Here is a 144,179-nt window from a genome sequence, read left to right as displayed (position 1 = left end):
TACAGGCATGACATAGGAGCCTGGAACTGGTCTTTCCATAGTGATTCTGCGCAGAACCAGGCAAAATTCTGCAATGCCTAGAAACAGACCAGGGACCTTGGACAAGGCATCTGGGCCTACCCTCGCCCAAAGAGATGCTTGTAAGGATACACTACACTTTCTAGATAGACAAACTTGGGCTTGGATCGCCCTCTAGTGATGAAAGAGTGACAATACACAAAAAGCAGACTCCCAGCAAACATGGACCTGGGAGCCATCTAGTGCTGAAATAGTGGAATCCACAACAGGCTCAGAAAAATAAGAAGCCTGCTTAGAATTTCCAGAAAGACAGGCAAAAAGGAAGCCAGATTAAGAATACTAGAATAGGGCTGGGGGTGTGGCTCAGTGGTAGAGTGGTTGACTCACATGTGTGAGGCACTGGGTTTGATTCTCAGCACCACATACAAATAAATTAATAAAATAAAGGTCCGTCAATAATTCTAAAATATTTTTTAAAAAAGAATACTGGAATAAATACCTAATCCTTCAATACCCAGGTGATGTAACATGCCAACAAACATTAAGAGCTTTGGGAAACCATGACCTCACCTAATAGTCAAAATAAGATACCAGAAACTGACAGGTAAATGATTTCAATACTTTACCAGAGAAACTTTTTTTAAAAAAAAGATATGGAAGCAATTTTCAAAAATCAAAGAAAAATTTTTGAGCTGAAAAATACCCTCAGTGGATTTAAAAATGTGATAGAAAGCATGAATAGCAAGATAGATCAACACAAGAAAGAAATAGTGAACTCAAAGATAGGCTATTTGAGCCAGGCACAGTGACACACCCTGTAATCCCAGTGGATCAGGAGGCATTGCAAGTTCAAAGCCAGCCTCACCAACTTATTGAGACCCTGTCTCAAAATTAAAAATAAGACAGGCTAGGTATGTGGCTCAGTGGTTAAGTGCCCCTGGGTTGAATTCCCAGTACCACCAAAAAAAAAATGAAAAAACACAATCAGTGGAGCAAAAGAACTTACAAGAACTTTAAAATAGTTAAAAGAAAATATTTGGGTTTGGGGGGGTTCAAGAAAGACTTGAAAATGCCAAAGGGGTAGAAAGCTTATTTGAAGAGATAATAACAGAAAACTTCTCAAATATAGAAAAGGATATAAATATCCAAGAAGGTCAGAGGTCACCAGTCAAATTCAACCTAACCAAATCTACCCTAAGACATGTTATAATCAAGTTTTCAAAGGTGAAAGACAAAGAATATTCTCAATAGAAAAGAAATAAATAACACATAAGGATACCCCAGCTCACCTTCCAGCAGATTCTTTAGCAGAAACTTTATAGGGCAGGAGAGAGTAGCCTAAGAATTTCACACTACTGAAGAAAAAAATGGCAACCAAGAATATTGTACACAACAACCCTATCCTCTAGAAATGAAATGGAAATAAAGACATTCCAAAAACCGAAAACAAAATCTAAGAAAATATATTTTCACCAGCCCTGTCCTATAAGAAATGATAAAGGAAGTTCCTCAACCTGAAAGAAAGCAGCATTAATGAATAAGAAGAAAACATGAAAAAGTACAAAATAATTGTAAGAAAATTCTATAAGGGCTGAGGATGTGGCTCAAGTGGTAGATGCGGCCTGGGTTTGATCCTCAGCACCACAGATACAAACAAAGATGTTGTGTCTGCCAAAAACTAAAAAATATTAAAATTCTCTCTCCCTCTCTCTCTCTAAAAAAAATTTTTTTAAAAGAGAATTCTATAAACAAATTTAGACTTCTCTAACACTGTAAGCATGGTGCATAATTCATTCATATCTTTAGTAAAAAGACTAAAACTAGCTATTAAAATACTAATTGTGTTAATATGTTAAGAGATAGCAATATTGATAGATGCAGAGTAGGATAATCAAAAACAAAATGTGGATAGGAATGGAACACAAGTATAGAGGATTTTTATTGGTATATTTTGTCTTTCTTTTTTATTTCTGTTATCTTAATAATCATGTTAAGTTGCTATCATTTCAAAATAGCTTATTATAATCAAAATGTTTTTATAAAACTCTTAGTAGCCACAAAGCAAAAATCTATAAGACAAATCAAAAATAATAAGCAAGGAATCAAAATATACTTCTAGAATAAATCACTGAACCACAAGGAAGACTATAAAAGAATGAAAAAAAAGGAACTACAGGACTAGAAACAATTTACAAAATGGCTAAGATGGTATATATATCAATAATTAACTCAAATGTGAATGAATTAAACTCTCCATTGAAAACAAATAGTGTAACTGAATGGATTTTTAAAAAACAAGATGCCAAGAGATTAGAGACAACCAAAGCAGCTGTGTAAGCTCTCTCTGAGGTGCCCTGTGGCCACTGGCCACTCTCCTGCCTGAGGGGGCTTCCTGCTGTGAGGCCTCCAGCCTCCCAGTTTAAATATAATGTTGAATATTTGTATCTCCTCCTCTAAGGGACTCCGTAAGTTGCCTAGGCTGGCCTCAAATTTTCCATCCTCCTGCCTCAGTTTCCTGAGTTGATGGGATTACAGCTATACTAATGCAGCAAGTTGGAAAGCCATAATATGGCATGCCATGCTTTTTGAGAGAAGAATTATATGAATAAAAGTGGCTGACAGAAGTGGGAAGATTGTTCCAGGATAAGTGTCTATTGAAGTGGGATATGATTATGAACATGAAGCCAAGGACAGAAACCTTGTGATAAAACAAGGAAAGGGATACATCTTAGTGGAAAAGACCAATGGTGACTGGTAGCAAGTTAAACCAGATGAGAATTCCAAAGCCCTTTATGTGCCAGCCCAGCATATTAAGGCAGGCACCCACAAAGCCAGAATGCCACCTGTTAAGCAGGCAGCTGGACTGCCAAATAATTCTAGGGAAATGATGCACACTCTACATCTTCAGAGATCAATGGAAAATGTGGAAAAAATTACCTGAGCTTCCAAGTTTTAGAAAGCTCCATTCAAATAACAGGTCTTGTTTGTGATTCCAATTGGAATTTTGAACCCAGTTTGAATCCAGGTCAGACTGAAAAACCAGCCTCTACCTCAGAGCAAAGCCTGTCCAAGGAAGGGACATCACCTTTGTCCTTGGAAAGACCCACAGAGCACTCCTAGGCACATTCCCACCCTGCTAAGTTGTTTATCTACAAATAACAGGAGAGATCTGCTGCGCCAGGTGTCCCTGACTCAGTCAGGCTAGGTGGGGATCCATAGCAACCCCCTAGCAGCCACCAATCAGCATGAGACAGGGAAATACCTGGGATGCCAGATGACCCTCCCAGTAGTTTATGGTGGTTGATAACATGTTGGGAAACCATGTAGTTCAGCACATACACCCCTCTTGGCTTAGACCAATCAGTTCAAATGAATACCCCTTTTGTACTGACCAATCACCCCTACCCAACTTGTTCCCGCCAGTGAATGTGCTAATCATGTTTTAGAGTTGTTATTTGATTTTCCCACGGTGTGTGATGATTTGCTAAGAGATGCTATGATGTATGTGAAGTCCCTATCTTCTCCAAAGAATGTATAAAACTGCTGCAAACCCTGGGCTAGGGGCCTCTCAGCATCACCAGTTGCTGTGTGTGCACGCGGAGGACCTAGCTAGCTCACAATAAACACCTCTTTGCTGTTTACATATATCTTGGTCTCTGGTGGTCTTTGGGGGTCCCGAATTCGAGCATAACAAGACTTTCAACCTAAGCCTGGACCTGACCCACAATAATGGAAAGTTTAACAATGACTCACATTCTCCTAAAATTTCTAGCCAGAAAGGACTTGTTTCTTTGGTCATTTTTTTTGGTCCAGAGTTCTTGGACATAGGAAAAACTAGCTCTCCCAGGGTCAGTCTTGTGATTCAGCAGAAGGCTCAAAAAGAGTCCATCAAGATTCCAAATCCAGATGAGCTTAGCAGCAGCTCTTCTAAACAAAATAAGGTAAGATTAAGAATAGAATGGTGAAACATATGTACCACTTTAATGAATAATTAAAATAAAATGCAAAATTAATTTAAATCTTTGTAAGAGTTTAGAAAAAGTTGCTTACAAGAAACACACTTTAACCTTTAAGGACACTTAGAGACAAAAAAACAAAATGATGGAATAAGATATTCCATGTAAGTAAAATACAAAGCAAAGCAAGAGGAGCTATAGTTATATCAGAAAAAAAATATATCTGAAGTTGAAAGTAGTAAACAGAGACCAGGAAGGTCATTATGTAATGATAAATAGGTCAATTTAGCAAGAGAAAATAACAATTTTAACTCCAATACAATAATAGTTGGAGAACCCCCACTTTCAGAAAGGGGCAGATTAGGCCAGGCATGATGGCACTTCCAGTGGCTCAGAAGGTTGAGGCAGAAGGATCACAAGTTCAAAGCAAGCCTCAGCAACTTAGCAAGACTGTCTCAAAATAAAATTAAAAAAGGGATGTGGCTCAGTGGTTCAACGTCCCGGGGTTCAATCAATCCCTGGTATAAAAAAAAAAGGAAAAGAAAAAGAAAAAAAGAAATGAACAGATTATATAAAAAGAAAATCAACAAAACATCATCAGAGTTAAATAGCACCTTGGACCAAATGGACCTAATCAGACATGTACAGAACATTCCATTCAAAATATACATTATTCTTATCAGCACATGGAACATTCTGTAGGCTATATCATATGGTAGGCCATAAAATAAGTCAACAAAGTTTTGAGCATCTAAATCAAATCAAATATTTTTCTGACCATAATGAGATAAAACCAGAAATCAATAACAAGAAAAACTTCAGAAACTATATAAATGCATAGATATTGAACAACTTACTTTTGAACAACCAGTGAATCAAGGAAGAAATCAAGAAGGAAATTGAAATTTTCTTGAAATAAATGAAAATTGAGACACAACATATAAAAACTCATGGAATACAGCAAAAGCAATACTAAGAGGGAAGTTTATAGTAATCACTGCCTATATCAAAAAGCAGAAAGGTCTCAAATAAACAATCTATCACTGCATTTCAAGTAACTACAAAAACAAGAACAAATAAAACTAGAACCCAAAATTAGTATAAGGAAAGAAATAACAAAGAGCAGAGCAGAAATAAAATGAAACAAACCAAAAAAAAATATATATACAAAATATCAGTGCAACAAAAAGATGGTTGTTCAGAAAGAAAAATAAAATAGACAAACCTTTAGCTAGACTAATTGAGAAAAGATTCAAATAAATAAAATCACATGTGAAAAGAGAGACATTATATTTTTTATATAAAATATTAAAAAAAGGCTGGGGAGATTATTGTAACAACTACATGCTGACAAATTGGATAACCTTGAAGAAATGGACAAATTCTTGGACACAAACACCTTACCAAGATTGGATCACAAAGAAATAAAAAATCCAAACAGACAATCACAAGTCATGAGATTGAATTCATAATAAAAAGTCTCCCACAATTTGGAAAGCAGTATGGAGATTTCTTGGAAAGCTGGGAATGGAACCACCATTTGACCCAGCTATTCCCCTTCTCGGTCTATTCCCCAAAGACCTAATAAGAGCATGCTACAGGGACACTGCTACATCGATGTTCATAGCAGCACAATTCACGATAGCAAGATTGTGGAATCAGCCTAGATGCCCTTCAATAGATGAATGGATAAAAAAAATGTGGCATTTATACACAATGGAGTATTACTCTGCATTAAGAAATGACAAAATCATAGAATTTGGAGGGAAATGGATGGCATTAGAGCAGATTATGCTAAGTGAAGCTAGTCAATCTTTAAAAAATAAATACCAAATGACCCCTTTGATATAAGGGGAGTAAACAAGGACAGGGTAGGGACGAAGAGCTTGAGAAGAATATTTACAGTAAACAGGGATGAGAGGTGGGAGGGAAAGGGAGTGAGAAGGGAAATTGCATGGAAATGGAAGGCGATCCTCAGGGTTATACAAAATGTCATATAAGAGGAAAGGAGGGGTAAGACAAGATAATACAAATGGAAGAAATGATTTACAGTAGAAGGGGTAGAGAGAGAAAAGGGGAGGGGAGGGGAGGGGAGGGGGGATAATAGAAAATAGGACAGACAGCAGAATACATCAGACACTAGAAAGGCAATATGTCAATCAATGGAAGGGAAACTGATGTGATACAGCAATCTGTATACGGGGTAAAATTGGGAGTTCATAACCCACTTGAATCAAACTGTGAAATATGATGTATTAAGAACTATGTAATGTTTTGAACGACCAACAATAAAAAAAAAAAAAGAAGTCTCCCATAAATTAAAAGCCTAGGACCTGATGGCTTCACGGCTGAGTTCTACCTAGAATTTAAAGAAAAACCAATAACAATTTTCCTGAATTCTTCCAAACACATTCTATGAGGCCAACTTTAGCCTGACACCAAAACCAAAATAAGGATGCAAAATGGGCTGGGGCTGGGGTTGTGGCTCAGCGGTAGAGCGCTCACCTGGCATGTGCAAGGCCCTGGGTTCGATCCTCAGCACCACATAAAAATAAATAAAAATATTGTGTCCAACTACAACTAAAAAATAATTTAAAAAAAAAAAATAAGGATAAAAAAAAAAAAAGAAGAAAGGAAACTTGCCGCAGTCTGGCTGGGCACAAAATAACCGAGCCGCCACAAAGCTTTGTAGGTTCAAACAGCAACTCTTTCTTACTCAACTCTCATGGGCACTCTACATACAGTTCCCGGGAACACACTCCCTCCACCGGGCATCCTAGGCAGCAGGATCCGCCCTAATCCCTGAGCAGGGTCACTTTTCAACCATTCCCTCTAGCAAAATGCCAGGCGTCATTCTGACTAAACTGTGGCTCTCAACAGAAACTACAGGCCAATATCCTTAATGAACTTAGATGCAAAAATTCTCAATAAAATGTTATCAAAATGAATCTAACAGTACATTTAAAAGATTATTCATCATGATCACATGAGATTTATTCCAGAGATGCAAGGATGGTTCCCATATGCAAATCAGTAAACATAATTCACCACATCAACACAATGAACGACAACAAATACCATGAAGATGGTCCAGAAGTAACTGAACCTCAAAAAACACTGCTTTAAACATCATGTATGTGGCTGGGGGCAGTGGTACGCGCTTGTAATCCCAGCAGCTCAAGAGACTGAAGCAGGAAGACCATGAGTTCAAAGCCAGCCTCAGCAACTTAGCAAGACCCTAAGCAACTCAGTGAGACCCTGTCTCTCAATAAAATATAAAAAAGGGCTGGGGATGTTTTACAGTGGTTAAGCACCCCTAGGTTCAATCCCCAGTACCAAAAAAAATGTGGATATTCAACAAAATGCTTAACCAAATATTTCATTATATCCATATGGATAAAATATACACATGTGCTTAGATAACAATATAGTGAGGTGGGTCCATTTATCAGATAATATTAGGAACTAGGTCACTATAAATGTGGTAGTATATGACCAGATCTAAAAGAGAAATATAGGCCATAAGTGAGGAGAGCTGAAGATGAAGACCTCTCTCTGAGGTTATTCATTTAGGAAAGCCTGCCTGGAGAAGGTGAGCTACAAGCTGGGTGCCAGTTCCTGTCCTGTTGTGGCTCTGTTCTGGCTGTCTTCAAAAGTCACCCAGATACATTGGATTGTCCCACTATGCCTCAGATTCATACATGCCTCTCTGGGATTTGAAGGTGCTCTCCTGAGGCTCTTCATTGAGACACCGAGAAATACCCTTTGTATTCAGAGGTATTCTCTGTATCAGTCAGCTATTACTATAAAACAACAATCACCAAAATTTCAGTGTTCATGGTAAGCATTTTTTTTTTTTCATATATCATGAGGTTGCCTAAGGTTTCAATGAACTTGCTTGAGTCCAGGTAGGAAGCCCTATTTCAAGTTGTAGATTATTTCCTTTCTATGATCTTGGGTTAATTCTCTTCCACATGGGTTAATTCTTAGGCTAAATGAGCAGTAGCTACTCAGAAAGCTCTTCTCATGAAGATGGTAGGAGTATGAAAAAAGGCAAATAAAAATACATAAGAACTCTTTAGGCTTTAGCTCAATACTAGACTTGTGCTGCTTCTTTCCACATTCCATTATCCAAAGTAAGTTACAAGGCCAAATCCAAAATTAAGGAGTTGAGAACCTTGCTTTGCCTTTTGTAAGAGAAGATGCAAAGCTAAAAGGCAAAGGGTATGGATAGAGGGAGGGGTGCAGAATCAGGGCCTAGAAGTCTGTCTCCTACAATCCCTTTCTGCCTCCTTGGGTTCAGAGGCCATCTGATCATCTGGTCTCTTCTGCCTGGGGTCTTGGCAGAACTTGATATTTTTCTATGCTTTCCCCCATTCCATAACTCTCTTCATGCCAGAGAGATTAGCTGCCAGAGACTTAAACCCCTTACTAGCTCTTTACAAGAACTATCCCTTTTGTTTGTGAGTCCCTCCACCTCTAACTGAAATATGGGCATTTGCTAATATACCCAAAGCTAAGCCCATGCCCTAGCTGGGGTATAGTCTTCTCACTTCCCTGAATATTGGAAAAAAAAATATATATATATATATATCTCAGACCAGGCACTATTCTCTGATGGACTCTCTCTTTTCGCTTCCTTCTAACATATTTTCTATTTACCTGTGCCCCACCACCACCCTTTTGCCTCAGACACTGCAGAAACTCAGCCACTCTCAGCCAGGCTCCATACATGCTTAGAGACCAGTGCCATTTTAGAAGGTATATGTGTTAGACATGATCTGTTGGCACTCAGCATCCATTCACACCTTATTCCGTTGTGTTTACTATACTAAAAATTCAGGGAAGCTAAATACAATCATCTCTTAATATCTGCAGGAAATTGGTTCCAGGATCCCTTCTGGATTCCAAAGTCCATAGCTGATCAAGTTCCTTATATAAAATGGTGTGGTATTTGCAAATAACCTATGCCCATCTTCTCATGTATTTTAAATCATTTCTAGATTATTTATAATACCTAGTACAATACAAATGCTATATACACAGTTGATATAGTGTGTTTTCTAGGGAGTTATAAGAAAAAGTCTATATATGTTCAAAACAGACATACACAATTTTTTCCATGTATTTTCAATTCATGGTTGGTTGAATCCAAGGATATGGAAGCCATCAATATGAAGGGCCAACTATAGAATATTTCTCAGACTCCCTTGCAACTGGACATCTATACATGAACAGGTTTCGCCAATGGGAAGTAATACATGATGCAGGGAACATACTCCTGTGGCTTTTCTGACTTTGAACAGAGATGGAGTGTTTCTGCAGCAGATTCCCAATATTTAATTTGTACTTCCGGGGTTTCAAGAGGTATATCAAGGGGGACTTCCTGGTCCTTGGATGGTGTATGTCAGTGGCAGCCTCTGAGTCCCCACCTCTCTAATTGTGTCACAGATAGCATTTCTTTGGGTCAGTCAGTTCTGTGACTTTCTGGTAGTCATTCCTGCTCATCCAGCCCTTCCAAAAATATGGGTGGCACCTGATTCTCTGGATTGAGGATCTTTTTTATTTGAATTCCTAACGGGTTTTCTGTTTCCAGCATTGAATTTTATTAGATAGAGCATGGTATATTCTGGGCCTGAACTGCAGTATCACCCAGATAAGTAGTGCAAGTTTCCCAAAAGAATAATGCTCAATATATCCCCTATCAGCAGAGGTTTTCTAATGAATGTTGCTCGGACTGCATTCTTTACTCAGCTGAGCCAGGAATAAAAAATAAAAGCAAATGCTTTCAGAGCTTCAGTCAGCAAAGAAGCAAAAAAAAAAAAAAAAAAAAATGCATCACCATCAGGCCTTAGAAAGCCAGCTTTGGGCTGATCCTACCCTGACATCTTCATTCCCTTCTGCTTGGCTGCATCTGACCACAGGACCTCCTCTGCTGCCCTTGAACTCTCCAGGCTGATGCTAGGAAACTCTAGACTATTCCCCCATCAGTCAGACCACATGGACAATGCCAAAGGTTAGTCACCACCCACAGATCCTCCTCAGAAATTATAAGAACAGCTCCTCTGTAATAAAGACAGGGGAAGGATACAAGGATAGAGAATGATTAATGGCCCCTTCACAGTTGATGGAAAGCAAGTGTGATCTGCATTTTGGGTGTTGATATTTTCTCATACCACGACATTCCCACATGGTAGCAACCTGAGGGACAAAAACAACAGCCTTGTCTGGGGGAAATAAGGGAGGGGTCTGTGTTCTTCAGTTGCTTTGGAAGAGAGCATGCTTTTCGGGAAGTGTTGCCATAGGGGGCTGTGGGATCCTGTGGTGTTTGGCAAAGTTGACGTCTCTGGAAAGTCCAAAGGTGATATATTTAATAGGCGTCTCATTTTCTTTCATCTTCATGGTAAATGTCTAATCCCAAAGGCGGCTCTTAAAGCAAAACACAGCAGGTAAGATGAGATGAAGTCCCCATGAAACCACTGCTGAAACAGTAAGGAGAAAGGCTGAAAAATAGCAGCATGGGAACCTGCTTCTCTAAGAGCAATAAAAAGAAACACAAGGAAGAGGGAAGCTGATGGGGAGGGAGGAAACAAAGAAATGGGAGCCACAAAGCAAGAATGGATGAGCAGGATTCAGAGGAGAGACCCATCTCTATGAGATGCCTATGGGCAGAAGGGAGATGAAATTCTAGAAAGGGGACGCAGAGCCATGAAGGAAGGCATTTCTCAATGGACCCTCTCTAGTCACTGGCTGGAAGGCTTCTCAACATTGTGACCCTAATTTTAAACAGTAGAATTTTTTCCTTTTTTTCCAACTAAGGCACATACGAATATCCACTGAACACTTCCCCAGCACTAATCACAATGCCTAGAGGTAGCACTGAGACCAAAAAAATTAGGTGGTCTTCTCTGATTATAAAAGTAACATGCGTCCATTATGGGAAATACAATTATATAAGAAAGAACAAAGGGTCCATCTCTCCCACAACCCAAATATACCTAGTGCCTTGCTGTATTTTTCTTCTTTGTTTGGATCATTCTGAAGAATGAGATCTTTCAAAGTATGAAGTTATATGTCCTCATTTCCTCACTAATCATATCTTCCCAAATCACAAAATAGTCATTGAAAACATACTTTTGAATGATTGTTAGCATTCATTATATATAAATCCTTCACAATTTCCTGATTACCTTCTTAGGATGGATCCCTAAAAGCTGAATTACTCTATCAATAAGAATATTTATTTCTAAAGTTCTTAATGCTTATTGCCAATTGTCTTACAAAGAGTTTGCACCAATTTATACTCCTACCACAACACATAAGGTGCACCCAAATTACTTTTTGGGGTTTTGTTTGTTTGCTAGTTTGCTTACTTGCTTTATAAAACAGCCCATTTCAGTCCATGTGGAATTATTGTGAAAAATATATGAACATATCTGAAAGTTTTAGGCCTGGTTCTGCTCTGTATCTTAAGTGAGTTCACCTTTTCATGCCTTAGTTATCTTTAGGAACATACTTCAAGCTCTAACATGTTTAAAAATGCTTTTTAACCAAGAAAGATTCTTAAAAGAGTAAATGTCATATTTCACCCAATTAGCAGAATATCAAAGACATGAGAGTATCAAATAAATTTATATGCTATTGAAAATCTGTTAAGCACATGTGATTGGCAGAATGTAATACTACTGAAAATAGTTCCTAGAATATGCTATTCTAGTATAGCATACCATACTAGAATTTGCATCTGTTTTGTTCAGTGCTATATCACCATGCCAAAATGCATGCTGGGAGCATACTAGGTGCTTTTTAACTATATAGTGAAAAAGTATGTTTTCAATGAATATTTTGTGATTTAGGAAGATAATGAATTCACAGGGAAGTTTTTATTATCTGGATATGGGCAATGCCATTGGTGCCCTGCCAATACCTATTAGGTGGCCTGCAGATTCCTGTCTCTAGCACCTGGATCTCTCTGCCTGAGACTATCTATCTGCCATAGATGCATTTTCAGTCCATACACAGTAAGCCAGAAGTGCTGGGGACCTAATACCCCAGGAACAATTCTAAACCCATGAGGATAGGAGTTAGTGGAGAAATGCCCCAATTTCCTTGACCCTGGGTGCAATAGTTTTAAGTTTTATACAATGTCTCAGAATCCTCAGCAGGGATGAGTCAAGTTGACTCCAGTAGTAACCTGCTCATTAACCCACCCTGCTTTCTGCATAGCTTCACTCTCCTTCCTGAAATCACCTCCCAAATAAACCACTTGCACCTAAATCTTCCCCTCAGGGTCTACTTTGATAGGAACTCAAACATTAGCATTGATGTTTGCGACATTATAGGTGTATAACTTGAAAGTGTATCCCCCCCTTTTTTATAAGGCACACCCACTCCATTATTTTCCTTCCTAAGGGTAGAAAGTAAGCTAGCAAACTCACTTAGAGGTGGTATTTTAAGTGGATTTTTTGTGACTATGCATATGTATGTGTGTGTGTGTGTGTGTGTGTGTGTGTGTGCGTGTAAAGGTCCAGAACAGCCTCAGTCTCCAGGTTGACTTGAGAACAGATGCCAAGAAAGAGGGCAAGCAGTTAATTACATTAGAGAATGCAAATTGAAGAGTTAAACAAAGAAATAGAAGTCACAGAGCAAGAATATATGAGCAGAATGCAGACAAGGGACCAGTCTCCATGGGATGTTGGTGTGCAGAAGGGAGATTGGAGCTCTAGAAAGGGGAAGTGAAGCTGGGAGGAAGGCATCTCCAAATGTACACTCTCAACAATCACACTGGATAGAAGGCTTCTGAACGTTGTGAGCCTATTTTTAAATAGTGTGATTTTTTTCAAAGACTAAGGCACACACAAATATCCACTGAACACTTCCCCAGCGCTAATCACAATGCCCAAGGGTAAAAATTAGATGAAAAAAATTTAGGTTTTTTAAATCTGATTATAAAAGGTAATACAAGTCCTCCAAGCTAGAGAGAAATCAGAACCTGTTCTCTGCCCTGGGGAAGACCTTGGCACAGGGATGCCAATCACCATGTATCATCTTGTGTGAGTTGCTGAAATGAGGTCCACAAGGCTCATTTTTCTGAATCTCTCCAGTGGCTGTCACAGTGCTGAACATAAAGTCAGTCTTAAGGCAAGAGCCCTTTGCTGCTTGAAGTATCATTTAGGTATTTGGGTATTAATAAACAACAAGCATAGAAAACTATATATGTGTGTGCACATATATGTATACATACGTACATGTATATGAGCATATACATATACACATATATAAATTAAAAACAAGTATTTTAGTTGCAGGCAACAGAATCCATTCTAGCTATGAAAAAAAATTGAAGAGTATAATCTCTGAAAGGTTAGAGAAGCAGTTTAGAAGCTAATGAAGTAAAGAACAATGTCCACAAATTTCACCCAAGGACTGGTCTGAGAGAGACACCCCTGCCACCCTCTGGGCACCATCACAACAGCTGGCACCAGACACACAGTAACACTGAAGTTCACTGCCTCTGAAAGTTGGTGCTGCCACCCTCCCCCTAATGACTTCTTCTAAGGCAAATACTAATCTGTGTGTGTTTGGTTGGCTGAGCTCTGGTCTCTACCTGCAAGGGAGGTTGGAGAAGTGAGAATCTTTCACTGTGGGAGATAGTCATTTAAAAGGTTAGGCATGCATAATATGAGAAAGGTGTTCATGCTCTCAGGTCAAAAGGATAGCCAGTATACTTACCCACCACTTTCCCATGCCTTCCCCTACTGGGTCCCATTGCTGAATACTTGTGAGCCTCGACATACATCTGCCTAGTTGGTGGCATCTCAGTAAAATCTATATGCTGAGAACACAGTCAGAAAGCATAGTTTAGAGGAAGAGCCACAAAGGGGTCCCCTGATGAGCACCGCTGCCTGAGTTCAAGACACATCCCTGATCCCACCTAGACCAGTGCTATCCAATACAAATATGAGCTATAAACATAAGGCCACACATGTAATTTAAATTTTCTAGTAGCTGCATTTATAAATGAAACAGATGGCTGCAGGCAGTGGCACATGCCTATAATTCTAGTGGCTCAGGAGGCTGAGTTCAAAGTTCAAAGCCGGCCTCAGCAACACAACAAGGCCCTAAGCAACTTAGCGAGACTCTGTCTCTACATAAAACATAAAAAAAGGGCTGGGGGTGTGGCTCAGTGGTTGAGCACCCCTGGGTTCAATCCCTAGTACCAAAAAAAAAAAAGAAATTAAATGGATGAAATTCACATTAATAATATATTTAATCTAAAGTATCCAAAATATTATCATTTCAGCAGACCATCAAGATAAAAATTCAGGATGAACTTTACAATTAGAGCTTATCACACTTGAACTAACTAAATTTCAAGTGCTCAAGAGCCACATGTGGCCACTGGCTCCCATACTGGAGGTACAGATATTATTCCTTTTGAAAAAGCAATGCCCATGCTATGCCCTCATCAGCTCCAAGCCACCTTCCACACCTGCAGTCAGAGCAGCCATTTAGAGAACCCACATTGCTATACTATAGTAATGCAAAGAAGTGCTGCTCAATGTTGTTTAGGAGTTGAGCTAAGTTACAAAATTTCCCAGTCCTGGTTCTGGATAGTTCTCCCGGCTCCCTGAGAGGAAGCCTATGACCCTATATTCCCTCTTGACTGCCATCTTACTGCTAATCCCTCTAGGATCCCACCCTCTCCAAGGCCGAGGACCAGGCACTCACCTCAGATGCAAAACTAAAAGGGATGCCAAAAACTCAGTCATCTGTTTCTCTCTTTTAATGCAATATCTTTAAAATTAAAATCAATACAAAAATCCATGAAAATAGTATTGAAATTTTAAGTAATAACAGAACCAAACAGGGCTGGGATTAGGGTAAGGCAAGTAAGTTCAGTCATAGGAAAACAGGGTCTATCCTTCACCTTCTCTTTTTCTTGAGTGTCTCTCAGTGTCCATAGTCAATGGGGTCACTTTCCTTAGCACATAGTAAGTGCTCAATATATGTTCCTGGGTAAATGAATACATAAATGAGCAAAAAAGAGAAAAAAGACCTCTCTGATTATTATTATCAAATTCAGTTTTAATGAAAAGCAGTGATATATTGACACAATCACAGTCAATTCCCATTAGAAAATTTTTAACTTGACACATTGATTCTAAAATTTACATTGAAGAATAAGCAGATGAGAGTAGTGAGCAAGAATATGCAAGAAAAAGTTCTTTTAATTAGGAGGAAAATATCATCAAGAATCAAAGCCCTGGGCTGGGGTTGTGGCTCAGTGGTAGAGTACTTGCCTAGCAAATGTGACTCACGGGGTTATATACTCAGCACTACGTGTGTGTGTGTGTGTGTGTGTGTGTGTGTGTGTGTGTCATTTAGGTATTTGGGTATTAATATACAATAAGCATAGAAAACTACATATATGTGTGTGCAATATATGTATGTGTGTGTATATATATGTATATCCATGTATGTGTGTGTATACACACACATACATGGATATTCATATATATCCACATGATAGATGGAGATGGATATATATCCATCAACAACTTAAAAAAAAAAAAAAAAGAACTAAAGTCCTGCTTGGTTTCTGCTTCTTGTTGGAGTAGCCCCAGCTCCCACGCAGTCACACCCTGTGGCAGCTCTCTCACATGGGACAAGTCATAACTTGTGGGATCCTTTTTCCCTCCTAAATCAATCCTAGCAGGTAGAAGTATGTAAACAGACAGCAAGAGCCTTCAAGGGAGAAAGAAGGGGAAAATTTTTCCCAAAATGTAAACTATGGCCTGAGGAGTTTGGGAAATCAGGGAGCAAAGTGTCAACAGTTCCTGCCCCACAGATTTTTCAAACCCTCTCTGTCCCTAGACCACCTGCAGGTCCTGGTCACCTTAACCCAGCCTTCTGCTAGCCTTGCCTTTAAGCATGTCTCCTTTGAGCAGCATCTCTTGGGCCTTGAAGAAGCCCAGATCCCTGAGGAAATACTAGATTAGAACCACCAAGGAGAGCTCACAGACCTGCATCAGATCATGACCTGAACAAAACCCAAATCTTTGCTGTGGAAATCACTGAGATATTGGGGGTTATTTATAAAGGGCAAAGAGCCTAATGGAAGAAGAAGACAAATATCTATAAATGTGGCCTAAAGAAAGTGATTTGTAGGGTTGGGGGTAGAGTTCAGTGGTAGAGTGCTTGCCTAGCATGCAAGAAAACCCAGGTCCCAACCCCAGCATCACAAAATAAGAAAGTGATCGCCGAGGTGATGAGGAAGGCTTTCCAAGAGTAAGCCGCAGCTCAAAGTCAAGCACTTGAATTTATGAAGCTGCATACAGAGGAACCTGACCAATGAAAAGGAAAAAGGATATCCTTCCTTTGCATCTTTTTATGTGGCTGAAGGTTTAAATTTATCTGTCATGTCATTTAACATTCCTTCACATGATTTAAATAAAAGATAGGTTCTATTCCAAAGCACAAAACCAAGAAAAGCCAAAGCATAAAACCAATCCTTTTTTTAAAGAATTTTATATCAGATGGGAAAAATCCTTAACAGCCTAGAGCTATCTCTTTGTGCATATCATGAGTCTACTCACTTTTTTCCTTCGAGAATGAATTTTCTTTCCTGTGAGTCTATCCAAGCAGTCAAAAACACTATAAAAGACCATATAGCTTTCCTGATCAAATGTGCATGGATTATAGAATGTGCCAGCTAGGGAATGCACTTTGTATGAACTTTAAACTCATTTCAGTCCGCAGTTTTATTATCAGTTTTTTTCCATGTAATTTTCTCTATGTTTCTACTCTGTTCAGGGAACAATTGAGAAGGTGGTGTGCAGTTAAAATTAAAACCTGCCACTTCCCACAGAAAATATGTAAATAGAGCCATGCTGTTTGCATTTTAAAAGCAGCAACTTCAAGTTCTCTTAAGTAGACTCAGAAAACAATGGATCAGTTTAACCCAGTGTCCTCCCACCCTTCACCTTCCACTTAATAGGAAGGATTAAACATCTGGATGTTTGGCCTCCATCTAACATTTGCCACTGGGTAGGATTGGTTTATTATCTGCATGCAGCTATGTGGTTCTCTTAGACTCATTCTTCAACCTCTACAAAAAGCAACCAAAATGGGAAATTTCTTCTGGTTCCTACCGTGGAAAGGAACTTCCTGTCCAGTAAAATCAGAATCAGATTATGGGGAGGTATGGTGCACTGTGTCTACCTTGATTCTTAGTGTCTAGCTGAGACACTGGGACTTAAAGGAGACACTGCAGAACTGAGCACTGATGAAGAGCTTTATCATCTTGCTAACATGGTTTTTTTGAAATTATAATTATTTATAATGTACAATTTTTAAGTAATGGGAATCAATGTATATTGTTCATTGATATGCATAAATGTTAATGTCTGCTCCTATATTTTTTCAAGTCTTTAAACTTTTGGAGTCACCTTATTCTTGAATATTAAACTTTCTGAGCCCCCAAATTTGTCAAGTTAGGATAGGATATGCTATAGTAATTAATTCATCCTAAATTCTAACAGAGATTTATTTCTCACTCATGCAAAATTCAATGTGGGTATTCTAGCTCAGAGGCTCTCCTGCGTGGATTTTCTTCAAGCATGAAGTCTAGCATCCAGCCTCTTTATATCTTGTGGTTACCCCTACTCTACTGCCCCTCCAAATTAGGCTGTGTAATAAATAAAGTGAAAGAATACAGAGGTCACATGGGATGATTTAGGGACTAAATTCAGGTACAATTAGCCAGAATTGACCCCACCTAAAAAACAGGAAGCCAAGAAATACAGTTAACTGAGTCCCCAGGAACAGGAAATGGGTTTGATGAGCATCTGGCCAATCTCTGCCACACCATGCCAGGTACCAATGAAAACCATAGTATTCTCTCCCACCAAAATCTCACCCACTTTATTCTATTTTTATTGAATATATAATTACATATTATTAGATATCATTACACATAGTATTCTACATAGTACAGTAGCAGTGATTCACAACTGAAGGTGATTTTCCCTCTGTCTAAAAGACATTTCACAATGTCTGGAAACATTTTTGGTGGTCACAACAAGGGAGAAAACAGACGTTCTGTCTTGGGTCCAGCACATAAATAGCTTATCACATCAATCACCCTCCTCCTCGCAAAAAGAAAAAACTAAACAAACTAAAACTCAACAACTCTTCTTAGATACATCAGAGTATAGAGGTCACAGGGCCAACCACTGCCCCAAAATTTGGAGAGACAGACAGGCCAATACAAAGACTCGCATTTTATCATCAGAAGCATAAATGTCTGTGGGAACTAGTACCAGTAAGAAAATCTAAACTATAATTGATGAATTTCTGGATTCTCAACAAGCTTGAGAATCAAAAACACCAGGGCAGGGCGAGTGTTAGGGGAATCCACACTCTTCTTAGTTTTACCTCCAGGAGCCCTGCCAGGTTCTTACACTTAAGATTGGGGAGAAAATACCTCTTGATTTTGACAGAGTAGGAAAGTAGCCAATTTGAAGTATTCTCACAACATTCTGTTCTTCAGGCCTGCCCTCAAGGAAAACTATTTTACCAAAGTCTAACCTGCTGAGATTGTACCAGAGTCTAACTGACCCCTGAGGAGGAACACACACAACTCCAGACAGTTCTAGCCTTCCTCTCTCACCAAAGGGGGTGCTAAATTGGGCTCAGTGGTAGAGCACTCGTCTGGCATGTGGGAGGCACTGGGTTCAATCCTCAGCACCACATAAAAATAAATAAATAAAATAAAGATATTGTGTTCATCTACAACTAAAAAAAATATTTTAAAAAAAGAATTACATGAAGAGGTGACAGCCTCACTGAAAGACTGCCTAATCACAGAACTATGGAATGCTTTCCCTCTGCCACACCTTTCCACCACAAATAGGGCTCCGGTATAATAACAAAGAAATACAAATGAAGGAACTGCATGTCTTCAGCCTCATATAAGAAGTCTCTAAGAACATCCAAAGACAACAGAGGAGACAGAGATTATAATTTTCTCTTATGTCTTTGTTTTTAACACCTGAAGCTACAATAAGCAATAACAGCATCTAACTCCTAGCCAGATAAACATAAAACTGCACACTAAAGGCCTATTTATCTCAGTTCCTTTTTCCCATTACATCATATTTGGCTTTCAACAAAAAACTATTTATAATATTCATCTAAATATTTTAAAAATCAGTTTCTTGGGGTTGGGGTGGTGGCTCAGTGGTAGAGCACTTATCTAGCATGTGTGAGGCACTGGGGTCGATTCTCAGCACCACATAAAAATTAAAAAAATAAAGATGTTGTGTCCACCGAAAACTAAAAAATAAATATTAAAAAAATTCTGTTTAAAAAAAAAAAGTTTCTTTAAAAAAAATGTGATCCTAATAGAAAACAGTCAAAGGATATGATAAACAGTTCACAAAAGAAATACAAATGGTTAATAAATGTGTGAGAGTGTTCAAGTTCAAGTAATAAAGGAATGCAAATTAAAACAAGATACTATTTTCACCTTTCAAATTGATGATAATATTTAGAAATTATACTACTCTGCTTTGACAAATGTAGTGACATGAACAGTCTCATTACCTTTCTCAAGCACTATAAATTGGTAAGATTTCCTGAAGGGCAATTTAGCAACATGGATCAATGGCCTTAGAAAATCATTATAAACTTGACCCAGTAATCCTATTTCTAGGAATTATACTAAGGAGATCATCAGGAAAAAATATATAATGAGGAATGTACAAAGATTGTCCTCACAGCTTTATCTATAATAGAGGAAAAAATAGAAATAACCAAGAGGGTTGGCTAAGTGGGGGCACATTTACTTAATAAAACCTTGAGCATCCATGAGAGACTATGCTTTCAAGGAATATTTAGCCACATGAGAAGATGCTCAGAAGGTAACAGGTAAAGCAGGATATAAAACTGTGTATTTCATACCCTAATTTTGTAGTGAAATGCATATAGGAAAGCAATGAAGAAATGCTAATAGCAGTCTCTGTAGTGAAATTATAGGTGGTTTCTAGTTTCTTTATTCTTTTTGGCATTTCCCCCCATGTTTTCTGTAATAAAAAGTTTTTACCTTTCTAATCAGGAAAAAGAGTAAATGGGATGTTATAATCCTCTTTAGCTTTACCACATCGCTAGAGGGAAATCCTACCTTATTTGTAAAGTTGAAGGTGTTTTTGTCAGACCTGGTACAGCCTGTATGCCTTAAGGATAGATTCTAAGTCACCTTCCCACTTCATTGCTTTCCATATGTGTCTTCTCTGTGGCACAATTTGGAAGCTTGGAATTTTTTAAAAACTTAGGTGAGACTTCTCGAAAAACATAGTCGCTGCCTATTCAATGAAGTAGGAAAAGTAATGCCAAGTAAAGATGGGATTCCTTGAAAATTCTTCATCTTACTTCCAATTATTTAGGGAAAAAGTAAGAGAGGAGGAGTATTCTTGGACTTAAAAAAAAAAAAAAGAAATCAATGCAATGTCCACTGAGGATCACTGTTCTAATTGTATGGTGCTGTGTAACAAATCACTCCAAAGCTTAATGCCTTGAAAACAATATCCATTCATTATTTCTCATGATTTTCTGAAGTTTAGTTAGGTGGCTCTGACTCAGGTCCCTCTTGAGGTTGCAGTTAAGGTGCCAGTCAGGCAGAATGTTCTGATATATGGATGCTAACCCACAACAAGGGAGGGGAAGATTAGAAGTTCATTGGATTAGACAAAGGGGAATGAAGGGAAGGGAGGAAGGATAGGAATAGGAAATATAGTGGAATGAATCACACATATCTTTCTTATCCTTATATATGAACACATGACCAATGTAACTCTACATCATGTCCAGCTGTTACCACTGTTTACCAGTGGTGAGTCTCTGCTTCCCTGAATGCTGAAGTATAACACCAGAGAGGCACCCCGAGACAAGGGTAGAGTGGAAAGTGGAAGGCTTTATTAAAGGATAGCAGAAGAGACTTCTCCCTGGAGGAAGAAGGGGACCCAAAAGGCGGAATCTGTGGAAGAGGGAAATCCTCCCTTTTTTAAATCTAAAGTCTTCTTTTAGTCCTCCCATATTCCTGTCCTTTGTTTCCCTCAATCCTGCAGTGATAGAATTCAGGTGGGAAGGCCAAAAGGTGGGAGATAGGTGGACAATGGGCAGGAAGGGCCTGGGGTGCTTTGATTAGCATCTGCGGGTTTTGCTGCAGAGCTGCTTCATTAACAGTTCTTTATGATGGGCCATAGACTTGGGGACATTAACATTTCAATTTCCCCAGGTGTTGCTCTGGTTTTTCAGGCTCTGATCAGACTCCATCTTCTTTACAGACTCCATTGTCTTTATCATACTCAATTTACCTATCTACACTAACTATCTTTAAATCTGGCTTCACAACCACAATAATGGGATCCTAACTGGAACAAGTTATATTTATTCTATGTATGTACAATGTGTCAAAATACAGTCTATGGTCATGTATATCTGGAAAGAACAAGTAAACTTTTTTAAAAAGATGTCACCCAGGGCTTTAGTCACCTCAGGCTTGCCTGGCACTGGACCAGGATTCATTTCCAAGATGGCTCACACATATGGCCAGCAAAGTGGTGCAAGCTGCTGTCTATAGACCTCAGTTCCTATGTAAGGTCCCTTCACAGACACTGAGGTGTCCTCATAGCATGGCAGCTGGCTTTCTCCATAGAAAGTAATGGAAGGCAGAAACTTCAATGCTTTTTATGACCTAGTCTTGGAAATCACACACTGTCACTTTTGTAATATCCTATTGATGACATACGACACCCTATTCAATGTAGAAAGGGTAGCGATATCCCAGCCTCCATGACTAGTTCAGGATTTGGCATATGATCAGATTCAGACCAATGAGGCATAAGAGAACACTTTCAAGGAGTTTCTTAAAATAGAAACCACTGGAATCTGTTGATTTTCAACAAAGGTATCAAGAACACACAATTGGAAAAGAACAGCCTCTTCAATTAATTATATTGGGAAAACTGGATATCCACATGCAGAAGAATGAAAATGAACTTTTATCTCAACCTTAATACAAGGATCAACTCTAAATAGATTAAATGATTTAAATGTAAGGCCTGAAACTATAAAACTACTAGAAGAAAATCAGTTTCTTGAGGTTGGGGAAAGTTTCAGGACATTGATCTGAGCAGTAAAGATTTCTTGGGTATGACTCCTAAAGCACAAATTGGCAGGCATGGTGGTGCACATCTTTATTATTTTTTTTTTCTATACAGAAGATATTAGCATTGTTTTATTTATTTATTTTTTATTGGTCGTTCATAACATTACATAGTTCTTAATACGTCATATTACACGGTTTGATTCAAGTGGATTATGAACTCCCGCTTTTACCCCGTATACAAATTGCTGTATCACATCAGTTACCCTTCCATTGATTGACATATTGCCTTTCTAGTGCCTGATGTATTCTGCTGTCTGTCCTATTGTCTACTATCCCCCCTCCCCTCCCCTCCCCTCCCCTCCCCTTTTCTCTCTCTACCCCTTCTACTGTAAATCATGTCTTCCATTTGTATTCTCTTGACTTACCCCTCCTTACCTCTTATATGACATTTTGTATAACCCTGAGGATCGCCTTCCATTTCCATGCAATTTCCCTTCTCACTCCCTTTCCCTCCCACCTCTCATCCCTGTTTACTGTAAATATTCTTCTCAAGCTCTTCGTCCCTACCCTGTCCTTGTTTACACCCCTTATATCAAAGGAGTCATTTGGTATTTGTTTTTTAAAGATTGACTAGCTTCACTTAGCATAATCTGCTCTAATGCCATCCATTTCCCTCCAAATTCTATAATTTTGTCATTTTTTAATGCAGAGTAATACTCCATAGTGTATAAATGCCACATTTTTTTTATCCATTCATCTATTGAAGGGCATCTAGGCTGGTTCCACAGTCTTGCTATCGTGAATTGAGCTGCTATGAACATCGATGTAGCAGTGTCCCTGTAGCATGCTCTTGTTAGGGCTTTAGGGAATAGACCGAGAAGGGGAATAGCTGGGTCAAATGGTGGTTCCATTCCCAGCTTTCCAAGAAATCTCCATACTGCTTTCCAAATTGGCTGCACCAATTTGCAGTCCCACCAGCAATGAACAAGAGTGCCCTTTTCCCCGCATCCTCTCCAGCACTTATTGTTGTTTGACTTCCTAATGGCTGCCAGTCTTACTGGAGTGAGATGGTATCTTAGGGTAGTTTTGATTTGCATTTCTCTGACTGCTAGCGATGGTGAGAATTTTTTCATGTACTTGTTGATTGATTGTATGTCCTCCTCTGAGAAGTGTCTGTTCAGGTCCTTGGCCCATTTGTTGATTGGGTTATTTGTTATCTTATTGTCTAATTTTTTGAGTTCTTTGTATATTCTGGTTATTAGGGCTCTATCTGAAGTGTGTGGAGTAAAGATTTGTTCCCAGGATGTAGGCTCCCTATTTATCTCTCTTATTGTTTCTTTTGCTGAGAAAAAACTTTTTAGTTTGAGTAAGTCCCATTTGTTGATTCTATTTGTTAACTCTAGCGCTATGGGTGACCTATTGAGGAATTTGGAGCCCGATCCCACAGCGTGTAGATCATAACCAACTTTTTCTTCTATCAGATGCCGTGTCTCTGATTTAATATCAAGCTCCTTGATCCATTTTGAGTTAACTTTTGTGCACGGCGAATCCCATTGACTCAGAAGCTGAGACAGAAGGATTGCAAGTCTGAGGCCAGCCTCGGCGATTTGGTGAGACCCTCAGCAATTTAGCGAGATCCTGTATCACAAAATAAAATGAATCAAGGATGTAGATTTAACCCCCGAGTTTAATCCTCAGTACAAAAAAAAGATGAATTGAACTACAACAAGTTGAAAAGTTTCTGCACAGAAAAATAAATAACAAATTGTAGAGAAAACACACAGAGTGGGAGAAAATATTTACAAATCTGAATTAGAGACTAATATCTAAAATATACAAGGAACTCAAACTACTCCATAACAACTAAACAAATAACCCAAAGACTAGGCAAGTGATCTGAATAGACTTTTTTTTGTTCTAATTAGTTATATATGACAGTAGAATGCACTATGATACATAATATATGCTAAGAGCCACAGCCAAGTAATATGATGCATGGCATTTTTGGTTAAGGTGACGCCAGCTAGCCATTGAAATGATATGATTATGTTAAGATTTACATTCATATGGATATTGGACTCCTGCTGTCCACCTCGGCCTGCTAGGGACTCCTGGAGAGTTCCCATTGGTTGGGGAAGTGCAGTAGGAGGGATTTCCGGAGGAGGAACTTCCTCTTAGGATCCAGGAGACCGCAGCGTGGGTCGATAGGCATTCTTCCTGGGGGCATACGGGGCATTGGTGGCAGTTTCAAAAAATAAAGTTTGTTCCTGCTTGAGTGGCTCCTGATTTTGTGCCTAGCCAGGCTTCAGCAAATATATAAATGGAGACAGAAGGATTGCAAGTCTGAGGCTAGACTTCTCATTCTTTTGGTTGTACATGATGTAGAATCACACAGGTTGCATAATCATATATACACATAGGGTTGTAATGTCTGATTCATTCTACTATTGTTCCTGCCCCCCTAACCATTCCCCCCTCTACACTTGCCTCCACCCAATCCAAAGTACCTCCATTCTTCCCTAGCACCCCCATTATTGTAAATTAGCATCCACATATCAGAGAAAACATTCAGCCTTTGGTTCTTTGAGATTGGCTTATTTTGCTTATCATGATAGTTTCCAGTTTCATCCATTTATCAGAAAATGCCATAATTTCATTCTTTTTTAAGGCTAAGTAATATTCCATTGTGTATATGTACCACATTTTCTTTATCTATTCATCCATTGAAGGGCACATAGGTTGGTTATATAGCTTAGCTATTGTGAATTGAGCTGCTATAAACATTGATGTAGGTACATCACTGTAGTATGCCGATTTTAAGTCCTTTGGGTATAAACCAAAGAGTAGGATAACTGGGTCAATGGTGGTTCGGTTCCAAATTTTGTGAGGAATCTCCATACTGCTTTGCAGAGTGATCAAACTAATTTTCAGTCCCACCAGCAATGGATGAACATACCTTTTTCCCCAAATCATCACCAACATTTATTGTTGATTTTATTCTTGATAACTGCCATTCTGACTAGGGTGAGATGAAATCTTAGAGTAGTTTTGATTTGCATTTCTCTAATTGCTAGAGATATTGAACATTTTTTTCATGTTTGTTGATCGACTGTATTTCTTCTTCTGTGAAGTGTCTGTTCAGTCCCTTTGCCCATTTATTGATTGGGTTATTTGTTTTAGTGTTAAGTTTTTTGACTGGACAGACTTTTTAAAAATATTTTATTAGTTGTTGATGGACATTTATTTATTTATATGTGGTGCTGAGAATCGAACCCAGTGCCTCACACATGCTAGGCAAGCACACTACTGCTGAGCCACAACACTAGTCCACTGAACAGACATTTCTTGAAAGAAGACATCTGAATCATCAACAGATATATGAAAAAAATGCTCAATTTCACTAGTCATACAAGTCAAAATCATCATGAAAATCAAAATCACAATGAGCTATCAACTCACACCTGTTAGGAAGGCCACCATCAAAAAGATGAAAGATAAATATTAGCAAGGGTATGGGAGTAAAATGAACCCTTGTACACTATTGGTGGGAATGTAAATTAATATTTACATTTGGGGAAATAGTCCTTAAGAACCTAGAAGTAGAACTAACACATGACCCCAAAATTGTACCCAGTTCTGTTTGTATGTGTATGTGTATCCAAAGGAACTGAAATCAGCATATCAAAGGGATACCAGAACTTTCATGTTCACTGCATTATTCACAATAGCCAAATTATAAAAATACAGAACTGTCTCTCAATGAATAAATGCATTTTAAATGTACCATATACATATATACATATATATGCACACAACTGAATACTATTTAGCCCTTAAAAATCAGAAAATCCTGCCATTTGCAACAGAATGGATGAACCTGGAGCCCATCATTATAAGTAAAAGAAGCCAGGCAGAGAGAGACAAATCCCATAGAATCTCAGTCATATATGATATCTCAAACAGAAGTATTAGTAGAAGTAGAGAGAAAAACAGTGGTTACCAGAAACTAGGGAGAGAGAGGCAGGAAAGGGAAATGTTCGTCAATGTTTTGTATTGCAAGCACAGTTGACTGTAGTTAATAAGTATGTATTATTTATTTCAAAATTAGCTAAAAGAATAGATTTTAGACATTGTCATCACAAAGAAATGTTAAGTATTTGAGGTGATGGATTTGTTAAATAGACTGATTTGTTCATTCTAAAATGTGTGTGTTAAACCTCACATTATTATTATCACATTACATTCCATAAATCTACACAATTATCATTTGTTAATTAAAAATAAAACTTTTTAAAAACTAGCTGGGTATGGTGATGCATGCCTGTAATTCTAGTGGCTTGGGAGGCGGAGACAGGAGGATCACAAGTTCAAAGCAAGTCTTAGTAACTTAGTGAGACCCTGTCTCAAAATAAAAAATAAAAAGGGCTGGAGTTGTGGCTCAGTAGAAGAGCATTTCCCTAGCATGCATGAGGCACTGAGTTCTATCCTCAGCACAACATATAAATAAATAAATAATAAAGATGCATCAACAATTAAAAAATATTTTTTTAAAAAAAAGGAGGGCTGAGGATGTGGTTCAGTGGTTAAGCACCCCTAGGTTCAGTCCCCAGTACCAATAAGTAAATAAAATATAAAATAGAGCCACCAGCAAAGGTGTTTCCTATGTTCCTCAGATGTATTGGGGTGTGGATCTAAGCTGCAGATGTGCTGCAGCGCCCTCTACTGTCTGAGAATGAAGTCTCTCCTTAGAGGAGACAGTCGAGAATCTCAAGGGAAAGTCAAGCAGTCTCTACAGAACCACAGCTGATCCCTGCCATCCTGCTGTCTTCTCTTTACTGAAAGCAATAAATTTCTCATATTGTTGAAGCCACTTTAAGATAAGTTTTCTAGTTTGCAAGTGATTTTCCCCCACTTGCAAAACAGAGATATCATGAGATATGAACACAAATGCTTTGAACACTAAAAGAAATTTTACTGTTTAACTATCAGGAGAATTATATGTACCAAACCCATACTTGGGGGACAGCTACAGTGATATGTAGATAAGAGTATAATCAAGCAGGTCTGATCCAACGTGTTCTGAACCAACAATGGCCACACCTATAGGCTGAGCTCACAGTGGCTTTGGGGGTGCAATTTCAGGAATGGTGAGGTGCTGTGGGTCTAGGGTATTAGCTAGGGGAACATCACAAGTTCAGGCTTTCTGAGTTGTAATGAGGGAAAGAGGGTCCACACAAAACTGGTCTTCAAAGTGGGAACTGAGATGTCTACCACTTCTGGACAGGACCTGAAATGTCACTTCAGCCCCTTGATTTAAAGCTGAGAGGAAGGATGTGATGAAAGTTATCCATCACTAGCCTCTCACCATAAATTGGTTCCTTGGCACCTCCTGAGATCAGTGCAAGATATGCATGCTCAACAACAGAACAACAGTGGAACCATGAAGAAAATAGAGGCCCCAGGCCACTAAGGCGAGAGACTGGGAAAGAGATCCAGAAACCATGAAGGCACTGGAAACAAAGTTTGCTGAATCACACTTTTGCAGACAGCAGAAAAAATGTGGCTGACTCACAGCTTCACCCAGAGGAGTTCATTTGCATTATTTTAGAAGCATATAAATTGATGTGATATACATCATTGTTCTGAGTGTTTTATCAACATTTACTTATTTAAACCCCTCAATAACCCCATGAAATAAGTATTCCTGTTACAGATTGGGAAACCGGGACAAGAAAGGGTTAAGATGCTTGCTCAAGATCACAGAAATTGAGACTCAAAGAGGTTAGGATACTTGTCCATGGTCAGACAGCTGGTAAGCGATAGCATCAGGGTTTGGAAGCAGATTTCGCTGGCAGGTCCTATGCCCTCAACCACCACGTGCAGGTACCTATGCTATCATTTTTTCATCTCTTTGGGATTTTCTGCCAATTATCTCCTGGTGGGCATGTTCCTCTGTGCATGACAGTTCCCTCTAGGGCTTAGTGAAGCTAAAGCAGATTCAAGTACCTGTGATGCTCAAGCCATGGGTGGCTTTTCTACCATGTCCGGCTCTCAATCCTGAGACCTTGGGTTGCCACAAACTCTGGTTCTGTCACCTTCATCCAGCCTGGTAAACAGCCATAACTTTAGGCTTGTTAAAAATACAGTCTATTATAAGTGACTCATGTCGACCATTTTGCTCTTTGCCCAAGCTTCCTGATCATTCCAGGCCTCTGCCCATCACACACCCTCCTTCTTAAACACTATCATCAGTGCCAGGGTCATTAGGGAGAAAACCGATGAAGAGGAAATGATTATAAAAGTTACATCTGCTATTCAGGCAGCTGTTCTCTTTCCTCATTAGGACAATCAATCATTTTTCAACATCATTTTTGTAACTAGGAAAAGGCTTCATTTATTCTAAGACTAAAGAGCAGGAATGAGGGAATTAAATCCCACAGGTCTTTAGCTGATAGGATTTTTTTAATATTCTGTCCTCACCAATGACCTAATTAAGCTTTCAGAGAATAATAAACTCTCAGCTCCTCTGTCTCATTTCCATCTGTGCCTCTGCAGAGTGGGAGTTACTTGCCTTCAGTCGTGCATGCCTTCTCTCTCAGCCTCTCTCTCCAGTGTCATCTTTATAGACTAAGTCTAGCTCTCTCTGAGTTTCTGTGAGGGCTTCGCTGAAATCCTACAGCGAAACCTCAGGTTGTCATGGAGGTATTCTGTGGAATCACATTTCTATGGAATTATAGAAACCAGAAGGAAAATAAATCACCCTTTATCATGATTATGAGCTCCAACCATGAGGACAGACCGACTACCCAGGTTCAAATATCAACTTGGCTCCTTATCAGCTCTTTGACCTTAGGCATATCACTTAGCTTCTTGGAGCCTCAGTGTCCTAATCTGTCAAATGGAGACTAGTACAGACCCATTTCATAGCCTCGCAGAAGAGCTAAGTGAATTAATACTACTTGTAAGGCTAGGGTTATAGCTCAGTGGTAGAGTGCTCATCTAGCACGTGTGAGGCACTGGGTTTAATTCTCAGCACCACATAAAAATCAAATAAAATAAAGGCATTGTATACATGTACAACTAAAAAAAAAATTTAAACTATTTGTAAAGCCCTTAAAACAACAAGTGCCTGCTGTGTGCAGTGGTACACATCTGAAATCCTGGCTACTTGGGAGGCTGATGCAGGAGGATCTCAAATTTTCAAGGCCAACCTCAGAAACTTAGTGAGACCCTGTCTCAAAAAGTTAAAAATGGCTGGGGATGTAGCTCCATGGCAGAGCACCTGCCTACCACGGTGAGACCCTGCATTCAATCCCAAGTAGCAAACAAAACAGTGAGTGCCTGGTGCACAGTAAATATAAAATTATAAGCATATCTATTGGTGTTGCTGCTGCTATTATTATCTACTACAATGAATGCCTATGTGCCCTGTTGAGCATCTTCTACAAACCCTCAAGGCTGGTTCAGCCCAACTATCTGCCATCTTTACGCCTACACCCTGGCTGTTGAGAGCTTTATGGGGAGGAGGGGAGATCAAACAAGCATGTGAATCACAAATTATATAGTTCCCATCTAAGCCTATTCCTTGGATACTCTGTCAAATGTCCCTCTTTGCATCAGCCAGGGTCCAGGTAGAAAGGCAAAGTACAACAGCTATTTCAGCAAAGGGCAAACAGGCAGTGGAAACTACTTGCTTAAATGAGTACCAGAGGACACTGAGATACCACAGAGGTAGGAACTGTGGGAAACAACAACCACCCCTAAGCTTTGAGGAAATTAGGAAGCTGGGGGTTATCAGAACCTAGAAGTCTGGAGGAGGGACCCTATGAGCCTACAAGCCAGGTCCCTGAAGAGGGGCCACCACCCAGCTCATGCTGAGATCTCATTGGGTTCTAGAAGTACTGGGGAAAATGCAGCCTGGATGGGAACAAACTGGTGGGTGACCATGTGCACAGCAACAGGAATCAACAGGAAGGGGCATCCACTAGTTCCGAGTACCACAGCCAGATTTATCTTTTTAAAAAACTAACCTGGCCAGGTCACAACCCTTCTTAAAGTCCAACTATGGGTCTCTGCATCTCAAGATAGAGTCTGGAGAGGAGCTGGACAGACAGACAGCATTCTCCCATGAAGACGCCCACCGGCTCACCAGTGCTTTAACCATGCAGAACTCTTTCCCCAGTTACTCCCACGTGCCAGTCATAGAGAACACACTACATTTTTGTACCTGGAGCTTGGTTCCTACCTGGGAGTCTCTTCTCTGTAAACTGTCGATCACTCAAGCTAGGAAAGACTGATCCTCTCCCCGGGCCTCACTGTAAACCCAACACACTTCTTATAGCAGATGCTGCCAGGACTCCGCCCAGGCCTCCTTGATGTTCCCCTATACACGGAAGGCTGCTTACTACAAACACCTGGCTCCATGGGTGGCTTTATATCTGCTTGCTGAAGAACATTTGGCCCAGGTGGGGCCAAACTAAATACTGGGGAGTTAATGGCCCTCAATATCTCCTTCAAACAATGATGGAGATAATTGCCCCAGCTTTATAGCCCTATGTGGAGAGAACTCTGAGGCTCATTTTATGTGTCTCCCAGATTTACTCAGGGAGATCAAAATTCAGCTGCCTGTAGTAGTAACTAGCTTAAAATGCATCTTAAATCAGCTTTCTTCTTTTCCCTGTCTCAATTCCCTGATCTTTTCTATCAATGTTTCCTGGGGTCACCTCTCGAATAAATTACATCTTTGCATGCAAATTCTTGTTTCAGGGCCTGTTTCAGAAACTCAAACAAAGGCATTTCTTTAGTAGACCATTATCTAGTGTCATTTTTATTTATTTAAAGGTTTCTGCTAACCAAAGCACTCTCAACTCTCTAAGGCCCAGACCTTATATTCTCATGTAATTATAGAAATGCAAGGAGAAATAGATAAATCCACTATTACAGTTGGAGATTTCAACACCCTTCTATCAGAAATGGACAGATACAGTAGGCAGAAAATCAGTAATGAGATGATTGGACCCAACAACACCATTAATCAACTAGGTATAATTGACATCCATAATCCACTTCAGGTGAGGCTCAAGGAGCAAATTAGGTCGAAATACCCTTTTTAGGTACTCCTCCAGGCCATGGAGAATAATACACCAACTGCAGATTTGCAACAAACTTGGTTTTGGCGCGCCCTCTAGTGGTGAAATAGTGACCAACACGCCAACTGCAGACACGCAGCAAACCCGGTCTTATGGCGCCATCTAGTGCTTAAACAGTGGCAGTGACCACAAGATCGGAACAATTTAACAGCCTGCTAAGAATTTCTGAAAGAGGTGCAGGGACTGCGGCTCAGTGGTGGAACACTTGCCTAGTATGTCTGAAGCACTGGGTTTGATCCTCAGCACCACATTAAAAAAATAAATAAATAAAATAGACTTATAAGAGAAAGAATTTCTGAAAGAACAGGCACAAAGCCAGATTATGAAGACTGGGGTAAATACTCAATTTTTGGATGTAAAACAAGCATGAAGAACTTAAAGAGAATGAAATACACAAAGATTTTTTGGTTAAGATCCTAAAAGCATAGGGAACTAAAGCAAAAAATAAAAAATAAATAAATGGGATTATATCAAACTAAAAAGCTTCTGCTCAGAGAAGGAAACAACCTCCAGAACAGGATAAAATGTTTGCAAACTAACATCTGACCAGGGGTTAATATCCAAAACCTATAAGGAACTCAACTCAGTAAGAAAGCAAATAGCCCAATTTCTAGATAGCCAAAGGCTCTGAACAGACATTTCTCAAAAGAAAAAATACAAATCACCAAGTATATGCAAAATGTTTAATGTCACTAATCATCAGGGAAATGAAAATCAAAACCATGAATATAGCACCTCACCTCAATAAGAATGGCTATTATCCAAAAGACTAAAGATAACAAGTGCTGGCTGGGATGTGGGGTGAATTAATACAGGCATTCTGGAAAACAGTGTGAAGATTCTTCAAAAATTGAAACTACCATATGACCCAGCAGCAGGGTATATATTCCGGGGAAATTAATTTAGTATTTTGAAGACACATTTGCACTCCCATGTTCATTGCAGCACTATTCACAATAGCCAAGAAATGGAAACAACTTAAGTGTCCATCAGCTGATGAGTGGATAAGGAAAATGTAGTATATATACACCATGGAATATTGTTTAGCCATAAAAAAGAATGAAATCTGGTCACTGTGACAATATGGATACAACTACAGATTTTTATGTTAAGTGAAGTAAGCCAGGCACAGAAAGACAAGTACCACATGATCACACTCATATGTGCAATGTAAAAATATTGATCTCATAGAAGTTGAGAGGAATGGTGATTACTAGAGGCCAGGGAAAATGGGGGGAATGGAAAAAAGTTGAGCAACAGGTACTTAGAGAGGAGCAGAAAGCTTTGCAAAATGTATTATACATTTCAAAAAGCTATAAAAGTTTTGAAAGTTTTCACCTAAAGACTTAATAAATGGTTGAGGAGATAATGTATTTATAATGTTCCTGAATTGGAACATTGTACAATGTATACAGGTATCAAAACATCACCTGTTACCCCATCAGTATGCCTAATTTTGTTTTTATGCATCAGTTAAAAATATTTTTTTAAAAAATATATTTATTCTTTAGTCGTAGTTGGACACAATACCTTTATTTAATTTATTTATTTTTATATGGTGCTAAGGATCGAACCCAGCACCTCACACATGCTAGACGAGTACTCTACCACTGAGTCATAACCCCAGCCTTTTATTTATTTTTTTAAAATTATTTTTAGGGCTGGGGTTGTGGCTCAGCAGTGAGCTCTCGCCTAGCATGCGTGAGGCTCTGGGTTTGATCCTCAGCACGACATAAAATAAATAAATAAACAATCAATCAAACAAATAAATAAATAAAGGTATTGTGTCCATTTACAACAAAAAAATTTAAATAATAAGATGAGAAAAGAGAGACTATTTTATTCATTTCTGTATCTCTAGAGCCTAGAATAGCAACATCACTTACTTTTTATGCATCCAGTTGCCCAAAACAGTGACTGCTGTATCAGATACAGCACCTGATAAATATTTGGAAAAAAAAAACACAAAAAAAAGAAAGAAAAGAAATGAGCTATCAAGCTGAGAAAAGACATGGGAGAAACTTCAACACATATTACTAAGTGAAAGAAGTCAATCTGAAAAGGCTCTATACTATATGGTTCCAACTATATGACATTCTGGAAAAGGAGAAACTATGGAGACAGTAAAATGATCTGTGGTTGCCAAGAGCTGTGGGAGGGGAATGATGAATAGATGGAGCGACAGTGGATTTTTAGATCAGTGAAACTATTCTGTCTGCTATAGTAATGATGGATATGTGTTATTATACATTTGTCCAAATCCATAGAATGTACTTCAAGTGAACTCTAACGTAAACTATGGCCTCTGGGTGGTAATGATATGTCAATGTAGGTTCACAAAATAAATGTTTCACTCTGGGGGTTGTTGGTTCAACCTTCAGCTAGATGTAAAATCAGAAGGAAGAAAAAAAAGAAAGGCTGGCCAAGGCACAAAAGTGTTATATAAATAGCATCTGTGCTAATGCTTGAACTCTGGCCATCTGTCTCTGAAGTAACACTTCCCCATTACACCACCCAACCTCTCAGTTGTTACCTACCACTATTACTATTTGTTGTGGTTTAAGTGTGGTGTCCCCCAAAAGCTCACGTGTGAGACAATGCAAGAAGGTTTGGAGGAGAAGTGACTGGGTTATAACTTCAACCTAATCAGTGAATTGATCCCTGATGGGATTGACTGAGTGGTAACAGGAGGCAGGTGGGGTGTGGCTGGAGGAAGTGGTTCATTGGGGGCGTGGCTATGGGGTATATATTTTGTATCTGGAGAGTGGAGTCTCTCTCTGCTTCCTGATCATGATGTGAGCTGCTTCCCTCCACCACACTCTTCCACCATGATGTTCTGGAGCCAGCCACTTATGGACTGAGACCTCTGAAACCAAGAGCCTCTAAATAAACCTTTCCTCCTCTACAATTGTTCTGGTCAGATCTTTTAGTCACAGCAGTGAAAAAGTTGACTAAAATGCTATTATTTTGTGAATGGATATATTGAGGCTCAGAAAGATCTGCCATGGTCCCAAATCCAGTGAAAGAACAAATTCCAGAACCTCTGAATCCCAGTTCTTCCTCCTTGATTATATTCTGTCATGTCTCCCTCCTCACAGCATCCAAGTCTATTGTCCTGTAAAGGGGAAACTTTTTTTTTCCAAGTATAACATTCAAATTTTTCTAGAAGCAAAGCTGTCTCCTCTTCATTTTTAACCTGGCTCAATCATCAAAATGAGAATACTCACTAATGCCAAATTGTCAGTAAGTAAATAATGGACCAAAACTTCTGTGGGACTCCAGCATTTTTAGCATACCTGACTTTGGCACCAATTGGTATGAATTTGTGAGACACACAGAATGAGCCCAAGACAGACCAGGATGAAATCCAAGTAGAAATGTTGCCAGCAAATGCCTAGTACAAGGAGACTTTTTCTAAAATATAAAGGAAAAAATATATTGAGAGGCCCTAAGAGAAGAGTGTTTTTAATTTTTTCAAAGCTTGTCCAGCTGAAAGAGCTCTGCATTGATATGATTCCCTGACCTACTTTTTATTTCCTGATAAGAGATAGATAGCCGAGATACCCAGATGTGAGGGATAGTCTCTCCATAGAAGGCTTTTATTTGATTAGACTCTGCTTTCATTTTATAGCAATTCATATTTCCAAGGGCATCTCCTTCTTTGCTTCATTTTGCATCCCAGCTTCTATATCCTTCCACAAAACCCAAGGCTCTATATCTTCAAGTTAATACCACGATGCAGCAGAATGCATGATAATGTGCAGTCTAATTTCCTTTAGGTCTTGTTCACATTCAGTTCTTTTATCCATATTGAGAATAATTCAATATGTATAATCTTTCCTTTGAATTTTTAAGCTGCGAGTTTAGTCTGCTCTAAGATAAATTAGACACTATTCCTGAGGCTTGGTATGCTCTGGTAAACTACCCTAAGGCCCCAGGGCTTCAAAAAAATGTCTTCCTTTTACTCCTTTCAGGAAACTAAGCTGGGTCTCAAACTATGTCCCTTGCTATTATGATTTCTTATTATTTCCTTTTATCCCTAGAAGAAATCTCCCAGTTCAGCATGATCCAATGCCTCAGTCATTGGCTGAGTGATGTTTGCTTAAATAACGGCCCTTCCCAGATGGCTGATGCTAGCTTCAGGTCAAAACATAATGAAACTAAAGAGTGATCAGTGTTCAGAAATCACTGAAGTGTTGCTGGGAATGTAAGCATAATGCAATTCTATCAGATCCTCTGATTCATGGGAAACCTAGGAAAGGGAAGAAGTTGGAGGGGGCTGTTTTTTTAAATGTGCTTGCTTTGGAACAACAGCTTCTGGCTGTTGAGGATGAAGGGCCTCAGGAAAAAAAAATAAAAGGGACAGGGTGTGTGTGTGCAGTTTGCATGTGAATAATTAGATGTCACACACAACAGTCATAATAAATAACCTGTTTTCAATAGCCATTCCAGGGAAAATGTCAAAGATAATAGAACTTACCACCTATTAGCAAACCTTTGGTAGGTTTTATTGTCTGAGAGGTTATTAGCATTTTAAAAAACCTAGCAAGAAATAAAGTTTGGGGGCTGGGGTGGTGGCTCAGTGGTAGAGCGCTTGACTAGCATGTGTGAGGCACTGGGTTCGATCCTCAGCACCATGTAAAAATAAAATAAATTGTGTTCACCCACAACTAAAAAATAAATGAAATGATTCTGCAATCTGTATTTGGGGTAAAAATGGGAGTTCATAACCAACTTGAATCTAATGTATGAAACATGATAAGTCAAGAGCTTTGTAATGTTTTGAACAACCAATAAAAAAAAAATAAAAATAAAAAATAAATGAAAAAATAAATATTTATTTTTTAAAAAAGAAACCTTGATGGTAAAATAGTACTTTCCTTTAATTTCATCCTAGTATACTTCTATCAAAGCATTCAAATTAAAAAAAAGTCAAAGGATAATCTAAAAATCTCTATTTTCATCTCATATGAAAAAGTAGTTTATGTGATAGCATTAAATATATTTACACTTGGCATCTTGTGGAACCAGCTAAAAGGAGTCCTGCCAAAGAAAGAAGACATTTAATCCCTCCTAAATTGAACATTCAAAAGTAGGTAAATCAAGCAAAATTGATTTCCTTTCTGTATACATAGTTCTACAATTCTCAAGGCACCTTCACACAAATGATTTCTTTTTATCTTCACAATTACTCTGTAGAGAGGAAAAACAGATACTATTTGCATCTTTTTACAGTTGAAGAGACAAGAACCCAGAAAGTATAGTGGAGACTGGCCATTTGTACACAAAACTGTGTCCCTTTTCCTTTTTGACATAGAGCAAAACTCCATTTCCCATGATCCCTTAAGGTTAGCTAGGAATATGTGATGGGTCCTGTGCATAAGCCCCCCATTCTCCTTCCTCATTGACTAGCTTAAATGAAGATTAATCCAAGGACTAATGTGACAGCAAAGCTACATGACAGAAGAAGCCTAAGTCTCCAGTAGGAAGATAATTGTCCAGGAAAGCCAGCCAGCCAGGAATATGTAGTGCATCTTTGCACGAATAAAATCATATTTAGGAATTATTTGCTGCAGCAGTTACCCTAAATAATACAGAGAACTCAAATGATTAACCCAATGCTATACAGCTAATTAGGTTAAAAAAGGAGCCAGGACTAGTACTTTTTTAGCACTTAGTTTAATATTCATTTATTTACCAGCACCAATTATACGTAAAATATTGTTAACTTCTATTGCTAATCTAGTAATTGAAGAATTTTAAATTATGACAGGCAAGTCACACACAGGTTCTTGAATCTCTCAGCTCTGTGATGATCTCCTCCCTCTGCTTTCCGCATGTGTTCTTCCAATAATTCTTCAAGTATCCCAGCAACATTCAAATACAGTGACAGACACAAGACACAAGACACAGTGACAGATCACAAGTAAACTGATCTAAGAGGACCCATATCTGGTCTGTCTCTCCTGAGTTCCCTTCCTTCCCCATAGTACAAAAATAACCTCAAAGAGACTTCTTTTTAAAAAGAGCCTGATAAATGAAGTTGCCAGTAAATGCAGAGAACAAGTAACAGTTGAAGTCCCATTAGGTATGACAGTGTCAAGGAGTCAGAGGTCAGAGGGCCAGTGCCAAGGTGAGCAGAGGTAGTGAATCTATTGAGACGTAGTAGCCAGAGGACGCTTCCATCAAACCAGAGAGTGATGCCCACAGTTGTTCAGGACCCTGGAGAGCTCCTAGTAAGCACCGTGGCTGTCAGGCTGTTTATACTTAGACACACAGGGAGTTTGCCCTTTTCTTTTGAACTCCCTAGTAGATAAAGAGGTCTTGTCCTGTCTATAAATGTCATGATTCCTGTGGGACAGAAAATTCATTCTCATTCCATCTGAGAAGTTTAGGGCTTGTGTCCAGTAGATAGGCTGAGGCTTTCTCATCTAGCCCTACTGAGGACCATGAGATGCTCACAACTGAGAAAATCTAGTAAAAGCACATAACTGGAGACATGAGCTTCTTTAATTTCTTATGTTCTAAAAGTTCTCTCTCTTTTAGGTTAGAAACTGATGCTTAGGTGGGTCTTGGCTCTAAATATCTCATCCAACTGAAACCTTATTAACTATATAAATCACATTATTAGCTCTATGATTCTAACAGGAGCACTGCCTAAATTTTAGGGATCTTTATCACTGAAGGTGTGATTTCAAGCAAGGTAATGTGTATTCTATGAAAAGAGATTTTCAACATTCAAATACAGTGACAGACACAAGACTTTACTGATCTAAGAGGCCCCAGATCTGGACTGTTTCTCCTGTTGAAACATTCATAATTTGGGGGAAACTTGAATAAATGATGATTTTATGCATTTTCCCTCTTTCTTTATAAAGTACAATGTAATGAACATCTTCTATATCATGCTATATCACTTGACAAGTATAACCAAATCCAACTGGGATTGTGTAATTTTATTTCCATCAGTAGTATATAAATTATCAATTTCATTGGTATTTAATTAGTAATTTTTTTATTCTTTAGTGACTGTACCTAGAACTACTTTGAGAAGGTGCCTAGAACTGTGCCTGGCCTATAGTAGCTGCTCAATAAATATTTTAAGGTTGAAATGAAGGTGTAACACTCTCCCATATATTTGTTTGCTAAGTACAGTTCCCAATTTGTAATTTCTTGTGTCTTTTCTTCTTTATTATTGAGATAGTAATGGTTGTAATTGGCTAAGATATTAAACCTGTTTTTCATATTTTTGAAAAAACATTTTCCTTGCATTGTTCAATTTATTATATACATAACTTGAATTTTTATGCAGCCAACTTTGTCAGTCATAAGTGTGATGTTTTATCATTTTAAAGTTTGTAAAATTTTAAAGAACTCCAGAGACCTCATTAAAACTCACTGCTTTTCTTTTTGGATTAATTTCTTATGTATAATTTATTCATCAGGCATTGTGGTATGAGATGCAAGTCTACACTGATTTTCTCTAAATTAGTAAGAGATATCCCAATGCAATTTATGATCTAATCTTCTTTTTTTCCCTTTGTGTCTTTTAATTTTTACCACTTGCTCTTGGTAACATGTGGGTTGAAACAAAAGAGGATAAGTTTCAAATCTCATGAAAATAAGTAAATATGATAAGATGGAATTATCTGACTCCTTCCTGTGTGGGTTATACCACCTACACAGAAGGTTTACAATCTTCTTGCCAGAGGTCAAACTTTTGACTACACCTTTTATGTATTTGAATATAATAATCTAGGGGCCTTAAAGTGTCTTAAAGTAGATGCTGAAATTTCGTTCATACAATTAAAATACATGGTCAAAATAAAGTTTCTTTATTTCTTAGCCTGATATATTATTCTTCAAAAACCCCTAATGGTGCTTATTTCTAAGCCCATAGGTCTTCTCTTGGCTAGAGCCTGGATATTGGAGATTCATATGAAACGCCGATCTTGGAGAGAAGGTATCCTTGAACTCTCTAGCTTTAGGGACTCCTGCTGGCCTTGAGGTCAACATCTGTATCGGGTAAACTTGTGGTCTCTTTGGGGTTTTTATTTTTGTTTTTTAAAATATTTTTTATGTTGTTGATGGACCTTTATTTTATTTACTTATATGTGATGCTGAGAATCGAACCCAGTGCCTCACACATGCTAGGCCACAACCCCAGTCCCTTGTTTGGGTTTTGACTTCACTTTCTAGAACAGTATTGGCCCACTCCTCTGGTGGCTTCGATCTCATCTCTGGAAACACCTGAGTCCCTGTCACAACATTCTTCTCACCCCCTGGAAGCATAGTATGCCTTTGCTCCAAATCACTGTGATTTGTCATGGCCAGCTTCATGTCAGATTTCTGGTTCATACATAGGGTCCATGCCACATGAAAACAAAAGTTAATTCAAGAGTACCAACCAGATCCCCATTGTAGAGGACAATACTGCTGTTCCACAATGATTCCTTTTACCAACCAATTCACCCTTCCCTCCAGCTCTTGTTTATTGGTTGCTAATAACTTACAGATGTTCCTTTATTTGGAGAATTTCCCCAGATGAATGAAACTCCTTCTTCCCAGGAAGATTTACCTATCTCTGCCTTTGGGGTACAGCCCTTAGCCAATGACTAAGCATCACGGGAGTTCGAAATTCTCCTTTCTTCAATGGGAACTAACTCTATGGAGCAATTCAAGCTACAGAACTCCCTGTGGGATCAGGCTGAAGCTGTGACATATTCTTGATTAGAACCTTCCCTTGCCTTGTCCCTCTTCCTTCCCTCCCTTTCTCCTGGACCATTCCACCAATAAACAGCACACACCACAATCCCTGTATCCAACTCTGCTCCCAGTGATCACTATCTAAGATATGCACAGTCTAATAATGTCTCTATATTGCAAGGCTGAGCTATCCCATTGTCTCAGTGCTATTTATTCTAATAACTGACATCTCTCTTCTGTTCTAGGTCATTTATTAACCTGTTATGGACTTATTTTTCTGGGTTCTCCATTCTATCCCATGGGTCTATTTCTCTGTCCTTGAAAAAAAATGATATATTGTCTTGATTACTATAGATTTACAACAGTCTTGCCACCCAGTGAATCAAGTCTTCCTGCCTTACTCTCTTGCTTGAAAAGAGTAATGGCTATTTTTGGCTTTTTGCATTTCCATATAAATTTGAAAATCAGTTTGTCAAGTTCTACTGAAAATTTTATTAGAATTGCATTGAATTTAGAAATAAATTTGTCGAATGGTACAATGGTGCATGCCTATAATCCCATTGGCTCGAGAGGCTGAGGCCAGAAGGATCACCAGTTCAAAGCAGCCTCAGCAACAGTGAGGTGCTAAGCAACTCAGTGAGACCCTGTCTCTAAATAAAATACAAAAAAGGGCTGGGGATGGGGCTCAGTGGTAGAGTATCCCCAAGTTCAATCCTTGGTACCCTCTCAAAAAAGAAAGAAATTTGTTGAGAATTGGTAACTATTTTGCTAATAAATACTGTGGCATATCTTCCTCTTTCAGCATTTTTTAATATCTCAAAATAAGGTTTCATCATTTTTTTGTTTCATCATTTTTGAGATAGAAATCTTACACATCTTTTATTAGATTTACTCTTAGGTATTTGATATTAATTTCATTTTCTGTCTGTTGCTGGTATGGAGAAATATACTGGATTTGCAGATACTGAGCTTTTATGTCTAAACACTGCACTAAATTCTCTTATTAATTCCAATAGTTTATCTGTCAGATTATTTGGATTTGTGATTAATATAATCATATCATCTTCAAATAATAACAGTTTTGTTTCTTTCTTTCCAATTCTTAGGGCTATATTTCGCTTTGCTTGTCTTTAGCACTGGCCAGAACATTATTCACAATGTTGAAAGCAGCGCTTATCATGGGCATTCTTGTTTTGTTTCTGATCTTCAAGGGAAATTTTTCAACATTTTATCATTTAATGTAATGTTTGCAATAGGACTTTTGGAGATTAAAGATGTTCTCTTCTATTCCAATTACACTAAGAGAATTTATCATGTCTATTTTTAAAAAATATTATTTCTAGTTGTAGGTGGACACAAAATCTTTTTATTTTATTTATATGATGCTGAGGATCGAACCCAGGGCCTCACACATATTAGCCGAGCACTCTACCACTGAGCCACAGGGACAACCCCATGAGTGATTATTTAATATTATCAAATGAAGTTTCTATATCTGTTAAAATAACTATAAGATCATTTTTCATTACTGTTATATGATAAATTACATTGTTTGATTTTCTAATTATGAGCTGACTTTGCCATCCTAGGTCAAAGTCAATGTAGTGTTGATGTATCATTTTCTATGAACATTCCTATACATGTCTTCTGGTACACTGAGTACACATATCTTTTGGCTATTACAAATAAGAGTGTATTGCTGGGTAATAGAGTATTGAGGTTGGTTTTAAGAAAGAGTATGAGGCAGAGTGAGTCAAGGCTTTAGGGGGACTTTTAGGGGGAAATATTCAACAGGAATTAAACTGTAGGCCTAGAGTTTGGGTAGAAGCCAGAGATGTGGACTTGAGAATCAATATAAAGCTTATATTTGACGCCATCAGAATGGAATGTTCTTTGTAGGGGAGGATCAAGGAAGAGACAGGAGGACTCCAGATCAACACTTGGAAAACACCTGTAGCTAGGAGACAAAAGGACAAAGAGCCAGTAGAGACAGGGTGAGAGGAAAAGTAGGAGTATACAGAGCTTCAAACACTATGAAGAAAATAAGGGCCAGATGCCCTTAAGATTTGGTGACCAAGAGGTCATGAAACTATTTTTTTTCTTTTCTGTAGCTCTTCCTACAGTTAGTGCTGGTACTTTTTTGTTTGTTGGCTTTTGATCTTTGTAAAGTTCTTTGGTTACTTTTGGAGTCATTCCAATTTGCAGGATAGTTATCACCCTTGCAGCTGCTAAGATCATTCTCCTCCTCTGGACAGAAATACTCAGGACAGAGTACTTAATGAGCATTTACTAATTATAGGCCCATCTGTCAAAATTATGGACCCTCCCCAAATAGCAGGCTTTCAAAAGTCAGTTGAAGGTGTACATGCCACAGGACAAAGAAGCAACACAAATTTAGATGTGTGGGTCCCTTTTAAAGCTATTAACTTTTCAGAAGTGAGTAGCTTGGTCTTCATGACTTGATATACTGAAACTTCCTTCATGCTATCTCTTGCAACTCCTGTCAACAATACCATAGGCTGCTTTTTAAAGACAGTGGGTGAGAAACCATGAGAAAAGCTAAATCATGGGAATGATTTAGGGGAATCATTCAAGTTCTGTGGATGGATACACTAAAGAAAGTTTCAGAACCAGGCATGCACTCCGCCTGTACTCCCAGAGGCTCAGGAGGCTGAGGCAGGAGGACCATGAAATCAAAGCCAGCCTCCAGCAACAGTGAGGTGCTAAGCAACTCAGTGAGACCCTGTCTCTAAATAAAATATAAAATAGGGCTGGGGATGTGGCTCAGTAGTCGAGTGCCCCTGAGTTTAATCCCTGGTACCAAAAAAAAAAAAAAAAAAGTTTCAGAAGATTTCCATAGCTTGCTTCCACTCTCTGTGAACACATAGTAAACCAGCATATTCACTATGTCATTAGGTGCACAGCAATAACCTTCAAATATATAGTGAATGTTATGCTATGGGATAAATATTTATCACATATTTATTCTATTTCAAGCAAAAGAATGATCAACCATGCCGAAAACATCGCATCAGCAACATTAAAGGTCAAAAGGCAATGAAAAATGGGAACATGGGATTAGTAATGAAGAAATAGAATATATAACTTTCAAACCAGAAGAAGAAGAAAAAATGAAGTACATAAAAAGGAACAACAACAAAGCAAAAATCAACCCAAATATATCAATAACCTATGTTTTAATCACTCTTTAATAGATAAATATGTTTATATTGAGTGGATGAAAAGCAAAAGGCAGACATAGGCTATTTATAAAAAGGCACACCTAATATATACACACAATAGAGTTTTATACAACCATTTTTAAAAGAACAAAATTACATCATTTGCAGGAAAATAGATAGAACTGCAGACCATAATTAGATGAACTCTGGATAAGACAGAGGGGTGGGAGGGGAAGGGAGAGGGCATGGGGTTAGAAATGATGGTGGAATGAGATGGACATTATTATTCAAAGTACAGGAATGAAGACACAAATTGGTGTGAATATACTTTGTATACAACCAGAGATATGAAAAATTGTGCTCCATATGTGTAATAAAAATTGTAACGCATTCTGCTCTCATATATGAATAAAGAAAATTTTCTTAAAAAGAGGGACCAGTAAAGTAGAGGAGGGGACCAGGAAGAGGGAGGTGAAGAAGGTTGAGGATGTACTGAGAAGGGAAATTATAATCAAATGTTGTTTTTGTATATGCTACAAAGAACCCCACCATTCTGTATAGTATTCAGCAATAAAGAAATAAAGGCACACCTAAAACATAATGCCATATGTAAACTAAAATAAAACATAAATTAGACAAATAATAATAATAATTTATTTAGAAAGATTAATATCAGGCAAAGCAAAATTTAAAGAGTAATTCCTTAGTCGGAATAAAGTGGTGACCTCACTTGGCAATAAAAAGAAGCATGCTCTAAACAGATGGAGTTGGAGAATATAATGTTAAGTGAAGTAAGCCAATCCCCAAAAACCAAATGCTGAATGTCTTCTCTGATATAAAGATGCTGATTCATAATGGGGATAGATGGGGAGCATGGGAGGAACAGACAAACTTTAGATAGGACAAAGGGGAGGCAGGGGAAGGGAGGGGACATGGGGTAGGAAAGATAGTGGAATGAGATAGACATCGTTACTGTAAGTACATGTATGATGACATGAATGGTGTGACTCTACTTTGTGTACAACCAGAGACACGAAAAATTGTGCTTTATCTGTGTAGTATGAATTGAATTGCATTTTGCTGTCATATATAATAAATTAGAATAAATCTTTTAAAAACCATGCACTAAAAGATAAAAACAATTTTGAATCTCTATGCATTTAATAATGTAGTTTCACAATATATAAAGCAAATTTTCTTTCTTTTTTTAATTGATTTTATTTTTTTGAATACATGAAAGCAGAATGCATTACAATTCTTATTACACAATTTTTCATATCTTTGTATGTAAAGTATGTTCACGCCAATTCATGTCTTCATATATGTACTTTGTTTTCTTTTTGCATTACAATTCTTATTATACATATATAGCACAATTTTTCTTATCTCTGTTAGTATATAAAGTATGTTGACACCCAATTTGTGTCTTCATACATGTACTTTGGATAATGATGTCTATCACATTCCACCATCATTGCTAATCCCCTGCCCCTCCCTTTCCCTCCCTCTCCTCTTCCCTATCTAGAATTCATCTATTCGTCCCATGCTCCCCTCCCTTCCCACCTATGAGTCAGCCTCCTTATATCAGAGAAAACATCCAACATTTGTTTTGGGGGGATTGGCTAACTTCACTTAGCATTATCTTCTCCAATGCCATCCATTTACCTGCAAATGCCATGATTTTGTTCTCTTTAATTGCTGAGTAATATTCCATTGTGTATATATGCCACATTTTTTCTTATCCACTCATCCACTGAAGGGCATCTAGGTTGGTTCCACAGTTTAGCTATTGTGAATTGTGCTGCTATAAACATTGATGTGGCTGTGTCCCTGTAGGATGCTGTTCTTAAGTCCTTTGGGTATAGTCCAAGGAGAGGATAGCTGGGTCAAATGGTGGTTTCATTCCCAGATTTCCAAGGCATACTCCATACTGCTTTCCATATTAGCTGAACCAATTTGCAGTTCCACCAGCAGTGTATGAGTGTGCCTTTTCTCCACATCCTCACCAACACTTATTGTTGTTTGTCTTCATAATAGCTGCCATTCTGACTGGAGTGAGATGATATCTTAGAGTAGCTTTGATTTGCATTTCTCTGATTGCTAGAGATGATGAGCATTTTTTCATATATTTGTTGATTGATTGTATATCATCTTCTGAGAGGTGTCTGTTCAGTTCTTTGGTCCATTTATTGATTGGGCTATTTGATTTTTTTGGTGTTTGGCTTTTTGAGTTCTTTATATATCCTAGAGATTAGTGCTCTATCTGATATGTGAGGGGTAACAATTTGCTCCCAGGCTGTAGGCTCTCTGTTCAACTCACAGATTATTTCTTTTGCTGAGAAGAAACTTTTTAGTTTGATTTCATTCCATTTATTGATTCTTGGTTTTAATTCTTACGCTATAGGAGTATTATTAAGGAAGTTGAGGCCTAATCCCACATGATGAAGATTAGGACCTACTTTTTCTTCTATTAGACACAGGGTCTCTGGTTTTATTCCTAGGTCCTTGATACATTTTGAGTTGAGTTTTGTGCATGGTGAGAGATAGGGGTTTAATTTCATTTTGTTGTATATGGATTTCCAGTTTTCCCAGCACCATTTGTTGAAGATGTTATCTTTTCTCCAGTGAGTGTTTTTGGCACCTTTATCTAAAATAAGATAATTATAATTTTATGGGTTAGTCTCTGTGTCCTCTATTCTGTACCATTGGTCTACCAGTCTGTTTTGGTGCCAATACCATGCTGTTTTTGTTACTATTGCTCTGTACTATAGTTTAAGGTTTGGTATAGCAATGCTTCACTCTTCATGACAAGGATTACTTTAGCTATTTGGGTCTCTTATTTTTCCAGATGAATTTCATGACTACTTTTTCTATTTCTATGAGGAATGCCATTGGGATTTTGATTGGAATTGCATTAAATTTGTATAGTGCTTTTGGTAATATGGTAATATGGTCATTTTGATAATATTAACTCTGCCTATACAAGAGCAAGGTAAATCTTTCCATCTTCTAAGGTCTTCTTTGATTTCTCTCTATAGGATTCTAGTTTTCATTGTACAGATCTTTCACCTCTTTCGTTAAGTTGATTCCCAATATCTTTTTTTTTTTTTAGGTTATTGTGAATGGGGTAATTTTCCTCATTTCCTTCTCAGAGGATTTGTCAGTGATATACAGAAATGCCTTTGATTTATGGGTGTTGATTTTATATCCTGCCACCTTGTTGAATTCATTTACTAGTTCTAGAAGTTTTTTGGTGGAATTTCTTAGGTCTTCTAGGTATAGAATCATATCATCAGCAAATAGTGCTAGTTTAAGTTCTTTTCCTATACATATCCCTTTAATTTCTTTCATCTGTCTAATTGCTCTGGCCAGTGTTTCAAGAACTATGTTCAATAGAAGTGGTGAGACAGGGCATCCCTGTCTTGTTCCAGTTTTTAGAGGGAATGCCTTCAGTTTTTCTCCATTTAGAATGATGTTGGCCTGAGGCTTAGCGTAGATGGCCTTTATGATGTTGAGATATGTTCCTGTCATCCCTAGTTTTTCTAGTGTTTTGAACATAAAGGGGTGTTGTATTTTGTTAAATGTGAAGCAAATTTTCATAACAGACCTATCATCATAGGAGAGTTTGCTTAACTTTTCTCACAAAGTTTTCAATAGTGGTAAAAATATTTAGTAAAAAATAACAAAGATTTAATCCATACTAAAAACACAATTTGATCTAACTTTTATAAACAGAACATTACACTCAATGAATAGAGAATACACATTCATTTTGAGAACATATAAAAATTGACCACATACTAAATAGGCTATAAAAGGTTATAAAGAGACTTCCTCCAATCAGTAAGTTAGAAGAGTAGAGGGGGGGTGCAAAAGGGGGAAAGGGAAGTTACTGGGAAATGAAATTAACCAAATTATATGGCTGTACTGTGTGCATATACAAATATGTAACAACAAGTATTACTATTTTGTATAATATAAGGCATGAATAAAAAATCTGGAGAAAAAAGAAAATATTATTTTTTAAAAAAAATCTAATTTATATTGCTGTGCTACTAGTTTATGTTAAGGTATAATAAGTTCATTATTATTTTTAAATAAATTAATGACTTTTTTTAGAAAGAGAATCCCTCCAAATCCAAACTTACTCATACTGTTGCCTCTCTTTAGTGGAGACTAGGACAGTCTCAACCTCCATTTGGCCAAATCAGGAGCAGATGTCTACCTGGCCCAAACTGAAATCATTCAGATTCCAAGATAGCTTTCTGATGAATCAAAAAACATGTCACAAACTAAACCACTGGAAACTCCATATTTTGGGTTCAGAAGCAAAACTACTTAAAAATATTAAAATGAGAAATGAACATGATAGTTTTCTAGTTTACTGCTCTTCCTGGGTTCATTTTTCTATCCACTTGAAAACTGTGAAATCATTTCCACTATTATCTTCTATTTCACAGAAATTATGAATGCATTTGGTACTCAAGTCTGTGAAGTAAAGAAAGTATTATTATTCTTCTTCCTAAATCCAAATAAACGAAACCTGCTTCTTACTCTTCATCAGAAAAAAAGTTCTTTTGTAGTATAAATGTCCAATTATTCTGAAAAAATCTGAATGTTATTCTAGATAACATTGTGTTGTGTATACTCTAAAATACAGCACAGCTCAACACTCCAAAGGCTCAATACTCCGAAGATAACATTCCAATAGCCTCTTTGTTAACACTCACCCAAACCCCTAACCTACAGGCATAATGCCCATTTTGTCATAAGAACAGCAGAATGAAAGTACAAAAAAATTAATGGTCCCTGTGTTTGATTTTCTGTTACTGTAACAAAATACCAGAGGTAATCAACTTGTAAATAGAAAAGTTTAATTCTAAATCACAGTTTTTGAGGTTTCAGTCCATGATAGATTGATGCTGTTGCTTTTGGGTCTTTGGCAAAGCAGCACATCATGGCGGAGACAGAGCAAAATCACTCACTCCCTGACCAGGAAGTAAAAAGAGAGAGAGAGAGAGAGAGAGAGAGAGAGAGAGAGAGAGAGAGAGAGAGAGAAAGACCAGGATCCCACAATCCCCCTTCAAGGGCACACACCCAATGACCTAAAGACCTCTAGCTAGGGTCACATCAAAGTTTCCATAATCTCCCAATGGCACCAAACTGGGACCAATCCCTTAACACATGAGCCTTTGGAAGACACCTATTCAAATCATAGTACTCCCCAACAGACCTCAGTCCAAGAACTAACTGGCCTTAGTATATACATGCTTCTGCTTCCCCACCCACCCATGGGAGAACACTGAGGCATGTTCTCTACACTGCCTCTTAAGAGTCTTTCAGCAGGTTTAGGTTTCAGTATCACATTGTATTGACTTCTTCTCTTGCCTTTCTCATTTCCTGCACTCCCACCAGTGTTTCTTTCATCTCCGACTAAGTGTTTTGCACTTGAATTTTGTGTTAGGATCGGCTTCTGTGGGAATCCCAACTAAGACCATCTTTCATTCAGAAAAACAAAACTATAGCATGTTTTGCACAATTTCTACTCATAGCTAAATGTCAGCAATAAGTCATTAACATCTGGTTTTGATCTTCTAAAATGTAGAGAATTCGTGGTGAACACATGATTTAGTGAGAACTCTCAGTGTGCACAGCTGGGTATTAATAGCCTTATTGACAATAGAACGCCAGAGTGGACCTATGAAAACTTCTGGAGAGGGAGGAAGTAAAAAAGAGAAGAATATTTAGAACTAGAATTAATGAGAATGAAGGGGCCAAAGACGGGGTTAACTATTCTTTGTATTATAAATATCACAAATGATTTGCCTGTGTATACTCTAAAATGCAGTACAGCTCAACACTCCAAAGGCTCCTGGACACTACAATGGGATTTTGCATAGCTCTGATCCTAGGTGGGAATTGAGACACCCAACACTGCTACCACCTGTAGTGAGGCCTGGTCTTTCACTGGAGACCAGCAGTGAAAACAATATCCTTGCCTGGGCAAACCTGCCCACTCTCTGGAAGATCAGAGTGAGGCCTGACTTTAACCTTCCCAATTCCATAATTTGCACCACTTTTGGAGGAAATTATTAAGGAACACTTCTTCTGCCCCTTATTCTTTTTAAGATGATTTGCAGCCATTCATTGATCATTCCTTGCAACAACCCTATGAGGAAATGCAGGCGAGAGCTGGGAGATTTGTGGATGGAACACTCAGTTCAAATTTTCCTTTCCAGCATCCTCACACACTTCTTTGGACAGAAGAAAGTCTCTAAAGATCATAGCAACCCTTTCTTTGAAGTGACAGGTAGGACAATGGAAAATAGTTCAAAGGGATCCTTTATTTTCTAAAAGAATTTCAGATCTTTCTTCACCACTCTGAACTTTAAATAGATTTATAGGGACTTGAGGGTTATATTTATGTTCCTCCTCCTGCTTTATATCCATGTTTTTAAAGGCCACATCCATTCTAAGATAAATAAAGTTTCATCCCCAGTAAATTCGACTTTGAGTTCTTGGCAATGCATGGGTTATTTCTGGGACTATTGTTTTTCATCTCCATTGGGATAATATCAACTCTTGTCTGAATAAATGAAGCATAAAGCATAGAATAAGACCTAGGGAAGGGATGGGTAACTAAATGAGAGAGATGATGGATATGTTAATTTGTTCCTCCATAGTACCCATTATGTAGGTATGATATATTTTACACAGAGAGATAGAAGTAGATATAGATATCATGTTTTATTCTTTAAATACACACAATTTAATTTATTTTTTAAAAAACTGCGGCAAGGAGGGAAAAAAACAAAAGGAAACAAACACGTAATTTAACAACTGGAATTTAGGTGAGATAGAGAGATTTATGGTATATATTTTGGAGATGTTTTATGGGTATATATTTATCTCCAAACACATCAAGTTATAGACATTAAATATATACAATTTTTTGTTGTCAATCGTACTTCAAAAAGCAGTGGGGACTTTGCTTTAAACAATGTTTAAATAACAACTGGAAGTGAACTTCCCTTGTTCTTTCTTATACTTATCCCAGAAAATGACTAGTGTAGGCAGAAAGGGCCAAAGTATTCTTGTTCGGTTACAATAAGGATGCAGAGGTTCGGCAGGGTCTGATACTAGTCACAGTTAGCATCACGAACTTTTTCTTTTTATCCTTTGTTATCTTTGAATTTCACTTTCCATATTTGGACTCACCTTGGCTAGGGATGGGAGATGGATAAAAACCAATGGTTTTCAAGAAGCAGATTTCTTTTCATGCAAAATAAATCTAACTTGAATTTTCAATGTATAAAGTAGATTTAAAAGTAGCATTTTATTTGTCTAAATTTGTTTTATAAGTTCTAAGTCAGATAAGAAGCACCTAAGCCTTACCAAAAGAAGGGGGAAAAGGAAAAAAGAAAGGGTAGAGCAAGATGAAACAATAAGACCGTCCACCAATCCTCTAACCACAGAAACATCAATTTGAACAACTATCCACACATGAAGGTATCTACACAAGAGCTAAAGAAACTAGGTGAGAAATCACAGTACATGGTTTTAACTAAACAATAAGACACACTGGAGAAAGTGTGAAAGACAAAGTCATATTACCCCTCTTCCAATTCCAAGCAGCACAGCACAGAGGGATACACCACTTGCTTAAGAAGAGAAAGGGGAAATAAAAGTAATCCTTTGATTTACAACCCAATACTGGGCCCTCCATGGTGAAACCTAGTACCAGGCAAAACCCCACAGCTCCTGATCCCAAGCCAGTGTCTCTGTATAGCTTCTGTGGACTCACCCCAGAATCAGGAGGAAACTCAAGACTCCAGCAAGATAGATTTGTGTTCTAATCCATACCGCCACCAACTATGATATGACCCTAAAGCACACCCTGGGACTTCCCTAATCCCAGTTGCTGTGGGCTTTAGGTGCAATCAAGGTTAACATCAGCCTAGGCAGCCAAGGGACAGCCTCTACTATCCCTTCCCCAGCCATGAAAAAGCACAGGGTGGAGAGGAATGCAGTCTGCTGGGGGAAAGGAAAGGGAAGTAAATATAGGACTTTGCCTTGGAACTCAGTGCCAGGCCTATACCAGTGAAATATAATCCCAGGCCAGTGCCTGTGGATGAAGCCTTCAGACCTACCCTGGCACTAGCCAGAGATTCACAGCTCTATAGGACAGACTCATGTTCTGTCCCCCATCACTGCCAGCTGACTGCTGCAGAATGTGGCTATAAATAAACCTCAGTGTGGACCTTGTTCCTACCTCTGGGCTGTGTTGGTCTCATTAGTATGATCTCACATTATACTGACCATGGAACTAGCCAGTTCATTGTCCCCTCAACCTCAGACAGCATAGCACAGAGTCATTATTCATTTAAGGAAAGGAGAGGGAAAAGGAGAGGTATTGCCTTGGAGCCCAGACCGGGCCTACCATGGCAAGGCCCAGCACCAGGAAGAGTCCCACAATCCCTGACTACAGGCTGGTAACTATGGATAGAGCCTCTGCACCCACCCTGGCCACAGGAAAAAATTTGAAAACCCAGTAGGATGAACTAGCCTTGTTAGGCCCGCTTTAAGTCCATCTCTGGAACAATACACCTACTATGAACCTACAAGAATCTTGGACTTATGGCACCCTCTACTGCAGAAACAGTGGCAACACACCAACTGCAAATTCACAATAAACTTGGGCTTAGAACACCACCCACTTCTGAAACTGCAGTAGTGACCACAGGCACAGAGAACATAATAATTGGCCTGCTCAGAATCTTTGGAAGGACAGACAAAAACTAAGCCAGACTTCTTACACTGAAATAAATCCCAAATACTTTAATACATGGATGTCATCATATGCATAAAGCATCAAAAGCATCGAAAATGTCCAAATGAACAAAACAAGACACCAAATGAACAAAACAAGACACCAGAAATAAACTCTAAAGTGGAATCTCTCAGAAAATTCAAAAGAGTGGTTTTAAGGAAACTTGATGAACTTCAAGAAAACTCAAAAGACCACATGCCTGTAATCTCAGCAGCTTGGGAGGCTGAGGCAGGAGGATTGTGAGTTCAAAGCCAGCCTCAGATTTGTTTGCCTATTTGCCTTAAAAGTGAGGCACTAAGCAACTCAGTGAGACTCTGTCTCTAAATAAAATATAAAATAGGGCTGCGGATGTAACTCAGTGGTTGAGTGCCCCTAAATTCAATCCCCAGTAACCCCCTCCAAAAAATAAAAAGAAAAAAGAAAGAAAACTCAAAGAAACAATTCTATAATTTATCAGAGAATCTTTTATTTTTTGTAGTTGTAGATGGACAGCATGTCTTTATTTTATTTATTTATTTTTATGTGGTGCTAAGGATCGAACCCAGAGCCTCATACATTCTAGGCAAGTGCTCTACCACTAAGCTACAGCCTCAGCCCCTATCAGAGAATCTTAACCCAAAAATTGAAATAATAATTTTTAAAATCCTAGAGCTTAAAAAATAATGAGCAAAATGAAAAATGCCATAGAAGGCATCAAAAATAGAATCAATTGAACAATATAAAGAATCAGTGAGGCCAAAGGCAGTTTTTTGAAAATGTATGGGCACAAAGAAGGACCTAAGGAGAAACAGAGAGGGACCTCAGTCCCAAACCCTGATATCTGCCCATATATCAAAAACTGAAGTCCCAGAACAAATAAGATATTTACACACAAAAAGATGTGTAAAAAACAAGGAAGGAAAATCCCTCTCAATTGATGCACAAACCCAGACCTCTGAAATTATGAGAAAATAGGCAAACAAATCTCCCCGCAAAATTCACAATGCCCCCAAAATGATCCCAGAGAAAGATTACAGAAGAATAGATTATTAAAATGTTCAACAAACTAAAAGAAGATCTATGGAAATAGAGCAAATACATAAAATGAAAGACTACTTCAATAAACAAATAGAAACAGTGAATAAAAACAATCAGAACTTACAGAAATGAAAGACACAATCAATCAAATTAAAAATTCTCTTGAAAGCATCACTGACAGATTAGATTGTACAGAAAATAGAACTTCGGCCCTTGAAGACAGAACTTCAGGCCTTGAAGACAGGATATATGATTTTGAGTACACCCAATGTAAAAAAGAGAAAAATGACAGAGTATGATCACAATATAAAGAACTCTGGGACAACATTAAAAGGCCAAACCTGAGAATCACTTGGATAGAACAAAACATGGAGGTACAAGCTAAAGGCATAAAGAACATTTTTTTTAATGATATAGTTACAGAAAACTTTTCCCACATCAGAAATGAGACAGACATCCACATATAGGAGGCTTACAGAACCCCAAATATATCTGTTCGAATGAGAAGCTCAGCAAGACACATCATAATCTAAATGCCTCTAACATAGAAAATAAGAATATTAAAAGCTGCAAGAGACAAATATCGGGTCTTATTTAGAGACAAACCAATAAGGCTCACTTCTGATTTCTCAATTCAAACCCTAAAATCAAGGAGGACCTGGAATAAGATATTCTAAGCTATAAAAGAAAACATCTGCCAGCCAAGGTTACTAAACCCAGCAAAGCTCAAATTGGAGTGGGAAATAAAAATTTCCCATATAATAAGCTAGAAGAATTCTAGCACCAAGCTAGCACTTCAAAGAATATTTAAAGATAAATTGTACATAGAGGAACTAAAAACCAATTCCCAAATCTCCCAAACAGGTGCAGTGGCACACACGTGTAATCCCAGCAGCTCAGGAGGCTGAGGCAGGAGGATCATGAGTTCAAAGACAGCCTCAGTGATTGCAAGGCACCAAGAAACTCAGTGAGACCCTGTTTCTAAAATAAAATACACACAAAAAAAAGGGTCGGGATGTGGCTTAGTGGTTGAGTGCCCCTGAGTTCAATTCCCAGTACCCAAAAATATAAAAACAAAAACAAAAAAAAAATCAAAAATCCCAAACAGAGAAATATCAATACAAGAGTAATCCACTACATGAGAATCAAGACAGGATTAAATATAGCAAAACATCAAAATGGCAGGAAACCAACAAACACATATCCATATTAATGCTGAAATCTAATGGTCTCAACTCCCCAATGAAAAGACAAAAATTAGCAGAATGGATCAAAAACAAGATCCAATTATATGCTGCTTACAAGAGACTCATCTTTTAGGCAAGACACACACAGGTTGAAGGAGAAATGATGGAAAAAATATTCTATGGATACAGACCCCCCAAAACAAGCAAGGGTAGCTATTCTTATATCTGACAAAGAAGATTTCAAGCAAATATTAATCAGAAGAGACAAAGAAGGCCACTACATCCTGGTAAAGAGAACAATTGAACAAGAAGATATCACTAGAGTAAAAATGTATGCCCCAAATGTTAGCACATCCAATTACATTTAAAAAATACTCCATGACATTAAATCACAGATGAACACCCTTATCACCAATACACAGGTTATCAAAACAAAGTCAAGGGCTAGGGTAGTGGCTCAGCAGTAGAGCACTTGTCTAGCACGTGTGGGGCCCTGGGTTCAATCCTCAGTACCACATAGAGGTGGATGAATAAAATAAAGGTATTGTGTCCAATTGCAACTAAAAATAAATGTTTTTTAAAAACCCATAAAATCAACAAAGATATCTTCAACCTAAATAATACTATAAATCAAATGGACCTAACAGACATCTATAGAATATTTCACCCTAAAACTGCTGAATTTACCTTCTTCTCAGCAGCACATGGAACTTTTTACAAAATAGGCCATATTCTAGTTCACAAAGGAAATCTTAGCAAATACAAAAAAATGATATTATCCCATACATCCTATCAGAAGATAATGGAAGAAAACTAGAAATCAATAGCAAGAAAAATAATAAAAACTATATAAACACATGGAGGGGCTGGGGATGTGGCTCAAGCGCTAGCACACTCGCCTGGCATGCGTGCAGCCCGGGTTCGATCCTCAGCACTACGTACAAAGATATTGTGTCCGCCGATAACTAAAAAATAAATACTAAAGTTCTCTCTCTCTCTCTCTCTCTCTCTCTCTCTCTCTCTCCTCTCTCTCCTCTCTCTCTCTCTCCTCTCTCTCTCTCTCTCCTCTCTCTCTCTTAAAAATAAATAAATAAATAAATAAATATGGGCTGGGGATGTGGCTCAGCAGTAGAGCGCTCGCCTAATGTGTGAGACCCTGGGTTTGATCCTCAGCACCACATAAAAACAAATAAACAAAATAAAGGTATTGTGTACAACTAAAAAATATTTAAAAAATAATAATTGGGCTGGGGAATGTGGCTCAAGCAGTAGCGCACTCGCCTGGTGTGCGCGGGGCGCTGGGTTCAATCCTCAGCACCACATAAAAATAAAGATGTTGTGTCCACTGAAAACTAAAAAATAAATATTGAAAAATTCTCTCTCAAAAAAAATTAATAAAAAAAAATAAATAAATAAATAAAGGTATTGTGTCCGTCTACAACTTAAAAATCTAAATAACAGAATGTAACTCCAATAAATACATTAATATGTCATAAGAAAGTTGTGAGGTTGAATTGGGCATGGTGACACATACCTGTAATCCCAGCGACTTGGGAGACTTAGGTGGGAGGCTCACAAGTTTGAGGCCAGCCTCAGCAACTTAGCAAGACCCTGTCTCAAAAAATGAAAAGGGCTGGGGATATGGGTCAATCCCCAGTACCAAAAACAATTAATAAAGAAAGTTGTGGGGTGGATGTCATGGTAACAGCTAGATTTCCACTTCATTCCCAATACCTACACCCCATCTTCCATGAGTGCTAGAGGCTGACATTTCTCTGGGAATTGCCCTCAGCCAGAAAGAGCTGTGTCATCCAAGGTCATACCTCCATCCCAGGTGTAGTTCACATTCAATGACTGATAAGTGAGGAGGTATAAAATCGTGGCCCTCTTATCTTAAGGACAACTGGGAAGGGCCATGTGTTTTAGTGAGCTTTTGCATTGCTATGATCAAAATACCTGACAAGAACAACTTAGAGTAGGAAAAGTCTATTTGGGACTCACAGTTTCAGAGGTCTCAGTCCATAGATGGCCAACTCCATTGCTCTAGGCTCAAGGTAAGGCAGCTCAAGGGGGAAGCGCCCAGCAGAGGAAAGCTGTTCAGCTTATGGTGCAGTCAAGAAGCAGGGGTGAGGGCTGGGGTTGTGGCTCAGTGGTAGAGCGCTCGCCTAGCATGCACGAGGTACTGGGTTTGATCCTCAGCACTACATAAATGTAAAATAAATATATTGTGTGCACCTAAAACTTAAGAATAAATATCTTTTAAAAAAAGAAGCAGGGGTGAACGGGAAGGGGCTACAGAGCAGATACCCCTTTCCAGGGCACACCCCTAGTGACCCGCATCTTCCAGTCATTCCCCACCTGCCTACAGTTACCACGCAGTCAGTCCATTCAAACTAGGATGGACCGACTAGGTTACAGCTCTTACAATCTAATCATTTCACCTCCAAACATTACTGCATTAATATAGGAGCAATGGGGGGGACACCTCGTATCTAAACCGTAATACCATCCCATAGAGAACCGGCGAGATTTTGGCTGAGGCCTTTGTTGTGACTGTATCACACTTCAGCTCTGCCTCCTCCTGAATCCTGCTGCCTTGGTATCACACCTATAATTGCACACCTACCTGCATACAGATACATACCTCAAGTCTAGGAAATGGCTAATATCTCTTAATAATTGATAAGCTAGTAAGTGTGCCTATGTGGAAACTGCTGTCAGGATTCCACAGTCTGTCCATTTGGTAACAGCTCTTGTTTTAAGGCTGGTATTTTTAGGCAATCAAAAGGGTGTTTAAACAATAATTGTTCTAAGTATCAGTACAGCACATTGAATTACTGCCACAGTCTGGCTGGGCAGAATTCACGAGCCACTTATCAAGCAGAAACTAACTTTATTTTTAGAACACACACACACACACCACCACACGAGCTCTTCAGGAATTCCCTCAGAGCCCAACTGCCACCACCAGCTTCCCACAAGCCTCTCAACCACGCCCCCCACTCCTCCTGCTCTTGAGGCCGATTGGCTGGGTCACCTGGGCGGAGCCAAAAAAGTCCCCCAATGAGCAGCTCCGTGGTCTGAAAGGGCGAGGAAACAGCCCAATGAGCATCACTGCAGAGGAGCCAATCAGTTGGCAGCTAGATGTTGCTGGGGCCGCTGTGAGCCAATCATCAGCCGGCAGCTGGAAGTTTGCTGGCAGCTGGAAGTTTGCTGGCAGCTGGAAGTTTGCTGGGGCCCCTTCAGCTGTGGCTCTCAACATCTTACCAGGCAACACAAAAATATCCACATGTTATAAGTCCTTTAAATGGACAGCATTCATCATTGAAGTAAACAAACAATTAGATTGAAAACACAAGTGCTAATAGAGCAATAATATCCACTCAGATGTAACATTTATTTCAGGGACATTACTTTTAAGAAAGTGACTTACTTAGAAACCCACTTACATGGTGCCATTAATAACTTGAGATGTCAACATTCTTCAGAAATGGACTATATTAACAATGCAAATGTACAACTGCCTCCTTGGGCTGGGTTTGGATTGTCCTGTGCAAGTGAGAGTGAAAGGTCTTAATGATCCTGAATGGATAGCTCAGTTAAGCAGGACCCTTAACTGACCATTTAGGGACAAGGAAAATATTTTGGACCATAAATATGTATGTGTCTCTCTGACCCAAATAAGAAATACATTTTATATGGAACCCAGGTTCTGCATATACAAAACAGACAGAAGTTCCAAAATAATATTGTTCTCTGCTAGTTTCTATTCCATTCTATCCTATTTTTAACAATGCCAGTCCCAATTCATCAGACTGATTGCCCCAGCCACTGAGGAAGAGATGACTTGCAATATGAAAGACACAGTGCTAGAGGACTGAGGCCAAAACAGTATTTTTGCCCCAGATTGCTACTATGGCTGAATGTTTGTGGCCCCCCAACCCCCGAATTCACACGTTAAAGAACTAACAAGGTGATGGTATTAGGAGGTAGGGCCTTTGCCTGTGATTAGCTTTGGGAGAGTGGAGTCTTCACTAATGGACTTAGGGCCTTTATAAAAGAGACCTAGAGAGGTCCCTCCCCACCTCCCACCATGTGAGAACACAGTGAAAAATGGTCATCTATGGACCAGGAAGCAGCTCTCACCAGACACTGAATCTGCCATGCCTTTATCTTGGACTTCTCAGCCTCCAGAAATGTGAACAATAAATGTCTGGGGTTTTTAAAAATTTTTTGTTAGTTGTAGATGGACACAATACCTTTAATTTTGTTTATTTTATTTTTATGTGGTGCTGAGGATCAAATCCAATGCTTCACACATACGAGGCAAGCACCCTACCACTGAGCCACAACCCCAGCCCCTAAATGTCTGGTTTTTATAAGTTACTCAGTCTAAGGTATTTTGTTATAGAAGCAAATAGACTGACAACTGGATTTACAGAAGGCCTTTAACTACAACTTTATTGAAAGCCCAGTAAAATCTCATTGTTTGACCACAAGAACTTTTTCTCATAAGATGTCTAATTGAGATCTCAGGTCCAGTCAGCCCCAGCCCAACTATGTAAATGTCCCTTTCAGAACTCTTCTAGATCAAGCATTCTATTTTTGTTTGCTATTATTTGAATTAGAATTGGCCTATTTTAAATTATGCATTCATTTACAATATAAACAACTGAAACATAACATCTCCCTACACATATTCCTTTCTACTCCCCACTAGAAGTAACCAGAGTAAACTTCTAGACAACTATCCTCTAACTTCTGTAATGTATTTATATATTAAAGACATATGGCTGTGCGCAGTGACTCATGCCTGTAATCCCAGAAACTTGGGAGGTTGAGGTAGGAGGATCACAAGTTCAAAGCCAATCCCAGCAACTTAGCAAGGCCCTGAGCAACTTAGTGAAGCCCTGTCTCTAAACAAAATATTTAAAAGGGAGGTTGGGGATGTGGCTCAGTGGTTAAGCATCCTGGGTTCAATCCCTAGTACTAAATAAATAAATAAATAAATAAATAAATAAATACACATGGTTTTCAATAATACAAAAGGAATTGTACTCCATTTCCCATTACTTGCTATTTGAACTTAAGAAATATATCCCTTGCAAAAAAATTTTAAAAGGGAATATGCATTTGCAAGTCAGGACATGATTTTCAAATCAGTTTATCCAGACTGACCACATTCTTTTTAACAGTACTCTGTTGAGGTTTAACTTACAGAACCCAAATCAATACACATACCTGGACTACAACTTGAGGACTTTTACAAGTATACATTCTCATGTGCCTGTCACACACATCAATATGTAATACATTTCCATTACCCCAGAAAGGCTCTCTTCCAGTTAATTTCACACCCACAGATGTAGAGGTGGCCACTGTTCTGACTTCCAGCACCATGCAGTAGTTTTACCTGTTAGATGTTAACATTCATGGGCTCACAAGGTACATGTTCTGTGTCTGGATTCTTTCATGTAACATAACATTTTGGAAATTCATCTGTTTGCAGGTATTGGTAGTTTGGGGGTTTTATTGTTGCTGAGTGGTATTCCTACCACAATTTTGGTTGCATGGAACATTTGGTTGAATGGAACATTCTTATAGAAGTCATTTTGTGGACATATGCACTCATGTCTGTTAGGAATATACTTATCATTGCTGGGTCACTGGTACTGTCCATTTAATTTTATTTTAAAAAAAAATAAAACATTTTACCATAGTGCCTATGCCATCTTGCATTCATACCAATAGGATATGGCATTCCAATTGTTCCACAGCAACACTAACACTGTTCATTTTCAGTCTTCACAATGTTAGTCATCCTGACGAGTATATACCAGCATCTGATTGCAACTTTTAAGTTGCATTAAGATGATGACTGATAATGTTGAGCACTTTTTTATGTGTTTATTGTCCATTCCTTTATCTTCTTTTATATGGGAATATTTAATATATTAGCAATAAAGTTGAACAGCTTTGTTATCAGAATATGTATACTTATGAGAAAATAATGAAGATCAAAACTTAATTTCTTGGGGGCTGAGGTTGTGGCTCAGTGGTAGAGCGCTTGCCTAGCATGCACGAGGCACTGGGTTCGATTCTTGACACCATATAAAAAATTAATAAACAAATGAAATTTTTAAAAGTATTGTTTAAAAAACTTAATTTCTTTTACCTTTCAAATATAAAAGTCTGTTTCCAGTTGGTGATCACTTGCTTGCTTAATTATTTGTCTTTGCTGCTAACCTGAGCTTTCTAAGGGCAAAGATTGTCTTTGGTGCCTAACAATGATATGGATAGTAGGTGCCCACTCAAGAATTTTGCCCATTTTCAACTGGGTTATTCTTTTTATTATTGATTTGGAGGATTCTTTTAAAAAATATTTTTAGTTGTAGATGGACACAATATCTTTATTTATTTATTTATTTATTCTATGTGGTGCTGGAGGTTGAACCCAGTGCCTCACGCATGCTAGGCAAGTGCCATACCACTGATCCACACCAGCCCTGACTTAGAGGATTTTTTAATCATATAATGGAGGCAGGTCCTCTAACAGATACATGAAAAATACGCAATTTTCAAATGATGGCTTGTTTTTCACTTTAATATTGGCCGCATTATTTTAATGGATACTAATTTTCCCCTTGTAGAGGCAGTGACCAATTCTCTATTTATAGGTATTTACATTCATAGGTGGAAATTGTGCTTCAGTGGGAAATTGTATTATTTAGAGCACATATTTCGAGGTTCTGGATTAGCTGATTCTGATTCTGCAGCCTTCATCATCTTTGAACCATTTTTTGATTCTGTAAATTGTATATAACTGATAGAAATGCATCTATAGACATGCAAATAAATTCTGCCTGGTAGAGATTCAATTAACTTCCTTCCCCCACTGTGGAAGAAGCCAATTTTGCTTCCATTTGCACATTCATTTTAATATTCCTGATTTATACATGTGTCTGAGCTTTGAATTGTCCTTTGAAATGGTTGTAACATCTTACCACTCCCTCATTAGTAAGGAATTAAATCAAATCTCTAATTTATGTTCATTTTATATTTGTACATCATGATTTTACCTCTTTGTAAAAAGCATTAGCACATTGTTTCCATTTTCTCCCTTTTACAGAGGATGTTGTGGCCCTTATTACACATTTATTTTTGTGTAAAAGGCTCTCTGAAGACTAAGCAGTACTTATGCCCTCTTCATATTCCAAATCAAACCAACTTTGAGGAATGGATTTAACTTAATGAAGGCATAAGGGATGCATAGACAGAAATTACATTATTTTTCTAAGGAAAAGGTCAAATTAGGCCCAAACCAAAGAAATAAAACTTAAGACAGAATTTCAGACATGACAAGGTAGGGTAATGAGGAATGCCTTTGTTTATTGGGCACCTACTATTCCAGACCACTGTGGTAGGCACCAAAGACAATCTTTGCTCTCAGGAAGCACAAGTTAGCAGCAAAAACAAATAATTAAGCAAGTAAGTGATGTTAAGGCTCTAATACCGCCAACTGGAAGAAAGGGAATGTATCCATTTCTGGTCCTCGGGTTATGATTTCTGAATGCTTTCAGAGTGCCTGGAAGTGCTTTCATATGGAAAGAGGCTTTTATATTTGAAAGGTAAAAGGAAAAAAAGAAATTAAGTTTTGATCTTCTCACATAAGTACTTATGTTCTGTTAACAAAGCTGTTCAGCTTTATTGCTAATAAGTGAAATATTCGTTAAACTGCTCATCAGTGCATATAGGCACAATCGACTCATGAGTCCTTCGATTTCTAATGGCACCAACACCAAGGGTGGTGAGAGAATCAAATGCACTGACACTTTACATTGTGTGAGGGGTCAGTTGGTGCGGTGGAAATGGGGTTCCCCTCGGTGGAATGGGCTGGCTGAGAAATAAAAGCTAGGAAAAATAGAACGGCGAAAGAACCACAGAACACAGAAAGTAGTTTCCAAAGCTGGGCAGGATGGGCAAGTCAATCAGATGGATCAAGCTTCTAGACTATGGCAAAATGGAGCCCGCGCCTGCTTTATTTATATCTGGAAACGTCAAAGGCCTTCCATAGAATGTTCTTCACCAAAAAAGGTTAAAGGTGGGCTGTGCAGTTCCCAATGGGTTACGCCCATCTCTGGAGCTACTATGAGGGATCTTCCTAGCCAAGTGGAGATAAAGGTCACGTGCATTGGGCAATCTACTGCTGTGGGAGAGCCACAGATAGTTCCACCAAACCTAAATCTCCCTGGCTTCCATGCCGAGAGAAGACCCTCATGCAATTTACAGAAGGCTTCCCACAAGTTGGGAAAACAGAAGCCATGCTAGGCATACCAGGTATAAAAGGTTTTAGCAAAGGAATTGGCTGTTTGCAGGACTGTTAAGGGATAGGAAGGGTAAGGTCAAAGATTTTAACCTTATGATTTTGTAAAAACTTCACCACAGATGAAGGAAATAGACGGTGGAGACAGCTTGCAGCACCAAGGTGAAAAATCCTCAAAAACTTCCGCGAAAGCCGCTGAAGATCTCAAAAATCTCTGAAAATTCCCTCACCCTATCTCTACCCCTATGCACAACTGTGAAATGTGATTCCCATAAGCTCCTCAGGAAGTTTCCATGAATCTCACAATCTGCCCATGGGTCTGGCTGTGGAAAAAAAATGGCTTTATCTTTTCTGCCTTCAAATTTCATGCAGGTTTCTCTCATTGCAGACTTGTTTAAACAAGAACTCTACTGAGATGGACCTGGAGGAATGTGCTTCTCATCTTTTCATCTGCAAAGCAGATTCCAGAAGGGAAGAGTGATAATGCTGAGTTAAGGTCAGGTAGACCAGCCCCCACAGAAAACCCAGTACCTGCACACAGCAGGGCTTAATAAGTGGTGACTATCATCACCATTCAGAAAGCAGCAGGGATATTGAGCAAGCACTTAACTTCATAGTGTCTAAAACCCCTTTATTTCCTCCAGAATTTCTGTCTACTGCCCAGCCTTGCTTTGCTGAAACCAAATCTGTTGTACTGCAGCCAAAGAAGTCACAGTCCTAGAAGACAGCTGCTGAATAATTCATTGGTACTCGAAAATTGTACAAAGGGACTTACTGATTAGTGGTAACCTAACCTATAATTAATCACCCTAACCAATGGATAATCCTAGCATAAAAGTGACACTTGAGGTCTAGTCCTGGATTTAGTGCTAGTGACTATGATTTTGTAAAAACAACTAAACTTTCTCATTAACTGTTCTATTAAATAATTGTAATACTGAGAAAAGCACACCATCTCTTGGGGGTTCTTTCTAAGAATGCATCTCCACAATCTAAACAAGAGAAAAAGGATGAACCCAAATGAAGGGACATTCTACAGAAAAACTAGTCCGTATTCTTCTGAATTGTCAAAGGTTAGGAAAAACCAAGGAACTATCAGATTTGGGGAGTCTGAGGAGACATGACAACTAAACGCCACATAGAATTTTGGATTGAATACTAGAAGCAGAAAAGGAATGTTAGTAGAAAACCTGGTGAAACACAAAGGTAGTCTAGACTTAACAGTATTGTACCCAAGTTTAAGTTCTGAGTGCTGATCATTGTGCCATGGTTATATAAGTTGGTAACATCAGGGAAAGCTGAATGAAGTGTATATGGGAACTCTCTGTACCATGTCTGCAACTATTCTTTAAGTACAAACTTATTCCCAAGTAAAAAGTGAAAAAATAAACATTTAAATAATATCAAGAGAAAATTAACTATTTCGTACTGGGCCTGCAAACTATGTAGCCAGTCCTGTGTGGAAATATGATATACAGAGAATGGCACAAAACCCATTTCTTGAAATATAATGAAGCAACAGCAAAATGATTCCAATGAGCCTGAAAGGATCTTGGAAGGAACAGAGGTGAAAGCCACTCAATCCAAATGGCTCAGGCCAGGAATATAAGAATGGCTTTGGGTGAGTGGCTAAAGACCATATGAGACAAAGGTACATCTCAGCTGATGATGGCTAAGGAAAATGATAAGAATCTGACTCTAAAACCTCTACACACTTTGGCATTGTATAAGATCCCTAAAACTTCAAAGCAAGTATGGAAAGATGAAATCACTCATCCATTGCTATTCTACCAAACCTACCTCCATCCATGCCATGGGTTGTTTCCTTGTCTTCCAAGAGAAATCAAAAGCCTCAAATGACCAAGGTTAAGTTTCTACTCCCAGTGCATGGTTCCTCAAAATAGAAATTAAGTTGTTACAGAAAACTAAAGTTATGCTTCCAGCCCACCTGTGTCTGTACACTGAGATTTGTACCTGTCACCCAGTGACCTTCCAAATGATTTTAAACCCCATTTAGTCCCATCCTTCCAGATGTGGAACACCTATAAAAACTTATAGTATATAATAGACAATTATACACTATGAAATAATATTATAATAAGAATGTATTTATATATATTAATTAATATCATAAATAAGCTCTAGATTGATTGGCAATATTTATGTACCTGTGTTGATTTTGTTGATATATTCACAGAATCGAAAACTTGAGACTTAATGGGTTAACTAATTCCTTGAGATTACCAATTGGTCCATCTCACAGGAGATGGGCAGATAATTTTCAGCATAGTATAAAAGGTCATGAAAATTTGCTTGTTCTTGCTTATCAAGAAAGAAAGCAAACATTCTAGCTAGTATCACATCTATGAAATTGGCTGAAAATGTTATTAATAAAAAAACACTGTAGATAACATTCGTAAAGCTTCCGTAAAATGAGCTCATTTTTAAAAAACTGAAGCATCAGTAGAAAGAGCAATTCAAATGTTTATTGATGATATTTATTTGAAAGACAAATGTTGAAGATAAGTGTATTCATCAAAAGCAAGTCATATTAACAGACATTTATTGGGCTAACACAATAACAGGATTAACCTAAAAATTTTTGAAGACATTGAGGGTCCAATTTAATTTAAAATAAAATGAAAATATCATTATGAAATCTGTTTTGCTCAATCAAATGTCATTCTAAAAGATGTTATGTGATCATTATGTTTCAAATCATGGGAACTGTTTTGAACACTTTTTTTTTTTCCAAATAAAGGGCATTATTGGGATTAGGAATATAGCTCAGTGATACAGTGCTTGCCTAGAATATGCAAGGCCCTGGGTTCCACCCCAGTATCACAAAAATAATTTTTAAAAACTAAAATAAAGGGTATTCTAAACTGTGCCATTCAACACAGCCACTTTTTAATTGTAAATTTATTGTGTATTTAATTTTAAACTTCGGTTAGTTAAGATTGAATAAAACTTTAAACTTAGTTCCTCTCATCAGCCACGTCTCAGGTGCTCAATAGCTGCATGTGCCTGCTGACTACCACACTGTATAATGTAAATTTATTTAATTTTTAGTTTCTCATTATATATGTTTCCATTTTTGTGGAAAGTTCTATTAGACAGGGCTGCTCTAAGTAACTTACACAAGCAGTCACCATAATAGAGCTAATCACATAAATCTTGAAAAATGTTTGCAAATGTAAAATTTTGTTTTTGTGGCTTTGCTTCTAGTCTGAGGAATACTTCAGCTACCAAAAAATACAACTTCAATTTGAAATCTGAACTTACAATTTGAAATTTATTCTTGCCAAATGAATAATTTTACTTTTAATTGATAAATAATAACTCTATATCCCCACCACTGGGGGAAAAAAAGGGAGAACAAAACCTTAAAAATAAATCTTTTCTTCTGGTGGGGGGTGCTGGGATTGAATCCAGGGCCTTGTTCATGCTAAGTATGTGCTATACTACTGAGCTATCTCCCCAGGCTCCTAAAATAATTCTTTTATATCTTATCTTCATAAAGTTATCCTGTATTTCACTAAAATATTCTAAAAACTGAATTTAGTTTTCAAAAGATGTATCATAGGAAAGCACAATTCTATAAATCAGTCACATAAAAGCATCTTAAAATATCTCACATCACAAAAATAAGATGTCAATTTTCCCACAAATTATAGTATGTGACCGAGTGACTGGCGGACATGATTTCTATTGAATTGCTTTCTCTATTTTATCAGAAAACTGAAGTTACTTAAGGTCAGTTAGTTTAAGTCTTACAAGGAAAAAAATTGCTTGTTAGGCTGAAAGATTCAAGATAGCATTACAATTGACAAAATATTTCTTAAACAATGAAATTACACATATTTCCTATGACTATGACATTCCAGAATTTTCTTAGGGCCAAGTGCAGTGGCACACACCTATAATTCCAAAGAGTTGGAGAGCCAAGGCAGAGGATCGCCAAGTTCAAGGCCAGCCTCATCAACTTAGCGAGACCCTCAGCAATTTAGCAAGACCCTATTTCAAAATTTAAAAAGAATTTTCTTCAAAATAAGGGATTTAGGTTAAAAATAAAGTCCTTCATGAGCAAAATGAAATTTTTAAAAATTTCCAATAGTCCCACCAATATCCTTTAAGATCACTTTTATCTAATTAAATTTCTGATCAATATTTTCTTTCATTTAAACATTGTTAAAATTTAAAGACATATGCACTCCAAATAGTAGAATCTATCAGTAAAACACGACAAACATACGAAAACCTTCACCCAGACACTTTGAAAACGAAGAATAATGTCAGTGTCTGAATTTGGTTAGATTTTTATTGTTCATAGTGACATATTCTTAAATTAAAATCACTTAGGAGGAGACGGAGAGTCCTACCTTGAGTGAACTTCTTTGACAAAAAACAATAATAATTAAAAGAATGTTATTCTTATTAAAAGTAAATCAAAAGAACATGGGTCTTGTCTCTGGAAGGCTTAGGTCAAACAAATGTGATACCAATCCTAGGATTTTGATGGATATATAAGAAAGCCACTTTGGGTGTTTTGTACATATTTAAACCATATCTCCCTTCTAAATCAGCAGAGTTCACACCTAAGCTCTGTAGTTTCAAGTCACTTGGCAAATACGGAATGTCTACTACAAAAAACTTACTAAGCAAATTGTGATTTACACCTCCAACTATAGCTCCCTACCTATCTATATGTGCTTTATTAATGCTCAGATTTTGCTTATCATTAAGTGCTAAAGCATATTATTATTGTTATGCATTCAAACAGCAAAGAGAATGATTTTTAGGGAAAAGTTTCCTACTATTCCCTCAATCAGAGATTTGTGGCAGCATATTGCCAATCACTTTGTCCGGAGACAAAACATTCATATCTTCCTACTACAATTCAGCAACCCTTGCAGGCAGAAAAAAAAGCTTGGCCATTTCTTCAGGGATAAATGCAAAACTACTTTGTTGCTATAATAGGCTAATTTGGGAATTATAACTTGGGGAACTTATAGAAAGATCTAACATTTTAAACAAAGTGGGATGGTTGATGTTTAAGTGCTTGAGTTGGTGAGGTCAGAATCTCTTTGCTCTGACTCTGTGGAAGAAGCCACTGCTGGAAACTTCTGCGATTTGGCCGTGGACTTCTTGAAGTCATGTCTAAGACTTCGGATACAGCTGTTGATGGCTGTCACACACAGCTTCCAATCATATCCAGTTTCCGATAGATCACATGTCTTATAGTTGTCCTGGAGAAACTCTGGTGGTAAAATTCCAAAACAGAACAATTATTTAAAAATCACTGCTCAGAGAAATTAATTCATTCATTTATTCACCCTTAATTCTACTGCTTTTCTTGTGTTGGGAGTCAAACTCAGGATTTCATGCATGCTAAGAATGCACTTTACCAATGAGCTATCCCCAGCCTAGGGTCTTTTAAGACTTTCACTAATTAAATCAAATGGACTACAACCATTATTAAGTAAGCTGAACAAATCTTCTAATCTAAAGGGATAATACAAAATAGTACTATCCTTAAAGCACATTTACAATAATCTCCCATGATCTTGCTCTACCTACACAAATAGAAATCTTCTACTGCTTTAAGTACCCAAGATCAAGGTTTTATTCTTTTTTTATTTTTATTTTTTAAACTGCGGATTTAACCCAGTCGTACTTAACTACTGAGCCACATCCCCAGCCCTTTTTTAATTTTGAGACAGGGTCTCACTAAGTTGCTTATTAGTGCCTTGCTAAGTTGCTGCGGCTGACTCTCCACTCAAGATCCTCCTGCCTCAGCCTCCCAAGCCACTGTGATTACAGGCATACACCACAGTGTTTGGCCCTTATTCTTAAATATATCAAACATACATCCCATTTTCTCAAATAAAGGTATTTTGTAATGTACAAGAGGCTGTGGTGTCTTCAGTCTTGGAGACACAAGAAGTTGTAACTGCTAACTTTTTTTGCTACTGCTAGATTTATCTCTGACAAAAAGAATAAGGCTTTGGGGATCTTGCAATTAGAGGAAGACTTGAATAAGAGAAGGTGAGAGAGTGATACAATTCAAGGAGCACTCTTAGAGATAAGTGGGAGGACAGACAAAGGGAAAGACAAAAGAGGTGCTTATTTAGAAGAGCAGAGTTGCCCTAGATATTTTTAGATAATTACCTCAGTGCCATTGAGCACTTAGGATAGAATCCAGTGATCTCTACAGGTTGGCATTAGTTGGTGACATAAATCTCAATTGGTTTTCAATAAGATTAATTGGCTGCTAAATCAGAACAATGCATTAAGACAGCATATCCCAATTTTTTAGCAAGGCATGTGTCAAATTTAATAAAAGGCTTTCATACCCAAAGGACTATCTGATAGGTCAATAGTAGCCTAAAAGGAAGATTTGCTGGTAGGTCACTGGATTCGGTATCAGGCTCATTAGGGAAAGGCTTATCCCATGTGCCTATGACAGCAAAGTTGGGATGGATGATTTACACACTGGAAGACAAATACAGCACTTGCAAAGCTCACTATAGGTGGCAAAGGGCCCAAATGGGTTGCTGTTTCCCAAAATGTGTTCTCTGAAACACAAGTCCTAAAAAGAAGTTTCTTGGGGAAAAGGTTCTGATTGGGCAAATGAGGAATGTGATGCTTTGGAGTTAGTCCCCACTTGGGGATTTACACTGCCCATGAGCACATTAAATGCTCTGGAAAATCACAGTCAAGATGCCTCACAGCAGCAACTTTCACTGATTGAAAGGTTATAGGTGCAGCTGTGCTGCTGGGGCACACAAATGAGGGAGGTGTCAGTGCATAAAACAACAGAGGGCCAGGACTGGGGAGACCTGCTGGGCTTGACAGCCAACGGAATTTAAAATATGCTTTAAAACTGAGGGCCCAGCAGGGGCAGTAGCACATGCCTGTAATCCCAGCAGCTCAGGAGGCTGACTTAGGTGGATTGGGAGCTAAAAACCAGCCTCAGCAAAAGCAAGGCACTAAGTAATTCAGTGAGACCCTGTCTCTACATAAAATACAAAATTGGGCTGAGGATGTGGCTCAGTGGTTGAGTGACCCTGAGTTCAATCCCGGGTACAAAAAAAAAAAAAAAAAAAAAAAAACTGAGGGTCCACTAGATCCTTGGGGAGTTTGCCAGCTTAAAGTCTTTCCTGACCATCTAACTAAAAAGCACTTTATTCATGAAACACCCATTAACATGCAGCTGTCTTTAGGAAACACAGTTTGGGGAATGCTGACCTAAGCTGACCTAATTGAACAAAGTGTAAGAGAAATATTTGAAACACTATACTTAGGTTAAACATAGAAATAGTGGAAATGGTAACAGCCTAAATACTAACAATATAAATACTAAGTAAATGTCATTATTCAGAAAAAAAAAGACCTAGGGGTCTTAGGTGACCATAAATTTAAAAGTAGCAAATGCCATTTTAAGATTCATAGGTAATAATGCTACTGTTTCTGGGTTGATTTGAGCACATTTGAAGGCTGTTACTGAATCTGATCATGAAGAATCAGGAAAACATTTAGGTAAAGAATTACAGAAGGAAATAGTGATAGTTAACTATAAAGGCATAAGACTTAAGAAGGAAAAGATTAAGTAGAATACCTCCTCTCCAACCTTCATGATTCCATGTGGAGAGATCTCCACATTGGAAAGTCTAGAAGAATTGGACTTGTATGATTCAAGAATCAAGACTCGAAAATCATACAAGCTACTATTTTTATCTTCACCTGCTTGATTCAAGTATCTGTCTCTCACTTTGTTTTGAACTTGAAGGCGCATGAAGGGGGAGGGGATATTATCTCCCAACACTCCAGCAGGAAGTAATAGCTGTCTTTAACTACTTGAAGGCCCAGCTTGTGAAGTAACTTGATTGACTTTACTGAGCTCTGGAAGCGATATCTAGGGCATGTGTGTGACTTATGGGAATTCCTGCTCTGAGAGGGATGTAGTATTAAAGGGCCTATAAAGTACTTATTGCTAAGATTTTACAGTTCTATCATACACAGACATGGAAGGAGTGAGGGCTGTTCCCCAATTGCAAATCTGTACCCTACTTTCTCCATATCAACTATTCTCTAGAGTCCTCAGGTGGTACTGAATCTCTCATGACACAGTTCCTTATATAAAATCTATGACTAGTGGACATAGTTACCTTTGACTACCATGTTCCCCCAAGATATCAAAATCTTAGGATAAGAAATGTTATTAGAATAGAAGAATAAATTGGTTTATTCACTCAATGGGATATTGATCATCAGTTAAAATGTATGAACAGGTCTCTAAAACATAAATGTTGAATGATTTAAAATATGCAAAAGAATACATACTGTATATCTCCACTTATATACATCAAAACAAATACAGAATATTATATATCATTTACGGCTCTATTAACATAGGTAGCATGAGAATAATATTTCCAACTGCAGGGCTGTGATTACTTCTGGGGAGGAAGAGAAGGAACAGGGATGATGGGCTTGAAGTCTTAATTATATCAGTAAAGCTTAATTATTTTAAAAATGTCTATATTGGCAATGGGTACACAAGGATTGATTATATTATTACATTCTTCTCTGTACATTTCAGGGTGTTTGAAATAGTTTATGATGAAGTGATATTTTCATAGATTACTTCAGAAGCCATAAGCTCAGGCCTTCCTCTAGTGCAGGCATCTCTTGTCATCTCTGGTCACTCAACCTTTGTTCTGACTCTTTCAGTTCTCCAAGTTCATTTTATACTTATATTAAAGTGAAATATGCTTTCTTGTTTGCTTCCAATCTTTGGGACTGGCTTTGCCCCTAGGGACAACAATGACTCCACTGTTTTCTTTCTGCTGAAATAACTCACGTGACTGACCTTCTACAAAGCAATAGAAGTTTTGACTTTTATGGGAAATCTGTTAATATATGCCCTATGTGAACAATATGTCAAATTCCTGCTGAATATTTTTTATTGCAGGAGACATCTTGATTTTGATAAAATTCAATAAGAGATAAGATGAAATACACAAAGAAATATTTTTCATCAATTTTTTAAAAATTACAGATATTAAAGAACTTTTGAAGTCACATTTTTCCCACACATTAAAAATATTTAATTAGATTCCAAATGCAATGGCACATGCCTGTAATCAAAGAGACTCAGGAGACTTAAACAGGAGGATCCCAAGTTCAAGGCCAGCCTCAGCAATTCAGCAAGACCCTGTCTCAAAATTAATCCACACCTAGGTTTAATCTCCAGTACCAGAAATGTTTAATTAGAAAGACACTATATCATCTATAAACACATTAACTTCCAAATTAGCTAAAACCCATTTTTTACCTTAAGATAAGAGGAACTGGATTTGGGATTTTTTTCCTGGTAGGTCAGCTCAGTGATGTTCAATTATAAGTTGTAAACAATTACTGGGTTATAAAATCAGTGACAGTAGTGCTTTTTAAAGAAATGTAATAGAATAGAAAACACTGGAATGCAACTCTCATGAAAAGAGTAAGTATTGCTTCTGAAACTTTTGCTTCATTTAAAAAAAAAAACCACACATATATACACACATATGTACTGAGTCACCATGTTAGATGTATTTCTTACTATGGGTTGCATTAATTTTTTAAAAATATATTGTTTTAGTTGTAGATGAACACAATACCTTTATTTTATTTACTTAGGTGGTGCTGAGGATTGAACCCAGTGCCTCACACGTGCTAGGCAAGTGCTTTACCACTGAGCCACAGCCACAGCCAAACATTAAGTCTTTTAAAGGTTTAAAAAAAACAGGTCAGATGACAACAAAAGGAGCTGTAATCCACGTTTCTTTGGAATAAAACACCAGTGTTGTTCCAATGTGCTGGATATGAAATTGTGTGGTATGAGGAAGGAACCAAATGAGATCAGGTGGGGTTCAGAGCTATGCTTTGCTGGGTACCAGTGACACAAATAAGAAATATTTTGCTTCCTGTTTTGTCCAAATTTAAGATTCCACAGAAATTATTTTGGAAGCTTTCTTACTTCTTTTATATATGTCACAGAGACTACACTATGCTAACATATACTGGGAAAAAAATAGCAAATTAGCCTATTGTGGTATTGTTGACACTTCTGTAATTTGATAAAGATGAAACTTTTCAGCTTTCACACACACACACACCCATTTTTGTGGTGCTGGGAAGGGAAACCAGGGCTTTGCACGTGCTAGGCAAGTACTGTACCACTGAGGTATCATTCCCAGCCCTAGCTTCAGCCTTGAGCCCCAGTTAATGAAGGTGTTTGAGTATCTACATCCCTGGCAAGCCAGAGCAGGGAATTAAGTCCATAACCCCTTTCCTGTACTAGTAGAGCCATTTAAGGCAAGGCAATTAGCCCTAAGAACACAAAGGCAAAGAGAAATACAATTCATGAACCTTTTTTTTACCTAACAAGGTACTTTGGACAAGCTCCATCTCTCTTTAAAACATATACAAACTGAATGGATTCTTCTCTAACACAAGTGACTCACATTTATTCTAACACTCTACATGTAACTAACCTCGGAGTGCATTAATCCTATTGGGGTTAAGGGCACACATGCCACGCCCCACACTGCCATAGACATTACTTCTGATCAGCACTTCTTCTGTGAACAGGTTGCGAATAAGGTATCTGGCTGACAACTCTGGGCGAGGCTTGGCTCTTGCCACCTCCATTACTGAATGTGGTATCTGTATATTTCTAGATGGATTTCCAAAATATCCTAGAAGCAAAAGAAAACAATGTCAATTTCCATGGCAGATGTTAGGTTGCATTTATTTTAAAAGGCTCTGAAAGAAAGTGATTTTTCTAAAATTTTTGGCTCAAGCATTTGAGGGGTTAAAAGAATTAAAGCCTTGGGCTAGGGCTGTAGCTCAGTGGTACAGCACTTGCCTAGCATGTTTGAGGTACTGGGTTTGATCCACATAAAAATAAGCCACCACATAAAAATAAACAAATAAGCTAGGCACAGGAATGCAAGCCTTTAAACCCAGCAGCTCAGGAGGCTGAGGCAGGAGATCACGAGTTCAAAGCCAGCCTCAGCAATGGCAAGGTAAGGCAACTCAGTGAGACCTTGTGTCTAAATAAAATACAAAAAGGGCTGGGAATATGGCTCAGTGGTTGAGTGCCCCTGAGTTCAATTCCCAGTACCCCCACTCCAAAAAAAGTCAACAAACTGCAGATTTAGATATTTTTTTTTTTTAAAGAGAGAGTGAGAGAGGAGGGAGGGAGGGAGAGAGAGAGAGAGAGAGAGAGAATTTTTTTAATATTTATTTTTTAGTTCTCGGCAGAACTAAACATCTTTGTTGGTATGTGGTGCTGAGGATCGAACCCGGGCCGCACGCATCCAGGCGAGCGCGCTACCGCTTGAGCCACATCCCCAGCCCAGATTTAGATATCTTAAGAAGTAAGTTAAGCTTATTTTTATTTTACTCTATATCTTAATTGTCATCATTTCTTTACAGTTCATAGTGATTAAAATTTAATGTTCTAATTTGCATAAAATACAGAATTATTTGTTGATGAAAACATATTAGAGAAATATTAGAGAAATATTCTTACAAGACAACAAGCATGTTTTTATCTTGGAACATCTGTCATTTACTGTATAAATTCAACATACAGCAAGATTCAACATACAGCAAGAGAGATTATTTAGAAACTCACTCAGTGGGTCCAAGGACTTAACTCTGGAAGATTAACCTACTAATATTTATCAAGGGTCAGAAATAAAGTTAATACTTTAACCTAATAATTCAATTTCTAAGAACCTAAGAAGATAATCTAAATTATTAAAAAAAAGTCACCCAAATGAAGATAAATTTTTTTGTAATGTGATTGATGATCTATTTCCCCAAAACCCTCAAACCAAAAAACAAAGAGGGAATTAGATAAACACACTGGGATAATTAACTCAATTGACTGTCTTAAACTTACTAAGAGCAATGATTATGAAGAGTATAGAATCTTGAGAAAAAATATATACATATCATGTTAGAGGGCAATTATATATAGAAACCATAATGTTTAAAATGCTCATAAGAAAAAGAAAATGTAAATGGCCACAAATAGTTTTTTAAGGTATGTTAATCATGAGAGCTTTTTTACCCCCCTTTTAAATAGTTTCCAATTTTTAAAAATAGGATAGTATAACAACCTCACACAATCTGTGGTGGCTAACTTTCTTACAATGCACTTAGTTGCCCTATTCCCTGTTATAGTAAATTCAGGGTTAGAGACCCTACAACCCAAGCTCCCAAACTGAGATCCTTTATCTTTCTCAAAAGTTTGGGGCCACTCTGGATCCTGCCTACCAGAAGCTCAGTCATAGAAAAAAGAACAGATAAAAAATTTTTAAAAAGAAGCTCAGTCATTTTTCACTTCTTTAAATATAAGAGCTAATTGTCAGAAGATTTTTATTATTTAATTTAGCTAGTCTGGACAGAGTAGATTAAAAAACAAGACCCAAATATATGTTGTTTGCAAGAGATTCATCTTACAGGCAAAGGCATCCACAGGTGTTTCAAAGTTATCCCACAGGGAAAGGATAGAAAAATATATTCCATACAAATGGAGACAGAAAATAAGCAGGTGTAGCTACTCTCAAATCTGACAAAAAAGACTTCAAGCCAAAATTAATCGTAAGACACAAAGAAGGTCACTTCATACTGGTAAAGAAAATAATCCAATAACATGAAATAATGACAGTATCTAATCCCCAAATGTCAGTGCATCTAATTATATTAAAAATACTACTCATATAAAGACTCAAATGGCTACTTTCATGTAAAACTGAAAAGAACAAATTAAAATGCAAAAAAAAAGTACTGAAATATTGCAAAGAAAGAAAGAATATAGTATTTCTCACCACCAGTGAAATTTCACATCCTATAAACCACAAGAATGGGATCCCAATTAGAATACATTATACTCCAGGTGTGTATAATACGTCAATATACACTCTACTGTCATGTACAAAAAAAAAGAAAAAAATTTATTGTTTTTTTTATTTGTCAATGGACCTTTATTTTATTTGTTTATATGTGGTGCTGAGAATTGAACCCAGTGCCTCATACGTGCTAGGCAAGTGCTTTACCACTGAGCCACAACTCCAGACCCATGGAACAAATTTTAACAAAGAAAAAAAAGACTCAGATGGATCCCAATACAATAAAACTAGGCAATTTCATCACATCTCTCTTACAGATAGATAATCCAGACACAAAATCAGTAAAGACTCTTCAGGCCTAAAAAATATTATCAATCAAATGGGAACTAACAGACATTTATAGAGTATTTCAACCAACAATAGTTCAACTTACTTTCTTCTCAGCTGCTTATGGAAACTTCTCCAAAATAAATGATATTTTAGGATACAAAACAAGTCTCAGTAAATACTAAAAATTATATAATTGCTTGTATCTTATTAGATGATAATAGAATAAAATTAGAAATCAACAGAAAGAAAAAATGTAGGAATTACATAAATACATAGAGAAAGAATAATACACTTTTGAATAATGACTAGATATAGAGGAAATAAGGGAGAAATTTTAAAATTTTTAGAATCAAATAAGAATAGAGAGTCAATATATCAGGATCTCTGAGACACAATGAAGGTGGTTTTAAGAGGTAACTTTATAGCTATACATAACATAGTGCCTATTATTTAAAAAATCAAAAAGAACTGAGCTAGGTGTTATACACATGGAATCCCAGAGACTCAGAAGTCTGAGGCAGGATAATTCTAAGTTCAAGGCCAGCCTTAGCAATTTAGTGAGAGATCCTGTCTCAAAACAAAAAAATACAATAAAATAAAAAGGACTAGGAATGTAGCTCAGTGGTAAAGTGTTCCTGGAATCAATCCTCAATACGAAAACAAATGAACAAACAAAAACAGAAAAATTCCCAAATAAATAACCCTCAGTAGAATACTACCTGGGATTTTGTTCAGACAGAACTATTGAAGTGATATATATTTATATTCTGTTTTTTCCATTATAATAGTACTCTAACTGCTGTATTTGTTAAGGTTGTGTACTGTGGAAACAGACTGATTAAACCTTTTAAAAAATTTTAATTGGTGATTATGATTATATACATAATAGTGGGATTCATCATTACTTATTTGTACATGCACATAACATAATTTGATCAATTTCACTCCCTAGCACCTGCCCTATTCTTCTCCATCTCCCTTACCCTGATCTCCTTCCTCAACTCTACTGGTCTCCCTTCTATTTTCCTGAGGTTCCTTTTTTTTTTTTTTTTTTTTTTTTTGGTGGTACAGGGAACAAAACCCAGGGCCTCACACATACCAGGCAAGTGCTCTACCACTGAGCCACACCCAGAGCCCCTGAGGTTCCTTTTATAGAATACTTTTTCCTCTCTAGATTCCACATATGAGAGATAACATACAATCCTTGACTTTCTGGCTTATTTCGCTTAACACTGTGCTGTCCAGTTCCATCCATTTCCCTGCAAATGATATCATTTTGTTGTTCTTTACGGCTGAATAAAACTCCATTGTATATATAACATTTTCTTTATCTCTCTATCTGTTGATTGACATCTAGGCTGGTTTCATAACTTTGGTCATTGTGAATTGTAAACATGAATATGCACAGTATGCTGACTTTTTAGGGGGAAAATGCTGAGAAGTGATTATTGCTGGATCATATAGTGGTTCCATTCCTAGTCTTTCAGTTTTTTTTTTTTTTCTTTTGGCAGTGCTGGGGATTGAACCCAGGGTCTCATGCATGCTAGGCAAGCACTCTGCCACTGAGCCACATCCCCAGACCCTCATTTCTAATCTTTTGAGGAATCTCCATACTGATTTCCCATAGAGGTTGTACCAATTTACAATCCCACCAGTGTTCCTTTCCCCCACATCCTCACCAGCATTTTTTATGATTTGTGTTCATGATGATGTCTCATCCAAGAGCTTACACTAGTCAAAAGTCAGCAAAGGGCTGCTCTCCACAAGAAAAGAAATTAAGCTTAATGTTAAAAAATTATCAGTTTTAGATCTAAGCATCTCTATTTCATTAGCTCATTAATCCAACATTTGAAATTCACACAGTGCTTCAGGAGAACCAGTGTACTATATCAATGCCTTCAGAGTTAGCATTACTGTTCTGCTCAGAATTCCCATTATCTCTTGTTTCTGAGGCAGTTATCTGCTGAAGCAACTGAGAACTGCCCTTGCCACCATCACCATTCCTTCCATCATTCAAGTTTGCAGACGCTGGTATATTGGGGTTGGCAGGGTCTTTATTTTTGTCGACAGTTTTGGTATCTATAAACCAAGTCCCACAGGTAAGAAATATGTACATCTGCCAACTTCTACCAGGCCCCCTAGGTTAATAGGGAAGCAACTACCTCTAAAAAGGTGGCCTGACACCATATGAATACTGTGTGCCTCAATACTATCTGAAAGGAAACTGAGGTGTGGATTCTCCCTTGACTTGATTCTCCCATGACTCCCTGTTCTCAGGGGACTTGTTAGCTCTGTCTAATGGAATGAACAATAACTGCTGGCACAAAATAAATATGAGATATTATTTATTCCATAAATTAACAAGTAAATGTGCTTCTTAGGGATGACAACTTTTGGGCTTTCTTCTTTTTGTTGTTGTTTTGGTTTGGTTTTGGGTGGGGGGCTGCTTTTAATGCTTTGTTTTCTCTTTCCCTGGTAGCTTTAAAATCTGGCTGTACATCTGAATTACCCTAGGGATCTTTTCTCAAAAAGCAAATGTGCTGGGTCTGACCCTTGACAAATTAAACCAGAATCTCTGGTGGTAGGCAAGGGGAGCTCAGACATGAGAAACATTTTTTAAAAGTGTCTCCTGTGTTTCTAATACACACCAAGGGCAGGAACTACTGCTTAGGTTAAAGTTTCTCAAACTTCAGTATGCTCACAAATCACATGGGGGTGGTTATCATGCTAAAATACAAATTCTGCCTCAGTGAATATGATGTAGAACCCAAGCCCACACTTTTTACTTTTTTTTGCTGCTGCTGTTGGGCTGTGGACCCACATTGAGAGGCAAGGACCTATCTGGTCTCTTGTCTAGCATACAGCAGGCACCTGGCAGATGCTGATTCTCTTCTGATGCCTAAGCAAATATGCAAATTACCATTTTCCAGGCAGTATCTTAATTTTATATGCAAATTGGTTAGGGTGCAGTTTTTGAAGGCTATAAAATGGAATGTTAAAAATAAGCAGATCTGGTTTCAGACAGATGGTGCTTGAGCTATCACTGAAATCAAGCCGTTTACCAGGAAAACATAAGCTCAGCTACAAATATTCTTGGAAAATAGTTTCCATCAACTTACACTAGAGGGACAGAAGTGACTGTAGACACGGTAAGAATAAAGTAGGTATTTCAGAGAGGTTAGTGGAAATTAGGAATTGTCACTAAGTTAAATGCTTCATCAGGAAAAGTCAATAGATATGACACTCTTCTCTAATGGCCCATTTAGGGTAAAAATAAATCTCTAATGGACTTTGAAGACAGAATGGATGAGAAAGAAACCAGGTTCCTGTTACTATATAAGTATACAGGGTATTAAATATCTGTGATACTTTAACCTCATGACATGAATTATTTTCATTGGGGTACTCCATTCCTGGAAATGAACAATTAAGGAAGGGCCTGCATTTTCTCCTGTGCAATCCTTAGCCACCACTGAAATATCCAAGAAACACACAGCTGGCTTTTCTTTGTTACTCAGTGAGATACTGAAAATGATTTGCTAACATTTTTGTAGCTGAAACTTTTTTTTAGTATAGCCCTTAGCTTCAAATGTCCTAATTATAACATTACACTTATCTTTAAGTTATTTTATGGCATATAAATATCAAATAACAAAATAAACAGGCAGTATGCTTTTGGAAGAACATCTCCTGCTCGCTAAACGAAGTAAACAAGATGTCTAACACATGGCCTGAAGACCCTGTGCATAGTGCTATCAGTTCTGGAGTTGTATACAGCATGAACTTACGTAGCAGTCACCATATTTAGATGAAAAATTACTTACTGAAGTTCCTTTGGCTTCAGAATGCAAATAACGGATCAGAGAACTGATATCAGAAAGACAATATTTCCAATCTTTTCCATATTCACTGAAATCATAGTTGGGGAAAGTTGCTGCCAAATATTCTGCAAACCGCAGAAAGTATTTGTAAAAATTAGAAATGAAATTAACATAGAGGTGAATAAAAATTTTTTTTTGGAATGAATATGGACTTTTCTCTTCCTGTCATTCTTTTCTCTACCTCTAAGAGTTTAGAAGTTCTACCCAATGAGGATGCTTTGTTGATTTATCTCATTTCTTCTAGTGTGAGGGCTCCTAAAACACTGACCTGGGGTGTCAATGCTGAGGTCTTTGTGTTTTAGAAAAAAAAAAAGTGGGCTGGAGTTGTGGCTCAGTGGCAGAGCGCTTGCCTCGCACATGTGAAGCACTGGGTTCAATCCTCAGCACCACATAAAAATAAATAAACAAAATAAAGATATTTTGCTGAGAGCCATAGCCAAGTCCAAATGATGCATGGCATTTTTGCCAGAACGGAGTGGTTTGAGAGGTGACGCCAGCAAGCCATTGAGATGATAATGGTTATGTTAAGCTGTGTGTATTAGACCCCTACTGTCCGCCTGGGCCCCTGTAGGTGGTTCGGGAGAGATCCCGTGGAGCATGTGTGGAGTGTGCTGGTGGAGTTCAGAAATAAAGTTTGTTCCTGCTTCAGTGGCTCGTGATTTGTGCCCAGCCAGACTGCGGCAATATTTCTTAAAAAGTGTCATTATACTGAGACCATTTAATAACCCAATGGATAAGTTAGAACTTTAAAAAAGGCAATCTGTAAAGAAACAATAGTGCCATTGCAAACATTATAGCACGTGGTTTATTTACATTATTTACCAGGTCTATCTTCTCTGTAAGTTATTCCCTCTATTAAAAACAGCCCTCCTATGCCCTTCTAGCCAAAGAATTCAGAATCTAGCTCAAATGCCTGTCCTTAGCAGAGCCTCCCCAGACTCCCTTAAAGCAGTTGCTCTGTTCTTTCAGCTTCCTCAACACCACCACACTGGACTGGAATTTATCTGTTGCCATCAATGTGCCTCCTTCTAGACTGTGAGCTCCTTGCAGGTAGAATATTTCTTCCTTGTGGTGTCCTCAGTGCCTATAAGTTCCAGGACCTCAATACAGATTTCTGTAATGCAGGATTGGATTAATCATGAGATCCTCTTTCGGTGTGGCCAATAGCAAGCAATGAAAAGCCTCGTTTTGATTCTTTATTAATTTGGCTTTTCCTTTACTTTTTAAATATATAGTTATTTTATTTACTTATTTATATGTGGTGCTGAGAATTGAATCTAGTGACTCACACATGCCAGGCAAGTGCTCTACCACTGAGCTACAACCCCAGCCCTTCCTTTATTTTTTGATAACAATTTTCCATGCTAAAAATCTAATTTATTAATCATTGTAAGCAACAATAATCAATTAGGCTTGCCTTAGTCCACCAGTCTATGGACAGGTTTTATTCTTTAGAAGTTTTTACCCATTACCCATTAAATTGTAAAATCACTGTCAGAGCTGTCTTCCATACTGGTTTCTGCTTTTACCAATATTACTATACATAAAAGGGCTAAAAGAGCTCTTCAATACAAATTCTATATCCAGCTAGAACTGTTCTTCAGGCATAAAGGGAAATAAACATTCTCAGACAAAAAAAAACTTTTAAGTATTTTTCACCAAAATTTCTACTCTTAAAGAATGACTAAAGGAAAATCTTGAAACAGAAAGATTTTGATCATAGTAGGAATCATGGAGCATCAAGAAGGAAGAAAGGGTAGAAAGAGAGGAGAAATATGCTTGTAGAGAAATCAGATCGATCATACTTTGCTTGGAGAGATGTAAAAATGGAACAGCCACACTGGAAAATAGTTTGGCAGTCTCTTAAAAAAAAAAAACCAAACCTGCAATTACCACATAACCCAGTAATTTCACTCCTGGGCATTTATCCCAAAGAAATAAAAGTTCATGTTGACACAAAAACTAGCACATGAGTGCTCTTAGCAGCTTTGTGGGGTTTGTTTTGTTTTGCTTTGTTTTTGTAGTATTGAGGGTTGAACTCAGGACCTCACACATGCTAGGCAAGTGCTCTACCACTGAGCTACATCCCCAGCCCTTTTTTATTTTGAGACAGGGTCACACCAAGTTGCTCAAGCTGGCCTCAAACTTGTAATCCTGCCTCTGCCTCACGAGTTTTATGTTTTATTTGTTATAGCCAAAAACTGAAAACAGCCTGAGCATCCTTCAACAAGTAAATGGTTAAACAAACTGCAGTAAATCTATACCATTGAATACTACTCAGCAACAGGAAGAAAGAGCAGAAATATAAATAAATACAAAACTATCATGAGTTTTCTAAATCATGCCAGATGACTGAAACCAAAATAAAAACTCTGATACCTAAGACAATAATATTTAAAAGTGGGGGAAGGCATAGGATTCTATGAAGAATTAAAGTTTCAACACTTCACTCTAAATGGTAAATTGTTGGTACCAACAGACTGTGAGAAGTCACATATGTATATAGTAACCTAGACAACCCCTGGGAAAATTCACAAAACAATACACTCAAAAATCATAATCAAATCAAGATGGGATACTAAAAAATTTTAAAAGTAACCCACTGGAAGGAAAGAAAGAGAATGAGAGCAATGAAAAAACAGAGGAAAGAAACAGAAAAATGATAAAATGAAAAACTTAAACCTTACAACATCAATAATTACCTTAAAAGCAAATTATCTGGGGGCTGGGACTATGGTTCAGTGGTAGAGCGCTCACCTAGCACGTGCAAGGCGCTGGGTTCAATCCTCAGCACCACATAAAAATAAATAAATAAAATAAAGATATTATGTCCAACTTACAAATAAAAACAATTTTTTAAAAAGCAAATGGTCTGAACACACCAATTAAAGGGCAATTTTTAACAAAGTAAATTAAAAAAAAAAAAAAGATGTGGGGCTGGAGCTGAGCGGTAGTGCACTTTCCTGGCATGTGTGAGGCACTGGATTCAATTCTCAGCACCATAAATAAATAAATAAATAATAAATAAATAAAAGTCTATCAACAACTAAAAAAATTTCAAAAAAAAAAAAAAAAAGATGTAACGGGGATGGGTGAATAGCTCAGTCATAGAGTGCTTGCCTAGCATGCATGAGACCATGAGTTTGATCCCCAGTACCCCCCCACCAAAATGTCATAACTATATGCTATTTACAAGCTCTACAAATTCAATGACATAAGTAAGTTAAAAGTAAAAGAATAAAAGATATACACCATGTAAACACTAATACAACAAGGAAGCAGGCTAGTTATATAGGTAGCAGATAACTACAGAGGAAGAATATATAACAATAAAACTATTAACCTCTAGGAAGTCATAATAACCCTAGTGTTTACATACATAACAGTCTCAAATTACACAAAGCAAAAACTGACAAATCCACAATTATAGTTGAAGACCTCAACACATGCTTGTAGAAAATGATGGAAGAACTAGACAGAAAAACATAAACGTAGATTAGCAGAATGGATTAAAAAAGATCCAACCATATACTGTTTGCAAGAGACTCATCTCATAGGCAAAGACTCACAGACTCAAGGTCAAAGGATAGATAAAAGTATTCTAAGCAAATGGAATCCATGAACAAGCTGGAGGAAGATATTCTCACATCTGACAAAGTTGGTTTCAAGCAAAATAAATCAAAGGAGATGAAAAAGGCCACTACATTCTGGTAAAGAGAACAATCCAACAAGAAAATATAATGATAGTAAGTGTATATGCCTCCCTCAAGTATTAGCATATCCAATTACATTGAAAAAATACTCCTTGATATTAAATCCCAGATGACAACACAATAATACTGAGTGATTTCAACATACTTTATCACCAACAGAAAGATCATCAAAGCATAAAAATCAATAAAGATGTATCTGACCTCCATACCAGGATAAATCAAATGGACATAAAGACATCTACATAATATTTCACCCCCAAACAGCCAAATTTACCTTCTTATCAGCAGCAGATGGACTTTTTTCCAAACAGACCATATTCTAGGTCACAATGTAAGCCTTAACAAATACAAAAAAATGAATATAATCCCATGCATTCTATCAGACCATGCATTCGATCTACTGGAATGAAACTAGAAATCAACAGCAAGAAAAATAATAGAAACCACATAAACATAAGGAGATTAAACAATACTCATTTAAATGAAGAATAGATCAAAGAAGAAATGAGAGAAAAAAAAAGAAATTCTTAGAAATAAATGAAAACAAAGATAAAACATATGGGACAGTAGAAAGCAGTACTGAAAGGAAAATTTATTACACTGAGTGCTGTTTTAGTCAGCTTTTTTGCTGCTGTGACTAAAGGATCTGACCAGAGCAACATAGAGGAGGAAAAGTTTATTTGAAGGCTCACAGTTTCAGAGGTCTTAGTCCATAGAAGGCTGGCTCCATTCCTTAGGGCTCGAAGTGAGGTAGAACATCATGGCTGAAGAGCATGGTAGAGGGAAGCAGCCCACATGGTCATCCTGAAGCAGAGAGTCTCCACTCTCCAGATACAAAATATACACCCCAAAGCCAAGTTCCAATTCCCACCTCCTCCAGCTACACTTCAATTACCACTCAGTTCATGCCTATCAGGGGATTAATTCACTAGTTGGGTTAAGACTCTCACACCCAGTTATTTCTCCTCTGAACCCTCCTGCATTGTCTCACATTTGAGCTTTTGTGGGACACCACATTTAAACCATAACAAGTGACTACACTAAAAAAGGCAGATTCCGGACTGGGGCCATAGCTCAGAGGTAGAGCACTTGTCTAGCATGTGGGGGCACTGGGTTCGATTCTCAGCACCACATATAAATAAATACAGATCCATCAACAACAAAAAAATATTTTTTTAAAAAAAGGCAGATCCCAAATAAATAAACTGATGTTCTAACTCAAGGGCTTAGAAAAAGGGTAAACTGACTCTAAAATCAGTAAGAGATAGGAAATAATAAAGATCAAAGCCCAAAATAATGAAATAAGAGTAAAATAAAATAATACAAAGGATCGATGCAACAAAGAGGTGGTTCTTTGAAAAGATAAATAAGATTAATAAACCCCTGGTAAAACTAACCAAAAGAAAGAAAAGATCCAAATTAATAAAATTAGAGATGAAAAAGAACATATCATCACAGATATTTCTAAAATCCAGAGAATCATGAGAAACTATTTTGAAGATTTATGCTCCAATAAACAGGAAAATCTAGAAGACACTGGTAACTTTCTAGACACATATGACCTGCCCAAATTGAACCTGGATGATACAGAAAACATAAACAGACCAATAGCCAAGTAATTAAATTGAAAGGTCAACTAAAAGCCTTCCAAAAAAGACAAGCCCAAGACAGGTGGATTCTTAGCTGAGTTCTACCAGACCTTTACATAAGAACTAATACCAGTCTTTCTCAATTTATTCCAGGAAATTGAAAAGGAGGAAACATTCACAAACACATTCTATGAAGCCAGTATAACACCAATATCAAAACCACCCAAAGACACACCAAGAAAGAAAACTACAGACCAATATCCCTGATAAACATAGGTGCAAACATGTTTAGTGAATCACATTTTAAAACTTATTAAGGGGGTTAGAATTGTGGGTCAATGGTAGAGTGCTTGCCTAGCACGAGTGAGTCATTGGGTCCAATGCTCAGCACCACTTATAGATAAATGAAATAAAGGTACTGTGACCATCTACAACTAAAAATATTTTTAATATTTATTTTTAAATTATAGGTGAACACAATATCTTCATTTTATTTTTATGTAGTGCTGAGGATTGAACACAGCACCTTGTACATGCTAGGTGAGCGCTCTGCCACTGCGCCACAACCCCAGCCCTCCTAAAAATATTTTTTAATATTTATTTTTTAATTGTAGTTGGACACAGCACCTTTATTTTATTTATTTATTTTTATGTGGTGCTGAGGATCAAACCCAGGGTATTTCACATGCTAGGCAAGTGCTCCACCATTGAGCCACAAACCCAGCCCTACATCTAAAAATATTTTTTTAAAAACGTACTAAGGGGGCTGGGGATGTGGCTCAAGCGGTAGCGTGCTCGCCTGGCATGCGTGCGGCCCGGGTTCCATCCTCCAGCACCACATACAAACAAAGATGTTGTGTCCGCCAATAACTAAAAAATAAATAAATATTAAAAAAAAAAGTACTAAGAAGATAATACACCATGACCAAGTCGGCCTCATCCCAGGGATGCTAGGTTGATTCAACTTATGCAAATTAATAAGTCTAATTTACCATGTAAGTAGAATTGAGAAGAACCATATGATCATCTCAACAGATGCAGAAAAGGCCTTGGATAAAGTACAGCAACCAATCATGTTAAAAATGTTGGAGAGGGGCTAGGGTGATGGCTCAGTGGCAGAGTACTTGCCTAGCATGCGTGAGACACTGGGTTCGATCCCTAGAACAAAATTAATAAACAAATAAAATAAAGGTATTGTGTCCATCTACAACTAAGAAAGTTTTTTTTAAAATGTTGGAGAAACTAGGGATAGATTATAAAGGCCATATATTATAAAGGGCACATAGACAAACCCAAAGCAAAATCAGACTGAATGGAGAAAAACTGAAAGCTTTTCCTCTAAAATCAGAAAAAGACAAGAATGTCCACTTTTACCACTTTTATTCAATATAATTCTCGAAACTCTAGCCAGAGCAATCAGGCAAAATAAGGAAATTAAAGGGATACAAATAGGAAAAGAAGAAATCAAACAATCACTGTTTACTGATGACATAATCCTGTATTTAGAAGATCCAAAAAGTTCCCCCAGAAGACTCCAAGAACTGATAAATGAATTTAGCAAAGTAGCAATATACAATATCAACACTTATAAATCAATGGCTTCTCTATACTCCAACAACAATTCTGCTGTTGAAGAAATCAGGAAAACTATCCCTTTCCCAATATTCTAAAAAAAAATTCCTGAGAATTAATCGAACAAATAAGGTGAAAGATCTCTACAATGCACACTATAAAACCGTGAAGAAAGAAATTGAAAGACTTTAGAAGATGGAAAGACTTCCCATATTTTTGGATAGGTAGAATTAGTATTGTCAAAATGACCACACCACCAAAAACAATACACAGATTCAATGCAATCCCCATCTGAATACCAATAACATTTGATGGCCAATCTCAAATTATACTATAGAGCTATGGTAGCAAAAACAGCATAGTATTGGCATCAAAATAGACACAAAGACCAGTGGAATAGAAGGCACAGAGACAAACCCACATACTTACAGCCATCTGATTTTTGACAAAGGTGCGAAAAATATATTTTTTGGAGAAAAGACAGCCTTTTTAACAAATGATGCAGAGAAAACTGGATATCCATATATAGAAGAACGAAACTAAAACCCTATCTCTCACCTAGCACAAAAATCCAATGAAAATGAATTAAAGACTTAGGAATTAGACCAGACCCCTTACAACTGCTAGAAGAAAACACAGGAGCAACACTCTATTATATAGGTGCATGCACCACCTTCCTCTATAAGACCCCTAAAGCTCAAGAAATAAAACCAAGAATCAATAAGTGGGATGCCATCAAACAAAAATGCTTCTGCAGAACAAAGGAAATGATTAAGAGAATGAGGCGGCCAGTGCCCCACCAGGGTCATTTTTCCTGCATAGGAGGGAATAAGCCACCTGAGAAAATAGAGTCTGAAAAAGTTAGTGAAGAAATAAAAGACAAAGCAGAATTATACCTTTAAAAAGCATGTAACACCTAATACGTCCAGCCTACACAGTTGAAGCTGAACAACTAGAAAATAGCTCTGGGTCGTTTTATTTAAGTGGGAACATCAATGGCAGGAATAAGGTTTCAGGGGTGGAGTCTTGCTTCATGATGTCTTGCAGTGAATAGGTTGACTGGCATCTTGGCAGGCTACACCTTCTCTGAGAAGCTATGTGGCTACAGGGGGTCACCCCATCTCCGGTGCTATGTGGGACCTGGCAGAGATGAATAGAACTCACACGCATCTGGGTGTTCTTACCAGCAGAATTGCCATGGGAAGTTCCCAAATACCATATTTTCCTATTCAATGGGAAAATGCCAATTTGATCCACACATAGTCCATGGATGGCTCTCGACACCCCAGCCATTCCACTCCTTGGTATTTATCCAAAAGAACTAAAATTAGAATACTATAGTGATCAGCAATCAGCCACTTCAATTTTTATAGCAGTGCAATTCACAGTAGGCATGTTAGGAAACCAGCCTAGGTGTCTGACAACAGATGAACAGATAAAGAAAATGTAACACACACACACACACACACACACACACACACAATGGAGTTTTACTCAGCCTTAAAGAAGAATGAAATTATGGCACTTGCTAGTAAATGGATGGAACTGGAGAACATCAAGCTAAGTGAAATAAGCCAGACTCAGAAAATTAAGGATTCAATGTTTTCTCTTATATGCAGAAGCTCAAGAGAAAAAAAGGAATAAAAAAGGGATCTCACAAAAATAGAAGGGAGATAAGTAAAGTAGAGGAAAGAAAGGTTGAGCAGAACCCTTGGGTAGAGTAGGGTAAAGGGAAGGCAATGAAAAGGTATCAGGGAATATTAAACTATCCAAATTACACCATGTATATATAGAAATATAATAATAAATCCTACTTTCATATATAATTATAATGCACTAATTTAAAGCAATGGAAGGGAGACCAGTAGAGTGGGGGAAGGGGATCAGGAAAATGGAGGGGAGGGAAAGTGAAGGTACTAGGAATTAAATTAATCAAATAATGTTAAATGCATGTCCAAATATGTCACAATAAATCCCACTCATACTTATAATGTACCAATAAAAAAAAAACATTTGCCAGGCACAATGGTTCAGTCTGTAATCGCAGTAGTTTGAGAGGCTGAGGCTGGAGGATCACTAGTTCAAAGTCAGCCTCAGAAATTTAGCAAGACCCTGCTTCAAAATTTAAAAAAATGAAAAGGGCTAGGGTTGTGGCTCAGTGCTTTAGCACCCTTGGTTTCAATCCGTGGCACCCCCCGCCACAAAAAAAGAAAACATTTGCAAACTGCATATCCAACAAAAGACTAGTAACAACAATATATAACTAACTCTTGAGACTCAACTGTAAAAAAAAAAAAAAAAACACTACTGTAAGACAGGAACAGATAATTCAGAGAATAGGATATACGGATAGAAAACTAGCATACTAAAAGATGCACATCATTATCTAAAAGCAATTAAATCCACAATGGCATATTACCATATACCTTTCAGAATGGCTAAAATAAAAAAATAGTGAAATACCAAATGCTTGTAAGAATGCAGAAAAAGGGAATCATTCATACATTACTGGTGGGAAATAAAATGGTTTACTCACTCTGGAAATAGTTTGATACATTTCTTAAAAATTAAACATGTAATTACCACAACACCCAGCAAGCAATGGCACTCTTAGGCATTTATCACAGAGAAATGAAAAATGTATGTTCACATAAAAACCTGTACACTATTGCTCATACCACTATTACTCATAGTAGCCAAAAACAGGAAACAATCCAGATGTCCTTCAATGAGTGAACAGATATTGTGAACTGTGGGATATTCATACCATGGAACAGACTCAGCAAAAAAAAAAGGAACTACTACAATGCAAAAATAAACTTCCACTCATGTAAAAACTTGGATGAATCTCCAAAGAATTATTCTCTGTGGAAAAAGGCAATCCCAAATGTTAAATTCTATATGAGTCCATTTATTTAACATTGTTGACAATGACAAAATTATAAAAAATAGAGAACACACTAGTAGCTGGGTGAACTAAGGATGAGGCCAGGAAGGGAATGACATAAAGGAGGTGAATGTTGTTATTAAAAACCAACAAGATGTTCTGTATCACAATTATAGTGGTGAACACCTGCACCTACACGTCATAAAACTGCAGGCCACTAAATATGATGTCTTGCTCATACACACACACAGTTTCTCATGCACACGCACGCACACACACAAATACAGGGAAAACTGAGAACATCTGAATAGATCAATGTCAGTAACATTAATCAACTGTATCAAAGCCAAAATTCTAGTGGTATTTTATTATAGTTTTGCAAAATATTAATAATTATAAATGGATAAAAATACATAAGATCTCCTTGTATTAATTTTTATGCTGATATGTGTTTCTGAAATATCTCAAAATGAAAAGTTATCACTAGGAAAAGATAAGAGTCCTACTTATAATATGTAGCATTTCAAACTCACCAAAACCAGAATTCATGAAGGGAGATGCTGCATTATTATCTTGGTTGCTGCCATTTTCCATTAGAGTTGGGCGATTCATTGTTTCAGGTCCTATTTCTGAGCCAGATTCTGTTTTGAACAACATTACAATATATAAAACGTTTTCAAGTGTTGAAAAAACAAGAAATCTCACCCAGGGATTTTAAATCAAGTAAAACTACCCTTCAGAAATGAAGAAGAAATTAAGGCATTGTCAAAAAAAAAACTTTTTTAAAAAGTTGGCACTGGATGACTCACCCTTAAAGAAGAGCTAAAGGAAGATCTTCAATCTGAAAGGATACGATGAAAGAAGGTATCTTGCATGCAGCATAAGGAAGAAAGAAAGAACAACAGAAAGAGCAGAAATGTACATGTGGAGAAACTGCATCACTCCTACACTGATGGAGGGAATGGAAAGTAGTGCAGCCACTCTGGGAAATATCTTGGCAGTATTTTGTAAAACTAAACATACAATTACCCTGTGACCCAGCAATTACACTTTTGGGCAGTATCTTTTAGACAGTATCTCAAAGAAATGAAAATATATGTTCACACAAAAACCTGTACTTGAGTGTTCATATAGCAGCTTTACCTCTAATACCCAAAAATTAGAAACAAGCAGGATATCCTTCAATGTGCAAAAACAGAAATGAATTATGGTAGATTCATACCATGGAATAGTACACAGCAGGAAAAAAAGAACTATGGATACAGGCAGCACCTTGAATGAATCTCTAGGGAATTATGTTGAGTTTTTAAAAAGCCAATCTCAAAAGATTATAGACTATATGAGTTGATTTACATAAATCCTTGTTAACTACAAAATTATAAAGAAGGAGTGCAGATCAGCCAATGGTAGAGACAGGACAAAATAGAAGTAGGAGGTTTAAAGGAGAAAGGTGACAATAGGCAGGATCCTGATGCTTTATATTTTATATGTGATGGAGGATTTGAAAACCTACACATACAATGAAACTATATAAAGCTTAATATCTATGCACATACAAACGCAAGTAAAACTGAGGACATCTCAAAAAACTTATAATAGTACTAACATCAATATCCTGGCTTTGACATTGTACTATAGCTTTTTAAGATAATCTCATTAAGGAAATACTGTGCAGCTAAAATTTTCTCAAAAATTTTTTTAGTTTCTCATTAATTTTTAATTAGGAAAAGCTACCACTATCTCATACAAAGGGAATTAATGAATCTAGATTAAATAGTCTACACGTGGGGCTAGGGTTGTGGCTCAGTAGTAGAGAGCCTGCCTGGCAGGTGTGAGGCACTGAATTCAATCCTCAGCACCACATAAAAATAAATAAATAAAATAAAGATATTGTGTCCACCTACAACTAAAAAAAATTTCTTTAAATGGTCTACACAGGGTTACATATCATTTCAAACTCACCAATACTGGCAGGAAGACAAAAAGATGAAGAAGTAGCTTGGTCACTACCATTTTCCAATAAAGATGGGTTGTTCATCACCTGAGGGTCCTTTTCCAGGCCAGTTTCTTCTTGGTTTGATATTTCTGTAAAGGAAATATTTTTCAAATGGTTAAAAAAAACACTCCTGACCATGTATTCTATATCCTGCAAAACGATTTTTCAGGAATTAAGTGAAACAAAAGATGGTCACAGACAAAAGAAAAAAAACAAAATCATCTGTTACTAGTTGACTAAAACTTCAAATAATTAAAGGAACAACTTTGATCAGAAAGAATATGGTGGAAGAAATGGCATCAGGAAGGAAAGAAGAACAGCAGAAGAGCAGCAATATGGTACAGAGAATCTGGATCTCTCATACATGGCTGGTGGGGAATGGAACCCAGTACAGCCACACTGGGAAACAGTTTCACATAGAACTGAAAATGTAATTACCAGAGGAGCCAGCAATTATACTCTTGGGCATTCATCACAAAAAAATGAAAAATGAGTGAAATGAAAAGGCAAAACTAAAACTTTAAATGAGTGTTCGAAACAGCTTTACATCTTAGTAGCCAAAAATAAGAAACCCATAGGTTTTCAATAGGTGAATAGATAAACTAACCATAGAGCACCTAGACCATGGATGCACCAAAAACCTCAGCAACAAAAAGGAAGGAACGATTGATAAACACATGTGCATGAGCCCTCAGAGAATTATAGAGGGAAAAAAGTCAACCCCAAAAGGTTCCCAATTCCATTTATATAATACTGAAGTGACAAATTACAGACTTAGAGAACAGATTAAGGGTAACCATAACTTAGAGACAATAGGAGGAAAAGGAATGGTGACTGGAGAGAATGAAGTTTGGTTATAAAAGAACAATATGAGAGCCAGGTGCAGTGGTGCACACCTGTAACACCAGTGGCTCGGGAGGCTGAGGCAGGAGGACTGTTGAGTTCAAAGTCAGCCTCAGTCACTTAGCAAGATGCTATCTCAAAATAAAAAATAAAAAGGGCCAGGAATTTGGCTAAAAAAAAAAAAAAGAAACAATATGAGGGATGGTAATGTAGCTTGCCTGTGCTCAAAGATCCATAAGCCTATATACATGATAAAAGTTACCAAAACACACACATGAACATTCACACAAATAAAATATAAGTTAATCTGGGACATCTCAATAATATCTGGGGATGGTGTCATGTCAATATCCTTGTTGTAAAAATTTTCTAAGGTTTTGCAAGATGTTACCATTGGGGAAAACTGGGGAATGAAAACATGAGATCTTGTTGCATTATTTATTACAACTGTATATGCAGATAAATTTTTCCTGAAAAAAAAAGTCTAATTAGAAAAAGCTACCACTATCTTGCACTAAGGATGTTAATGACTATAATAAATAGTGCTACAAATAATAAGTACCATTTCAAATTCACCAGAACAATAAGGGATGAAGTGAGATGATGAGGAAAGATTTTGGCTAATGTCACCTTCTAATAAAGGAAGTTAATTTGTCTCAGGGTTTCTTTCCAGGATGGTTTGTGCTTTTGCCAACATTGCTATAAATAGAATATTTTTAAAAATTGAAAGAAAAGAAACTTTAACCATGAATCCTGTAAGGATGAAGAGGAGGGGCTGTGGTTGTAGCCCAGTGGCAAATCGCTTGCCTAGCTAATGTGTGAGGTACTGGGTTCAATCCTTAGCACCACATAAAAATAAATAAAGGCATGCTGTCCTTCTACAACTACAAAAAATCTTTTGAAAAAAAAAATAAAAAGAATAAAGGGCAGCTGGGTGCGGTGGCACATGCCTATAATCCCAGAGACTCAGGAGGCTGGGACAGGAGGATTGCAAATTTGAAACCAGCCTCAGAAATTTAATCAGATCCCATCTCAAAATTTAAAAAAAATTGGCTGGGGATATATCTCAGCAGTAAAGTGCCCCTGGGTTCAATTCCCAGTACCAAAACAGGAGGGGTGGGAAAACATACCCACACAGGGGAAAAGTAGAAATATTTGTCACTAGCTGAAGTACAGTTAAAGAATGACTAGCCAGGTATGGTGGCTCATGCCTATAATCCCAGCTACTCGGGAGGATGAGGCAGGAGGATCTCTTGTACCCACAAGCTCAAGACCATCTTGGGTAACTTAGTAAGACTTTGTTAAAATGAAAAAAAAAAGTCTAAAGGAAAATCTTCTGATATAAAAGAATGATGAAAGAGCAAATAATCTTAAAACAACAAAAATGAAGAAAGAACAACAACAAATGTAGCAGAAGTATAGATATAGAGAAACTGGATATCTCACACATAATTGGCAGGAATATAAGATGGTACAGTCTCACTGGAAAACCATTTCAGTTTCTTATAAAACTGAACATGCAATTCATACAACCAAGTATTTGTACTTATCCAAAAGAAATCAAAACTTAGGTTTACATAAAACCCTGTAAACAGTCATAGCAACTTACTTGTAATAGTTACAAACTAGAAACAACCCAGATGTCCCTCAATGGGTGAAAAACAGATAAATAAGCTATAGTAATCCATCCCATGGAATAGTATATGATAATGAAAAAAGACTACCAATACATGCAATAAGTCAGATGAATCCCTAAAGAATTATGCTGAGGTAGGTGGGGGTTATAAAAGGGCAAGATGCGGCATCCTGGTAGTAATAGAAACATCTTGGACATCAATGCTCCTTAGATGACCAAATTCAATAGAACCAAATGAACTGTATATACAAACTAATAAAGTTAAACTGAGGAAATCTCAACAAGATTTGTGGTTTGTGTCAATGTCAACATCCTGGTTGCAATGTTCTATTACAGGTTTTTTAAAATCTATTTTTAGTTATAGGTGGACAAAACACCTTTATTTTATTTTTATGTGGTGCTGAGGATTGAACCCAGTGCCTCATATGTGCGAGGCAAGTGCTCTATCACTGAGCTACTAATCCAACCCCTCTATCCCAGTTTTGCAAGACTGTTATTGAAAGAAATGGGTAAAGTGTGGAAGGTATTCCTCTGTGTTATTTATTACAACTTCTTGTGTCTCTTAAATTACTACAAAATTGGGGGCTGGGGATGTGGCTCAAGTGGTAGCGCGCTCGCCTGGCATGCATGCGGCCCGGGTTCAATCCTCAGCACCACATACAAAACAAAGATGTTGTGTCCACCGAAAACTAAAAAATAAATATTAAAAAAGATACTACAAAATTAAAAGTTTAGTTTTTTAAAAAAAGCTATTTCTAGCTTTGTGTTAAGGATGTTAATGGATCTAGATGAAACAGTGCTATAGACCATGTATCATTTCAAACTCACCACAACTGGGACGGATGACAAGAGATGAAGAGGCATGATCTTGGCCTTCATCATTTTCCAGTGAAACTGAGTTACTCCTTGCCTCAGGGTTGTTTTCCAGGCTGGCTTCTATATTAACTGGCATTTCTATCAGTATAACCTTTTCAATTACTGAAAGATAAGAATTCTCAATCATGAATTCTATTCTGAGTGAAATTATTCTTCAGGAAAAAAATGAGGGAGGATAAAAACATCCTCATAAAAAGTAAAAATTAAAAGAATGCATCCCTAGAAGAAATAGCCCCAAAAAAACAGTTAAAGGAAGGTCTACAGACAGAAAAAACATTACATAAAAAGGAATATTGCAGCATCAGGAAGGAAGAACAATGGAATGATCAGAAAGATCATCCATACACTGCTATTGGGAATGTAAAATGGCACAGCCTTTCTGAAAAACTGGCAGTTTCTTATAAAACCAAACATGCTATTACCATAAGACCAGGCAATTATATTCTTGGCATTCGTGGCAGAGAAAAGAAAATTTATATTTACACAAAAGTCACTACATGAGTGTTTATAACAGCTTTACCTTTAATATCCAAAAACTAGAAAGAGAAACCCAAATGTTCTTCAATGAGTGAACAGGGTTTTTTTAAGTGTTCCCAGTCAAGCATGATGGTACATAACTATAATCCTAGCTACTCAGGAGGCTGAGGCAGGAGGATCTAAATTTAGAGGCCAGCCTTGACAATTTACCAAGGTTCTATCTCAAAATAAAAAGGGCTTGGGATGTAGCTCAGCGGCAGAGCACTTACCTGGCATGCGTGAGACCCTGGGTTCAACCCCTAGCACTGCAGAGAAAAAAAAACTGTTCATATCTATACCATGAAAAGCTACTCATCAACAGAAAGAACAATTAAGAAATTAAAACTTATATTTATGTAAAAATATACACATGAATATTCATAGAACATTTATTTATAATAGCCAAAAGCTAGGAAAAAATCCAAATGTCCTTCAACAGGTGAGTGGTAAAACAAAATATAGCGTATTCTAACAATGGAATAATGTTCAGCAATAAAAAGAAGAAACTGAATATACACAACAACCTAGATAAGTCCAGGAAATTTAGCTAAGTGAAAAACAAAGCCATCCCAAATAGGATTTCACCTATAAAACCATTTGAAGAGACAAAAATTATATAGATGGAGAAGAGATCATTGGTAGTTGGGGCGGGCAGGGAAAGGCAACCTGAGGAGTTGGGTATGGTTATCGTCAGGCAATTGGAGAATGCCTTGTGCTGATGGATATCATCTCTCCCTTACCTGTGGTGGTGGACACACAAACTTACTCATGGGATAAGATAACACAGTGCTAAATATACATGTGCACACACAAATAGACACAAATAAAACTGGGGACATTGCAATAAATCTGTGACTTACACCAATCACAAAATCAAAGTTGTGATATTTTACTGTATTTTTATAAAATACTACTATCAGGGGAGGGGGAGAGGAGACACAAGAGCTCTCTGTATTATTTCTTATATTTGATTGTGATTCTGAAACAGCTAAAAATGAAATGCTTAATTTTTAAAAAGCTATCACTAAGAATTAATATTAAGAATGTTGCTGAGGGCTGGGGTTGTGACTCAGTGGTAGAGCGCCTGCCTAGCATGCGTGAGGCACTGGGTTCGATTCCTAGCACCACATATAAATAGATAAAATAAAGGTCCACTGAAAGCTAAAAAAATTTTTTAAATTTTTTTAAAAAGACATCAGGATTGCAGGCATCATCTTTTTAAAAAAATAAATAAATAAATAAATAAAAGAATGTCGCTGAATGCAGTGGCACATGCCTGTAATCTCAATGACTCCAGAGGCTAAGGCAGGAGAATTTTAAGTTAAAGGCCAATCTCAGCAACATAGCAAGATCCCATTACCCCATCTCAAAATAGAAGATGAAAAGGGTTGGGGATAGAGCCTAATGGTAGCGTACCCTCGTATTTACTCCCCAGTACCTCATACACACATAAACATGCGTATGAATCTAGATTAAAAAGTACTATTTGTGGGCTGGGGTTGTGGTTCAGTGGCAGAGCGCTTGCCTAGCATATGTGAGGCACTGGGTTCGATTCTCAGTACCACATGGAAGTAAATAAATAAAGGCCAATCAACAGCTAAAAAAAAAAAAAAAATTAAAAGTACTATTTGTACAAGTGTCACTTTAAACTCACCAAGATTGGAGGAGATGGGGGTAGATGAAGAGGCAGATTCTGAATCAGTGATATTTCCCAATAAAGCTGGGTAATATATTGTCTGACAATTGCCATCCAGGTTAGCTTCTGCTTTTCCCGGCATTTCTATCAGTACAACTTTTTCAATGGCTGAAAAAAAAGGATGCCCAACTATAAACTCTATATGAGGTGAAACCATCCTTCTGGAAAAAAGTAAACTAAAAACATTCTCAAACAAAGGAAAACTCAAAGCATTTGTCCCTAGCATACTTACCCATACAAAAGGCTAAAGGAGATCTTGGAACAGAAAGGATATGATGAAAGAAGGAAATCTGGAGCATCAGGAAGAAAGAACAATGGAAAAATCAGACAGACAGATGTAGAGAAACTGAATCACCCATTCTTGCTACTGGGAATGTAAAATGGCATAGCCTCTATGAAAAACTGTTTGGCAGTTTCTTGTAAAACTAAACATGCTATTACCATAAGACCCAGCAATTGTGCTCTTGGCATTCATAACAGAGAAAAGAAAATTTATATTTACACAAAAGCCAGAACATGAAATGTTCACAGAGGTTTATTCTTAATGCCAAAAACTGGGGGGAAAAACTTATATCCTTCAATGGGTAAATGATTACAAACAACTATTGCATAACCAAACCACAGAAAACTATTCAGCAATAACAAGAAAGGAACTATTTATTGATATACACAACAACCTGTATGAGTCTTCAGGGGGGAAAAAAACCTGCATACCATAAGATTACCTTTATATAATACTCTTAATATGGTAAAATTATAGACTGGTGTTTGCCAGGCATTAGAAAACAGGCCCTGAGGAAGGAAAGGGTAAGCTGAGAGAGGTGAGTATAGTATAAAAGCAAGATGAGGCAGCTGGCAGTGATAGGATTGTCCTGTATCTCGAGTGTGATGCTGGCAATCAAACCTACTCATGTAATAAATCTGCACAAAAATAGATATAAACACATATAAAGTACTAAAAGTAAAACTGGGCAGCCAGGAACTGTGAGTCATGCTTGATAATCCCAATGACTCAAGAGGCTGAGGCAGGAAGATCACAAGTTCAAGGGCAGCCTCAGCAACTTAGCACAGACCCTGTTTCAAAACAAAAAATAAAAAGGACTGGGGATGTAGCTCAGCAGTAAAGTTCTCCAAGATTCAATTCCCAATACCAAAAAAAAAAACCAAAACAAAAACTGGGGACAGCTCAATCACATCTGTGTATTGTATCAATGTCAATATCCTGGTTGTGTCATTTGACTATAATTTTGCAAGAGGTTATGGTTGGAAAAAATGTATAGTGTACAGGGGATCATGTTGTATTATTTTGTATAAATATATGTTAATCTAAAATCATTTCAAAATAAAAAGTTTAATTTAAAAAGTGAATTATAACTGATTTGCATTAAGGATGCTGATGGATCCAAATTCAACAAAGCTACATATAATATATATCATCTGAAACTCACTGTTCGATGGAGAGGAAGAATGTTGGTCATTGTCATTTCCCATTACAGCGGGGCAATTCATTATCTCAGGGTTGTTTTCCAGGCTGGCTTCTTCTATTCCTGGCATATCTACAAGAAAAACATTTTCAAGAACCCTCAACTATGAATTTATACAATAGCCAAACTATCTTTGAATAACATATGGGGAAACAAAGACATTCTCACATACAGGAAAACTAAAATTACTTATCCCTCACAGACTTATCCCTAAAGAAAGGCTAAAGAAAATCTTCAATCAAACAAGGATATGATGCTATGTGTGGTGGTGCATGCCTGTAATCTCAGCAACTCAGGAGGCTGAGGAAGGAGGATTGCAAGTTCGACACCATCCTCAGGAACATAGCAAGGCCCTAAGTAATTTAGTGAGACCCTGCCTCAAAATAAATAAATAAATAGATAGGTAGATAAATAAATAAATAAAAAGGACAGGGGATGAAGCTCAGTGGTAAAGCAATCCTCAGTAAAAAAAGGATATGATAATGAAAATTAAAAAAGAGAACAGTGAAGTCTTAGAACAGGAATGAGGGTAAGGGAGGAGCAATGGAACACTGGAGGAACAGCAGAATGATATTAACCAAATTATGTCACATGCATGTATAAATATATCACAATGAATTCCACCTTTATGTATAACTATAATGCACCAATTTTTAAAAATCAACTTTAAAATATTGGGAAAGAAGAGAGAAAAATAAAGCAGAAAGTATGAATGCAGAGAAACCGTATCACTCCTATATAGCTGATAAGAATACAAAGTTGTCTAGCCATGCTGGAAAAGTCAGGCAGTTTCTCATAGAGCTAAACATGCATATGGCCAAAGTCATCAAACTGTGCACCTTAAGTACTACAGGTATTTATTTATTTTAGGTACCTAGGATTGAGCTATATCCATCACCAGCCCTTTTTATTTCTTATTTTGAGACACCAAGTTGCCCAGGCTGGCCCAGAACTTGTGACCCTCCTGCCTCACCACCATCCCAGATAAGTATGTGCAGGTTTTGCATATCAATGTTATGATTTGAATGTGTCCCCTCCAAAATTCAGCATTGCTGATGTGACAGAATTAAGAGAAGAGGCCCTTAAGAGGTGATGAGGGCCAGGTGTGGTGGCACATGCCTGTAATCCCAGCGGTTTAGGAGGATCACAAGTTCAAAGCTAGCCTCAACAATTTAGTGAGGCTCCAAGCAACTTAGCAAGACCTTGTCTCAAAAAATAAAAAAGGGAGGGAAAAAGAGGGAGAAGGGGAGTTGCACGGAAGATGGAAGGAGAACCTCATTATTATACAGAATATATATATGATGTTGTAATGAGAAAAAGAAAAAAAAAGTGTGTCACATTAGATTGGATAGAGAGAAAGGATGGGAGAGGAGGGGAGGAGTAAGGAGGATAGGAAGGGCAGCAGAATAGAATTGACAATATGATTGATGTATGTACAGTCCATGTATGTATTATATGTCAAAATTCATTCTGCTGTCATGTATGACTAAAAGAAAGAAAGAAAGAAAGAAAGAAAGAAAGAAAGAAAGAATTTTTAAAAATAAAATAAAAGTAAATAAATAAAAAAGGCCAGGCATGGTGGCACACACTTGTAATACCAGTGGCTCAGCAGGCTGAGGCAGGAGGATCACAAGTTCAAAGCCAGATTCAGCAAAAGCAAGGCGCTAAGCAACTCAGTGAGATCCTGTCTCTAAATAAAATACAAAAAAAAGGGGGGCTGGGGATGTGGCTCAGTGGCACTGAGGATCAAACCCAGTGCCTCACACATGCTACGCAAGCGCTCTACCACTGAGTCACAACCCCAGCTCCTGTATCGCACACAGTGGTGCTGTGGCTCAGTGCCCCTGAGTTCAATCACTGGTATCCAAGATATAAATAAATAAATAAATAAATAAGAAAGAAAGAAAGAAAGAAAGGCTTGGGATGTAGCTCAGTGATTAAGTGCCCCTGGGTTCAATCTCTGGTACCAAAAACAAGAAGTGATTAGGCTATGAGGGCTCCTCCCTCATAAAGAGTGTTGAGGTCCTTACAGAAAAGGTTTCATGCAGTGGTCTCTGAGTTTGCCTTTCTGCCTTCCAACATGTGAGGACACAGTGTTCCTCCCCTCTGGAGGAAGCAGCACTCACCAGACAACTGAATTTACAGAGGCAAGGTTTGATCTTGAAATTCCCAGCCTCCAGAACTATGAGAAAATAATTTTCTCTTCTTTACAAATTATCTGGTCTATGGCATTTTCTTATAGCAGCATGAGTAAACAAAGAAATCAATTATGTCTCGATAAAGCTATTTTTATAAAAACTAATAAACAAGGGGCTGTGGGTATAGCTCAGTAGTAGAGAGCTTGCCTAACATGTATGAGGCCCTGGATTCAATCCCCAGTACCACATGTACACACCAAAAGAAGAGAGAGAAAGAAAAACCAAACATACACTTAACATGTGGCCCTCAATTACCCTCCTGAGAATTTGTGTCAGAGAAACAAAAACTTAAAATTTATACAAAAATCTGTACATAAATGTTCCTAGCAGTCTTAATTCTAATAGTTGAAAAGTAGGAAAAAACAATAACTAAATTCCCTTCAATGGATAAATGGTTAAACCATGGTACACCTATACCATGGGGTAGAGTATTCAGCAATAAAAAGGAAGGAAATACTGATACACACAATCTGGTTGACTCTCCAGTGAATGATGTTGACATGGAGGACAGATCAGTGGCTTCCATGGGTTAGAAATACGTGAAAGCAGAAGGGAAAGGCGGGTAGAGAGGAATGAGTTTGCTTATAAAAGTTGCAATACAGGGGCTGGGGTTGTGGCTCAGTGGTAGAGTGCTTGCTTAGCATGTGTGAGGTCCTGGGTTTGATCCTCAGCACCTCATAAAAATAAATAAATAAAGGTCCATGGACAATGAAAAAAATATTTTTAAAAAAAGTGCAATACCATGTATGAAGACTTGAATTGGGTGTCAACATATTTTGTGTACAGAGATATGAAAAATCATGATATATGTGTTTAAAAATAAATAAACAAATAAATAAAAGAATTGTAATGCAAAAAAACAAAATACATGTATAAAGGCATAAATTAGCATGAACATACTTTATATACAGAGATACGAAAAATTGGCTCTCTATGTGTAATAAGAATTGTAATGCATTCCACTGCTGTCATGTATTTATAAAAAAAATAAAATGAATAAAAGGAAAAAAAGTGCAATACAACCTTGTGTGATAGAAATGAACCTTGTGATGATATAATGTTCTGAATTTTAAACCTTCTCAAGTGATAAAATTGCACAGAACTAAATTCACAGACACACAAATTAATACAACTACAGTTTCACAAGATGTTACCATTGAGGGAATCTGGGTAAAGAGTATCCCCCTGCATTACTTCTTAAAACTACACATAGATCTACAGTGATCTCAATATAAAACTTTTGATTGAGAAAATAACACTAGTTTACATGCCGGATTTTTAAAATCTAAGTTAAAGAATGCCATTTATACCATATGTCATTGTAAACTCACCAAAATTGGGAGGGATGCAGACACACGGCAAGGTAGCATCTGGATTGATGCCCTCATTCCCCACAACGGCCAGGTAATCCATCTCAACATGGCTACTGGCCATGCTGGTTTCTCCTGGTGGCAGAACTGCTATAGGTGCTGCTATGTCAGGCTGGGCAGGTGGCATGACATTGTTGGTACTTTCCACACCTCCGCTGAAAATGCAGGATACTATAGTGAGACCAGGAAGTGGGCTCTCTGGCAGGAGACAGGGCTGCAACGAATGTGTGGAGACAATCCTGGGAAGGGATGAAGTCTCCTGGTGATCAGGCTGCTGTAGTTCAAGGCATGCTTCAGGCTGATTAGATGCTCCTACAGGTTCCTCCTGGGCACAGTTCGCCCAGTTTTCCATTGGCACGGATGTGCTGCAGTTTCCCTGTCCATGGAAGAATAGAGAATGGGTTTAAGATCTTTCCTTCAGTACATAGGCTTTAATTTCTCCACAAGACACACAATCAAAACTTCCTTGTGTGAATCCACGTGACGTCTAAAATGATACCAACGCAGTATAAACAACTGTGAGTAAAAATGAGAATTAAAAAGTTGGTAGAAACATTCATGCCTATATTCCTTTGTCACATCATTTTCTACTGTTAAGGGCATATGCCAGATTTACAATATATGGATTTTATTCCCCCTTAACACTACATTTTAATTACATTTTATACATGATGATTCTTTTTTCTTTTTCTTTTTTTTTTGTTTATCTTTTAGTTGTTGATGGACCTTTATTTTGTTTATATGTAGTGCTGAGAATCAAACTCAGTGCCTCACACGTGCTAGGCAAGCGCTCTTCCACTGAGCCCCAGCCCCAGACCAATACATGATGATTATTAATGTAAAAATACTCAGTGTCACTGAGTTTGACACTCAGTGTCAAACCTAAACTTCAGCTTTCTTTCAACAGAGTTTTCGTCCCCCATGTGCTGCTGAAGTATAAATAAGCCTTGCTAATCTCACAATTACTAGTCCTTATCACTTCTGGCTGACAGAGGTTTGCCAAAGTTGTAAAATGTTCTTAAAATACTTACACACTTTTGCATTGGTGATTTCTCCCAAGACTGCTGCATTTTTGAAATGATTCCACAAAGCTGGTTAACCTGCCTATTTGTGTTTTCAATAAGTTCTTGCAAACCCTATTAAAATTTAAAAAAATTAGTAATTCCTATTTCAAAAGGAAAGTCAAATGTGTGAAAATGCCATTAAGCCAAATTTAACTGCTAGGTACAGCTAAAGTCGTCTAGTCATCAAAAACATAGTGTTTCCTACTTGAGGCCTGATTGTGGGTGACACGGAGCCCACCTGGCTGAAACAAGGAGCCTCCACTGCCACTATACCACTATAGCCCATGCAGACACTGGAAGAAGCAGCTCCAGTGCTGTAGGTAAATGTGTCACAGCCCCTCTACACCATGGATGTGGCCATTTCACATCGAGGAAAGTGCTATTTTAAGGAAAGAAGTGTTCATATCTACTAAAAGTCCAAAAAGTCACCATCCACACAAGGACTTAAGAACTAAAAGCAGCAAGCATTCCATAAAGAACCAAATATAACAGATGTGACTTTTGGCTTCACAGTACTTTAAAATCATGCAGTAAACAATTAATCTTATAAAACCACTGAGTACATGTCCCCTATGTGCCCATCAGTATGTGATGACACAAATACACAGAAATTTCAGGCAAGACCACACTTAAATAAAAGGCCAGAAACATTTCCTCAGTCATTCATTCAAATAAACATAAAAAAGAAAATTTTATCTCAGTATTTCAGACAATTACATTTAAGAGAAATCTTAATACCTCGCAGTAGTGCTGAAGTTCCCTAAGTTGATGTCGAGGATTTCCGTCATAGAAAGCTCCAGATACATTGCTCCCCTATGAATATTGCAAAACAAATTGTCAACGCTTAACATCACTAGGAGCCAAATTAAGCCCCAGAAAACAATAACACTTTAAATAGTTACCCATTTTAATTACTTTTACTTTTTACCTATGTTCGAAAGGATTTTGGAAGTCTAATAATATAAAGCAGAAATAAAGTAAGACCAATATCCACATTGTTATGAAAATGAAAAAGAAAACACTGATTAATAAGGGATTAAGGAGCACATACTCTGTAATCCCAGAAACTCAGGAGGCTGAGGCAGGAGGATCAAGAGTTCAAAGCCAGCCTCAGCAAATGCAAAGCACTAAGCAACTCAGTGAGACCTGTCTCTAAATAAAATACAAAATAGGGCTGGGGGTGTGGCTCTGTGGTTGAGTGCCCCTGAGTTCAATCCCTGGTAGCAAATAAATAAATAATAAAGACTAAATGAAAGAATTTATTACATAAGAACCAAGGTTTTAAAAAAGCTACTGAATATCAGTATAACAGTTTTTAATATGTATAGATACAGAAATGTAGATTTATATGTATGCATGGATCAGGATATACAGGTTTATTTCCAACCTCTGTGCTCACAATGGTATAAGAGCAGCAATGAACACACATACTATCCAGATCTTGGTTTCTAAATACTATTCTCCAGTGAAATAAACCAAGGTTCCTTCAAAAAAAGTAAATTTCAGGGCTAGGATAGAGAAAGTTCAGATGAGCCTAGAACATCTTATGATTTCAGAAAATAAGAAAGTACTCAAGTAAAGGGGGGATGGGGAGTCAGATGTGTGGCACATGCCCATAATCCCAATGACTTGGGAGGCTGAAGTAGGAGGATTGCAAATTTGAGGCCAGCCTCAGCTACTTAGCCCTAAGCAACGTAGCAAGACCCTGACTCAAAAATAAAAAGGGCTGGGGATGTGGCTCAGTGGTTTAGCACACCTGAGTTCAGTCCCCAGTACCACCCCCTAAAAAAGGATGGGAGTAGGAGCCAAATGGAAGACTCTTCCAATGGCCAAAGCTGGAAATTTTAATCAAAAATAAATAATGGTGGGCTGGGGTTGTGGCTCAGTGGTAGAGCACCTGTCTCACATGTGTGAGGCACTGGGTTTGATTCTCAGCACTGCATACAAATAAATGAATAAAATAAAGGTCCATCAACAATTTTTAAAAATTTTTTTTAATATTTATTTTTTTAGTTTTCAGTGGACACAACATCTTTGTTTGCATGTGGTGCTGAGGATCGAACCCGGGCCGCACGCATGCCAGGCAAGCGCACTACCGCTTGAGCCACATCCCCAGCCCCATCAACAATTAAAAAAAAAAAAAAATTTAAATATCCTTGCACATGTGGGGTACTGGGTTTGATCCTCAGCACTACATAAAAATAAATAAATAAAGATACTGTGTCCATCTACACCTAAAAAAACATTTTTAAAAAAGTGTCAAGGTTCTGAAAGACAGGGAAAGAATAAGGAACTGTGACAGACTGGGAGAAGCTAATTTCACTACTAAATTCAAGAGATATGAGGAGAATGGCAAATTCAAACACAAACATTGACTGTGCCAATGTCAACTCCCTAGTTTTGATTACTGTACAATTACCATAATTTTATGTTGTACAGGTAAATTAAAATTAAGGGAAGCCATGTGAAGAGTATACATGAAAACTCTGTAATATTTTTATAACTCTTCTAAAAATTATTTCAAAATTAGGAAAGCCAAAGAAATAGGGTTTGAAATTGGTGTCAATTGGGCTGGGGATGTAGCTCAATGGCAGAACACTTGACTAGCATGTGGCAGGCTCCGGGTTCTATCCCCAGCACTTGAAAGAAAATGCTATGAATTTCCTTTTAGATAAGGAAAGAGGGAAACAAATAGTAAGAAATCATTGCAAATGAAAAGAAGCATACAAATTCAGGAGAATATTTCCTTGAGCATCTGTTCAGAGTAAGTACACAGTTATATGAAGACTGAAAAAAAAATCTGAATCATTTTCTTGGTAAGTGTGAATGTATTTTGCAATTAGCAACACTACACAAGTTTTCAAAGTCTATAGACTCATTAATGACACTTCCACCTTGTTCAGAGTCAGGTACTGTACTCATGTTCTTGTCTAAGGAAGCCTTATTAATAAACCAAGAGCAAAGATAAAAGAATAAACTGAACAAAACGCTCAAGACTTCTCTTTCATTTTCATGAAGCACCAAAGCCCTATTCGTGATATCAAAGGACTTCCACCCATTGTATACATTATGACTACACAAAAAGATGTACTTGCAGAACTGTGTTCATTTTCATCAAGTTTACTCCCTTCTATACTGCAGGGCACAAAGGCTAGTCCTCTAGTAATCTATCACCATTACCTCTTTCAAAGCAAGTACTTCCAACCATGAACAAAGAACTAAATGTTTCATGGTTTTTGATTTTCAAATAATCCAACAGTGACACTCCGTGGACAAGATAGGAAACACTTGAGCACTTGTTTTTCTTGATAAATTAATCTCTAAATCACTTTAAGTCCTTTTTTGGGATAAAACAGGGTATAAATAAGTAAATAAATGGCAAGTAACCATTACATTTAATTATTATTTTTAAAAAACATTTATTTTTTAGTTATAGGTGGAAATAACATCTTCAGTTTATTTTTATATGGTGCTTAGGATCAAACCCAGTGCCTCACGCATGCTAGGCGAGCACTCTACCTCTGAGTTACAACCACAGCCCTACATTTAATTATAATAACTTTTTATTCTAAGGATGAAATATGGACTATCAGGATAATTTAAATGCAAACATACTGAATAGTCATCAACCTATTTGTTCCAAAACACATGATTACAAATGACCTAAGGGCTGTGGTCGTGGCTCAGTGGTACAGCACTTGCCTAGCATGTGTGAGGCTCTGGGTTCGATCCTCAGCGCCACATAAAAATAAATAAAATAAAGGCATTTTTATCCATCTACAACAAAAAGAAATTTTTTTAAATGACCTGAATTCTCCCTGAATTGCACACTTATCAGACAGCCAAAATTATATGACATTATAATACAGACCAATAATTATAAATACAATACTACCTTCATACCCTTGTATAGTGCTTCATGCTCTCAAATGTGCTTTCAGATGATTGTATCCAAAACCATGACACTTGGTAGACAATTAACATTATCCCCAAAGATTAAAATATTGGGGTTGATCAAAGTTGAGAATTTCCTTACCACTTACATGACGTTAATACCCATATCCTTATGTAAGTAAGTGCATTTTCTTTTAATCCCAATTATATAGTTTAATGACCTATTGTATTTGACTTCAGAGATCAAATAGTAGAATATAATGAAAATGTGAAAAATATAACTACTCTAGAAAACTGTTTGGCACTTTCTTAAAAAGTTAAACTGTCTTCTACTCCATGACCCAGTATTTCTACTCCTGAGTATTCATTCTAATTAAACATAAACATATGTTCACAAAGAGATTTCCATAAGCATGTTCATAGCCACTTTACTCATAACAGCCAAAAACTGGAAACAACCCAAATATCCATCAGAAGGAAAATAGATAAACAAATTATGGACATCCATACAATAAAATACCAATGAGCAATAAATATGAAATATTGATATTATAAAATAAATCTCCAAAATATCATTCTAAGGAAAAGAAACTGAAACACAAAATATATAATTCTATCTGTGCAGCATGCTCCATTTGTACAATTATGTTTATATGAAGTTGCAGAACAAGCAAAATTAAGGTAGGATGGGAAAACCACCAAAATAATATTTCCACTAAGGTTAGAGAAGATGGAAACTTCCTAGGAAGGTGTATGAGGGAACTTTCTGGGCTGATGGAAATGTTCATTATCTTGATAGAGAGATATGGTACAAATATTTATAGAACTTATTGAACTGCACATTTAAGACCTGTGCGTTTCATTGGATAAAATTTAAAAAGAAATACAGCAAAATGAGAAAAACAAAGATTTTCACTTTAGTGTACAAACCATATTATTCTCTCTTGGAGTAGATGATCGTCCTCTTTTCTGCAATGGCATAAAATCCAGCCCCACTGAGTTAGCACCGTATCTTTTTAAATTTGCTGGACGATTCATTAGTGAAAATGCTTGTTCACCTGGGACTACAGCACCTTCAATACCTGAAAAGCAATGCATAAAAAGGTCACTTCACACTTAGCCTACACAACTTTAATGTTGATATGCTCTGAGAAAACCACCTCAAACAAGAGTTCTGATTGGATTTTAGAGGGTGACAAAACAAGAATTCTTCCATGAGCAATTCAGAGTAAGTATTTTAAAACTGAAGGGCTACATTGTCCATGCCCAGGAATGTAAATCAAAACCCAATGCAATTCCCAAATGTGAAGTGAATGCTTAACAACTTAGAAATCCCCAGAGTGAGTGCTGGGACAAGTGAACAACAGAATACCATTGCTAACTGCTTTTGTAAAGGAGCTCAAAATGGGTGTGTGTGTGTGTGTGTGTGTGTGTGTGTGTGTGTGTGTGTGTGTCTGTGTTGCTAGAGATCAAACTCAGGGCCTTGTGCCTGCAAGGCAAGCACTCTACCCAGTGAGCTACATCCCCAGCCCATCAAAAGGGCTCTTGACCTGGGGAGGAAGCATGCCTCTAAAAGGAGCACCAGGAGTCAGCTCTGGATTGGGCCCCACCACTGCCACCGTGTGGAGGAGAGAGACCCCTACAGACACTGCCTCCTCACCTGCAAGTGCAAACCTGTTCAGAGCAGCTTAAAGAAAACTTCACCTCTAAAATTATAATTGCCTTATTAGACTGTACATTAAACCCACATAAATGGATGTGAAATACAAGCCAAAAAGTTTAGAATTCTGAGATTCACTTATGGGTCTGAGTTATTTAACCATGGAGCCAGAACAAGACACTGACCACAACAATATTGATCTTGTACTAGAAATTCTATTTGAACACCTTACATCACAGATACTGGGAGGGGGCACATTAATCAATATCACATATATCTACAAGAATGGGATCCTAATTAGAATAAGTTACATTCCATTTGTGTATAATACGTCAAAACACACTCTACTGACATATATATCTAAAAACAACAAAAAGCCAATTCACTCTAGGCAGGATGGCGCACACCTGTAATCCCAGTGGCTCCAGAGGCTGAGGCAGAAAAATCACAAGTTCAAAGCCAGTCTCAGAAACTGAGCAAGGCCCTAAGCAACTCAATGAGGCTCTGTCTCTAAATAAAATACAAAAAAGGGCTGGGGATGTGGCTCAGTGGTTAAGCACCCCTGGGTTCAATCCCTGGTACAAAAAAAAAAGGTAATTCACTTTATCCATCCAGAGCAGCAGTGAGAGACAACTTAAGGGATTCAGGTTTCATTGCTTTTGTGTTTCCCCTTCATTTTACCATGGAGACACTAATGACCAAAGACCCAAAGGAGAGAAACCAACAGGAGATAAAGGAGACGGGAGAGTTAATCCCAGGTCAAATGAATGCAACCTAATGTTTGTTGTATGAAAATTCCAAGGTACTTCCACCAAATTTTATTTTTTAAACTGTCTATTTTCTTCTGACTATAATAGTAATACAAGCTGGGGCTGGGGCTGTAGCTCAACGGTAGAGCACTTACCTCGCATATGTAAGGCACTGGGTTCAATTCTTAGCACCACATAAAAAATAAATAAGCAAAATCAGATATTGTGTCTATCTACAACTAAAAAAATATTTTTTAGAAATATTTTTAGGGCTTTTTTAGGGCTGGAGATGTGGCTCAGTGGTTAAGCGTCCCTGGATGAACCTCACAACCATAAAAAACTTAAGTAAAAGACAGACACAAGCCAGGCATGTTGGTGCATGCCTGTAATTCCAGTGACTTGGTAAGCTGAGAGTTCGAGGCCAGCCTCAGCAATTTAGCAAGACCCTGTGTCAAATAAAAAAAAAAAAAAAAAGCACTGGCACCCTGGGTTCAATTCTCAGTACTAAAAAAAAGAAGAAGAAGAAAACAACAAAAGAGAAAATATAGTGATGATTCAATTCATGTAAAGCAAAAAACAGGCAAAAGTATTCTATGGCTGGAGAAGTCAAAATCATGGTTACCTTGCAAGAGGGTCAGTGACTGTAAAGTGATGGAAATAGATTTTGGGGAACTCACTTTTCCTGGTGTGGATACTTTATCATTTGAAAATTATCTAAGCTGTATGTTTATGGTGCATGCATATCGTGTATGTAATCAACATCTATAAAAAGTTTAACGGAAAACTTCAGCTCCTTATAAAACATTCAGAATCTAAATAGGGAAGTAATCTGTCACCAATAAATATTGTAAACCTTAGATTATTTCCTTCTTTTTTTCTTATAAAATTTAAATCATAACATACATATGTTCTGAGCAATTTTGCATGTCACTTATAATTTTTAAAGTATTTTTAAACGCCTTCATAGTATTTTTACATATGCCCCTAGGTTATATTATCTGTTTTCTATTGACATTTACATGGCTTCTAATTTTAACTATTTTGATGTAATGATGTATACAATTCAAATGGAAATATTTCTGCACATTTCTGAATAGTTCCTTATAATCTGTATCTAGGAAAATCATTGAGTCAAAGGTTATAAGCATTTGGAGGATTTCTAATAGGTGCTGCCAAAATGTCCAAAAAAGATACACCCATTTGCATTCCAAGAAGCCTGAAAATGTAATGGTTTGTCTCCATTTTCACTAAAGTGAATTAAATTTTTAAATTGCTAATTTGATAATGAAGGTTTAAGTTTGTATACCATTTTAATTTGCATATCTCTCATTATGAATTCAGCTGAATATTTTTCAGGTGTTTTCTATCCATTAATATTTCTTGTTCCATGAATTGATATTTTTCATATCTTCCTCTCATTGCCTAATTGGGGCTTCAGTGTTTCCCATCTAATATGTATGAGGCCTTGAGATTATTATCTTTAGGATAATAATCCTTGAAAATGTATAATTGCAGCAAACACTTTTCTCAGGTGGTAGTATGATTTTGGAGTCCAATTTTTTTTTAAGAAAGGGCTTTTTTTGGTGATTTTTGTTTGTTGTTTTAGTTATTAATGAACCTTTATTTATTTATTTGCTTAAACGTAGTACTGAGGATTGAACCCAGTGCCTCACACGTTAGGCAAGCACTCTACCACTGAGCCACAAAACCCCAGCCCAGCTTCTTTGTTTTTATTTCATCACATTCATTAATATTTGTAGTGATTTCTTTAATTGCTCTTATATTGAATCTTTCACTAGGATTAGACAAATATTCAACTGTTTTATAGTTTTTCCATATTTCTCCTTATTAGTATTCAACCCTTTAATCCATCTCAAAATTATTTAACTATGTGATGTGAAATAAACTCTAAGAGGCTGCCCCAACCCCGTAGCATAGCATCTGTCACAGCATGATTTAGCCTCCATCTTTTCCATGTTAGTGTATTATAGTACATTAACTAAAAATTTTTTATTCTGATTATGAACTTTCCATTGAATTAAATCTGGCTCCCTATTTCAGAGCTAGTATCACAATATTTTAATAATTGTACCTTTAAAATATTTTATTATTTAATATGGTAAATCAACATCTGTCCCAGGTTTTTTCTAAGTTTTCTTAAGTTGTATAAAATATTTTTTCACATCCAATAATAATTTGCATCTTTCCACTTGAGCCTCATTTTATGACTCTTGGTACTCAACATTTCTTTCCTACAAGTTCTGCTATTTTTTGTTAATTCCTTTAGATATTTCTTGTAATTATTATCAGTGGAGTATATTTTTTCCTAAATATTTTCTAACTGCTTGAATATGGTATAAGAAAGCTATTTGTTCCAATAACTTAAAAATTAAGGGGCTAGTGTTATAGCTCAGTGGTAGAGTGCTTGCTTAGCACATATGAGGCACTGGGTTCGGTCCTCAGCACCATATAAAAATAAATAAAATAAAGGTACTGTGTCCATCTACATCAAAAAAAATTTTTTTTTAATTAACTAAATAAATTGCTGGGTATGCAGCCCAGGGGCAGAGTGTTTGCCTAGTGTGTAAGAGGCCATGAGTTGAATCCCCAGCACCACCAAAAAAAAAAAAAAAAAAAAAAATTAGATAAATTGACTCAAGAAGAAACAGAAGGGCTGGGGTTGTGGCTCAGAGATACAACACTTGCCTAGTATGCGTGAGGCACTGGATTTGATCCCCAGCACCACATAAAAATAAATAAACAAAAAAAATAGGTACTGTGCCCATCTATAACAAAAAAAAATATATTAAAAAAAAGAAGAAACAGAAGGAGTGGTATTGTAGCTCAGTGGTAGAGCACATGCCTAGCATGTGTGAGGCACTGGGTGATCCTCAGTACAGCATAAAAATAAATAAAATAAAGGTATTGTGTCCATTTACAACTAAAAAAAAATTTTTAAAGAAGAAACAGAGAATCTCAACAGACCAGAGCTACCAGAATAAAGTTCACAAAAAAATATTTAAGCCAAGAACCCTGAAACCAGACAAGTTACTCACAAGCAGCTAAAAGAGCTAATCCATCTACGTAGCAAAATAGTGAAAAAATTTATGCATAGAGACGAAAAGCCAATCAGGCCCAGTAACAGCTGATTGTTCAGACCAGAATTTTAAGTCAACTTTAAATTTACCTAAAGTATACAGAATCCTGCCAGGTGTGGTGGCACAGACCTGTTAATCCCAGCAGCTTAGGAGGCTGAGGCAGAAGGATCGAGTTCAAACCCAGCCTCAGCAACTTAACAAGACCCTAAGAAACTTTTCAAGACCTTGTCTCTAAATAAAATATTAAAAAAGAAGGGCCAGGGATGTGGCTCAGTGCTTCAGCACCTCAATACTGAAAAAAAGAAGAATCCAGAATCATAATATAAATTTAAATGTTAATCTAAAGAGGACAGATCGTTAGAAAAAGGAAATAACCTTAGACAACAAATTTAAAATTCACAATTGGCCTAAAAGTAGTCATCAATTTAAAAAGCATTCAACCATAATATATCAAATAAACTTAATTTCAATAACCTTACTTTAACTTCCTATTTCATCACTGTAAGACTATAAAAGCAGTAGTTAATATAAGTAATAAGAATTATTTCTCCCTGTATAAGTTTATATCAGACTGAATGATTCACTGACAGTCAAAAATTTAATACTGCAACCCAAACAATCAAATCATTATTAAACATACTATTAACCCAACACAGGTATGCATCAGGGAAAGAGTTTAAAAAGCAAAAGCAACTTGGCAAACATAAACCCCATCTTTTTACCAAAAACATCACCTCTAACATCACCAGTATTAGAGGCACTGACTGTCCAGTGATATATGTTTAATGGCCACAATATCCTGATCATGCAAAGGTAGCTTCAACAGAAGAAATCTGCCGGGTTTCTGTTCATAACTAAAAGGCTCAGGTGTCACTCCAGGTAAACTGGGCTGACTGGCTGTGCAAAATAACCAACCAAGAGACACAAATACCTTTTTCTTTGGGATCGCTGTGATGGCTCCTCTGACCTTAAGGGTCTGCAGAAAGAGAGAGAGCGAGAGCACGCACTGACCCCTTTTATTGAGGAGAAGCTATTCAAATGAGGCAAGGGGTCAGGTTTCAGGGGGCTGAGTCTATCTTCAAGATGTCCACTGTCAGCAGGTTGACTGACATCTAGGTAGGCCACACCCAAGGGCAAGTAAGAGAAGGGGACACACACAAGGCACTTCCATGGAACATTCTATCCTAAACAGGGCAAGGGGTTATATTACAAAGGAACAGGTGAGCACAGCTCCACCCATGGGGCTGTAGCAAGACACGCTCAGGCACGAAGACAGTCACTCCAATCCTAGAAGAGCGGAGCAGTCTAGCAGCATGGGTGCCTGATGCCACATGGCCCAGCAGGGGAGTTAACTCAGTCAAGGTTGGTCTCCCACGGAAATCAATGTAATACATTATGTTAATAGAATGGGGGGAGAAACTCCATCATTATCTCAATTGATACAGTAAACCATTTGACAAAATCTAATACCATTTCAAGACAAAAAATTTCAGAAAACTAGAAATAAAAGGAAAATTCCATAACCAAATAAAGAGTAGCTATGGAAAACACATAAGCAACATCATACTCAATGATAAGACTGAAAGTTTTCCCCCTAAGATTAGGAACAAAACAAGGATGCCTGCTTTCATTACCACTATCCAACATTGTGCTGAAAGTTCTTGCCAGAGCTATAAGGCAATAAAAAGAAGTAAAAAGCTATCCAACTTGGAAAGGAAAAAGTAGAACTATTTCTATTCAGAGGTTACATCATCCTGTGTACAGCAAATCCCAAAGAATCCAAAAGAAGGCTACTAGAGCTAATATAACAATTCAGCAAAGTTTAAGGGTACAGGATCAACACACAAAAATCAGTTGTGTTTCTACAAACCAATAATGAATAATCAAACAAAAGGGGAGTTTAAAAAGCAATTCCATTTATAATAGCATCTAAAAAAAATTAAATCCTTAGAAATAAACCTAACTGGGCTGGGGCTGGGGCTGGGGCTAGGGCTCAGCGGTAGTATACTTGCCTGGCATGCATGAGGCACTGGGTTCGATTCTCAGCACCACATATAAATAAACAAAATAAAAAGGTCTATCAATGACTAAAAAATATATATTAAAAAAGAAAAAAAAAAAGAAACCTAACCAAGGAGGGAAAACAATTATACTCTGAAAACTACAAAACATTGCTAAAGGAAATGAAAGACCTAAGTAAATGGAAATACAACCTAAGATTTAAACCAAAAACTCAAAATAATCCAAAGTCAATGCAATGACTATGAAAATCTCAACAGCCTTTTTCACCAAGATGGAAAAGTCAATCCTCAAATTTATATGGCATTGCCAGGAGGCCTTAACAGCCAAAAAAATCTTGGAAAAAAAATGAATAAAGTCAGAAGACTCATATTTCTTGACTTAACTACTTACTACAAAGCTACAATAATCAGAACAGTGTAGTACTGACATAAAAGCATACATATAAACCAGTGGAATAGAATAGAGAGACTTGAAATAAACCCTTAATCGATTTTCAACAAGGGTGCCAGTCCGTTTAATTGTGAAAGAACACTCTTTTCAACAAACGGTGCCAGGGAAACTAGATATACACATACAAAAGACGAAAGTTGGACCATTATCTTAATATACAAAAATTAATTCAAAATGGATCAAAGACCTAAATGTAAGAGCTAAAACTGTAGAACTCTTAAAATATAGAGAAAAATCTTCATGAATTGGATTTGGCAACAATATCATGGATAGGACACTAAAAACACAAACAACAAAAGTAAAAACAGCAAAATTGAACTTATCAACATTAAGAACTTTTTTTTTTTTTTCCCAGAACTAGGGATTGAACCTAGGGACACTACCACTGAGCTACATTCCCCAGCCTTTTTCTTTGTTTGTTTGTTTGATTTTGAGAGAGGATCTCATTTAATTGCCTAGACTATCCCTCAAACTTGTGATCCTCCTGCCTTAGCCATCCACATAGCTGGGATTACATGTGTGTGCCATCATACTCAGCAACATTAAGAATGCTAGTGCATCAAAGAATACTATCAAGAATGCAGAGCTGGCACAAGGCTATGGGTTCAATCCCCAGCACCACAAAAAAAAAAAAAAAAAAAGAATGCAGGGCTGGGATTATAGCTCAGTGGTAGAGCGCTTGCTTGCCTAGCATGTGTGAGGCACTGGGTTCAATTCTCAGCACCACATATAAGTAAATAAAATAAAGGTCCATCGACAACTATTTTTAAAAAAGAAGCCAGGTGTGGTGGGGGGATGACTGTAATCCCAGTGACTCGGAAGGCTGAGGCCAGAGAATCACAAGTTCAGACGTCAGCCTCAGTAATTTAGCGAGACCCTGAGTAACTTAGCAAGACCCTGTCTCAAAATTAAAAATAAAAAGAGCTGAGGATGAGGCTAGGGTGGGAGCTCAGTGGTAAAGTACTTGCCTAGCATGTGAGAGGCACTGGGTTCAATCCTTAGCACCGCAAAAATATAAACAAATAAAATAAAGGTATTGTGTCCATCTACAACTAAAAATAAATTATAAAAAAAAGGGCCGAGAGGTTGGGGGTTGTAGCTCAGTGGTAGTGCACTTGCCTTGCATGCATGAGGCCCTGGGTTCGATCCTCAGCACCACATAAATAAATAAATAAATAAATAAACCATGTCCATCTACAACTAAAATTTAAAAAAAAAAAAAAAAGGATGAGGATGTAGCTCATTGGTAAAGTGCCCTAGGTTTAATCCTTAGTACCAAACAAACAAACAAAAGAAGCAAAAAAAAAAAAAAAAAAAAAAAACAACCTACAGAATGGCAGAAAATATTTGCAAATCATATATCTTATAAAGGATTACTATGGGGGGGGGCTGGGGTTGTGGCTCAGTGGCAAAGCACTTGCCTAGCATGTTTGAGGCACTGGGTTCAATTCTCAGCACTATATAAATAAATAAAATAAAGGTCCATTGGCAACTAAAAAATTTTTTTGAAAAAGATTAATATCTAATATATAAAGGCCTAAAATTCAACAACAAAAAACAAACAACCCAATTCAAAAATAGGCAAAGAACTTCAGAAATAGATACCTCTCCAAAGAAGATACAAAACCATCCAAAAAGCACATGAAAAGATGTTTAGTATCATTACTCATTAGGAAAATGCAAATCAAAATCACAATAAGAAACCACTTTACATCTACTAGGATGGCTATCATGAAAAAAATGAAAAATAACCAATGTTGATGAGCATACAGAAAAATTATGAATTGCTGGTGGGAATGTAAAATGCTGCAGGTGCTAAAGAAAACAGAATGGAAGTTCCTTTAAAGTTTAAACAGAAGAGGGGCTGGGTTGTGGCTCAGTGGTAGAGCGCTCGCCTAGCATGTGTAAGGCCCTGGATTCGATCCTCAGCACCACATAAATAAAGATATTGTGTCCAACTACAACTAAAAAAATAAATATATTTTTTAAAAAAGTTTAAACAGAAGAAAGAAGGAAGTGGGGAAGGGATCAGCTATCATAAAGATACAGGAAAGATCAGTAGAGTAGATATAGGAGAACAAGAGAGGGGAAAGGGGAAGAGAAATGAAAAAAATGAAACCCTAACTCAACTGCCTAGGTACTGGAATGCAAATAAGAATTCATCAGATAGGACCTAGAAAGCTTCAGCAAATTCAGTCGGTGTGCATGGAATGCCATAGGGGAATAGATCAGTCCTAAAGATAGATGTAAAAGCTGCAATGGAAGGAAGATAGTTCGAGAGAAGAAGATTCTGGAAGTTCATGTTGACAAAGGCATGAAAAGATGGACAGAAGATAATATTCCATGGTAAAGGAGACCAAGAGCCAGGACTGGAACCAGGAGATATTATCATTGGGTTAGATCAGAAGGACCATGCTGTTTTTACTCAACAAGGAGAAGAAGACATTTTCATGTGTATGGACATACAGCTGGTGGAAGCATTATGTGGTTTCCAGGAGCCAATATCTACTCTTGATAATCGAACCATAGTCATCACCTCTCATCCAGGTCAGATTGTCAAGCATGGAGATATAAAGTGTGTGCTAAATGAAGGTATGCCAATTTATCATAGACCATATGAAAAGGGCCACCTAATCATCGAGTTTAAGGTAAACTTTCCTGAAATGGCTTTCTGTCTCCTGACAAACTCTCTTTGCTGGAAAAACTCCTACCTGAGAGGAAGGAAGTAGAAGAGACTGATGAAATGGATCAGGTAGAACTGGTGGACTTTGATCCAAATCAAGAAAGACGGTGCCATTGTAATGGAGAAGCATATGAGGATGATGAACATCATCCCAGAGGTGGTGTTCAGTGTTAAACCTCTTAATGGGGCCAGTGAATAACACTCACTGCAGGCATTTTACATGCAGTAGTGAATGAGTGAAGGACTATAATCATAATATGCTCACTACTTGCTATTGTTTTGTTTCAATATTAAATTATAGTGGTGTTTCAAAAGTTAAATGAAGAATAAATGCAAATATAAAAGCTCTGACTTTGCTCAGTATGTATGATGACTTCAGTGTGTAAGAAGCTGTTTGATACCTGTAAAAACTACTTTTAAAAAAGTTCCCCTAGCATCTGTTAGGCCAGAGTGTTGGGGATGCATCCCAGTGGTATAGCACTTGCCTAGTGCTCCTTTAAAAAAAAAAAAAAGTTAAAAATTAAACAAGGGCGGGCTGGAGTTGTGGCTCAGCTGTGGAGCACTTGCCTGGCATGCTCGAGGCCCTGGGTTCGATCCCCAGCACCACATAAAAATAAGTAAAATAAAGGCATTGTGTCCAAGTACAACTAAAAAATAAATATTTAAAAATATATATTGTTAAAAAAAATTAAACAGGGGGCTGGGGTTGTGGCTCAGTGGTAGAGTGCTTGCCTGGCACATGTGAGATACTGGGTTTGATCCTCAGCACCACATAAAAATAAACAAATAAAATAAAGTTATGCTATCCATCTAAAATTTAAAAAAAAATTTAAATAAACAGAATGATCATACAATCCTGCAATTTCACTTCTAGGTACATGCCCAAAAGAAGTGAAGGAAGGAACATGCACAGATATTTGTATACCACTGTCCAGAGCAGCATATTAACAATAGCCAAAAGGTGGAAATGACCCAAATTTTCACCAACAGGTGAACTAATCAACAAATGTGGTATATACATACAATGGAAATATTATTCAGTCTTAAAAATTGCCAGGCATGGTGACACACACCTGTAATCCTAACAACTTAGGAGTGTGAGGCAGGAGGATTTCAAATTGGAGGTTAGCCTCAGCAACTTAATGAGATCCTGTCTCAAAATAAAAGATAAAAAGGCAGGAGGTATAACCCAGTGGTAAAGTGCCCCTGGACTCAATCTCCAGTACAAAACAAAAGGAATGAAATTCTGGTACATACTACATGCTACAACATGGATAGATTTGAAAACATGCTAAGTAAAATAATCTACACACATAAGGACAAATATTGTATGAATCTGCTTATATGAGGTACCTGGAATTAGGCAAATTCATAGAGGCAGAAGGTAGATTAGAGGCTACCAGGGGCTGAGGAAAGAGGAGTTACAGATTTTTTTATATATATATATTTTTTTAGTTATAGATGGGCACAATACCTTTATTTTATGTGGTGCTGAGAATTGAAGCCAGTGCCTCACATATGCTAGGCAAACACTCTACCACTGAGGCATATCCCTGTCCAATAGATACAGATTTTATGTTGAAAATGATGGAAAGGTTTTTTAAAAAACATTTATTTTTTAGTTGTAGATAGACACAATGCCTTTATTTTATTTTTATTTTTTTAATTATTTGTAGTTGTAGATTGACAGAATGCCTTTATTTTATTTGTTTATTTTTATGCGGTGCTGCGGATCAAACCAAGTCCCTCATGCATGCTAGGCAAGCGCTCTGCCACTGAGCTATAGCCCCAGTCCTATTTTATTTTTATGTGGTGCTGAGGATCAAACCCAGGGCCTCACGAATGCTAGGCCAGCGGTCTTCCTCAAAACCACAACCCCAACCCCTTGTGAATGTATTTTATGACACTGAATTATCCACATACAAAGGGTTAAAACGTTTAATATTATACACACACACACACACACACACACACACACACACAAAATATAAAAGAATACTTAGCTACTTTTTGTGAAATTACCTATTTTTAAGTGGTCTTTTTTAATTTTTTTTTTTTTAGTTTTCAATGAACTTTATTTTATTTATTTATATTCAGTGCTGAGAATCAAACCCAGTGCCTCACAGATGCTAAACAAGTTCTCTACCACTGAGCCACAGCCCCAGCCCTGAAATTACCTATTCTGAGTTTTGTGCCAGGCAGATTAAAGAGGTTGGACCATAAATACTTCTCTGAAACCTCCTTTTTGTTAAACATGTATTGGTCTTCCCAAATCAATACTTTTAAATATACTACAGTCACTTTAACAACTCTTTAGTTTTCTCTTATGTAGATAAGCCATGATTTATTTAACCAGTCCCTAATGCATAGATATTCAAGTAACATTTAAAGTTTTGCTTTTGCAGAAAATACTACTTCAGTCTTGCACTTCTGCAAGTAGTTCGATGGGATATATTCCCAGAGGTAAAAACAATGGGTCAAAGGGTAGCCACATTTGAAAATTTTTTTCCTTTGGTTTTTCCTTTAGTTTTTAGTTCTTTCCCTCTAAGGAGAGCTACTGGAGTTAGCTGATGTTCTATTACACAGTTAGGAAATATCCAGCTGATCCCACATAGTTGCATTTTGTTTTGTTTTGGCCGGAGGTACCAGGGATTAAACTCAGGGGCACACGCCCATGGAGCCACATCCCCAGCCCTCTTTTGTATTTACTAAAAACAGGGTCTCACTGAGTTGCTTAGCACCTCGCTTTTGCTGAGGCTTGCTTTGAACTCGTCATCCTCCTGCCTCAGCCTCCTGAGCCGCTGTGATTACAGGCATGCACCGACACACCCAGTTTCCCCACATAGTTTTCAAACCAGAACTGATAAATGGAATTAAAAGACTTTCTGGGATCAGTTAGAACACGGATCAACAAACCATAGCCTGGGGACCAAATGCACCTTGCTGCCTGCTTTTATAGGCCATAAGCTAAAAATGTTGTTGTTTTACATTTTTAAGTAACTGAAAGAAAAAAAAAATCAGGGAAAATATATAAGAAAAAAAAATTTTAAAGAGATAGAGAGAGAGAGAGAGAGAGAGAGAGAGGATTTTTTAATATTTATTTTGCAGTTTTCGGTGGACACAACATCTTTATTTTTTATTTTATGTGGTGCTGAGGATCGAACCCAGCACCCCTGCGCATGCCAGGCAAGCACATTACCGCTTGAACCACATCCCCAGCCCAAGAAAATTTTATAAGAAATTCAATCATTTTACTGAAATAGAGCCACACATGTTTACATATCAGCTGCCATTGTAATAGCAGGATTAAATGTTTAAGGTCTTGACCTTATAGCCTGCAAAGCCTAAAGTATTCACTGTCTGGCCCTTTAAAAAAAAAAAAAGTGTGCCAACCTCCAACCTGAGCAACATTTTAAAGAGCAGAACCTAGTTCTCTAGGTAAAGGGCAAAGAAAAAATCGTCACCTAGCCGTTGAAGAAATATTGTAAGAAGTTGCTTGGTTTTCTGGATAATTTAGAATGCAAATAGTTTTGCATTTTCTTCATTACTGTGGTAGGGTGGTAGGGAAGCAACAACTGGAAGAACAAGTAGCCACAGCAAGTAGCTACAGGACTCCACTTTTTCTGGACTCTTTTGGATGCTAATGTAAAGAGTATTGTGTTTTTAATTTCAAATTCCAATTGCTTATTGCTGGTACATAATAAAGTGATTGGCTTTTGTATATCAACCTTATTTCATGACAATAATAATCACATATTAGTTCCAGGAGATCTATGTCAATTCCTTGACATTTTCTACCTAGACAATCATGTCATCTACTCCATTGGATTCTTGACCCAAACTATTTTTCCTGTAATTTCAGCTTTTTACTTTTGTTTCTCCACCAGTTATAATCATGGTTGCCAACTATAAATAATTTTTCAGAGACAGAGAATATCGTCTCCCCATTTTTTCTGAGACTATCACTTAATAGAGTAAAAAGGACAAAGGAAGACATGGAAAAGTTAAAATAAAGAGAAAATGCAAGCACGAGTAAACACTGTGATATTACCAGGAAGTTTGGCCTCCTTGTCCTAACTAAGTAACGTAAAGGTTATAGAAATATTTAACTGACTTACTAGAAATGGAGACCAGACAGCAAAATTTCACCCAGAGGCCAAGGTGCCCTGACCCCGATGCTCAGCCCCCAGCCTCAACCTGCATTGCAGTCCTCATACCAGTGTCGGATGTGAGAGCCTGTGATTAAGTAAGAAATCAAGCCTCACTGGAGACAGAGGTTCAAGCAAAGTCTGGACAACCACTTTTCTAGAACAGAAAGGAAACTCATGCATCAGAAAAGGTGACTAATGGGGCTGGAATTATGGCTCAGTGGTAGAGTGCTTGCCTATCTTGCACGAAGCACTGGGTTTGATCCTCAGCACCACATAAATGTAAAGATATTGCGTCCACCTAAAACTTAAAAATAAATATTTTTTAAAAAAAAGAAAAGGTGACTAGTAAGCATACCAAAAGAATATGGCTGCACAAATACCAGAATCTGATCAGATAAAACAGTTTAGGGAATTCCTTGAAATCTGCGATAAACTTAAGAAACATTCTTTTTGGACTGTGTAAAAGACTTCACAAGAAGAGAAGTAAAACCTGAAGAGACCACCTATTCAGAACATTGCTTACAAAAATATTTTAAAATGAGAGGCTGAGGCTGTAGCTCAGTGGAAGAGTGCTTGCCTAGCACGTGTAAGACACTGGGTTCGATCCTCAGCACCACATAAAAATAAATAAAATAAAGGTACTGTGTCCATTCACAACTAAAAATATTTTTTGAGAGAATTTTTAATATTTATTTTTTAGTTCTCGGCGGACACAACATCTTTGTTGGTATGTGGTGCTGAGGATCGAACCCAGGCCGCACGCATGCCACTTGAGCCACATCCCCAGCCCCTAAAAATATTTTTTTTAAAAAAGAAATATTTTAAAATGACACAAATAATACCCATGAGATTTCAGGAATATCATATTCAGCAGAATGATGCCCTGGCAACCAAAGCAGGACTCCTCCGTCAACCATGATAGAGAAATCCTGCTGGATGGACTTTCAATGAAAGATTGCCAACAGCTATTGCACTGGAAATGAGGATTCATCTGATGGAATCCTCCGAAAGCAGTAGGCACCATGTTAAACCATCTGTCATGACTCTTTGGCAATGGAAACTAATGACAAAACAACAGAAGATCTTATTGTTCAGAGACAATAATAAGATACATTTGTTGAGGCCTTAAGATTCAGCAGCTTGGTCATTTGATTAGAAAAATAAACCATTGTATCCTCCACTGTGATTGTTAATTTTAAAGCAAAATATATGTCTAATCATGTATGATAGAAAAAAATTACTAAAATAAGTTGAAATATCACTAAAAAAATTACCATATGCCATTTGGGATGGCTGCTGATAGTTATCATCATGGCTTTGAAAACTTGGTTGTATCGACGATGTGTCATCAGTGGATGTGTCTGGAGCAATCTCTGTTTCAGAATCCTCTATTACCACTACATCACCATCATCATCATCATCATCATCATCATCATCATCATCATCAACATTGTTCTCATTCTCATCTTCAATAGTAATAATAATATAATCTAAGAATAAACAAAGAGAAAGTTTAAATTAGATATCACATTAAATAAGTTATGGGTGTTTAAAAAACTTATTTTAGCTGGAAAATTGTATGAAGTCTTTTTATATCTGTAACCATTAAAAGTTAGCTAGCAAACCATTTAGTATGAAGTTTTGAGACATATATGTATGTATGTATGTATGTATACACATTTAGAGGATTGTTTTCTAGTACTTCCAATTTTGTAGAGCAATACATTTTTTTTGAGGGGGGGTACCAGGGATTGTACCCAGGGGTGCTTAACCACTGAGCCACATCCCCAGCCCTTTTTAATATTTTATTTAGAGACAGGGTCTCACTAAGTTGTTTAGGGCATCCCTAAATTGTTGAGACTGGCTTTGAACTTGTGATACTCCTGCCTCAGCCTCCCAAGCTGATGAGATTACAGGCCAGCTGCTGGGATTATAGGCATGTGCCACCGTGCCCAGTGAGCAATACATTTCTACACTGAAGCAATAAATTTCTTCTAATTTTAGAAATATGCTGGCCCAGTGGCACACATCCATAATCCCAGCTACTCAGGAGACTAAGGCAGGAGGATCACAAATTTGAGGCCAGCCTGGGCAAGTTAGGGAGACCCTGTCTCAAAATAAAAAATAAAAAGGGCTGGAGATACAGCTCAGTGGTAGACCACCCCTGGGTTCAATCCTGATGGGAGGGAGGAATGTCACCATTTGTTCCATGCTACAATGCGTTCCTTCAGTGATTTGCTTTTAACTCTTAAATGATGAAACTGATGTTACATGGCCACACTTATGCTGACCATGAATTTCAAATTTTGTTCTCTAAAAAATAATACTTGTGGGGCTGGGATTATGGTTCAGTGGTAGAGGGCTTGCCTACCATGTATGAGGCACTGGGTTTGATCCTCAGCACCACATAAAAAAGTAAATAAATAAAATAAAGTTATTAAAATAATAATAATACTTGTGATGATTAAAATGTAAAAATAGGGCTGGGGTTGTAGCTCAGTGGCAAAGCATTTGCCTTCCACATGTGAGGTGCTGGATTTGATCCTCAGCACCACATAAAAATAAGTAAAATAAAGGTATTATGTCCAAAAAAAAATTTTGTGTCTAAAAAAATTTTTTGTGTCTAAAAGTTTTTTTAAAGAAATGTAGAAATAAAGTACAAAAGTAAATGTTATGAAGTAAATTAAATTCAAGCTGAATCTCACAAAATGTGAAATAAGTAGCCACAATGGAATTAGATGGAAAAATATCAACTTAGTACACCATTTTAGTGGATATGAAAAACAACACATTATGCAGAGTGTCTAATATCTAAATGGCCTTTCTTATTTCTTAGAGTTGGCCAAAAAAGAATATATAAGTGTAAACTATTTACTCAAAGATAACGTTTTTTGGTTTCATCATAACTTGGATTCCTATATTTCAAATAGATCAAAAGAGATGAATAAAGTCATCAGTTAGACAGAGGTGCATATGGTGGTGTACAAATGGTACTAAATTAGGAATTATGAAGGTTCCAGATCAGATTTTAAAGTTATACAAAAGTATGACTTTTGGGACAGATACATCAACTCTTTTGCCTCTGTTTTCTCATCTATAAAATGTGTAGCTGGGGGGCTGGGGTTGTGGCTCAGTGGTAACGCGCTTGCCTAGCATGCATGAGGCACTAGGTTCGATTCTCAGCACCACATACAAATAAATAAAATAAAGGCCCATCAACAACTAAAAAATATTTTTTAAAAATGTGTAGCTGTGTTTTAAAAGTCACTCCAAATACTAATATTCTTCTTGGAAAAAAATTAGAAACTATCAAATAATCTAAACAAAAGGATTAAGTAAAAATTAAATAAATTATAGTATATAATTAATGAGAAGCATGTTTTTTAAAAAAAATGCTTGTAAAATATTAGATATGCTTGTAAAATAATGTTAAGGAAGGGGAAAGGATTCAAAACAGAAAAATGCATCATACTACTCACTTTGAAAGCCACAGAAAACATATCAAAGATTATTTGGGTGACTATTTCTAAGTAGCAAAATAATTATCTTATTAGACCTCCCTGTCAAAATCTACAGTAAACTTTAGGTTTTACCATCAGAAGAAAATAAAAAATGTTATTGAAATTGTATTAAGACAAATTTTGGATATTAATGAATTTTCACATTTGAACTAGTAAAGCTATTGACAACTTCACTAAGGTTTTTCAGTAAATGTGTAAAACTCCATTTAATCATTTAGGTATATACACAGCCTTCATAATGAAATTTTAAAAGACATACAACATTTAGAAGTTTTTTTTTTTTTTTCCTTTTTAAGAACATGTTCCCAAAGTGCAAGCTATTCACTTGCCATCAGTTTATCCCTTAAGGCATAGTGCACAACTAGGAGTGGAAAAGGCATTTAGCCCCAGGACCTCTTACGGAAAAAGGGAGCTGCTTACAACAGCCAGACTGCTCCAATTTAAAAAAGCAAGCAAACAAACATACACACACCTAGTGTGAACACACCAACCAATCACTTGCTAAATTTTCTGGTAAGACTCTCCCTATCAAACTTTGAAGAGTACAAAATCCGCCACGTGGGGATAAGGCAGCCAAATTATATCCCATTGCCCAGCTCTTGCTGCGGGCCAGACAAGTCACGCTCCAAACTGCCCCTAGCCCGCGGAAAAGTTGCTATTGTAAACATTAAACGGTTTTTACCACCTCGTGTTACAAAACTTCAGAGCAATCAGAACTGCAGAGAACCCGCAAAGGAGGGAGGGAAGCAATCCTCAACAACCTAAATTAGATCCTTTTCTATCCAACGACCACACAGCAGGTGGCCTGGGACAGCCTGGGACACGAGCGTACCGAAACCCCACGCGCTTTACAGGGATCTCCACATTTTGCAATTTTTCCTGACTCTAGCATCTGCCTCCCTGAAGCAAAGAATAGGCTCAATACGTTGAGACGTCTCCTCAACACGCTACATCTTTATTTTCTTCCGCATTTTTAATTACCCTTTTTGTTCTAATTAGTTGTACAGGATAGAATGCATTTCAACTCACTGTACACAAATGGTCTCCCTCATTCTTTTGTATTTACAATAAAACAATAAGGCTGCGCTGTCTTTTAACCAAAGGCGATTACCACCAAAGCCTGAAAATCAAAAAGGCTGCGCTGTCTGTAACCAAAGTCGGTTATCACCAAAGCCTGAAAATCTACATAGCAATAGAGAAAGATGTTATCTGAATCAACACGCCAGTTTGCAAATTTGGGGGAGGGGAACTGGGGGTTGAACTCAGGGGCTCTCTACCACAGAGCCACATCCCCAGTCCTTTTTATTTGTTGAGACAGGGTCTTGCTAAATCGCTTAGGACCTCGCTAAATTGCTGAGGCTGGCTTCCAAATGGCGATCTTCCTGCCTCAGCTTCCAAAATCGCTGGGATTACAGGTGTGCGTAACCATGCTTGGTTTGCCAACTCTTTAAAGCAAAAAGTCTAAAAGTCTGAGAGTACGGGTCCTTCCTTATCCTCAACCCGTCTCCGCCAAGGAAGACAATGAAAAAGGTTCAACTCGTTCCACAAAGCACCAAATACTTAATAAATAGTCAAATCTCAAAAGCTCTGCAGCCGGAGAAACGGAGGGAACCACACAAACCAACGCCCCGCGGCTCTGCTGAAATTCGAGGCAGCAAAAGTGCAGACTCGCTCTTCCCGCAAAGAAAATTCTCTCTTGCCAAGTGACCCAGCCGCTAAGTCAAATTGTTTTCCCACTTTAACACGGTTGTGCTCCGCAACTGCACGAAAAAACGACGGGGGGAGGGTGCGACCTGCCCTGGCTGTAGAGTCCCCCCCCCTCCGCCCGCCTCTCCTGGGAAGGCATGGCGCAGGGAAGCCCCTCTGGGTGGCCCAGTTTCTAGATTCCCGAAATTGTTTTATGGACACTCGAAGCTCTGGAAAGAAAGAGTTCCAGGGACGCTATGAGCCCTGGGGACACCATGCGCCCTAGGATCACCTTGAGCTCCCTTCTTTTTGAGCCCTGGAGAAGCCGTGAGCCCCAGGGACACCGCAAGCCCTGAGATCCCCCTCGAGTCCCGGGGACGCCATGAATCCCTGGATCGCCCCGAATCCAGAGAAGCCACCACGAAGCCCAGGATCACCTTGTACCCCAGAAATGCCACAAGCCCTAGGATAACCTTTAACTCCCATCTCCTAGAGCCCAGGGTATGCGTCCAGTCCCAGAGACGCCGCGAGCCCTGGGATCCCCTCGAGCCCCAGGGACGCCATTAAACCTAGGATCACCCCAAGTCCTAGAGAGCCACGAGCCCTGGAGACGCCGCAAACCCTAGGTTCACCTCGAACCACCGAGATTTCTAAGCCCCCCCTGGAACCCAGGAGATGCTACGAGCCGAAGGGGCGCTAAGAGCTCCCAAGACGCGGCGAGCTCTAGAATAGGATCCATTGGAGCCCTGGGAGTCCCCAAGACACCACGAACGCCCAGGACGCCGCGAGCCCTCGCATTACCTGGAGCTCCCGGGGACTCTTCATGCTCCATTGCTGCAGCAAATCCTAGGATCTCCTCTAGCTACTAGGGATTCCCTAAGGCCCAGGGCCACCTCAAACCAAAGAGCCACTGGACCTGGGTCTTACCGGTCGGTACTGCCCTTACCGGTCGGTAGTGCCCAGGTTCCCACGCGCGGGTTAATCAACTGGAGATCCCCCCGCTGGCTCGCCAATAGGCAGCCAGAGGCCAGCGGCCAGCGCCCAGAGGCCGCCACTGGACACACCCAGCAGATGAACAACCAATCCGGCTGTCGTCCATGCGGCCGTCTAAGTGGGCGCGGTCCAAACCCTGTCAGAGGCAGAGGCTAGCGGGACAGTTAAGAGAAGGTCTCTTACCCTGTTCCTCCGGCATTGTGAGGTGGCTCTCTCTGGCTCCAAGAGCCCGAGACTCAGCGTCTGCACAGCTGCCCTATCGCGACTGTGCCCACGAGGCGTCCGCGATAAACTGAGGCGCCGAACAGGAAGGGGCGCCAAATTCCCAACCTGAAAGTGGTTTCCACGGCTGCGCAGTAGTGCCCAGCGTGCTTGCGCAACGCTGTGGGGGGCAGGGTCAACTCCAAGTTTGGCGCCTTACCTCCCCCACTTTCTACCTATTTTTTTAAAAGGTGTACTATTTGGAATAAAACTGTTATTTTATATATAATACACATGACATATGTATATATTACATAATATGTACATGTGATATATACATATATTAATATAGTATATAACGTAATATATACATACGCATATATAGGGGAGGGGCCGGTAGCCAATCGTGCAGTTCCGCCCTTCCCAAAATGCTCGCCACATAGCACATCAGTTTAAAAGTGTACAATGTGAGAGAAATAAAAGACTCTCCAATGTTTTTCGGGTGCTTACTCACTGCCAAAGACGCTTAGGGAAAAATAAAAATCCCAAACCAATGCAACTATTAAAATCTGCCCCATGTGTAACAATATTGGCCAAATTATAATTTGAGATCGTATGCATATAAAAATATGTAACAATGAATCCCACCATTAAGTACAATTACAATGGACCAATAAAAAATAAAGAAATCTGCCCTTAATTATTATTGTATATCCATTGAATCCTCCATGTCAGCTATGTGGCTCTATTTGTGATTCTCCAAACAGTCATGTTCACTGTTTGCTTCTTTTATTAATAACTGCTAGGATTTACTTAGTGCTCACCACAAGCCACATAACATGTCTAACCTTAGCTGGTGCTCAACACCATAAGAAATCAGTATTAGCATCCAATTTCATTTTATTTTATTTTATTTTATTTTAAGAATGTTTTTTTAAGAGAGAGTGGGGGAGAGAGAGAGAGAGAGAGAGAGAGAGAGAGAGAGAGAGAGAGAGAGAGAGAGAGAATTTTAATATTTATTTTTTGGTTCTCAGCGGACACAATATCTTTGTTGGTATGTGGTGCTGAGGATCGAACCCGGGCCGCACGCATGCCAGGCGAGCGCACTACCGCTTGAGCCACATCCCCAGCCCCTAGCATTCCATTTTAAAGATGAGAAAACTGAAGCTATGAGAATTTAACTTGCTCAAAGCCACAAGGCTTGTGGCAGATAGATAGATATTGATATATATTTCTGGAGGGGAGAGAGAGGCACATGCCTAGAACCCCAGCAACTTTGGAGTCTGAGGCAGGAGGATTGCAGGTTCAAAACCAGGCTCAGCAACTCAACTCAGCAAGGCAGTCTCAAAATAAAAAAAAAAAATTAAAAGGAATGGGTATGTGGTTCAGTGGTTAAGCACCCCTGGGTTCAATCATCTGATACCAAAAAGAAAAAGAAAGGAAAGAAATGTATTTAGGACAGAATCTCACTATTTTTCTCAGGCTGGTCCCGGATCTCTGAAGCAGCATAAAGTGAAATATAACTAGATATGGAGGACAAAAAGAAGCAATAAAAATCTCTATGCTGTGGGAACATAGCCTTGGATCAAGTGATCCTACTGCCTCAGCTGGACTGATCCACTTGCCCTTTTGGATTTCCTAGGCACCTAGAACGCAGCAGGTACACACAGTTTGTTCAGGGAATGTAACTGAAAATTCAACACATGTTCAACAATCCCTATCCATTTCATAGCTGGTCAATTCTCTCCATTTATTGACTTGATGCCTTTTCTCCATGGAGGAGGATAGAATGGAAGAAAGAAAGGATTTCCTTACTATCATTCATACAGCTAGCTTTAAATTTTCCGATCTGCCCAGTATGGCAAAATAATAGTGACCAACAAGTAAGAGAGATGTGCCAGCTGTGGGAGAAGTAGGAGGAGATGCACGTAATGCTGACCATTTATTCTCACGTGCAAGCTGGACCACTTGGGCAATGAATACATCAAGTATTTTGTCAACAGTAAGGGCAGTCATGGCAACCTGAAGTTACACTGCCTGTAATGGTGTACTGGGTAATGTAATGCAGCCATTCCCCTGGAAGGCAACTACAAAAGCTAGATGACATATTTTTAATATTTTAACATTAATGAACAACATTAAGTTGACAAAACAATGAGCAATGATTGTACTATGATCTGGGAAAGATCAGAAATCTAGAGAGGCATGAAAAGCTGAAAGAATTGCTTTTGCCCTTGGGGAGATATATATATATATATATGTGTGTGTGTGTGTGTGTGTGTGTGTGTGTGTGTGTATACACACACACAATGTATATTTTAGTTGTAGGTGGACACAATACCTTTTTTAATTTTTTATTTGTTTTAATTAAGACCTTTACTTTATGTATATGGGATGCTGAGGGTTGAACCTAGTGCCTCACATGTGTTAGGCTCTGCCAATGAACCACAATCCCAGCCCCTGCTCTTGGGCATTTATTGATCATGAAAAGACCCAAAGAGGGCTGGGGATATGGTTCAGTGGTAGAACACTTCCTGGCATGCATAAAGCCCTGGGTAAGATCCCCATCACTGAACCATCACTGAAAAAAAAAAAAGGCAGAAAGAGGCTGGGCTGCACTTTTAGTGGTTTTGTGAGATTGAAGGACAAACGTCAGAATCTGAGACACACAAATGGAGGGAAGCTGGTAACCACACCTTTCCTCAGACTGGGACCACAAAGAGATACCTTCAGAGTAAAAGTGATCCAGAATTTATCAACAGTTAACTAACTGCATGGGCTAGAGGTAAGCCTCATTTCACCAAAGGATTTAGCACTCCCAGGTGTCTGGCATAAAAGCATACAAAAATTATATATGGTGAAGATAATGTGAATTTCTTTATTTTTTTAACTTTATTTTTATTTGTTTATTTTTATGTGGTGCTGAGGATCGAGCCCAGGGCGTCACTCGTGCAAGGCAAGTGCTCTGCCACTGAGCTATAATTCCAGCCCCTGTGAATTTATTTCTACAAAGAAATTTTAAATAGGATAGCCAGTAAAAATGAAATATAACTAGATATGGATGACAGCAGGAGAAAGAAGCAATAAAAATGTATATGCTGCTGGGCATGGTGGCACATGCCTGTAATCCAGCAGCTCAGGAGGCTGAAGCAGTAGGATTGTAAGTTCAAAGCCAGCCTCAGCAACTTGGTGAGGCCCTAAGCAATTTAGTGAGACCCTGTCTCAAAACAAAAAATAAAAAGGGCTGGGGATAGGGCTCAGTGGCTAAGTGCCCCTGGGTTCAATCCCCAGTACCAAAAAAAGAAAAAGAAAAATGTATATGCTGTGGGGAGGTAGCCTGCTTCATCCCTCCCCCAACTCAGCAACCACAGGGAACTTCCCGACCTAGTGATCCTGATGCAACCACCTGGCCAGTGATCTTGGTCCCCTGACTGTATTTTAGGACAACCAGGGGAAGGGTCCAGATTGAAAATCCCAGAGGGTCCAAGCTTTCAGAAAGAAGCCCGCTCACCCTTCATTCATGAGAAACCACGGTGCCACAAAACCTGGGAGGGAGGCACCCTGGCCTGTGACTCAGTGGCATCCTCTTCCTGGATGAAACAAGAACCAGGGGACACCATGCACTGCAGTTTGTAGAGCTGCAGAGATGGCCCCAATGTTTCTGGGGTCAAGGGCTACTTATTCAGGAAAGTTTGTTGGGGATCTTGGAATCAGCAGAGGGAAGGAAAGGGCACGCGACCCCCAAGAAGCCTGAGGAAGAAAGGAGACCACTGCAGCACAGACCCAGTCTGGCACCACTGCCCTGGAGTGGGGAGGAGGGCGAGGGGACACCTGTCACAGCTGGCATTTGTCACTCTGCCAGATGCTTGCTTCTGCACCCTGGCTGTACCCAGGATCACCAGGAGAACTCTTGAAACTCCTGATGCCCAGGCCATGGCCCATAGACTCTCCCATATCTGGCCAGAGAGATGCTGAGGTTGAAAATCACCAGGGAACTCACTGTCACAGGCAGCCAGGCCAGGACACACTGCTCTCTGGTCCACATGGTATCTGTCCTGGGATCATGACATCCAATCTGCACACCAGCTCACCAGTTGAGCAGGTTTAGATCATCAGGAAGAGGTGCCCCTTGTGCCATCAAGAAGAGGGAACAAAGTGACATTTAACTTACAGCATCTCAACCCACTGTGCTCACAGAGCATACAAGTGATACCACTTTTTTTTCTTTTCTTTTCTTTTTTCTTTTTTTTTTTTTTGTTTTGTTTTGTTATTCGGGATTGAATAAACCCAGGGATGCTTAACCACTGAGCCATATTCCCAGCCCTTTAAAAAAAAAATTTAAATTTTAAGATAGAGTTTCGCTAAGTTTCTGAGACTGGCTTTGAACTTGTGTTCCTCCTGCCTCAACTTCCCAGGCTACTGGGATTTACAGGCACACAGCACATAGGCCACTGCACCTGGTCACCCGGTGTGATAGAGCTTTTCACAGAGCCATGTTCACCCTGATGGCGTGCTCTGTACTTCAGTCATTTCTAACCTGCTCTGTTAAAAGTACTGCAACCTGAGGATCGGTTGTGCAATGCACAAAGGAATGCCACCTGAGGCATGCAGCCCTGAACGCCGCTTGAAGTGGCAGGGACAAGTATGAAAACCACACTCGGGCTGAGCCTCTGTGTTCTTGCTGCTTTGCGGCCTCTTCTGTGTCCAAATGAGGACCCAAGGGCCTTAAGAAGTCCTCTCAGTGTGGGATGGAAGGGGATGGTGGTGGTGGGCAAGAAGTGAGCACAGATGACAAAACTGTTTTCTTTGTAAAGACAGAAAAGCCCCAGAAGAACTGTAGCAGGCCACGAGGCTACATTCTAGTGATTGTGAAACTGGATCCCACCTGTTCATTAGGCAGGCAAGTATGAGCCTGTGTGTGTGAGAGAGAGACAGACAGACAGACACAGACAGAAATAGTGAGGGAGAGATGAGGCTACAGGGGTGCTGAGAATGAGAGAGAATCTGAGAGCAGGACAGAGTGACAGGCTAACACCTCCCCATTTTTATTTTACCTGCAAAATGTTTACCTCAAGAGTACAATTTGAGAACTGCAGTCGGCCTCCCAGGCTGAGTCCAGGACTGACCCTGAGGTGGGGTGGAGTTCAGGGGGCAGCAGCTGGAGGAGCCTCGTGGTGAGGGGTAACCTCAGCCGCCACCTCCTCACGCACTGGCAGGCCATGCTGATGGCTGCCAGGTGCCAACTCCAAGACCTGCTCCTGTTGCCTTGTTTCCGGAGGTGAAGAAAACCCCACCTGGGGGTCTGACCTTTGCTGTGTCCTGCCAGGGAGCCTCTATTCATCCTTACGACCCCCTATTTCTTTCAACCAAGAGAGTGGGCCTCAGGACACTCTGCTCTCTCCTAGAGTATTGTTAACTTTTATATAAACTTTTATGTTCAAAGAGTTTTAGACTCCTGAGTATAGTGGCACACGCCTGTAATCCCGGTGCCTTGGGAGACTGAGACAGGAGGATTGCGAGTTCAAAGTCAGCCTCAGCAAAGGTGAGGCAATAGGGAACTCAGTGAGGCCCTGTCTCTAATAAAATACAAAATAGGTCTGGGGATGTGGCTCAGTGGTTAAGTGCCCGTGAGTTCAATCCCTGGTACCAAAAAAAACAAAAAAAAAAAAATTAAAGAGTTTTATATGACAGGAAAATTGCCAAGAAAGTGGAGAGAGTACCCATTTACCTCATATCCATTTTTCCCACTGTTAACAGCTTAGATTAGTATGGTACACTTGCCATAACTATGAACCAATTATTTATTTATTTATTTATTTATTTTTTTTTTTAAAGAGAGAGTGAGAGAGGGAGAGAGAGAGAGAGGAAGAGAGAGAGAAATTTTTAATATTTATTTTTTAGTTCTCGGTGGACACAACATCTTTGTTGGTATGTGGTGCTGAGGATCGAACCCGGGCCGCACGCATGCCAGGCGAGCGCGCTACCGCTTGAGCCACATCCCCAGCCCCCAATTATTTATTTTTTAAAAAATATTTTTAGTTGCAGATGAACACAATATCTTTATTTTGTTTATTTAGATTTTTAAGGGGCGCTAGGGATCGAACCCAGTGCCTCATGCATGCTAGGCAAGCACTCTACCACTGAGCCACAACTCCAGCCCCTTGAACCAACTATTAACTAAAGAGTCCAGATTTCTTTAGTTTTTATCTTAATTCTTTTTTCTGTTCCAGTATCCCATCCAGGAGACCACATTACATTTAGTTGTTATGTCTCCTTGGGTTCCTCTACACTGTGATGGTGATATTTCAGGCCTCGCTTGTTTTCGATGATCTTAGTATGTTGATTTGTTTGTTTGTTGGTACTGGGGATTGAATCCAGGGATGCTCTATCACTGAGTTTTTTTGCCAGCTCTTTTTATTTTTTACTTTGAAACATGGTCTCAATGAGTTGTCCTGGCTGGCTTCCTCAGCCTTCTGAGTAGCTGGGATCACAGGTATGTGCCACTGTACCCAGATCACTGTTGTGGGTTTTTGTTTGTTTTTGTGTTTTAGGGTTTTTTGTTTGTTTGTTTGTTTGTTTGTTTGTTTTTGAGCACATACTTCTGATTCTAAAAGATACTCCAGGATCCTCTTGCATATTCCCCTTCCCAATTTTAGAACCAAATATTTCACCAAGAATTCCCAGTTCCTTTTATTAGAGAATGGTGTTAGAAATTAATGAAGGAATATTTTTTTTGGTATGGGTATTGAACCCAGGAGTGCTTAACCACTGCACTGCACCACATCCCCCCATCTTTGAGACAGGATCTCACTGAGTGGGGCCTTGCTCAGTTGCTGAGGCTGGCCTCAAAATTGTGATCCTCCTGTCTCAGCCTCCCAAGTTACTGAAATTATAGGTGTGGGCCACCATGACCAACTGAATAACTAATTTTTAAAGTACAATAATGGTGTAGTTACTTTTTTAAAAGTTTCTTTATCCTTGGAACACACACACTGACGCATATAGATTAAATGGTGTGTCAGATTTGCTTCAAAATCACATGGAAATGGAGAATAGAGAATGAAGAATGGATATGGATGTATAGATGAAACAAGAATAGTCATGAGTTCATCATGAGCTGTGTAATGGGTAGGGGTTTCCTTTTACAATATAATTTTTGTATGTGCTTTAAATGTACTACAATAAAGCTTTTAAAAGAGAAGGGGATATTTGATAAAGTCAATATTTGCTAACGGAAACAGAAGTTTATAGTAGATACCAACACAGCACAACTTTTACCTTCTATTTTTTAATTTTTTATATTCCACTTACACAGCATAAAAAAGGTTGTTCCTAAATTGCCAAGAATATTAGCTTGGCTCAAAGAAAAAGGAAACATCCAAGAGTTTGGAGACATATAAACGGTCTATAGAACATAGGAGAGCTTTCTTAAAACTTAAAATTTTATAGATTATAGTTATATCTTTGTTTCTAAATAGTTTTTAGTTGTATATGGACACAATATCTTTATTTTATTTATTTATTTTTATGTGGTGCTGAGGATCAAACCCAGGGCCTCACATGTACTAGGCAAGTGCTCTACCACGAATCACAACCCCAGTCCTATAGTTAGATCTTCAAATCCTAAACACACACACACACACACACACACACACACACACACACACAAATAAAACAAAACTGATCCATCTATCAAACATTTCAAGATATTCAGTTAGAGATTTGAGTTCTTTCATCTCTTCTATCTCAAGGCCCAAACTTCCAGGACTATCTGCCTCTGCCACAGTAAGGGTCCTCCAGATCACCTGTCTTTCATTATTGTTCAAATACCTGACATGCTCCATGATAGTGAGGGGAGCCACACCAGATTAATGAAGTGCAAATATCAATGAGAATTATTTTATTTTAAACTGGGATATGTATTGGAAATGGTCATGTTTTTAAAAAGAAATTTTACTTTTGTGCTTTTTTATTTATTCAACCAACAGCTATCTAAGTGTCTACTATGAGGGGATAATATGCTAAACCCTGGAAATATGAAAACAAAGGTATCAGCCTTCAAAGTGCTCATAGGGTGGGAACTTAGCATTGCCGAAGTGTGTATCTGGCTGTAAGCTCCAGGAAGAACAGACTAGGAAGACCTAAGGTCAGAGGGACCCATGAGAGGTGGGATGACTGACACCTGGTGACCTCAGGGCTGTGGGGCAGTGGCCGGGGAGGAGATGACATTGGCAGTCACTGTTTATGGAAGACTAGATGTATGATAAGTGAGGGTGTTGTTAATTTACAAAGCAGGAACTGGAGAGAGGGGAACTGACAAAAAGAAGTTGGGAAAATACATGGGTACAACATGTATGAGATGCCTGTGGGCTTGGAATTCAAGAAGAAAGGCCTAGAATTCAAGAAGAAAGTTCCGGAAAGAAGCTGTGTCTACAAAGTAGGTAAAAGCAAATAATTTTTTTTTTTTTAAATCAACCCTTGAATCTTTTTCTCAAGGGGATACATTCCAAGACTCCCAGTGGATAACTAAAACTGCGATACTACCAAATCCTATATATGCTATGTTTTTCCTATACACAAATATCTATGGTACAGTTTAATTTGTAAATAAGGCACAGTAGGAGATTACCAACAATAATAATAAAAGAGAGGAATTATAATAATATACTGTAATAAAATTGCCAGTCTTGTGATTCTTGCACTTTGGGGCTATTAAGTAAAATAAGAGTTATTGGAACACAATTACTAGTATACAATGACAGTAGATCTGATAACTGAGATGACTTCTAAGGGACTATATATACACTGGATAAATGGATGATTCATATCCCATGCGGGATGGAGCAGGATGACATGAGATTTCACTTGCAAAGGTACACAATTTAAAACTATAGCTGGGGTGTAGCTCAGTGACAGAACACTTGCCTAGCATGTGTGAAGTACTGGGTTTGATCCTTAGCACCGCATTAAAAAAATAAACAAAATAAAGGCATGCTGTCCATCTACGACTACAAAAAAATTAAAAATTTATACATTGCCATATTTCTGGGACATTCAATTTAATATTTTTGGACTGCAGCTGCAGGCAGGTAACTAAAACTGCAGAAATCAAAAACATGGATGGGGGACTTCTGTTTAATCTTTTTTTATAGATGGGTACACAATATCTTTATTTTTATGTGGTGCTGAGGATTGAACCCAGTGCCTCACACATGTGAGGCAAGCACTTTAACCATTGAGCTGCAATTCCAGCCCCTGTTTAATCTCTTTATACGTAATATCATTAAATTAAGCTGGTCTTTTGACACGTTATGCCTTTTTTTTCCTATGCTTTTTGCTGTTTCTTTCCAGGCAGACTATAAGCTTCCTGAGGTCAGGCTTTCCTTAACTTGTCTCTTATATACCAAGTTGACTGTCATTATTTACTACCTTTATGGGGGCATTTCTTTTTTTTTTTAATTGATTAAAAAAAAATAAATGACAGCGGAATGCATTACAATTCTTATTACACATATATAGCACAATTTTTCATATCTCTGGTTGTATATAAAGTATGTTGACACCAATTTGTGTCTTCATACATGTACTTTTTTTTTTTAGCTAGTTAAAATTTTATTACTGGCCATAGCAAAAGCATGGTATTAAGTAAGGATTATTCACTATTCTTTTTTTTTAACCATATGATTTATTTTTATTTTTTTAGTCATACATGACAGAATGTATTTTGACATATCATACATGTACTTTGAATAATGATGTCTATCACATTCCACCATCCTTGCTAATCCCCTGCCCCCTCCCTTTCCCTCCCACCTCTCTGCCCTATGTAGAATTCATCTATTCCTCCCATGCTCCCCATCCCTACCCCACTATGAGTCAGCCTCCTTATATCAGAGAAAACATTCGGCATTTTGGGGGGGGGGGATTGGCTAACTTCACTTAGCATTATCTTCTCCAACGCCATCCATTTACCTGCAAATGCCATGATTTTATTCTCTTTTATTGCTGAGTAAAATTCCATTGTGTATATATGCTACATTTTTAATCCATTCTTTACAGGGGCATTTCTATCCCACCTCTTTGACAATGAGTTTTTGTTCTGGAGATTGAACCCAGGGATGCTTTACCATTGAGCTACATCCCCAGTCCTATTTATATTTTATTTAGAGATAGGGTCTCCCCAAGTTGCTTAGGGCCTTGGTAATTTGCTGAGGCTGGCCTTGAACTTGCTATCCTCCTGCCTCAGCCTCATGAGTTGCTGGGATTACAGGTGTGTGCCAACGTGCCTGACAATGAGGTTTTTTTGTTGTTGTTGTTTGTTTGTTTGTTTGTTTTGTTTTGTTTTGTTAAATAGGAAGTGTAGCCTTTTCTCCTGCCAGGGCTCTTTTTTCTTCAGCTTTTACATACAGTGTGTTGCCTCTGATGGGTAGATGCATCACCCCATGCTCCACCACCAAGAATGGCATCAGTCTCCTCTGCCTACTTGGCTAGGGTTGGCTGGGTACTTTGAAATTAACATGGCCTGAAGGAAAAAACATAAGATGAAGAAGCACAGCCAAGTCACTATAATGACTGCACAAATGGAAGATGCTGCAGATTATAAAACACATCCAAAAATCAGATGTGTTCATTTGTGAAGGGAGAGAGGGACATCTTAGAATTGATGGAGTTTTTCAATCCAGCATCAATAACCTTGGAGTAGCTAGTATGTCCCAGACTAGCAAAAGCTTGCCTGTCCACCTTAGTTTTTGAGGCTATCATGTGTTTTCATTATTTTCATTTTCTTACAAGTATTTAGTGAGAAGAAAAGAGAGATTCTATGGCTACCAAGATGTCATATTAAGCCAGATGACTGGAAATTTTGGTTTTAATTCTCTTCAGTCACTCTAATAACTAACTCCTTACTCCTCTAGTTTCAGTGCATGGCAGTATATATGTGAAACAAATAGCAAAACCAACCAGAAGATAGTCTAATGACCAAATAGCAATTTGTTATTAGGTTTCATATTTGTGACTCAGCCTATGTATTTGGTACTAAAACATCACCTAGCTGGGTGTGGTGGTGCAAACCTGTAATCCCAGTGGCTCAGAAGGCTGAGACAGGAGGATCACCAATTCAAAGCCAGCCTCAGCAATGGTGAGGCACTAAACAATTCAGTGAAACCTTGTCTCTAAATAAAATAAAAAATAGGGCTGAGGATGTGGCTCAGTGGTTGAGTGCCCCTGAGTTCAATCCCCAGTACCAAAAAAAAAAAAAAAAAAAAAATGAATGAAAGAAAAAAACCAACCTTAATCTGATTTTCAGAATTATAGCTCCTTCAACAAATAGAGCTATCCTATGTGTTAGGAGCCAATTTGGACACTGGGGACAGCAGACTCAAGTTAATGAAACTGTCTTTATTAAGTGTTCTAGTTGGGAAATATATATAATGTACAAAGACAGATTATGTCAGGAAGCATATCACTTAGATTTCAACATATCTCTAAGATGTAATAATAATCCCCCAAATCTTAGTGACTTACAACTACATCTACTTCTTGCTCATGTAATTTGAGGGTGTCAGAATGAATGACTCAGCACCATATGCTCATTGCCACTATAAAAGCTTCTGCTCAGATGTGTTCTTTAGTTTCACTAGCCAAAGCAGGGTTCAGGATGGGATGCAATATCCTTTGTAGGGAACAGTCAATGATTGGGAACAGTAATATAACCAACTACAAGATTAGGTGACATGGAGAAAATGAAGGAGGGAAGGAGAATAAGGGGAACGTGGTATGTGAGGGCAATGGGGGTGGAGAAACAGGGAAAATGACAGGCTTAAAGGAGGAATTTGTGGGTTCTATTTTGCTATTGGAGCATGATGCATAGTCAAGAGTGCTAGCTATTTACCAAAGACCCATTATTACCTCATCTTTTTAGGTACGTTTCCCTGCCACTGTTAAAATGAACAGTGGCTATGCAACTGAATTCCAGCCAATGGAATGAGAACACAAGTGGTAAGTGCCATGCCACCTGGAATGGACCTAGATTCTTGGGCACAAAATGAAGTTAGCCTGGGTCCTCATAGGGAAAAGGGACATCTGTTTAGGACTGTTAGTATACCTAGGATACATTGCACTTTGGGTCTATCATTAACAGCAGTTTAGAATATCCTAATACATCATGCTTCCTCCAAAAATATCCTTACCTGGCAAATTTATTTACAGAAATTTAACAAGAGGAAAAGTTAGAATGGTGACTGGATATGCTCAGGATTTCCAATTCCAAACTGCTTATCAAGTAACAGTGATGTTAACTGCTAAAAATGTATCATGGACAGATTAGGACAACTAAGGCCAAGGCCATACTCTTATAATAAAAGTGGGTGAAGTGCCAAAGTGAAGGCCAGGGTTTTATGATATGTACTTACCTGGTAGCAACATCATTTATGGTGATGTTGATTTTAGTGCACTCACCTGGGAGAGACATGTGGACACGAGGAACAGGGTATGTTAGCAAATATGAATTATGAGGGTGTTTTCAGGTATGTGTAAGATTATATGGGGAAAAATAATAAGGAAATCCTCATAGAAAAGCAAATAGACTGAAATAATCAGAGCGGTGATAAGTTTGCAACAACCAGGCCTGTATTTAGAATTTACCAGATGAGAGAAGTGAAGAGACAGTTTTTGAGGGTAGCATGTGGATAGGTAGTAGGGAAGAGATGGTTTTCCCCTTCTGACAGAAAGCACCCTCAGATTCCACCACGTTTTTGAAATGTTTGCATTTTTTTCAACAAGACAGCAGACTTGCCACATAGTAATTTGTTCTTTTTTTTTCCTTCCAGTACTGGGGATGGAACCCAGGGCTCTGCACATTCCCAGCCCTTTTTATTTTCTAACAGCGTCTCACTAAGTTATTTAAGCTGGCCTGCCATAACCTCCCAAGTCGCTGAGATTACAGGCGTGCACCACTATACTCAGTTCGTTTCTCCAATTCTTTTTGATGTTTTCACATGATTTGTGAGAATATTTGCTGACAAAAGAATGTATTTTGGGTTGGGGTTATGGCTCAGCGGTAGAGCACTCGCCTTGCACGTGCAAGGCCCTGGGTTTGATCCTCAGCACCACATAAAATACATAAATATAATAAAGTTAAAAAAATGTATTTACACTTTATAGCATGACATTTTACATCTATTCAACCTGTTTCCTTTTGTACTTACTGTTGTAAAATATATATGAAATTTACTATTTTTAAACAGTTACTATTAAGTATATTCACAATGTTGTGCAAGCATTTTAACTATCCATAGCCAGAACATTTTATCAATCCATACTAAACTGTTTCATCCTCCCTACAAATTCCCGGTAACCTCTAAAGCAGTATGAAGATTCCTCAAAAAACTAGGAATGGAAGCACCATAAGACCCAGCTTGGATATATACCACTTCTTAGTTTATAACCAAAAGATGTAAAATCGTATGCTACGGGGGATGCAGCCACTTCAATGTTTATAGCAACACAATTCACAATAACTGAGCTATGGCCAACCTAGGTCCTCTTCAACACATGAATGAATAAAGAATATGTGATATATATACACAATGGAGTATTACTCAGCCATAAAAAATGAAATTATGGCATTTTCTGGTAAATGGATAGCTAAGAAAAATAAACCAGACCCAAAAAGTCAAAGGTCCAATGTTTTCCCTGATATATAGAAGCTAGTCCAAACTAAGGGGGCGGGGGAGAAAATGGCGGGGGAGATTCCATCAAAAGAGGATCAGTGGAATAGAGGAAGAGGATTGAAGGGGAGGAAGGAGGGACTTGATAAGGGAAGAACAACGGAATGAATCTGACCTAACTTTCTTATGTACACATATGAACATACCACAGTGAATCTCACAATTATGTATACCAAGGACCCTAATTTAAAAAATCATAGCAGAAAGATCACTAGAGGGAAGGGAGGACAGACAGAGGCAAGTACTGGAGACTAAATTAGAGCAAATTCTATTCCATATTCTTACAAATGAATCCTAATGTAAAAAAAAAAAAGAACCAATATAAAAGTGAAAAAAAACTGAAAAAAAAGAATTGCATCCCTTTTAAAGACTAAATATTCCATTGTATATATGTACAATAGTTTTTATTTGCTGACAGACATTATACCTTTTGACTTTTATATGAGTTATGATGTACTGAACACTGGTGTCCAAGTATGAGATTCTCTTTTAATTCTTCTGGGAATATATACCCAAAGTGGAATAGGTATAGCATATAATAATTTGTACTGTTGTCCACAAAAGCTGCACCATATTACAGTCCCAACAGCAATGCGCAAGGTTTCTAGTTTCTCCATATCCTCACTAACACTATTTTCCTTTTTTAAAAAAAACTAGCCATCCTTATGGGTATGAAGTAGTGTTTTCTTCTATAACTACATCAGGTGTTTCTCAATGCTAAATACCTTAACTACTAATATTAAGAAATCTCTAGGTGTCTAAATTGTTTACTATTAACATACAGAAATTCTGAAATAACAGGAATGTAGAGCAAAGAAAACTGCTATGTATTCCAAGGAGGGTGTCCTTTTGTCTCTATGTCCCATTTACAATATAGCCTCTCTTGTTGCCTGGAATGGCCTTTGGGACTTTGTTTTTTTTTTGTTGTTGTTGTTGTTTTTGTTTTGTTTTTAAGAGAGAGAGAGAGAGAGAGAGAGAGAGAGAGAGAGAGACAGAGAGAGAGAGAGAGAGAATTTTAACATTTTATTTTATTTTTTCTTAGTTCTCGGCGGACACAACATCTTTGTTGGTATGTGGTGCTGCTGAGGATCGAACCCGGGCAGCACGCATGCTAGGCGAGCGCGCTACCGCTTGAGCCACATCCTCAGCCCCGAGAATTTTTTTTAATATTTATTTTTTTTTTTGTTTTCGGTGGACACAACATCTTTATTTTTTATGTGGTGCTGAGGATTGAACCCAGTGCCCTGTGCATGCCAGGCGAGCGCGCTACCGCTTGAGCCACATCCCCAGCCCCACCTTAAGGACTTTGTAAGCACACCCCAACATCAGGTTGTAGAAAAAGCCCCAGAAATTTAAACCTCCCTTATTTACTGAGAAAAGTGTAAGTGCAATCCTTCCAAACCTTAAAAAAATCAGTGGTTTTCATCCCAATAACAATATTAATAATCGTAGGGGCTCTTTTTCAAGTCTAACAAGTTCACAGATTAATGGAATGCAATGCGTTAAGTAAAATAAAATTTGAGGCTTTGACAGTAATCGCTGCAGTTATTTAACTTTATTTTAAATACGAAAACCGTAAAACATAGTATTTATGCAAACACCTGAGGACTGTTCAAATGAGCACAGAATCTTCATACAAACAATTTGAAAGAAGATCAAGTTTAAGGAAGAAACTAGTCATAAGGAGTAACAGATGAAACAATCCTTTAAATAAGTGCATTCTTATCTGAAGTAGATTTGGTTTTCTAAAAAGAAAATGTACATTCTTGCCCTGGTGAATATTTTATTGGCATTTATAGGAAATACTTCTATAACTGATTCTCATAGCTTATAAACATTATACCAAAATTATGCAAAAATAATAATAAACATATAGCACCATTTCCCTTTGAAAGTTCTAACTGATAAAATAAAGTCCAAAACAATAAGTCAGTACTAATGTATCTTTCAAAATGTAGCAGAATGGCTCAGAACTAATCAAATTAATTAGAAACATTGCATAGGATTGAAAACTTCCCTGTATGGAAACCAATCTATGGATTGTTTCTTATCACCTGAAGAGTAAGCTAGGAGGTACTGGTGATAGAAAATGATGCACATATTTTTTAAGGAATAAAAACATCTAACTATATACATAATTCATAATAACTCTGTGGCAGTGCAAAGTGCCATATTAAATTCAAAAAGAAAACATTTACTTATGTATACCTATAGGTATACAATAGTATATAAATATGGTAAA

At 37.9% G+C, this 144,179-nt stretch overlaps 1 protein-coding gene, 1 non-coding gene and 2 pseudogenes across 2 annotated transcripts; 2 read left to right on the top strand and 2 right to left on the bottom strand.

Annotated features, from left to right (window-relative positions):
* Positions 1–67,594: 67,594 nt before the first annotated feature.
* Bend2 (BEN domain containing 2) lies at positions 67,595–102,390 on the bottom strand. The gene is made up of 8 exons (XM_077793667.1): positions 102,000–102,390; positions 98,435–98,542; positions 96,945–97,124; positions 94,727–94,876; positions 91,386–91,508; positions 79,602–79,727; positions 73,082–73,285; positions 67,595–67,800 (listed from the first exon to the last, which is right to left on the bottom strand). Exons 1-8 carry the CDS (start codon positions 102,388–102,390, stop codon positions 67,595–67,597), a joined length of 1,488 nt encoding a protein of 495 aa, XP_077649793.1.
* Positions 77,287–77,358, bottom strand: Trnaa-agc (transfer RNA alanine (anticodon AGC)). Its single transcript has one exon. It is a non-coding gene; the product is annotated as a tRNA-Ala (tRNA).
* A 14,718-nt stretch (positions 102,391–117,108) lies between the features above and the next one.
* On the top strand, positions 117,109–117,841 carry LOC113188442 (dnaJ homolog subfamily A member 1 pseudogene; annotated as a pseudogene).
* Positions 117,842–122,173: 4,332 nt separating this feature from the next.
* On the top strand, positions 122,174–122,728 carry LOC113188441 (mitochondrial import inner membrane translocase subunit Tim9-like; annotated as a pseudogene).
* Positions 122,729–144,179: the final 21,451 nt, after the last annotated feature.

The sequence above is a fragment of the Urocitellus parryii genome, chromosome X (assembly GCF_045843805.1).
Source record: "Urocitellus parryii isolate mUroPar1 chromosome X, mUroPar1.hap1, whole genome shotgun sequence".
In the NCBI taxonomy this organism is placed as follows: Eukaryota; Metazoa; Chordata; class Mammalia; order Rodentia; family Sciuridae; genus Urocitellus; species Urocitellus parryii.
Note: the sequence above shows the minus strand (reverse complement) of the source record. Positions and strands in the feature narration are given on the sequence as shown.

Bases quoted from the DNA above. Each gene is read 5' to 3' on its own strand.
- Bend2 (XM_077793667.1), bottom strand. From the start codon at position 102,390: ATGGAAAACTGGGCGAACTGTGCCCAGGAGGAACCTGTAGGAGCATCT. The intron at 79,728-91,385 runs GTGAGTTTGAAA...TGCGGTTTGCAG, and splicing joins TTGTCTTCCTGCCAGTATTG to AATATTTGGCAGCAACTTTC. The intron at 67,801-73,081 runs GTTAGTTACATG...TTTTACCACCAG, and splicing joins TAGGATTAATGCACTCCGAG to AGTTTCTCCAGGACAACTAT.